General features: G+C 40.2%; 2 protein-coding genes across 7 annotated transcripts; one reads left to right on the top strand and one right to left on the bottom strand.

Moving 5' to 3' along the window:
* The first annotated feature begins 66,769 nt into the window (after positions 1-66,769).
* SBSPON (somatomedin B and thrombospondin type 1 domain containing) lies at positions 66,770-105,002 on the top strand. Of its 2 annotated transcripts, none has more exons than XM_081266421.1 (5): positions 66,770-67,136; positions 83,384-83,578; positions 96,679-96,769; positions 99,561-99,737; positions 101,883-104,993. In XM_081266421.1, exons 1-5 carry the CDS (start codon positions 66,923-66,925, stop codon positions 101,998-102,000), a joined length of 795 nt encoding a protein of 264 aa, XP_081122547.1. In that variant the 5' UTR covers positions 66,770-66,922; the 3' UTR covers positions 102,001-104,993. The 2 variants fall into 2 exon arrangements, with proteins under 2 accessions (XP_081122547.1, XP_081122548.1); XM_081266422.1 differs by having other exon boundaries at positions 66,913-67,136; positions 83,356-83,578; positions 101,883-105,002.
* A 7,147-nt stretch (positions 105,003-112,149) lies between these two features.
* Positions 112,150-143,498, bottom strand: TERF1 (telomeric repeat binding factor 1). 5 transcript variants are annotated; one of them, XM_081266463.1, is made up of 11 exons: positions 143,121-143,498; positions 140,588-140,683; positions 138,002-138,123; positions 136,834-136,917; positions 135,216-135,365; positions 133,495-133,607; positions 127,620-127,679; positions 125,646-125,737; positions 117,290-117,396; positions 115,651-115,754; positions 113,407-113,537 (listed from the first exon to the last, which is right to left on the bottom strand). In XM_081266463.1, the coding sequence occupies exons 1-10, from the start codon at positions 143,470-143,472 to the stop codon at positions 115,692-115,694; spliced, it is 1,239 nt and encodes a 412-aa protein (XP_081122589.1). In that variant the 5' UTR covers positions 143,473-143,498; the 3' UTR covers positions 113,407-113,537; positions 115,651-115,691. The 5 variants fall into 5 exon arrangements, with proteins under 5 accessions (XP_081122586.1, XP_081122588.1, XP_081122587.1 ...); XM_081266464.1 differs by having other exon boundaries at positions 115,651-115,748; XM_081266460.1 differs by lacking the exon at positions 115,651-115,754 and having other exon boundaries at positions 112,150-113,537.
* Between the last annotated feature and the right edge of the window lie 681 nt (positions 143,499-144,179).

Raw genomic sequence — 144,179 nt, 5'->3', positions numbered from 1 at the left:
ATAACTTTCATCAAGACGGCTCTCTGTGGCTCCTTCACACCTTCCTCCCCATATCATGCAGGCCTCCCCGGCACATGAGTGAGCTGCAGTCTGCACAGGGCCCTGTTTTGCTCCACGATACATGCAGGGGGCACCTAGGGAGGAAGGGAGCACTGCTTACTCATCTTTCAGTGCAGTCCTTGGTGCCAGCTGGGGCAATCCTATGCCTAGCCCAGATTGTACCCATTGAGGGCATGGAGATGTGGAGGACATTTGGGAGGGATCTCCCCAGACCTGAGTCACCCTCTGCTTTTCCTCCCTTCAGTTGCAAACCAGAAATGCTTGCCTTCCTCCTGAGTTTCCCTGTGTCTCATTCTTGCCAAAAGACTGATCATCAGGCTCCCTGGGAAACACAGTAGGTACAAAAGAAAGGATGACCCATCTCATGTTCCTGGAAAGAGACCATTGAAACACAACTTGCTAACGTTTTGTGGATCATTGAGACCAAATCCTTCAATCAGAGATAAGAACACTGTGCTCAAGAGGGTACCCCTTTGGTTGATGAAAGGGTCACTTGGGTCCTGATCTGGGGCTCATCTTCTTCTCTTCCATGCTTCCCCATGACTCCTAAAAAAAGCAAGTGTTGAGTGGGCTCAGAATGACTGCTTTTTCAGTAAGGGATGATTTCTGGGCGTGGAACATAAAGGAACATAAAGCTCAAGGAACATAAAGAAGGACCAGGATGCTTCCGGTTAGATTTATTACTGGAACGTTGTGACAAGATGGAACAGGGTCAGCAGTCAAATTGTTTCAGACTGAGATTGGGAAAGTAATCAAATGAGCTTGTGTGTAATTTTTGTGCAAGAGGAGAAAAGAAAAGGCATCTGCTATGGAATCTCAAGATTGTATATGTGTGCATATGTGTGTCCAGTGCGATTGAGTGTTTAAGAGCTGTGGTTGTAGGATTGCAAATCTGCAATAGAGTCCCAATTACACCACCAACTAGATCTGCGCTCTGGGCAAATGAAGCCATGTCAGCTCTGTAGGCCTGCTTCTTTTGTTAGAAAAGAGGGATAACTTTTGTAGTTACTTCATAGAGGATTAAATAGGATTAAATACAAGGATTAAATGAGATTATCTATGCAGAGTACTTGGAGCAGTGCCTGGCACATGGTCAATACTCCAAAAATAGGTGACATTCTTGTCCATCAGACAACATCAATGAGCTGTGCTTTCTAGATAGTTGATTTTCAGGGCCTCCTGGCCACCAGGTATGCTTCTCATCTGCTGCACACAAGTTAGCACCCATGCCAACCCTACTGTGTTTAAAAAGGGACAAGCTCATCAAGCAGGACTGGTCCTCCATCATGGGGATGCCTGGTTCCCTCCACCACCTCAGACTTGCCTGTGACAGGGTTTTGGCATGATCTGATGTCTGCTGGCCACAGTTTCTCTCTAGACTCCTAAACTAAACATTATCTCCTTCTTTTAATTGGGAGGCTTGGATCTGAATTTTCCTTATTGTAAGTGAAGTATTAGAACTTATTTCTCATAATAGATTTTTGTAAAATAAAAAACATTTTTTTCATAACCAGAACAAGATTGCCACATCAAATGGGAATATATTTTTTTTAATGGGAGATTTTTATCTGTTCACAGGGTAAGGAAGCCAACCTTGCTGCTTGCTGCTTCTTTCACATGACTTTATCGGCCCCTTGAGTTTCTTGACCTCTGCTCTTTAGAGATTATAGCCATCAAAATGTCATTACTGAACTGACTGGGAACCTGGAATCCTGCCCTTCTGAGGCTTCAGTAGGAGGAGGAACAGCAGAGGGTCAGAGGATCTGGGGTTCTGTGACTTTAAGAAAGATTCTAGCCCAAGGCAAGAGTTGAGCCAACCAGCAAAACAAGAAACTCAGAAGGGATGAAAACCCACATCCAGAATGGGAGAAAACTCTGAGCCTGCGGAAGCTGTACCCTCTCAACAGGGGCTGAAGCAGCAGGAGCTTCCGTCAGGCTGGAGTTTGACCTAAGGAGCTGGTCCCAGAGCCACCTGCTTAGACTGAAGCAATGGAGGCTTCCAGTAGGGGTTCTGTACTCAGGCAGCCCCCAGAGGCCCACATCTCTGGTCCTGAAGAACTCTTGACTCTCACTGACCAGTGCTTGGAACCCCACTGGGGCAAACTGAGTGTCCTCAGTAATCCCTGGGCTGTAAGCAAGTTTTCAGTAGGTCTAAATAGGAGGGTGGGATAGGGTTTGGGATAACTGTGGTGCCAGGGCCTACCCTATGGTGAGAGGCATGGAGAAAAACTTTGAGGTGGCTGGCCATGTCTCAGGCTAAGGAATCCTGACTCTAGATTTGTGACATTGTGAGTTGATAATTTTGTAATATTGTTGCTTATTCTCTTAGCAGTTCACTTCCTCACTCCTTCACTCCCCAGACCACTGGTGCCAATGGCTGCCGAATGTCTGCCATGAGGCAGACCCTTTGCTGGATAACAGGAAGATGGGGAGGACAGAGCCCCTGTCTTCAGTCAGGTCCACTGGGGGATAAATCCTACGTGAAATCATCAGTGATTAAGAAATTGTAAGGTAATTTTATGTATCACATGGCTAGGTCACCTTACCCAGATATTTAGTCAAACATTCTAGAAATTTCTGTGAAGATCTTTTTCAGATGAGATTAATGTTCAAGTCAGTGCTCTTTAAGTAAAACAGATTACAGATTGGTGAGCTTCATCTGATCAGTTGAAGGCCTTAATAGGAAAAGACTGATCTTCCCTGAATAAGAGGGAATTTGGTTGGCAAAATGCCCTCTGATTGGATATGTAACTCTTCCCTGAGTCTCTGGCTTCTTGGCCTTCCCTGCAGAGTTTAGAATTGCACCTCCACAATTGCTTGTGTTAGTTCTCTAAAATTCCTTAAATTATCTCTCTTTCTTTTTGTTGTGTACACACACACACACACAGCTGGCGCTCCACGTCTCTGTGTTTTACATTTATAGATTCAACCAACCACAGATCAAAAATATTCAGGAAAAAAATTTTTATCTGTACTGAACATGACATCATCTCCTAAACAATACAGTGTACCAAGTATTTACATAGCATTTACATGATATTATGTATTCTTAGTAATCTAGAGATGATTTAAAGACTATGGGAGGATATGCATAGATTATATGCAAATATCAAGCCATTTCTATAAGGGACTGAGCATCTGCAAATTTTAGAATCCATAGGGGGTCCCGGAGACAATCCCTCACAGACACTGAGGGACAAATTGTTCACACATAGAGTCCCTGACTTACAATGGTTCGACTTACAATCTTTTGAATTTACTAGGGTATGAGAGCATCCCATGAGGCAATTTTGTTTTCACCTTCAGTACAGTATTCATTATTTTGTAAAGTGTTGAATCGTTCATGTAATTTTCAACACTTTATAAAATAGGTTTGTGTTGCATGATTTGGCCCAACTGTAGGCTAATGTAAGCATTCTGAGCATGTTTAATAAGGATGAGGCTAAGCTATCATGTGCAGTAGATTAGGTTACATAATGAATGCACTTTCAACTTAACAATATTTTCAACTTATTAGGGGTTTGTCATGATGTAATCCCACCATAAGTCAAGGAGCATCTGTGTGCATGCTCACACATGTGTGCGCGCGCACACACACACACACACACACACACACTTCCTATTAGTTCTATTTCTCAGGAGAACCCTGTCAGGAATCCACTGTTACTATTGCCCTCTAGAAGATGTTTGCATTTTATTAAACAATTTGTATCGTGTTTTTTTTTTCATATGATAAAATGTGCATTGTGAGAAATATAGAAAATACAAATAGTGTAAAGATTGTCCCAGTAAACACTTTGCTGAGTACCCTTTTTTTCCTATGCATATATAGACAAGTAGACTCCACAAAATTAGCATCATGAGACTTTAATTGGTCTTTTCTTCAATAAGATTAATTGTAAGCATTTTTAAAATGTCATTAAAATTCTATGGAAATATGTCTAGGGCCTGCCCACTGGTCTGTTTTTGTTGGAAATTTTGGTTGTTTCCTATTTTCTGTTATTATAAATAGCTCTGCAATGAAAGTTTATATACATAAATCTGTGTCTGCCTCTCTGATTATTTCCTTAGGGAAGATTCCTAGAAGGGGAATTACTGAGAACTTTGGCCTCATAAATGAGGATTATGAAAAATGGAAGGGGAAAATGCAATAAATTAAATAAATTGGGTTGCCTGAATCATTTTCCCTGAGAAAATAAGAAACACCTGATCTCCTCCAGGGCGGAAATGGTGGTCATCAATGTTATTTAGGGAGGCAGTTAGGTTTGGTAGTAAGAAAACCAGATTAGGAGGCTGGTCTTGGGGTTCTGGGCACACTTCAGTTCTCTTTGCAACCAAGAAGGGCCCAGACATGTTTTGTTCTTGATGGGTGGAGTGGAGAAATTATACCTGCCCTGCCTACTTCACTGGAGGTTGTGGAGCATCACTGATGGAATGCACCTGAACTACCCCCCCCCCCCACCCGCTTGGCCTTCCCTCCCTTCCCAGAGCAGGTGCTTCTGGGAAGACTGCCTTAATTTTCCAAGAATAAATCAGAAGGCTCTTTTCTAGTACTCTATCCAAGTTCTATTCTAACATACATATTGTTATATTAATAATGTTTGCTTCCTCCAGTTGGACTGTGAGCCTGAATCATATTCATCTTTTCTTTCCACTGGCACTTAGTACAAGGCATGCAGGAGGTGCCAATTAATGTTAACAAAAAGAAATTCAGCACTAAGTGAACATGATACCAACCACAAGCACTTTTTAAGCACCAACTGTGTATCTCTGGTGCTCACAGCCAAACAGAATAAATACAGCACTGGCTAAGTACCTGTTTGGTTGTGTAGGTACACAGCATCACAGGAACTCAGAGCAAAGCACAGAGCCATCACTGAGCCCTGCGGTGGTCAAGGAAGTCCTTCCCGAATCAGACCTGGGCCTCTGACAACATGGATCTTAGATAAGGAGAGAATAAAAGGATGTCACCCCAGAAAGGAGAATCTCATGAGCCAAGATGTTCCAGCAGTTTAATATGTTATCTGGGATGCAGCAGGAACTTCAGAAGTACTTGCTGAATGAGAGGATGAATATGTGAGAGCACAGCATCACGTATTCTGAGGACATGGTGATCACTTCATGCTTTCCCAGAGGGACTGTCTTTAGTATCAATGCAAAAACATGGTGGCCAATCAATCCAAGTGGGATTTTCAATCTCTCATTAGTTTCTAAATAGAGGTGCAAACATTGTTTAGCTAAATTTCCTCAGTGATGCACATAAAATTATGGGCCCAGGTACCTACACAGGGACCTCCATTCACCCTGTGTGCCTCCCTAGATCCTCAGTAGACCCTGATGAGTGACTGGGCTACTCTGTCAAAAATGGCTTTCAAGATCAAGTGACATGGAAGTCTGACATGTTCTGCTTGATTCATGGTTCCCACAGGCAGATTTTTTTTTAAAGCCACTCTGTCCATTCTGTTCTGGCTGACACTGGTAAACCTTATGCTGTGTTGAAGTCATGTTGTTTATTAGAGACTGAAAATTCAAAAGTTATAGGGGTTTATCTCAAAATCATCAGTAAATTGCCAAATAATGATTTTGTCTCTTGGTCTCCTACTTTAGGAAAGAGGCTCAAACTTGGTCTTTAAAACTGATGGGCCATAGATTGACATTTTTGTTTTTCAGGAAAAGGAAGCTTCTGTTGTGAATAACAGAGACTTTCCTTCTATCCTTGCAATAAAGGTAAACAAGATAGGAGTTTATTCTTTTTGCACATATAAAGTCCAGAGCAAGGTGATCCAGGTTTAGATACTGCATCCATTGTCTCCAGGGGTATAAACTCCTTCTGGCCTAACTAGGATCCATGCCTAGGACGTGGCCTGCTTCTTCATGTCCAAGATGGCTGCCACGTTTCTGCTGACTCAGACACCTTCCTAACATCGCAGGAAGTGCAAGGGAAGGAGTGCTATTTCTCCCTTTTATGGAACTTTCTAGAAGTCCCACACCTCACTCTTGCTAATATCTCTTGGCCAAAGCATAGTTGATGGTCATAACTAGCTGCAAGCCAGCTGTAGCAGAGTGCCAGTGTACCCATCTAAATCAAGTTAATCTGAAGGAAGAGAGGATGGGAATTTCTAATAAGCTGCCACAAACGTGACTGCATCTACATTATTTTTTACTCACTTCAGAAAGTGAAGCAATGATGCAAACAAATGAGGAAAGATGCAAAAATGTCATCCGAAGGGGGTAAAATCTGTTTTCTAAATCTTAGGTTCTAAAATTTCAGAGTTGCTAAATCACAAGTTTGTAGCCCTCGTTAGGACACGTCTAGTACTTCTCATATATTTGTGTCTGAAATATACAATGTATTTTTTATTTGAACTTTTAGGGTAGCAACTAACTGCTGAATAAGCTACATTCTATCTTGCAAATTGGACAATTATTTATAATTGTCACAAAGTTATATTTTTCACATTCAACTTTTCTATTGTGAAATATAATGCATTTTCTCCTTACAGGAGTAAATACATAAAGTGTCGATATAACTTTGTTTTTCAACTGAGGATTGAACACAGGGACACTCAACCACTGAGCCACATTCCTCAGCTTGTTTTTTATTTTTATTTTTTTTATTTTGAGACAAGGTCTTGCTAAGTTGCTTGGGGCCTGGCTATGTTGCTGAGGCTGGCCTTGAATTTAGGATCCTCCTGTCTCAGCCTCTGGAGTTGCTAAGATTATAGGCAAGAACCTCTACAATGATGTAACTTTTGAATGGAGCTGTTGAGGTCTTCTACATTGTTATATAATTTGACCTTTCTGACAGTTCTGTGAGGAAGAAACGGCAGCAACAGTATCATCTGATTGTCTCAAGTGAGAAAGTACAGAAGACAGACACCTTCCCCGGAGTTCAAAGCCAGCGGTGGCTCCTTCTCTTCCCAGAGACCCTGGTGTATCTACCCACAACTGCCTTTCTCAGAGACCGCAGATGTCCCACAAAACTTGGCCAAGTCAGAAAGAGGTGAGCTCAACTTTCTGGAAAATTATTGATAAGAGAAAACAAACAGTCACAAAGATACTAAAACATAAGATATCTCCAGAGCCAAGAGGTAAATGCAGCAAGAATTACCACTGGAAATAAACAGTGTCTAGTGACAGGAACGTGCAAAACCACTCTCAGAGATTTAAGATTTTACTATAAATGAAATAAAGGGTGGAAAAAAGGACACACACTTGGCAGCCCTTCTCTTTGTCACTATTTTTGGTTTCCTGTGTGAAGAAAGTTTTGAAGATTTCCTTGTAAGGACAAAAGAAAAAAAAAATCAAGCTGTGACCTCAGGACCTTAGCAGAAGCAACCATGAGTGAATAGTCGCCTTCTCCAGCAGTTGGAAAGAATCGGTAGCAGACTGTAAAATCTTCCCACCACCCCCAGATGCAGGAATCAGCTCAATAGTCTCAAAACTCTGGAATGATCCGCCTCAACATTTCAGATACAGAATGCCCCTGGGTTTGGGATAAGGGAGCACCAGGGCAGAAGTCGGTCTTTTTTTTTTTTTTTCCCCTAAAGTAGGCATTAGATCTGAGCCCTCAGAGGAAATGTTGGGTGATATGTTTTTAGTTCTTATAAACCCTTTCATCTGTGGAATCTCTTCTACATGGTGGAAAGAAGAGAAGCAACACATGACCCGTTCCTGTGTGTTTGCAGATTAGTTATAATCAAGTGAACACGTTGCTGAGCAATGGGAATCAAGAATAATCCTTCTCCTCGGAGGGATCTTCAGCAGAGCCTGCTCGTTTATTTATTAAACACACTTTTATAATGTGTGCTGAGTGCCAGGTAGGGGCTTTACACATATTCATTTAATACTCCTAGTAATCCTCTAAGGGAGTTATTATTGGGCTCGGTGGTAGAGCACTTGCCTAACATGTGTGAGGCCTTGGGTTCAATCCCTAGTACCAAAAGGAAGAAAAAAAAAAAAAAAGCAAGGGAGGTATTTGACAAGTGACGAAACTGAGACATTTTAAATTTATCTAACTATCTGGTCCAAGGAGCTTGTGAGTGAATGTAAGACCATGCAAGACCCCATGTCCCAAACCATAATGCAGGTTGTCTCTCATTTCCTATACACCAAAGTCTAGAAAGAATGTCTATTTGAAATTAGAATAATATGGAAGCACAGGCTGTAATAAGATTTTCTTAGATTGAGTATCTTATATAGATGGTATAAGGCAGAGTACTCAGTTCTGCTTTTCTGAAGGAAGGAAGGAAGGAAGGAAGGAAAGCAAGGAGGAAGGGATGGTGATCATATACCAGGAAGAGGTATATAATTTGGGCCCTCTCTCTAAGAATGTCACTACAGAGGAAGAAGCTGTATCATCTTCAGTGTCCTCATTTCTTTAAATAAGGACTGTCATAGCAGGTGTGGTGGCACATACCTGTAATTCCAGTGACTCAGGAGGCTGAGGCAGGAGGACCATAAGTTTGAGGACAACCTGTGCGACTTGGTGATACACTGTCTCAAAATTAAAAAAAAAAAAATTAAAAGGGCTTGGAATGTACCTCAGTGGAAGATTCCCCTGGGTTCAATTATAAGTAGGTAAATAGATGATAGATAGATAGATAGATAGATAGATAGATAGATAGATAGATGACATAACCAAGCTGCCTTCATTGTACTTTGTTTATAAGTTAAGTCAAATCAGATAATCAATGTCAAAGCCCTTTAAAAAATTATTGAAATATATGATTAAGTACTTTTACAATTATTATGATACAGTCAGCTTACTGGTTGGTTTTTGTTTTCAATTTTTCCTTTTTCCACTCTGGCTTTAACTTTGGGGGAAGGGAGGGGAAATGATTCAAACTAAAATTCTCATGTTTTCCAGAAGTATTACAACCAGCTACTACTCTTTTCTCCTTTGGGTGAACATTCCACATATTACACCACTTCCCCCCAATGCAAAACATTCATTATTATAATGACACCTTCCAAAAGGAAGCACTTTCTGAATGGCATTCATCCAAACTCTTAAAGTATGCTCATCATCCAGCCTTCAAAATGTTTTATTGGCTTGCAAATGTTCAGACCTCCTGTTTATCACGAAAATAGGGACGTTACACCTTGTGATTACCTGTTGTCTGCGGTAGCAGAGTTCTCCTTACAGGAAGCTTCAGGTTTGGGGGCCCCTTCCTATTAGTCAGCTCTCACTTAATCACAGAGCAGGGGCTTGTCCCCTTTGAGGTGTCCGCTGTCTCCTTCCCCCTTCCTGGGAGAGTTTTAAGTGAAGTCATTAGGTCCCATCGGGACCTCTGAGACTAGGGAAGGGAGCCTCGGGGTCTGTGCAGTTTTTAGCTCCTGATTTCTCTCTCTTGCTGCTCACCTGGAGATCTCAGAGGAGATCTGAACACACCATCATGCTGTTCTCCTTGGCTGTTCCTGTTTCAGTGCCACCTTCTCCCAACCCTGCAGTCTTCTTGGTGCCTCCATCTCTCTGACACCCAGTCCCCAAGGCCCACCCATTCTGCTTTCTTATGCCACCACCACTGTTCAACTTCAGTTCATCTTCCACATTGGAAGGATGGAGGGATTTCTGCAACACAAATGTATTTAAATAATTTCAGGAATTTCTAGCATAGGTTTGATCTTAAGTGTTCCCTAAAGCTCCATGTGTGGAAAGCTTGGTCCCCATCCTCTGTCACTATTGATAGGCAGTGGAACCCTTAAGAGGTGGAGTCTAATGGGAGGTTTTCAGGTCTTTGGGGCGTGACTTGAAAGGGATGAGGAGACCCTGCCCCTTCCTTCCTTTCTTTTGCTTCTTGGCCATGAAATTATCAGTTTTTTTTTCTACCACACATTCCTGCCATGATGTCCTGACCCAGGCCCAAGGCACAAGAGCCAACCAATTATGGACTAGAACCTTGAAAACTGAGCCAAAATAAATATTTTTTTGAGGGTGGGTGGGTAGCAGGGATTGAACTCATGGGCACTTGACCAACTAAGCCAAATGCACAGTCCTATTTTGTATTTTGTTTATAGAGACAGGATCTCATTGAGAGTTGCTTAGTGCCTCACTTTTGCTGGGACTGGCTTTGAACTCACAATCCTCCTGTCTCAGCCTCTAGAGCTGCTGGGATTACAAAATAAACCTTTATAAATTGATTGTCTCGAGTATTTTTCATAGTAACGGGAAGTTTGACTAACACAGGTCCTTACTGCTAATATGGCAGAAAGATTCCTAATGACTTTTTTCCTGCCCACCACCCAGAGAAACCTCAGCTCCTCCCAATTCCTTGCGCAAATCAACACTTAGCCACACTGGCTGCCTTCAACTACAAATACCTCTGCCATCTGTTTTTTTCCTGGCTAAGTTCTCCTCAACCTCAAATATTCAGCTCAAACATCTTAACGGACTGCTGGAAAGTCCTCCCAGATCCCACCACAGAGACCCCATCAAAGCGGCATCCTGAGCTGTTTGTCCTTCTTTATCTATCCACTTTGGTCAGAAGAGCTTCAGGGATTGGTGTTGTATACTTATCTTAGTTTTCCAAACCTCAAATAAAGTATGGCATCAGATATATGTTCAAAAATGTTACTGGATGAACGGATGCATTCTAATATTACGTATCTACTGCTTGCAGGTTCACTGAATCCCATAGAACACAGCATTGACCAGGGTACCCACTGCCCACAAAGGAAGTTTGGGGAGCGCCCATGTCATGAAATCCTCTGGTCATATCACAAGTTGTGCCATCTAGAAACAACCACCTCATGGAGATGAACAGTCTTCTGTGTGCACAGCTAGAGATGAAAGGGTGGGGTGCCCTCAGACACCTCTCTAAGCCACTGGATCCCCTGCAGGTTAGCAAAGAGTAGAAGTGAGAGGCACTCCTGTCACTCTGGTCACTGCAGTAGATGTTCTTGTGTCCAAGGGGCCACACTCTTGCTCAGGGGCCCAGAAGGGGCCTCTTTTATAAGGGCACAAATCTGATTCCTAAGGGTGGAGCCCTCCTAAACTAATGTTCCCAGAGGGCCCACCACTTAATACCATCACCCTGGTGGTTATGTCCCAACACATGAACTTTGGGAAAACACAAACATTCTGACCACAGCACAAGCCTTCCACAGTATCAAGTTCTACTTCATACAGGCTGCCAAGGTCAGCACTTTACCTCACCTAATAGTGAGGCTGTTGCCATGCTCTTGGGCAGAAGTGTTTCATTTGGGTACATGGTGATAGAATTAGACAAGGAATGTGGTCCCACCCTAGGATCAGAGCTCCAGGCCATGTAACTTTTCTCTGCTATCAGTTGTTTTGTTTTGATATATATATATATATATATATATATATATATATATATATATATATATATATACACACACACACACACACACACACACACACTTATTTATTTATTTATTTATTTATTTTTTGCTGGTACTAGGGATTGAACCCAGACTTTATTCATGCTACCCAAGCATTCTACCATTGAGCTACATTTCCAGCCCTCCCTACTATCTGTTCTTAAATGCCCTATTATTAACAGCCTAATCATGAAATGGAAAATAACCTTAATATCTTAAAAGGAAAATATGACTGAAATGGAAAAATAGGGTGAAGGAACAGCCTCAAATTGTTTCCAATGTTTGGGAAATTCAGGACCGTGGTCAAATAGAGGATCTTTGTATTATTTTTTCCATTAAAAAAAAAGTTTAAAAATAAATGAGGACTATGATTTTTAAAAGAAACTTCTATCCAGAGACTAAAAAACTGGCTCTTTAGCACTGCTTTTTAGAAACGTGGATTCAGGATAATAAGATGTGACTGAGGGCTGGGGATGTGGCTCAAGCGGTAACGCGCTTGCCTTGGCATGTGCGGGGCGCTGGGTTCGATCCTCAGCACCACATAAAAAATAAAAAACAAATATTAAAAAATTTTTTAAAAAGATGTGACTGAAAAAAGGATGATATATTTTCAAAGAAACTAGACTTCTGGGCTGGGGTTGTGGCTCAGTTGGAGAGTGCTTGCCTGGCATGTGTGAAGCCCTGGGTTTGATCCTCAGCACCACATGTAAATTAATTAGTTAACTAATTAATTAAAAGATCCATCAACAACTAAAAAAAATATTTTAAAAAACAAAGACACTAGACTTCTTTTTATTTGGGTTTGGCTCAGCCAAAAGATCTTATTTTTATTAGGAATTACATGATTGGCATAGAGAAACACTAGATCCAGGGGCTTGAATAACTTTCTCTAGTAACAAATACTTCCCTACAATTTATATAATGATGAATCAGATTAACAGTTAATTTATAATTAAAGTGAGCAAATTCCAGTCCCTGAGACAAATGTGTTCTATAGATTCAATAAACAATTCACTGCTTTACATGCTTTGAGATTAAAGTTTACATTCCAGCAACTATGCATTTATCTTTTAGGACCATTAAGGCCAAAAAAAGAGACACTTGACAAACTTGTGAACATCTCAGGAAGCTTTTTCTTTCTCTGCAGAAAACATGAGCAGTGGGCATGGCTTGTACATTCAAACATAAACTAAACAAAACATTTCCCTCCTGAGTGACTCTTTGTTCTTTACACCGCAGAGACTATCAGAGTGAAGATGTTTTTCAGCCCACCTCTGTATTAATAACCAGTATTCTATGTACAAGATCTTGTCCCTAAGAATCAAGTTGATTCTGATCTGTAATTTTAGTTTTGACCAAGACAGAACTGAAGTGTTTATGATTGTGTTCTTTATTGCTGTATTTCATCAGCCTGTTGTCTATGAAAGTTATATTTTCCCACTACAAAATGATCCTTCCTTTCTCCCACAAAAAAAGTGAAGCTGTACTGAGCAGGTGAAGGTGAGTGTGTGTTGGAGGGATAGGAGCCAGAGGGTGTACTTTGCATAAAAGAAACACCAGAAATGTGGAAGAGCAGAGCAAGGTCAGGGAACAAAAGCAGGTCAAGGTCTCAGGTGTGTAAAGTGTGAGGCAAGAAAGGGCAAGAGATGAGGATACCAAATTTGTCAGGTGCCATATTGTGGAGAAACCTCTGCTCTATTAAAAAGCTTGGATTTGATTCAATAAGAAAAGAGAATAAGCTAGTGGGTTTTAAGACTGAATGCAGGGAAACTAATTAATAGGCACTCACTGTGGTGCACAGAGAAGCAGGAGAGAATGAGGGCCCAACCTAGGGTGGTAAGGAAAGAACAGGACCCAGAAATGTTCAGAAAGTAAATTCAGCTGGTGTGGATGATTGCTTGGACATGAGGGATAAGGAAAGAAGAGGGAGGAATCCAAAGCATCTGCCAACTTTTTGTGATTGGATTAAAATAAGAAGCATTGCCAACTGAGAGATTAAAAAAATAATAATAAGCAGGTGAACTGGTTTAGAAAGAAAAATGGTGAGCTGCACTTTGAACACCTCAGTGGGATATGGGAATAGGATGCATGTGTCCGGAACTCAGGAAAGATCTGTAGATACAGATTTTGGCAGTTATTGGCATGTACACAGTGGTTGAAACGATAAGAAAGGATAAAATCATCTGCAATTGCTCTAGGAAAGTATGCAGTGTAAGAGAAGCAGAGAGTTAAGGATAGAGGTGGCAGCCTCTAAGGATGATTAGAACTAAAGGAAGCCCATGAAGAAGTGGGTAGATATGCAGTTGGAGGAGGCGTGATTGTCATGGATTCTAAAGGAGTGAAATGCTTCAAGGACGGTGAGAACAAGAGTCTCAAGGCAGAAGTCCATAAGGCGATCTGAATTATGTTCATCAGATCTGATGATCAGAACTTCAATGGAGAGGGCCCAGTTAGAGCAGGAGCTTGAGGAAGCATGGGCTTTAGGGGGAAATAGGAGCCTGAACTTCAGATGCCCAACGGTGGATGCATATGAAGTAGAGGGGGAAGAGAAGCCAATTAGGAGAGTATTAAGGATAAAAGATACTTGAGGTTTCTGAGGTTGAAGAATTGGTATCACAAGAAATGAATTTTGTCTCAACTCAAAGTGGATTAAGGACCTAGGAATTAGACCAGAGACCCTCCACCTAATAGAGGAAAAAGTAGGCCCAAATCTTCATCACATCAGATTAGGCCCCTACTTCCTTAACAAGACTCTTAAAGTACAAGAAATAAAATCAAGAATTAATAAATTAGATGGATTCAAACTAAAAAATTTCTTCTCAGCGAAAGAAACAATCAATGAGGTGAAAAGAGAGCCTATATTTTGGGAGCAAATCTTTGCCACCCGCATATTAGATGGAACACCAATCTATATGATATATAAAGAACTTTAAAAACTTAACACCAAAATAAATAAATTAATTAATTAAATAAACAACCCAATCAATAAATGGGCTAAGGAGCTGAACAGACACTTCTCAGAAGATGATAAACAATCAATCAACAAATATATGAAAAAATGTTTAACATCTCTAGTAATTAAAGAAATGCAAATCAAAACTACTCTAAGATTTCATCTCACCCCAGTCACAACGGCAGTTATCAAGAATACAAACAACAATAAGTGTTGGCGAGGATGTGGGGGAAAAGCAGACTTATACGTTGCTGGTGGGACAGCAAATTGATGCAACCAGTCTGGAAAGCAGTATAGAGATTCCTTAGAAAACTTGGAATGGAACCAACAATTGATCCAGCTAGCCCATTCCTTGGTCTATGCTCAAAGGACTTAAAATCATCATACTATAGTGACACAGCCACATCAATGTTATATAGCAGCTCAATTCACAATAGCTAAAATGTGGAGCCAACCTAGATGCCCTTCAATAGATGAATGGATAAAGAAACTATGGTATATATATACACAATGGAATATTAATCAGTAATAAAAGAGAATAAAATCATGGCATTTGCAGGCAAATGGATGGAGTTGGAGAATATCATGCTAAGTGAAGTTAGCCAATCCCAAAAAACCAAAGGCCAAATATTCTCTCTGATAAGTGGATGCTGATCCATAATGGGGGCGGGGGGAGGGCCTGGGGAAAATGGAAGAACTTGGAAAATGGAGGAAAAATGATCAGACAAAGGGAGGATAAGGAAGGGAGGGGGCATGGGGGCAGGAAAGATGGTGGAATGAGATGGACATCATTACTCTAAGTACATGTATGACTGCACATATGTTGCGACACTACATCATGTACAAGCAGAGAAATGAAAAGCTGTGTGGCAATTGTATACAATGAATAGAAATGCACTCTGCTGTCATATGTACCCAGTTAGAATAAATAAATAAATTTTTAAAAATTAGTTTTTTTTTTTTTTAAGAGCTAGACTATGGAGAAAGTAGAGTGTAGCATCTTAAGGTTTTGGGTATTAAAATGGTTCTGGATGATAAGATCCAAGGCAAGTTTCTAGAAAAGTAGTGGAGATGAGGGGTGTTAAAACTAGGCCACTGAAATGGAAAAGGCTTGGGCATGAATAGTGAAGGCCTTGTGTGTATAGTGTACACTCAGTTCTGGTGGGTTAATGGGAGGAGGTGGAAAGGAAGTCTGGGAGCCAGATCCCAAAGACCTTAATGGAGATAATTGCTTTGTTTTATTGGCTGAATATGTTTCTAGACACTATTCTAAGTTCTTTGTATACATTTATGCCCTAGAGGTACTAATGTTATCCCCCATTTTAAAGATGAGGAAATCCACACACTGAATAATTAAGTCCCCAAAGCAGTGGATTCAGAATGTGAACTCAGGCTGATTCCAACACCCCATGGATGTACACATTGTATTATTAACAAAGGATGGGGGCAATCTAATTATTTTCCAGCAATGCTTGTATCCATCCCTCCTCCCCAATCTCATTATTACCTCCCTGGTTTGGGTTCTCATCAATTCTCACTGGGACTAGGATGGTCTCTCCGCAGGCCCCTACAGACTAATGTCAGATAACATAGTTGCAACATCGGTGTGCCCCCATTATCTTTCTGTGTCCCTTAAATCTTTGTTTGTTCACTCCCATTTATTTTCTGGGTCTAGGTCTGAACTTCTTATTCCGACTTTACTGTATTCTTCAATGTGATCCCAGGCTCCGTTCTAACACGGTGACTTCCCACTCTTTTGAAAGACTTGCTTCCCCCAGCTTCCGTGCCTGGCAAACAAGTACCAAATAAGAGAACAAAATTCTGATAGAACTTACCTATTTTCAGGGGCAGACAGTGAGCAAAAGCGAGTAATAGGGGCGAGGAAGACAATGAATGATCATGTGATGGAGTTGGGGGAGGGAAAGCCTCTGTGAGGAAGTGACACTAGAATTATGTTTTAAATGAGGAGCAGAAGACAGTCATGGGTATGTCCCACAGAATAGTGGTGCAGATAGAGGAAACAGCAAGTTTGAGAATTCCAAGATGAAAGAAAGGAAAAAAAAAACAAAAAACCTTGGTATGTTCCAATTATACAAATAAGGTCAGTGAAGCTGGTACCTACTGGGGAATGAATGAGGTGAGACTGGAAAGGTAGGTCAGGGCCAGATCAAGTCGGGCCTCTGAGGCCACAACAAGGCAGAATTTGGGTGTTATTCTAATTGCAGGGGGAAGCCACCAAGGGTTTCAAGCAAGTAAGTGGCTGCTGAGAGACATTTATCCATGAATTCCTTCTGTTTCTGCATGGATCTCTGAGCACAAGCATTTATAGCCAATGTTCATATAAGGAGACATTCCAGAATAATAAAGCTTAGAGTTGTCTCTCTTTCTAGAGACATCCCAGGGTAATAAAGATAAAGACCTCTTCTTCCCCTTCCCAGAAGAGATTTGCTTACATTCTAAGGGAATGAGTAATCCCTCTTTCTCTAGAAGGGATGGGAAGGTCACCAGCAGATGTACATGTGATTAGATTTTTTCCTAATTTCGGGGTTCCTCTCTTGTGACTCACCCCACTGCACATACAGGTAACATCTGATCTCGTCACATAGGGGATGTGGTTCATTTTCTGACCCAGAAGTCTCTTGTATGCTGTCAGTACACACACACACACACACACACACACTCACATCAGACTAACTTGTTAACCTTCAAGCAAGGTAAAATTTCAGATCCTTCATTGTTTCTGACTTATCAATGGCCCAATGCACTTTGCTTTTGAAAAGAATTCCATAATGAGGAGACCGAGGGTTAAAGAGTGGAGATTTGCACTAAGGCCCCCCTTTGGACTACCAACACTAAAGGGTTTGGTGGCATTTATTAAGTGTCTCCCAGGAGAAACCATCCTGGCCACACTGAGTTTTCCTTCTAAACTCTGCAAGTGTGTTATAAATATAGATTCTATTCAGAGACTATTCACACCAGTTCTCTGAAAGTTTATACTCAAAAAGTGATATAAGAAACAGCCCAGGGACTTTGAACTTATGATCCTCCTGCCTCAGCCTCCTAAATTGCTGGGATTACAGGCATATGCCACTGTACCTAGCTATTAGCATGTATTAATACAAAGTGCTAGGGATATTTGTCTATAAGGCATCTTTAATACTCATTAGAGTGTTTGCCTAGCATGCCTGAGCTCCTAGATTTGATACCCAGAAACACAAAAATGTAACACAGCTTTAATAATAAAGCTTTGATTTTTCCCCTTCAAAAGAAAGAAAGAAAGAGCCCGGGGGAGAAACACACAGAAAGTCAGGAAGTTAAACCAGGCTTTGTGTGTGTGTGTGTGTGTGGTGGGGGGGAGGTGGATAGTCTTGTCCTGGAATTTTTTTTTAAGAAACAAAGTTGAAGCCTGATGAATTCCCATTTGCTTTGAGTTTATTGATAAAAGACTTTGAAGCCTTCGCATTTGGCAAAAGCGTTATCCCAGGATGCCATGCAATACCCTCCACCCTCTTCCCTGGGATGGTTCAGTCTTCTGGGGTACAGTGAGCTGGAATGCTCCACCCACACATTGTAGAACACTCTGGAGAAGTCTCCAGCCAGACACAGCTCCCATTTGGTGTGGGTGGCTGTGTTTGTTTCATGTCACCTGGAGAGGGCAGTCACAATAAGATGACTCCCTGGAGGGTTTTTGTTTGCTGGTGTGTGTTGAAAACAAAGCAGGGACATTCTTGGTTGAACTCAATATTCCCAGATCCTCTTGAACATCTGCTCTCCAGGAAGAAATACTGCTTGGATCCAAACTCAAAACAAAAATCCACCTTATGGGGGTGGGAAGGATAGTAGGATGAATTGGACATTATTGTCCTATGTTCATATATTACTACGTGATTCTACCTCACGTAGAGTGAGAAGTTATACTCCAATTATGTATAATGTGTCACAGTGCATTCTACTGTCATGTATGACTAATTAGAAAAAAATTAAATCTACCTTATATTCTTTTGCAATGTCCTTCCCCCCTTCCCACCTTATTGATCTCTATAGTCTCCTGTAAAATCGGGTCTTGCAATAAGTATTTATATTTCAGAATCATATTTTCAAGGAATTTGTTACTTCAAGATTTGCTCTGCATTTAACTGCCATTCCTGCAAGATTATACCTTATTTTAGAACTGATCTTTTGGTTAGATTGAAATATTCTGCAGGTGGGTGTTAGGGCAATGGTCCATAACTTTTTGTACTGAACATTTTACCAATTGCTGGGTGAAAAATCTTGTTCCTATCATTACAGAAGCAAAAACACTACTCTTTTTTAAAAAGAGCATTTTCACATACACATACATCCTATCAATGGCTTAGACTGTCATAAAAACACTGCTTTCCACCCAGACTACTTCCTAAGACCAGCTTACAATCTTGGCAGTTGATCCCAGACTCTAAATAATTACACCTTGGAAACAGGTGTTTGGTAGCTATTACTTTGGGAGAGTGAAATCTGAGATGTAGGTAATTTGTAAAAATGTTGATCCCATTTATTCTATTAATGGGTATCCCTAAGAGTTCTCATGGTAGCACATTTTTTTATAAGCTGCCGAGTGTTGTGATTTTATTTTAAGATGTTATTATATATCACTAACTACTTCCCTTTTTCATTTACCTAGATGAGCAGAGACTCTCCATTTCCGACTTCCTCTCCTCTTTCTCCATCCAGTTATTCATGACCTGGGTCTTACATCCTGTCTCTAAGAAACTTGCCATTTTCACATTTGAAGCTTTTCAAGTAAAAGGAATGAAAGGCTCTGTAGAGGCAAGTGATACACAGGTCCACGGAAACCATTGCTCCTCCACAACCGGTGGGATTCTACATCACATAGAACCGGAGAATGAGAAGTTATACTCCATTTATGTATGATGTGTCAAAGTTAATATATAACTAATTAGATAATATATAACTAATTAGTTAATATATAACTAATTAGAAAAACTTTTAAATTTTACTGAAATTCTTACTTAAAATATTTAGTGTAATCTTGGTGGATCAGGAAAACAGCTCAATCTTTTTCAACCTGATCTTCCAAACAAGCAATACAACCACATGTGCACCTGAACTGAGCTTGCTCTCTTTGTTTAATTTTCCTGTCTCTGGGAATGATACCACCAAATACTGATTTTTAAAAAATGTGTTCTTTTTAGATACACATGACAGTAGAGTATATTTTGACATATTATACATGCATGGAGTATAAATTATTCTAATTACGATCCCACTATTGTTGTTGAACATGATGTGGAGTTTCACTGGTTGTGTATTCATATATGAACACAGGAAAGTCATGTCCAATTCATTCTATTGTCTTTCCTAATCCCATAGCCCCCCTTCCCTTCATTCCCCTTTATCTATTCCACTGAACTTCTACACTCCCACACCCTTGTGTGTCAGCATCCCCATATCTGAGAACAATCAGCCTTTGGTTTTTTGGGACTGGCCTATTTCATTTAGCATGATAGTCTTCAGTTCCATCTGTATACTGCTTTGAAATATTAGTGTTGCTTAATAGATCCTAAGACTGCATCCTTAGGTTATTTTGTCACTGTGCAAACCTGAAGGAGTGTGTTTACACAAACCTAGATGGTCTATGTCAATCACTGGATGTGTCTCAATGCAATGGAGTGACGTAGTAAGCATGAGATATATGAGGCTGCTGTCAGTGTAACACTGCATAAGTTTTTTGGGTTTTTTTTTAGTTGTAGATGGACACAATACCTTTATTTATTTATTTATTTATTTTTATGTGGAGCTGAGGATTGAACCCAGTGCATCATATATCTGAGGCAAGCACTCTACCACTTGAGCTGCAACCCCAGCCCACAGCATAAGTTTTATGGTACAACTAAAAATAAAAGTAGACATATACTCTAAAACAATGATAAAAAATATAGTTTAAGCAAGGCACAGTGGCACATGTCCATAATCCTAGCGGTACAGGAAGCTGAGGCTGGAGGATCATGAGTTCAAAGCCAGATCAGCAATGGTGAGGCACTAAGCAATTCAATGAGACCCTGTCTCTAGATAAAATACAAACTAGGGCTGAGGATGGTTCAGTGATTGAGGGCCCCCAAGTTCAATCCCCAGTACCAAAAAAAAAGTGAATACATACACCAGTAACACAATCATTTATTATCACCATCAAGTGTTATGTACCACACATAAAATTGTGTATATTCTATCTTTATACAACTAGCAGTGCGGTAGGTTTGTTTTCACCACAAACGTGAGTATGCATTGTGCTAACATGCTATAAAGGTTACAGGGTCACCAGGTGACAGGAATTTTTAGCTCCCTCATAATCTTATGGGACCACTGTTATACATGCAGTCTGCCCTTGATGGAAACATTGTTGTGTGGTGTGTGACTCAAAGTCTCTTTGCTGGTGTCTAATCACTGTGGCATTGTGGGACGAGGACTGGATGTGGAGAGTAGAGATTTAGGATCCAAGCCTGGCTTTACTACTGATGAGCTTGTGACTCTGGGTAGGCACAGAGATGTTATATAACTTGCCCCAAGGGGCAATGCTGGGATTTGAACTTGAGCAGACTGTCCCTTTGCTCTGACCTGTTTCATGACCCTGCCCTCCAATGGGGACATTGCATGCACATTAGCCCATAGTGCTGTAGTGATAATCACATCAATTCTTGAATATGTTGAGGGTTATTTTCTTTGATTGTTTTAAGAGATTTATTTTATTGTTAAACTTTTATGACAGCCACTTACATGGTTTGACAGTCCCACTCTCTCTCCTCTCCATGACTCTCTCCTGTAGGCTTCCTGGAGAACCACTGCTATAGTGTGCTACCCCAGAAGAGCACTGGAGAAGAAACCAGAAGACTCAGATGCCAGCTCTTGCTGTTCCAGTTTTTCAGGAATGATGTGATCTTGTGCAGTTTGTTTAACCTAATACTCAGTTTCTACATTTAAAAAATTAGAAGCTTCATAAATGTGTGCGTGCATGTTAGGCAACTGCTCTACCATGGAGCTTCATTCCCAGTCAAGGATTGATCTAGATCTAAATATGGAATAGGTTCTATTTTTCAAACCAATTCCATCAATAGCAGATACCTGGAGTGTTGGTTGAAAAGATTCTGAGGCTCCCTCTGAGCTTTGTGGAAAAGAGTAATGTCTGCCCCATGTGTGGAAGAAAGCAATGATGGCGTCTCTCAGTGTATTTGCCAGCACTGGTTGGGATGATCTCGAAGTTCTTTCCCAACTTGAATATTCAACTCTTTACCAGTCTTTTGCTCAAAGCCATCCATTATTCTCCATTGGTTAGAAGTCAAATTTTCTTTCTGGATTTTAATAGTACCCTTAATCTTGTTATTTCTAAAGATTCTCCAACATGTACTGCATGACCCTGAATGCCTGTCAGATGCATAGAAAGTAGTTCTTGAAGATGGGCTTATTTGAAAGCTGGATAATCCATGGGCAAATGTTCAAGAGCTGATTTATCATCTACATGAGACTGATAGAAAGTAATGAACAGAAACTGACAATTGATTTGGTGTATGGCACTATGTGTACATCATGATGTTATGGATTTGATATGGAGATGTGATAGGTTAGGGAATGGAATTTAAAGGATTATATAGCATGGGAATGTCATGAAGATACAGACTTTGTTTTCCTTCAAAATATTTTATTTTATAAGCTATATCACATTGATCCAAAGAGGAATGATATTGGCCAAGTTATTTTGTGTGCATACAAATATGTAACAATAAATCCCACCATTATGTACAACTATCATGCACCAATAAAAAAATATGAGAAAAAATAACACATTGATTCAAGATGGTATGGCAGAGTAGCAAAAAAATAAGCTTTGGAGTCAGATTTCCTTGATTAAATTCTGTATTTAATGTTCATATTTCCTTGATTAATTTCTGTATTAATGTCAGGTACTTCAATTTCCCTATCTGTAAGTTGGGAGTAAAGTACCTACCACTTAGGGCTGCTGTAAGTATTTAGCAAATCAAAATACAAAGTACTGGGCTGGGGATGTGGCTCAAGCAGTAGCGCGCTCGCCTGGCATGCGTGCGGCCCGGGTTCAATCCTCAGCACCACATACCAACGAAGATGTTGTGTCTGCCGAGAACTAAAAAAAAAAAAGTATTAAAAATTCTCTCTCTCTCTCTCCTCTCTCACTCTCTCTTTAAAAAAAATAGCTGTCATTCTGACTGGAATGAGATGAGATCTTAGAGTAGTTTTGGAAAAAAAAAAAAAAGAAAAAAAAAATACAAAGTACTTGGGACAGTGGCAGACTATTAATGCTAACATTATATGACCTCAATGGAATGGTATAAAGAAGATGGCACTTTTTGCTCTAGGACAAATCTCACCATGACCACACAGAGGCAAGGTCATCCTACAGCCCTTCTGGAGCCACATTAACTTGGTGTACTGTGGGAGCTACATCATAAGCTATTACCTCGGGGATGCTTCCCTAGGCTTAAACTCTAAGGACAGGCTCAGGTATTTGTGGACGGATCTTTGTGCATGTGTATGCGCAAAGTTTTTTTTTTTTTAGAGAGAGAGAGAGAATTTTTTAATATTTATTTTTTAGTTCTCGGTGGACACAACATCTTTGTTGGTATGTGGTGCTGAGGATCCAACCGGGGCTGCACGCATGCCAGGCGAGCGCGCTACCGCTTGAGCCACATCCCCAGCCCCTGTATGTGCAAAGTTAATATGTTAGTAAGGTGTTCTAATGGGCTTTAGTCTTCCAATTTATAAGTTGCGCAAATAAGGGGAGAGGGAAAGAAAAAGAGAGGAAGATGATCAAGAAAGGAGATAGGAAAATGAAAGGATAAAGATGAGAGAACTAATATAACCTCAAATGATATCTTCTTTATCATTAATTTTAGTTGAATGTTAATCTATGATGAAATTTGGTTTTATGGGTTCAAGTCACATTAAATCCTTTTATAGGCTCCTGAATGTAAACCAACACCAGGCATAAATCTGAAACTCCTCCAAAGAGGATAGCACATTTCTGGGTGCCCTTAAGTGTTTAAATTTCCCTTCCCTTTCTTCCTCTCTTAAACAAAACTAAACAAAAACGTATCTTCACTCCTTCTAGTATTAACATACATTTAAAAACAAAACAGCTAGGAATGCTTCCGTGGGGTCTAGTGTTGTCCATGCCCACCACCCATCCCACAAGTGACCCAGTTGGTGGTCAGGACATTCTGGTCAATGCAGCCGCTGTGAGCCAAGCCTTCAAACTCTGTGGTAGAATGATTCTGAGACATATACAGGCATGTCCACTAAGACAACCTGACTTGCACAGCCTGACTTGAAATTATCACATTATAAGTGATGAGATGGTTCTCCCAGGGCTCCTTCAGGGTGTAAGTGTGCTTGTTCACCACTTGACCAAGTTTTGATAGAGTTTTCTTCAGGCCATCTTGTGATGAAGTACAAGAGCATTCACACAATCCAGTATTGGCTGTAGGCTCTCCAGAATGAGGATGTCATTCACCCCATTGACTTTAGTTAGTACTCTGTTCAATTCTTCCCTTTCACAGAACTGTCTGAAATTTCAAGTTTTCCAGGGAAATGTCTCCACTAAGATAGAGCCCCCTGCAGGAGGAACCTCATCTGCCTCATTCTGCCATTTCCCCCAGCACAGGTCCCGAGTCTAGTCTGCCTTGTGGTCTCTAATGATTCTCACAATTTGCTTTGTTAACGGTTTAAAAAACAATAAGCTGTCAAGGGTGGTGACACACCCCTCTAATTTCAGCCAATCTAGAGACTGGGGCAGGAGGATGGCAAGTTCAAGGGTAACTTAGTAAGACCCTGTCTCAGAATTCTTCATATACTTAAAAGCCATGATTACTCCATTTCTGTCTTTAATAGATCAAATAGCTTCAGTTCTCAGCAGAATTCCTGACAGTTGTCATTGTCTACAATGCTGTGACTAGAGCTGCCTTCTTAGAAGTATGTCCCATGAAACATCATGTGAAAAGTATTCTGTGGAAATTTTAAGAAATTCTTCTCTCTGTGGCTGTGGCTAGTCAGATCCTATAATACCTTCAAGTATGTTGTGAATCTTCTAAAAGTGGATCAACTATGACATTTTTTACCACTCAGAAGTGTGAATCTTATTTTATTTTTTAATTGCATTGGAAGATTTTAGGCAGTACCAATGACCATTTTACTATGAAAATTTCTTCTATCTTCTCACAACCCATTCCAGATTTTGTAATTTATTTTATTTTTAGTTTGTTAGTCACAATTTATAGCACTTATAGTTCATTTTGTGATTCAAAATACTCAATTATTAGTTGTAGCTCTTTACTTAAATGAAACAAGGTTCAGCCACAGTTCTTTTATCCTTTTATCCTTTTATCAGTTTTTCTACTTCTGTTGTCTTTATATTGATTTCTCTCTTGAATACCTGAGTTTCATCAAATGGAGATCATTTGGAAGAAGACTTATCATCAAAACAATATTACCTTAGTTATTTTGTTATAATTCTCTTACATTTTTTCTCCTTCAAAAGTCTTGCACTGGCCATATTTCAAGTGCTCAATCACCACATGTGGCTAACAGCTACCATATTGGATTACACAGATGTTAAACATTTCTTTCTTTCTTTTCTTTTTTATTACATAGCATTTCCTTAGAGGCCAAACAAGACAGTCATGAGTCAGTTGACAAAGGAGATATGCCCTGAGAACTGGGTTAGTTGATCTTATCCTTTTGTGAATGTCATGGTGCTTAACCAAACTAAGAAGTCTACAATGTCACCAAGTGATATGATCTTATGGGACCACCTTGTATATACAGTGCTCCATTAATATGTAGCACATTACTGTATATAATTCAAGTTTAATATGAGAATTGAATACAAAATATATGGTATATGTCTCTGAGAATTCAATTGAATAACATTTCTAACAAATTTAAATGATTTTGTGATGAAGAATGATCTATGTAATTAAAAAAAAATACTTGTCCCTGAGTCTTTGATCACACATGAAAAAAACTCTTCATAGAGTTCAGATTTATGTGGCTCATGAATCCCTTCTTCAGCTTTGACATATCATCTGAAATAAAAAATAATCATGGAGCTATCTAAGAAATATCTTTGAGGGATCTTCTTATCTAACGGAGCAAATCCCATCTTCCATTGGAGAACTACAAGATTCATTCTTGACCCTAAGGGACAGAGAGAATGCAGAATGAAAGAAGCCTGCTGATCCTTCAAAATTCATGAAAGGGATGAGAAAACCATTCAGTTTCCTTTTATGGAAAAGGTAGGATATACATACAGCAGAGCAGTAAGCCATAGAAGTTGATTCCCAGGTCCTAAAACCAAATTGCGTTCACCTAGCTGGATTTTGAAATTGCTTGATGGTGATTTCTTTTATTTCCTTCGATTTTCTCCTGTTTGGAATGGGAATAAATTTCCAATTCTGTTATCCAATGACTGTGCTGTCATTGTATTTTCTGAGAAAATGACTCTGATAACTATTGTCTCTTTAGTTCCTAAGTCCACAGTAATGCCCCCAATGGAGTACATCCAGAGGCTCACCCACACTTCATCTAGATGAGATTTGGTACTCTGAGTTGATGCTGTAGTGAGTGGGAAAAAAAGTCTTGGGGCACCTGGAGAGAATGAATGTATTTCGCAAATGGGAACAGCATGGATCTTTGAGGGCCACGGTGTGGACTGTGGTTGGTGGAATAATGTGAGCTACCCAATGTGTCCACATCCTGGAACCTGTGAGCACGTTATGTGACATAGCAAAAAGGAATTAAGATTTCAGATGCCACATAGGCTGCTACTGAGCTGACTTTGGGAGATGGAGAGATTAGTCTAGGTCATCTCAGGGGGCCCAGTCTAATCATATGTCCTTAAAAGTGCAAGAAGAAGAGTCAGAGAATGAGAAAGAGGAGAGAGAAAAGCACTGGACCCACTGTTGCTGGCTTTGTCAGTGGAGGAAAGGGGCAGTGAGCAGAAATGGAGGCATAATATAGGAGCTGCGAGAGGCATGGACCAGATTCCCCCAGAGCCTTCGGAAAGGAACTCAGCCCTGACAACACCTTGATTTCAGCCCAGTGAGACTCTTGTCAGACTTCTGATCTATAAAACTGCAAGGTAACACTTGAGGGTTGTGTCAAAGCACTAAAGGTGTTGTACTTTGTCACGGCAGTGATAGAAAACAAAGACATGTAGTGTGCATCAGAAACACCTGGAAGACTTGTTAAATTCAGGTTGCTGGGCCCCACCCCCTAAGGTTTCTGACTCAGAAGATCTTTGGAGGGGCCTGATAATTTGAATTTCTAACAAGCTCTCAGGAGATGTGGATGCTGCTAGACTGGGGACCACACTTTGAGAATTTCTGCTTTGTCTGATTTAAATCCTGAATCAGAACAGGTCACCCAGCAGCCATCATGTTCCATTTTAGCTATTTGACTCTTCTTTGTACACTTTGAAAAATCCAGAAGTGAAAAGGGGACTTGAATGCATGGGTATTTTGAAGCGATGACCACCCTAAGCAAGCACACGGTTTGTAAAGATCACTTTTCTTCCATGCAGCATGTTTATGGGAATGGATCCCTATCAGAGAGATCAGTAGTGGTTCAAGAATGTGCGTAGAGATCACAACGCCTGCATGTGTTCTGCTTTCATGGTGTGGAGCTGGATCCAATGGCTCCCATGGCTCAGTGTGGCAGTCATCCTTGGCATGAGGCTCAGTGGAACAGTGATTGAAGAATGACATTGATCTTGGTTTTTAAAATGAGCTCAGGAATGACTGTGTTCTCAGGTTTCGCTGCATGCCTGGTATTGCAGGCATTCTTTAGGGTTTCTTGCTATAAATGGACCTTTTTAAATTCAGACAAGTTCTACATGCTGAATGAAGTCTCTGCCCCAATGCCAGGCACAGCGGTAGGGTGACTGGATGGATTTCTTATTGTCGTTGGGCATCCACAATCACACTATGATAGTGCTGGCCTGGGAAGAATAGACAATTGTACTCTGTTTTATTTTTCAAAGCACATTCATGTCTTTCATCTCATCTTGTCTTTCATAGATATTAATGACAAAGCCAGGAAGAGAATCCAGGTTTCCTGAACCTTAGCCCCATGTTCTGTCAGCCCTGTGCTCCAGTAACACTTTGATCTCAGTCTCTAGATCAAAGTCCAGAATGTTCTCTGTCTACAGGAGAGACATTAACCGAGGGAGGGAGAAGACAGACTGATAGAGCAAGAGAGAACAAAAAAGAGCGAAATAAGGGAAGAAAAAAAAAAACAATAACACACACACACACACACACACACACACAAAGGAAGGATGAGGAAAGGAATAAATGAAAAATCAAAAAAGAAAAGAAATGGACACTGAGATTCCTATAGGGTAATTGTAAGCCACAATCTTCCACATCAGTGTGTGGGAACAATAGCCTGTGTGGTTGGGGGGGGGGGTGGCAAAGTGCCATCCTATTCCTAAGAGAAGCAGTGGGTGTCGAAGAGTATGGAGAGCAGGTGTGGCCTGCTCTGAGTTACTCCATGATGTGCAGAGCAGCAGTGTTCCTGCTGTGCCCAACCCTGAGCTATTCTATTTTTTTTTTAAGAGAGAGGGGAGAGAGAGAGAGAGAGAGAGAGAGAGAGAGAGAGAGAGAGAGAGAGAGAGAGAGAGAATTTTTTTAATATTTATTTTTTAGTTCTCAGCGGACACAACATCTTTGTTGGTATGTGGTGCTGAGGATCGAACCCGGGCCGCACTCATGCCAGGCGAGCGCGCTACCGCTTGAGCCACATCCCCAGCCCCTGAGCTATTCTATTTTAAAAAGCAATAGTTTTCCATGAGTGACTCCATTTTGAGTATAATTGCTAAAATAGGTTGACTCTACATCTTTGTTCAAGTCAATAACCCCCAGCAGCTCAGCACCAGCGTAAGGTATAAACTGATAAGTTCATTGTGCTCATAAAAAATGTCCACCTGTCATCTTATCAAATTAAATCAAAAGGACATGGATGCATGGCATAGCAAACCCATATCAGAGAAATCATGCCCAGGTTCTAGCTCAGCTCCGTCTCCTTGCTTGGATCTGGCCCTCTTTGAAATTGCCCTCAGACCAGACGCTGCCTTAGAAAAGATTCCATGCCCTGACTGCTCCACTCCCTGAGCAAATTCTTCAGCTGGTTCTGGTTCTTATCTGACCACCCACAGTGACTTACTTCTGCATTTGTATCTGACTTCTGCCTTTTCTGTCAGTGCAGCCTCCTCACACCAGTTCTTAGCCTTTCTGTAACCGATTTAAATCACTGGGTGAAGTGTGATGTGTAACTTGAGTGTTATAGATATTAGTAATCAAGATTGGAATAAAAGAACCTATGATTGCCAGGTTTATGGCTACCAACGGACCCACAAGTACTTGCTAAATTACAACCGACGAAAATGATGTAGCCTGTGAGTTTATTGTTATTCAATAAATTCTGACATTTTGGAAAGATACAGATGTGTCTGGCCTATATAAATGGCATAGCTTGCTCACGACAGAGTGATTAGCTTTACAGATAGGAGTTGTCATCTGCTTTCCCCTGGGCTCCTTGAATGTCTACCGTACAGCTCAACTTCTCTCCCTTCTCCCCCACTTTCTTTTTCACTGATAGAGCCCAAGAAAGCCCCATGGAGAGGTTACCTGTAGGCAGGTTACCATGTGCTATTCAAAGATTGTGTTGAGGGATTTAGTAGGGGAAAATGTGTCCTAGGAAATGACAGGACATATAATTTACCACTTGGCTGTATGGAGTCCTAGGCAGTATCCACTGTTTGTCCTGATAAGAGCAGGTGAAGACACAGAACAGAAACTTCCCATTCTTTTAAAGTGTCATCTCGACTTCTATGAGATTTAAATCATAAGACCCTTTGACAAGAATGTGGGTCACTATAATGTGGCCCAGAATGATAAAATAATTTTTTTTTCTTTTTCTTTTTTGGTACTAGGAATTGAAACCAGAGGTGCTTTACTGATAAACTACATCCCCAGCACCCCCCACTCTTAAAATATTGAGAGAGGGTCTCAAGTGGCTGAGGGTCTTGCTAAATTGCTGAGGCCTGCCCTCAAACTTGTGATACTCCTGCCTCAGTCTCCCAAGTCATGGCATTATAGGCGTGTGGCACCACACCCAGTGTGATGATATTTTTGAGAACATAGAATGAAGACACAAAATCACCTATGTGAGTCTACTGAACAATTGTCAGTAGGCATGGGGTAAGGGCAGAAAGGAAATGCTCCTTACATGTTGTGGGATGCACTATGTTTTGCTTTGATTGTTGGCATCCAGAAGCATCTCACTTTGTTTCAGTTTTCTTTCTAGTTCCTCACTTGTATGCCTTTTCTTTGAATGCACATAGGTGCCTCTTTAAGTCATCAGGCCCTGGCTTAGCATCTGGCTCCTTGCAAGTGCTCAATAAATGAGTAATGCTGGAGATGGCTCCACTTGTGGAAGGTAGCAGCAGAGGTCACTTGTCCCCTCCTTTGGTCAGACCGTGGAAGTAGGGATAAGATGGGTGTTTAGACTTCATGACTTTATGATCTGCCCCCCAATTCTGAGATTTTATACCTCCTATGAATTTACAAACTTTCAGAAATGCCCATATCTGTATCTGAGAGAAAAATGTATTAGATATTTGTGTATGGGGATATTTGTGTATGGTCAAAAGTTTATAAATAGCGTCATAATTTGTTTTTATTTTTAAAATATTTTTAAAAATTTCCAGTTTTTAAAAATATTCTCATGCACTTAGATTCTATTTTGATAACACAATTAGAAACCAAGAGTCTAATGACTATGACTATTGTTGTATATTATTTTACAAAATTGAAAGCATATGTTTTTAGTATTCCAAAAGAAAGTTAGCTTTAACTTTAACAGAAATACCACCAAACATAAATTTTTGCCTCTCTTCAAGTAAAGTTGTAAAAAAGATCAAAAATCAGTCTTTCAAATCTTCCACAATCTGAAAGCTCTGAGGGAGTAGATAAGGCTTAATAAATGGTTTCCTGGGATGATAATGATACTGGACTTTCTCTGCTTCTTCTGGACAGTGGGGTCTATGTAAGCTATAGGCCTCTGCAGTCAGAAAACATGTTGCAGCTCTTAATGACAGAGCTGCGGAAGACCCCAGGAACTCACCGCCAATTTCTTCTTTCTGGGTTCTTGTCTTGCGAATTTGAAAAATGAAACCCACGACAAGGATGAGTGAGTGTAAGCATAGATTTATTCAAGTGTGAATCGAAAAAGAACTCCCAAGGGTATGAGGGGACCGAAGACGGGTTGCCACTTGAGTATGCTAGGGGTTTATATAGCACTTGGATCAATGCTATTAGTCCAAATCTATGCTAATTAGGGTTTGGTAAAGTACTAACTATTGGTTAATCCTTGCGTCCAAACTTTCATTCAGGTGTGCCCCACTTCCACTTTCTCCCCACTTGCCTGTAATCAAGAGATGACAATTTTTGAGGTCTTCCCAGGAAGTAGAGGTTGGTAGATTGTGGATGCTTGAGGCAGAGCTGTGGCACTGTGCCAGGGGCTGGGCCCAGGCTCCCATGGGGCAACAGGTTAGCATGCCCTGGCTCCTCTTGCTCTATCTTGCCGTGCCCCAGCCCACCTGGGCCACTGCTCTGCAGCTCCAGGAAAAGGACTTGGCTTCAATAACGTTTGGTGGTAGACAATTGGGAATGAATAGTCTGAAATTCTAAACTTGAGGAAAAGAGAAAAAAAAAATGAAGAGGAACAAATACCATAAATCAAAAGAAAAATCTTGAAAAATACTTGACATCTAACAACTGCATTGTTTTGTGGAAAAGAAAAACAGACCAACTATTCAGTGTCATCAATCCTTACAAGTTTTGTCAGGTTCTATGTTATTGAGGAAGAGGATTAAGGGCTTGATAAGAGGAGTTCCTAGCATACTGCTGAAACCTAATCACACGGAAGGAAAAACTGCCCAGGATTGTACAGGAATTTCTCTATCTGTTGTGGCAGCTGGAGTTCTGGAAGATTGAACCTGGTCAGAAATATTACATGAGTGTTTAGTAAGAAAGTTCCCAAAGGAAAGCATTCCCATGTCTGTAAGAAGCTACCTAGCCTCTGGCATTTGCCATTAATTGCAGAAATAGCCTTTTTTTGATATTCTGTAATACTTTGCATCAACCCATGCATGATTCCTTGATCATAAATGGAGACAAGTTTCTTTACGAAGGAGAGAAAGATTGTCATCTCTTGAACTCACTGATCAATTTGTTTTTTTCCCAATACTGGTGTTAAGTAGTAGTATGAAAAGTGAAATGTGAACCAATAACAGCAGAATCACAGGGTTTTCTTGAAATTGCCTTTAATAAACATTGAAGTAACTTATAGAACAATAACAGGTGTACTAACCCTGAGAATAAACAGGTGGAAACAGAGGGAGTCAAGTAAGAAATACTTCAAGAAAGATCAGCGGGGCTAGTTCCTGGCAGGGTCTACTGAGGTCACTATGAAGTTAGGATTCATGGACAGAAGTTTCTTAATATATTTCAGAAGGGAATTTTATCAATAGCACAGATGCACTAAGATGAAGTCGGCCTGGTCATTGACCCTAGCACCCGTATTAACATAGGATTGACTTGAGGATGAAGCCCCCTGAATAAGACAGTCACCATGTCAGTTCTCTTGCCCAATAGGAAGAAGGAGATAAAAATCTGATTGGTAAAGACTGCAGAAGGTGGAACCCAGTTCTCCTCGTATACACCAAACCAATAAGTTTGGAAGCAGCATAGTTTCTTTTGTCCATCTCTGTGAGGAGATGTCTCTCTCTCTCTCTCTCTCTCTCTCTCTCTCTCTCTCTCTCTCTCTCTCTCTCTCCCCCTCTCTCTCTGCTTGAGCCTTGCTTTATTTCCACTTATAATAAAATTCTCTTGTTTGGCTTTTCATGTCTGACTTTAAATTTTCTTTTGTCGAAACACAAGAGCTGAGGTTTGGAGCTTCAGTGCCCCACTCCCCTATGACACTAAGGATTGAGCCCAGGACTGCTCTACCACGAATTATATCCCCAACCTTTTGATATTATTTTTAAATCTTGAGACAGGGTCTTGTTTAGTTGCCAAAGCTGTTCCCAAATTTGCAATCCTCCTGAGTCATGCTCCTGAGTGTCTGGGATTATAGACATGTACCATCACACCTGGATCCACTGAAAAATTTTTGTCTCACAAAAAGTGAAAGGAACCAGGCACAGTGGCACATGCCTGTAATCTCAGCAGCTCTGGAGGCTGAGGCAGGAGGATCCCGAGTTCAAATCCAGTCTCAGCAATGGCGAGGTGCTGAGCAACTCAGTGAAACCTTGTGTTTAAATAAAGTTCAAAATAAGGCTGGGCATGTGGCCCAGTGGTTGAGTGCCCCTGAGTTCAATCCTCAGGACCACAAAAAAAAAAAAAGTGGGGGGGAGGATAAGTCATTATACCCCAAATACCATACATTATGAATAGATTGCATCATTATCAAATATTCTCATCAAAAAGTTTAAACCCAAGTTTAATCAAGCCTTGGATCTGACTTCCAGTTTATAGGAAATGCAATGGGTAGAAGATCTGGTTAAACAACATTACAAGGAAGCCCATAGAGGAATAGAGAATGTGAGACTGCAATATAACCGATCATCTTTTCAACAAGTCAATGGCATGGGGGAAATGATGTGTGCTGATGGGGGAGACACTATTGAAGATTATGAGTCTGAGGAGGCAGAGCCAGCAAATGCGATGTGTGAGCCTTATTTGGATCCTGATTAAAATAAAGCTACTGTAAACAAATGATAGAGGAATAGTTGGGGAAATTAGATGATCTTAAGGAATTATTGTTATATTGTCTTAGGTTATTAGTAGAACAGTTATATAGGAAACTTCCCTTAATTTTTAGACTATTAAACTGAACTGTTTAGGGGTAAAATAGTCTTTAAGATATTTCATGATGTTTCTGTGTGGTTATGTTACCAAGAAATTCCCTGACATGATTAAGTCAGTTTGCAGTGTTTTCTTCACAGTGTGTTTTAATGATGATGGTGTGGTTATTTCGTAAAGAGGGAGAAAACTGATGATCCAGGAGACAGAAGGGAGGATTTTGGAGTCATGTTTTGGGGTAGACAAGAAGTGGTGTGACCTAGTACAGGGCTGGCTACTGAGAGGGATCCAGGGACTCACAACAACCTACAAAGTGTTGACTAACTAGTTCTCAATAACGTAAGTACAGACGTTGAGAATGTACTTGTACAAACTAGGTTTTTGGATTTTTGTTTTTCCTCAGTTTTTGTGTCACTATGACCAAAATACCCAACAAGATCAACTTAGAGGTGGAGAAGTTTTTTGGGGGCTCATGGTTACAGAGGTTTCAGTCCATAGACAACTGACTCCATTACTCTGAACCTAAGGTGAGGCAGCACAACATGGCAGAGAGCAAGAAAGAAAAGAGAGAGGAAGGGGCCAAAGGAAAAACCACCATTCCGGGTACACCCCAGTGACCCACCTCCTCCTGTCATGTCCCTCCCCAGCCCCCCAGCCCCCCACCCCTACGTTGATCACCCACTCGGGCCACTCAAACTCAGATGGACAGACGAGGCTACAGCTGTGGTGATCCAGCCGTTTCACCTCTGAATATTCCTGCATGAACAGGAACTTTGGGGACACCTCGTATCTAAACCATCTCAGAAACTTTTTATAGCAATTTGATAGAGTAATTTTGAGCTCACTGAATCATTTTTTTAAATGGTGCTTTTAAAAAAAGACATTTCCTGATATCTATAACAGAAAGATTCATAACTGGCATGATATTCAGTATTTTATCATCACTGTTTCAGGGCTTTTTTGTTATTTTTGTTTGGTGCAGTACTGAGGCTCAAACCCAGGGCGCTGCACACATGATAGGCAAGCACTTCAGCACGGAGCTATGCCCTCAGCCCCTTTCTCTTCTTTTTTAATGTGTGTGTGTGTGTGTGTGTGTGTGTGTGTGTGTTTATATATATTTGTTCTAATTAGTTATACAGGACGGTAGAATGCATTTTGACACATCATACATAAATGGAGTATAACTTCTCATTCATCTGGTTATACATATATGCACAATTCATTCTGTTATCCTTCCTACCCCCTTACCCACTCCAGTCCCTTCATTCCCCTTTGTCTAGTCCAAATACCTCTGTTCTTCCCTCTCCCCAGTGTGAATTAGCATCTGCATAGCAGAGAAAACATTTGACCTTTGGTTCTTTGGGGTTGGCTTATTTCGGTTAGCTTGATATTCTCCAGGTCCATCCATTTACCAGCAAATACAAGAATTTCATTCTTCTTTATGGTGCCCTCAGCCCTTTTCTTAACCTGGATTCTTGGATGTGCTTCAAGGACCTGTGAACCACTTGAAATTATATGCCAAATGGAATTAACTGCACAATAACACACTCAAAACACGTATATCCTTGCACACGTATATCGGTAACTTTCAGTAGATTCTTGTAGAGGTCCATGACCCCTCCCACCCCAAAAGATGAGGAACCCTTGCCGTAGACTTGCCTTGGAGTTGCTCCACTCTGCTTATAGTTGCTTGAGTGGATGTTCGCCTGCCCAGATTTTAAACTTCTCAAATGCTAACTCTACACATCTGTGTGGACCCCTCATCTATAGTCAGTAAGTACAAATGTCTTTGGTTGGCTGCTCTCCTCATTACTTTGCCAAAAGGGGAGCTCTTAAAACACACACTTCAAGGAAAGTAAGCTTCTGCCATGATGGACAAGCTCCTTCACACCCAAACTGGGTGAGGGGCAGGGCAGGGGTGTAGAGCGCTTTCCTGCGCCCCCGGCAGCCAGGATTCAGCTATTGCCCATCTCAGCCCTACCAGGTTGGCAGGCTCCTTTTGAACAGTCGTTTTTGGCTTGGCTACTCACCACATGATTAACTGTTTAAACAAATTCCAGAAAGCACATCAATTATTACTAATGAATTCCAAATCAAATCATCCAGAACTACAAAGGGCCGCCAGATGTTTCGGGCAAGGAGAAAAGAACGGGTGGGAGGCATGGGGAGAGGAAGGATTCTTTCCCACCGCTCCATTAACTTGGATCTGAAAGCTATAATTTATCAGCCAATACAAAGAGGCATCACACACATTTAATAATATTTCTTGGAGATTGTTCTAACATCAATTTCATTGTGGGATATTACTTTATGCTGATATCATATGTAATGAATTTTTTTTCAGACCTAGTTTCACATATCGCCTGAGGACAAAATTATGACAAATTTTAGAAATCTTAATTGCTTTTTATTTGTGATTCTAGACTCTGGCAACATCTTATCCTAAAAAAAATAGAATGAATGTTCCCAAGGGCTGGGCAGAGGAGGTTGCTTCATAGTCAGGAAAGGCCGAGGAAGGCAGAAACAGAACAAAATGTGGATTTGTTGTTTTAAAATCTCTCCTTATTAAAGCAGAGGAGACTTCCTTAACATGCCCACTAAAACCAGCTTGTGTGAGGACTGGGCTTCGCCCTCTCTCCCAGCTCCTCAGATGAACCCCTCAGTTTTGGTTTTGTTGGATGGAATGCACCATATGTAACTCCATTTTTGTTTGGAGTTACTAGTGCAGGAGCTCAGAACCAAACCATAGCTTCCCACAAATTCTATTTCACTACACACACACACACACACACACACACACACACACACACACATTTTATTCTATTCTTACAATATCTCAGTGAGGAAGCAAAGGCTATTATTCTCATTTTCCTGATGAGTGAGTAAAGACAGTGAAATATGCAAGGTTTATTTGCTTTGGTTTTATTTTTAAATAAAATGGCTGCTGGGGTTGTGGCTCAGTGGTAGAGCGCTTGCCTAGCATGTGTGAGGCACTGGGTTCAGCACCACATAAAAATAAAATAAATAAATAAAATAAAGTTTTTTAAAATAAATAAATAAATGAAATGGCTATTTTTAGAAAACAGGTGTTCTGAGGTTCTTCTTGGCCACTGCCATTTCCAAACATCCAGTGAGCATAAAAATTTTGCAAGGAGTCAAGTTGCAAGGGCCCATAGGAGAGACACGTGATGTGGTTTAAGGGAGGTATCAGAGATATAATCAGGAGGAGAAAAAAAAAACCTGGAGTACTGAGCCTAAGACTCGATGTGATATATGGACATGGGCATGGGCATTTGACTCCCCAGAGGCTAGGGCCGCTGGTGTGGGGATAGGGATAAGAGGCTCTTTAGTAGCCAGGATCCTGCCAGAAAAACTCAAGAAACCTTTCTCATCATGGGTCTGTGTTAACTCTTAACAGTGAATCACAGCAGACTTGGCCCTTCTCTCGTCAGCTTGATTTCCCCCAAGAATTTTGTTCTGTTTTCAAGCAGAATCAAAAATTCCCATAAGATTCATGTGTAAAAGAGAACCCTGTCAAATAGCTGAGAGTCAATATTAAGGAAAATATGGGTGACCACTGTGGTTGGATGGATCCCCCAAAGGGCCATGTGATTAAAGCTTGGTCCCCAGCCTGAGGAGCTATTAGGATGTGATAGCAACTTTAGGAGGTAGGGCCTCGTGGGAGGAAGTTAGGTTGCTGGGATGTGCCCTTAAAGAAGATAGTGGGACTCCAGCCCCTTCCCTCTCCTTTTGCTTCCTGGCTACCATGAGGTGAGCAGCTTCTTTTACCATGTGCTCCCACCAGGACGTACTGTGTTGCCACTAGCCCAAGACAACAGCACAAATTGGTCATGGATTGAAGCCTCTGAAACTGAACCAAAGTACACCTTTCCTCTTTTTAAGTGGATTATCTCAGATATTTTGTAATAGCAACAGAAAACTGACTAACATAGGAGAGTTATGAAGTGGTTAATAGATTTAAGAGTGAGAAACAGGGAATCATAGTATGCGATACGAGGAAGAAGCTGGACATCTGTAGTTTCACCTGTTCATCTGTCAGACAAAAGACTTGGGCCCAGACAGGACAAGCCACTCATCAAGAGCACATCCTTGCTTTTTTTAGATATGGAGTGGATTACATGTTAATGAATTACTTTTTTCTACCTATTTTTATCATTACACTCATTTTACATATTCATATATCTCAAGTAGGTTTTAAATATTTAAAAGTTGTGTGCTTTAATGTTGAAATAAAATGTTGGCTCCTCTCTCTCCTGCTAAGAATTTGTCCAAGTAGCCAGATTTTTTCTTTAAAGTCAGATTTCCAACTCTAAAAAAAAAGAAAAAAAAATAAGAGCACATGTTAAATATTTCCAAAAAGGCCTTCACGGAATAAAAAGTCTTAGAGGCTCCACTCTTGTTTATCCTGTGTAAAAGCTGCTGAATAAGACTGGCTTTTTGTTTTGAGCACATTTCTTGCAGCATTCCAGCTCTACAATACATCTGATTTATAAACCCTAAAAATAAGACATACTTTAGAGAAAGATGTGGCTTGGTCAAAGTAATGGAATAAACAATCTCTTGCAATCAGTAACATTCCAAAATCATTTTCCAGGGTGATTTTTATCAAACCCAGAACTATAAAAACAATATTCTTTAATTTGTACTATAAAAATCAATGCACAAAAAGAAAAAAGAAAAGCCCCACTCACTAAGGACATATCAATTCCAAGATCCACTGATTAGCACACATTTTTTGGGAAACAACGAGGTGGTAGTACAATTAGAATTACACCTCCCTTCTTTTTTTCTCCTCATCCTCTCTTCTTCTTTATTGAATTTTAAATTAATTTTTATTTAAGCTATAATTCAGAAAATACATAATAAATGTTAAATGTTTGATATTGTGGTTATTTTGAATTTTAAGAAAAAATAAAGCATACTGAAATTCAGAGAAAAGTGTGTATCTCTGTTATTCATCTTTTTTGTTACTGTGACAAGTACCTGAGAGAAATGAAGTAGAGGACAAACTATTTATTTTGGCTTATAGCTTTGGAGGTTTTGGTCTATGGTTAGTTGGTTCCATTGCCATGGGTCTGAGGTAAGGCAAAATATCATGGCAGAGAGGATGTGGTGTAGCATAGCTGCTCATCTCATGATGGTCAGGAAGCAGAGAGAGAGAGAGAGACAGAGACAGAGAGAGAGAGAGAGAGGAGGGGCTGTGTCAGAGAAAGAGGGGAAGGGGCTGGGTGTGCTTTCCAGGACACACCCTGCATGACCTCCTTCCTCCAATCATGCCCCACCTGCCAGTTTCCACCATCTCTCAGCAATCCATTCAGCTGTAAGTGGATTAATCCACTGGTAAGATTAGAGCCCTCATGATCCAATCCCTTCCCCCAAACTCCACCTCTGGACATTACTGCATTGGTCAACACATGAGCCTTTGGGGAACATTCCAGATCCCAACCATAACAATCTCCATCAAATTCCCTTTTTACAAATACTGTGACTCTCTAACTCTCTACTGGGACAAAAGACCAACTGCCATGCTTGAAGTAACCAGAATCCAGTGTTTCCATAGTATTATGGCTTTGAGGCATGGCCCCTCAACCCTGAGAAACAGAGGTGGAAGTGAAGGTACCAACCAGAACTTGGTCTTCAAACCTCGTGTTTGAGGCTCACTCATCCGAATAGTAGTCACCAAGACTACTGAGTGTCAGCAATGTGCTAGGAACTGGATTTCAAAGGTAAAAAAAGACATGATCCTTGCCTTACAGAATGTTCCAGTTATGGAGAGGAGATGGATAAGTGTGCAGCACAGTCTCACGTTGCACCACGAACAGGAATGAAGAGATAGCAGGAGCACTTGTGAAATGGTTGCCGAGACCCGGAGGGAGGTAATAGTGTTCACATTGCTGAGAGATTGTGGAGGGGGAGAAGGGCAGTCGGGAGATAGAATGCTTTGTCATTTAAGAAAACAAATGTAGGCTGCCCGCCAAGCCCCACGAGATGACCCACCAGGAAGAAATGTTTGAGCACGGTGCAGCAGAAAGGGCCAAAGCCGGGCCACCTTCTGTCGCTTTGTTTACATTACCTTATAAAATCTGAAATGACAGGTATTCCTCAGCCTGTCTCCATCCCTCAGCGCCCCCTGAGCCTCACTCAGTTTCAATCAAAGGGGTGAAGGTCAAGATCAGACCAAAATGTCATTGGTTAAACAAAAGACAGCTGGGGCTGGGGCTGGGGCTATAGCTCAGTTGGTAAAGTGCTTACACTGCAGGCACAAGGCCTGAGTTCAATCCCCAGAACCACAAAAAGAAAAAAGTAGAAAAAACGGCTGAGCCTTTAATGCCCCTTTTCTCTCCACAGTAAAATATTCCTGGCTCCGGCTTCACAGTGGATGTCAAATCAGTTTGATTAGAAACCTGGCTTTAGAAATCTGAGCAGAACAGGGTTCTGAATCCTGGCTAAGCCCTTAAAGGGGCTGGCTGGAATGACCCTGGTAAGATATGTAACTGAGTCTTAGTTTCTTTTCTTTTCTTTTCTCTCTCTCTCTCTCTCTCTCTCTCTCTTTTTGTATCAGGGATTAAATCCAAGGATGTTTAACTACTGAGTCACAAACCTAATATATATATGTGTGTGTGTGTGTGTGTGTGTGTGTGTGTATATATATATATATATATATATATATATATATATACTTTTTTTTGAAACAGGGTCTTGTTAAGTTGCTTAGGGCCTTGCTAAATTGCTGAGGCTGGCTTTGAACTTGCAATCCTCCTGCCTCAGCCTCCCAAGTCCATTTCTTCCTTTGCGAAATCAAACTGAGAATACCTGACTTGCAGGGCCATATAGGGATGAAAAGAGAGATGGATAAAGTACAGCACCCGGCACGAAACTCCAGATCCTTAGCTGTCATTGTCGTTACACAGTCATTCTGGTCTCCAGGTGACAGCCCACCACCTTGGCATTTGGGACTGAAACCCAGATTCCTGAATGCACTCTGCATGTGTGCTCGTGTGTGCATTGGTTTGTGACTGTGGTGTGTGTGTTTACATGTGTGTGATATGTGTGCGTGTGCATGCATGTTCAAGTGTGTGCATTCCCATGTGTTCGTGTGTGGACATAGAGCACAAGAGAAAGGAAATCTGTTACGTGGAGGCTTTTCACCCTCGGCACTATTGACATTTTGGATCAGATAATAGTTGTGGGCGCTGCCCTGTGCATTGCTAAACACCCTGTGCTCCACCCACCGCATCAATAGCACCACCTCCTTTTCCCAGGTGTGAAAAACAAAACATCTCCGGACATTGCCAAATGCAAAACTACCCCTGGTTGAGAAGCACTGAATTAATCATCAGTATTTTACTCCTCTTGTTGCCAGAGAAATATATCATAGGGATGAGACCATCATTAACTGAGCCTGTGTGGATCAATGCTGTACGGGAGGTTTCAGGATTCAATACAGATGGCACCCATCTCACATCCCACCTGCCAAACCAACAAATCACAACAAAAGCCTGCTTCTCAGGACCTGCCTGGCCAGTGTGACCCATGCTCTTACCAACCTTCTTGTTTTCTGAGGTCCAAATATTGCTTCCAGAATAATCTCACCCTCCAGGCTTTCTGACCCAGCCACAACTTTCTTTCCCCCTTACAAGGCAGTTGGCCACCACCACACTGTGCCATTCTCATCCCAGTTGCCTTGCGGAACTCCCCTCCCTCATTTTGTCTGAGCATACACTCTCTTGACCTCTTTCTCAGGAAGTCTCTGTTCCCTGCCCCCACCCCAGCTGAAGGACTCCCACATCCTTCCTGCCCCTCACCCCTGACTCTGGCGGCTCCTTTTTACAGAACCTTCTCCAAACCTTACTCCACAGGGACATCTTTTCTAACTCTGTCTAGTAAATCTCTCTTCCCTCCCTCAACCTTCCCACGATCATATCTATGTGCCCCTTGATGGACAGAGTCAGAGGAGATGACCATCATTTGATAACATGACTAATGGAGTAACAAGCTCTTTTTTTTTTTTTTTAATTCAAGGGAACACATCACTGCTCCCTGCTGCATGTGCACAGCAGTTGTGCTGAATTTCAAAGCTGCTTCTCAGGCTTACCTTGGTTAAGCATTGTTCTGTGTCTACTGATAGTTCACAATGAATGTCTATGCAGCAGGTGATTGGCTAGTTGCCAAGTCTGTTGACTATCAGATGTGAAACTCAGAATCCAACCTGTGTCCTCGGGCAGTTGGCTTTTATCCCATTCTTTGCCAATTTTGTTCTCTTCATCAAATCAACTTGGTTTCCAAATTCCTCCACCCCACTTTTATTCTGGCATTTAGTTATCCAGTTTTTTAAAGTTTCTTATACACCTAAATTCTGGCTATCAATTAACATGTGATTTCTAGTGACGGAAAAAGACTTGAAAGAAAGAGCCAAATAAAAGGTTAGAAGTGGGTGAAGAAACGAAGGTTTTTAGGGGAATGTGATATATCTCAGGTTCAGGGCCCACTTATGTTAAAACTTATTCATGTTTTTAGGTTTATTATTTATCATTATGTTAAAACTTATTCATATTTTTAGGTTTATTATTACACTCATTATCAAGCCAATAACATTATCAAAGGCTATTTAGCATAGTTTCAGGGTGAGGTTTGAGCACGTCCTTTATTTAATGAGTCCAGCTACAAAGTAAAACTAAAAAGCTTACTCAGTGTATTTGGAATGGCTTTTTTTTTCTGAGTTAAAACATAAACCACTGAGTTTCAATTTTATTTTATTTTTAAATTCCTCAGTGAGCATTTTGATGACCTGGTTTTCATTAAGTATCCATCTGGTGATGTATCTCTGAGCCATCAACAAGCTTGCCCATCTTCTGAGGTAGGGAATCAATAGCCATGTGTTCTTTGGGGGGCTAGGGGACGGATCCAGGGGTGCTTAACCACTGAACCACATCCCCAGCCCTTTTTATATTTCATTTAGAGACAGGGTATTGCTAAGTTTCTTAGTGCCTTGCTAAATTGCTGAGGCTGGCTTTGAACTCGCAATCTGCCTGCCTCAGCCTCCAGAGCTGCTGGGATTACAGGTGTGGGCCACGGCACTGGCTCCCATGTGTTCTTTACTGAGCTCTTGGTCTTAGCACTTTGAAGAGCTCCTCTTCCTCACTTCTCCTCCTTCATGGATCCCATTCCCCAGAGGAAATTCAGACAGGTTTTCGCTGAAACTTGTCCATTTCACCCCCAAGGACTGCTTATTGTAGTCAACTCCTTTTTCTACTTTAAGACTCCCAGAACCCTCGCCCTCTTGAAGACATTTCAGGTCTGAATATGACAGCTCTTCCTCTCCAAATAGCTTCATGAACTCTGGAGCCCAAACTAACCTGAAAACCACCTTTAAAAAGACCATTGTCAGGGCAAAAAAAAATGGAGTGGAGGACTACTTCAATCCAACACTATTTTACCTTTCCTCTTGCTATCCAAAGAATGTCTAAGTCCCAGCTTTACCATTTTCTAGCTGTATGATTAGGAGTAATTTGTATCTTGGCTTTTTTTTTCTATTAAATATATTTCATAGGGTTGTCATGAGGATTCGATGAGGTAATACAAGTAAAAATGAGTAAAGCATAGTGGCTCACACCCGTAATAGCAGTGACTCAGGAGGCTGAGGCAGGAGGATGGCAAGTTTGAGGAACCTTGGAAACTTAGAGAGGTCCTAAGCATTTTAGCAGAACACTATCTCAAAAAACAAAACAAAACAAAAAAACTGAAAAGGGTTACAGATATGGCTCATTGGTAAAGCACCCCTGGGTTCAATCCTCAGTACAAAATAAATAAATAAAATAATTCTACAAAATAAATAAATAACAGGATTCCCTTCATTCCACTCCTAAGTACACATCAGTGAATTGAAAACAGGGATTTAAACAAATATATGTACACAGGGGTTCAGAGCAGCATTCTTCACAATGACCAGAGGTGACAACAACTCATATGTCCATTTATAGTTGAATAGATAAACAAAACTGTGGTATATTCATGCAGTGAAACATTATGCAGCGGAAAAAAGATCTGAACTACTGATACATACTACTATGTGAATAAACATTAAAAATTAAATTAAAGAAGCCAGACTCTAAAAGTCACATTTATTTATTCTGTCTGTTCACCTGGAATAGCCAGAATAAATAAATCCACAGAGATAGAACACAGACTGGTGGTTGTCAGGAACTGAGAGAAAGAAAGAATCAAGTGGTTGCTAAACAGGTACAAAGTTTCCTTTTGGGGTGGTAAGAATGTTCGGGAACTAGGTAGAGGGGATGGTTGCACAACATCCTGAATGTTCTAAATACCACTGTTGTCCAGTTTTTATTACTTCACTACTGCCCCCAATACACTGGTGAGTGACTTAATGTTGCTCATTTTCTTTATTATCTGTCCAGCTCAATGAAACCAAATTGCATTGAGTCTGGCTTTGATGTCAGTTGGCTGAATCATTCATATTAAAATGGATAATTTGATGTTATGTGAATTTCACCTCAATTGAAAAAAAAAAAAAGAAGTGAATCACTCAGTCGCTAATGAGGGTGATTTTTTTTAGGACATTTAATTTTCACTGAAGCAGAAGTTCCATTCTCTAGGTATTTTTTTAGGTACAGTCATGTGCTGCTTAACACTGGGGACAACGTTCTGAGAGCCGAGTTATTAGAGGATGTCATTGTGTGCACATCGTAGGGTGTATTGTATTCTAGGTTATGTAATATTGTGCAAGCGCTGCTGGAGATGCGGCCCATCCTAGACTGAAGTGTTGTTATGTGGCACATGACTATTTCAGTCAACCCAAGCAAAAACTGAGGAGACATTTTCTTTGAAAAACAAAAACCTAAAATAAAGGTGGTCATAAACGGTGGACTTTAAACTGCTCTTTAGAGTCAGACTGCACTCTCTATGTCATGGTAGAGCAGCAGAGTAATTGGCCCCCCCTGCTATCAGGAGCTGCCAAAGCATCTGTGACTGGCCAGGGGGTGGGCATGCCCTTGTCACGCACAGGTCATGAAGCAGCTGGCCTGGTGGAGGAGGGAAACCTAACCAGCTTGCAAAAGATCACTTCCATCAATGAAAGGCAACGGCTTGGTGCTCCCATTAGGATCCCCCAACATGCTCTCCAGGCACACGGACACCTCTAGTGCTCTCACCCAGAAGGTAACTAGTGGGGCATGTGCGGCGGCACAACAAAGATGACCAGGATGGCATTTGTGAGGGTGGGGCTTTCTGTTCATTTCACACCAGCTATGCCATCGCTCCTCATGCCCCCGGGCATAGCCAGCTCTGAGGGGACAGAACTGATTTTAGAAAACTGTTTAGCTATTCCAAATGCCCCATCTCACTGGTGGCACAGAACTTACGGGAGCTCGTGAGACCTGTGGTTTTTAACTCTGTAAAGCCTTCCTCTGTCCATGGGCCACATGGTATTTTCCACTGTATCCTATCTCCCGCTCACGTCACTTGGCTTGGGCTGCCCTCGTCCACATCATTATTCCACATGGCTTCCACTGTCTTATCAAAGATAGGGATCTTTGTGTGCTGGCTTGTCATCCAGCTTTTTTTTCCACTGCCACCCAAATGCTCCCGTGGTGACTAAATGTTCTTTTCTTCATTATCTGTCCAGCCCATGAAGCCCAGTTGCACGGTGCCTGGCTTTGATGCCAGTTGGCTGGCTTCTTTCCAGGTGTTAATTATTGAAGAACTTGTCTTATTATTTGGCATTAATTACTCTGTGTGGGCTTCAGTGGGGGGAAAAAATGGTCCAGGAATGGAATGTGACATAGAAACAGGCCTAAATCCAGAACATCCTTCACAAAAGACAGGGTACACAGAGTTCTGCGACGTGGGCAGGAGTGTGCAGTGCCCAGGGTGCCTCCAGAAGCCTGCAGACATTGGTATATCTGAAGGAAATGGCAAAAGCAAGAGTAGGGTCAGGGAGGGTGTAGGTCACGGGAAAACAAGGGTGATCAGCGGCTCTTGACTGCCACCTCTCACCGTGCGTAGAGGTGGATTAAATGGTTACTTTTCATGTATTTGCTTGGAGGGCATAATAGATAAGACCATGGACTTGGGAATCAGCAGTGTGGGCTTTAATTCAAGCTCCACCAACTAGTTCTTAAGGCTCTCTTCAGGCAGCCTATCCAAACCCCTACATTGCTAGTTGCCTCATTCATTAAATAAGTATAAAATTGACTGCAGATGATTACCTTCAATATCAGGACTTCATTCTTTTCATAATTGTTGCTTTTCCATTTTACAAAAGAAAGATAGTACCCATCTCTAATTTTACTATGCTTCGTTGGCCCTAACGGACAGAAGACCCCCCCCCCCACGGTAAGTCCTCAATTGCTGATAACTATTATCACAATTATTGTAGTAGCTGCTGTTTATGGGACCCTTCACCTCTTCTCTCCTCTTCCCCACCCCTTTTTTGTGTAATTTTTTAAATTGGTGTATTATAATTATACTTAAGAGTGGGACTAATTTTGCCCTATTTGTGCATTCATGTAACATAATTTGCTCAGTCTCTTTCCCTAGTACCTTCTGTTTTCCTCCCCTCTTCCCTGATACCAATCTATTTGCTCTACTCCACTGTGGGTTTGGCCTTATAAAATCTTCCTCTGTCCATGGGCCACATAATGTTTTCTACTATGTCCCATCTCTAGCTCATATCACTTCCATTTAGCTACCTAAACTATTATTATTATAGTAATAGTAGTAGTTGTTGTATAGTAGTATTTCACTACCACTAGTACTACTATTAATTAGTGCATTATCACTATATAGTGATATATACATTTACAGGATTCACTGTGGCACCCTTGTGCAATTTTACAGAAGAGGGTCCTTGCTGAAGTTCCTGAAATAACTGGCTATCTTATTTAATTTTGAGCTATTTAATACTGAGTTTTTCAAGTCTTTTTTTGTTTATTTGTTTTTGTTCTGAACTATACTCAGGCTGAGTTCTGAGATGCTTGGCTGGAAAGAGGGATGGGATAGGACCGACTCAGAAAGCAGACGTGGAGCCAAACATCCTGAGGAGATAGGGCAGGGGGTAGATGGCAGGGAGGGAACAGGGCAAAGAAGTAGAGGTGACCGTGAGTGGGATGCAGCCTAGACACTCACCTGGGCGGTAGTCTTCAAGCTGGAACGTATCACCTCTGCAGTACACAAATTCTTTCAAGAGGTATGCAGCTCACAGATAGCTTTGTGTGTGTGTGTGTGTGTACAGGGACTGAATTCAGGGACACACAACCACTGAGTCACATCCCCAGCCCTATTTTGTATCTTATTTAGAGACAGGGTGTCATTGAGTTGCTTAGTGCCTTGCCATTGCTGAGGCTCACCGTTAGTCTGGCTTTGAACTCGTGATCCTCCTGCCTCAGCCTCCCGAGCCACTGGGATTACAGGCATGTGCCACTGCATCTGGCTTCACAGATAGCTTTAAGAGAAACAAGTTCGATCATCAACATCCCTGTATATACAGATGCTCTGGAGTGACTCATCCTACCTCAAAAACATCAAAGTTGAAAAGACCTTTAATACACCTAATACCAAATATAACAGCTTAGTTTAGCCTACCTTAAATTTGCTCAGAACACTGACATTAGCCTACAGTTGGGGAAATCACCTAACACAAGGCCTACTTTATAATAAAGTGTTTGAACATCTCATGTCAATTATTAAATACCTGAATCCAAAAAACACTGGCAACACAGTTCCTGTAGAATACCAGTGGTTTCTCCTGATGATCACGTGGCTGACTGGGAACTGTGGCCAGCATTTTGAGAGAGGAAGGTGTAGAATTCCCACCAGCCTGAAAAAATCTCAAAATTCAAAATTCAAAGCATGGTTTCCATCAGATGCATATCATTTTTGCACCATCAGGAAAGTTGAAAAATTCTAAGTTGAGCTATCGAAAGTCAGGGTCTGTTTCTATTTCTTAAAATATCACACTCAGCAACGTACCTGTAGGCCCAAAGACCCTCATTCCCACTGCTCCTTTAAAAACTGTCCCTCTTCCATTTTACAAAAGAAAAATAAAACCCATCTCACATCTCACTACATTGCATAGCCCTGGGTCTGACAAGTACCTGGGTGCCTAAGGAAAGGTCAATTTGACAGATTGTATCAGAGTCAGTGTTGAGAAAGTGATTCTGGTGATCAGGTACATATTTTTGTATTTGTTTTCAATAAAATTGAAGGGTGACCTTTTTGAGTTCTAGGCCAAACATTAAAAATAATTTTGATCACAGAATACTCTAATGAAGGTCAAGAGGCTGAAGGATTTTGCTGTTAAAAAAAAAAAACACAAACAAACATGTTGGGAATATAGCTCAGTCAGAAGGGTGTTTGCCTTGGATGCACCAGGCCCTGGGTTCAATCCTCAGCACCACAAAAACAAACAAACAAAAAACCCCAAATACCCTCCATTCTTATGTAGTTATTTATGGGAACAGAAGTTCTCAGTTCTTACATTTTAAAAGGAATAAAATTCATACTAACCTGCAGGATGTGGTTGGCATATACCTACAATCCCAGCTACTTGGAAGGCTCAGGCAGGAGGATCACAAGTCCAGTCTATCCTGGTTAACTTAAAATCAAAATAAAATTAAAAGAGTTGTTGATGTAGCTCAGTGGTCGAGCACTTGTCTAGCACGTGCAAGGACCTAAGTTCAATCGATAAAAATTATACTAACTCTATTTCATTAGAGCAATAAATATATGTATTCATGGATACACGAATGATTTTTTTTTTTTAAATTCCAGCTAGCATCAAGAAAGATTTTTTCAGGACACCTTGCACACATACAAACACATAGAATTCCCTCTGGCCTCTCACTACTGGGATCCCTTCTTGAAGTTTCTACAAATTAGGAAAAGCCCTTCCTGCCTCACCTCCTTTCCTGGGAGTGTGCAGGCTGACAGTGCACTGCCTTAATTAAGGAGAGAACCTATTGTGGCTCTCCTTAGGCTATTTGCACTGTTCAGCTGAATTAATTAAAGGAAGAAGACTATGGTTTGGGCAGAAAGATATATAAGTGGTTTGTTGAACAGTCAGAAGGGTGTTTGCCTTGATTGATTACAAAACAGTTCAATTTAGTATCCCATTATTGCCTTTTTAAAAGTACTCTGTCAAATCCCCCATCCCACAGCTCTTATTAGAAGCTTTTAAAATGCCAAGTGCAATCTAATGCAAAATGAAGTCTTGTTTCCAATTTGGTAATAGGCCTGTATTAGTCCATTGGAAGTTCCTCTCTCCCACTAAATAACTAAATAGGTTTTTAAGAAAAGCACCTTTCACTGTTGCTTCCATCCTCAGATGAGGCAGCAGTTTCTCTAATGCATCAAAATATCTGTTTCAAAGAACTTTTATTAAAAAAAACTGCACCCCTCACACTTAAATAGTTTTGACATCTAATTTCTATCACTAAGATAATTTGATAGAAAGGATGCAATTTCTATTGTATAATAAATATCAACAGTTAAAAACAATACCATTATCTTTCTCTTTTGAACACATCCACTGAACTACAAATAGTGTATTTAATTTATAACCACGATCACCAACGAGTTGGTTGACAAACTACCAATAGGAATGAATTCGCAGAACTTAGAAAAGCTCTTCTCCATGGTGGAGCAGTTTGGAATGTTCCTTTCCTTCCCAGACTGGTGTTTCCATTTCACTTCTCCCATAAAAATGTTTTCTAGTTATCTTGTTATGCTTGAAAGTTTTTACTGACTACCTTATCATAATTTTGTACAATAAAAATATACATGTAAATGATTTGATTTCCTAGGTATCTAAAATGGTGTTTAAAAAATTTATTCTGGAATGAGTTAAATATTATTAGGGTTTGGTTAATGAAAACAGCACATATATTTTAATTTTTTTCGATAAACAATTATTAGACATAAAATATTTTAAGATATACTGACAATGCATTTATTTTAGGGATCCTCCAACTTCTCCCCCAGACCCTCAGCGGTGCTGAGGGCAGTATGGGTAAGGCCAGGGGAGGAACTGTTTCCTTTCGGGAAGGAGCTGAGCGGGAGAGAGCCCTAGACATGGGCCAAACAGTGGCACCTCAGCTTTTTCCCAGCTGGCTACTCTCTTTGGAAGGTCACTAGTTCTTTTAGGCTTAACCATCATTGTAAACTGGAGTGAAGGCAACAGTTGCCCCGTTTCCTTTGCAGGGTTGTAGAAAGGTTCACCTGAGACAGTGTAAAAATGAGGGGCCGAGGTTATAGCTCAGTGATCGTGTGCTTGCCTAGCATGTTCAATCAGATAAATAAAAATGCTTTGTATGCATGAAAAACAAAAGACAACTGCTGATTGCTATTATTGGTAAAATAAGGAAATACTTTTTTTTCTGAAATGTGACCTCTGAGGCTCAGAATTTAAATTGTAGTTTTGCTATAATGCTAGTTTAATCTGACCTGTTTGGTATCATCTTTAGGCTTATCTGTACTAGAAGAATTAAAATGAATGTATTTTTATAGAAAAAAACACATAAATATTCTTAGGGATCCTTGAAGCAATCTTAAAAATAAAATTAAAAAGAGCTGGGTGCTGTGGTACAGCACCTTGGGAGGCTGAGGCAGGAGGATCTTGAGTTCAAAGCCAGCCTCAGCAAAAGGAGGAGCTAAGCAACTCAGTGTGACCCTGTCTCTAAATAAAATGCAAAATAGGGCTGGGGATGTGGCTCAGTGGTCAAGTGCCCCTGAGTTCAATCCCTGGCACACATCCCCCCCTACCCCCCCGCGCAAAATTAAAAAGATTCTAAATTATATCCAGGTCAGTTCCCAGCTTGGGACTGAGCCCTGGCACATAATGCAGCCAGTCAATTCCAAAGGAGCTTGTGAATCACAGTCACAGCCCGGTGCACACACAACCGGGCAGCTCCTGGTTTGGGGAGATTTTCATTCTAGGCTTTTGACAAAAACAGAGAAAAGGTGGGGTGGGGGTGAATTTTATCTCTAAAGAGTAAACAAATATAAAGACATAGCAAGGAAGGGAAGAGAGAAAAAGAAAACAGAAAAATACAGCATGCTTGAAGCCTCCTCATCTTGATTCCATCAGTTAAATCCCCTGAGAACCAACAAAGCGAGCTGGGCTTGTTTAGTCGGGGAGGAGGTGGATGGAGGTGTGGCGCTCTCCCCTGACAGAGCCAGCATCTCAGCCCCGCTTTGAAGTTGACCTGAACGATCCTTTCATCAAGTTTTCAATATCGCAGTGGCTATAATTTAAACTTGAAACAGGAACAAAGTGTTTTTACTATTGAGTAAATCCTCTGTTGGAGGAACTTCTCCGCGTGCAGATGGTGGCCCTCTGTTTTTCCCTTCTTGGTGGCAAGATTAGCCCCCACATTTCACACACAGGGCTTGGAGACCCATCTCTGCAGAACAGGTCAACAAAACACACCAGGGCAGACTGCGGGGTCTAGACAATGAGCACGACTCCAAGAGATTGCTCCCCGGCTCCCTCCCTCTTCAAATTTTATTTCTTTTCTTCTTTTTTCTCTCTATATTTCTTTTCTTTTTTTTTTCCTTACAAAAATGAGTTTTTAATGCTTTATTTTCTTCCAATACTAACGCAATAGTGTTTGCAAATGTCATATTCATTATAAATTATTTTTTTAAAACAGATAAGCAGGAGGCTGGGGATGTGGCTCAAGCCTGGCATGCGTGCGGCCCGGGTTCGAACCTCAGCACCACATACAAAGATGTTGTGTCCGCCGAAAACTAAAAAATAAATATTAAAATAAAAAAAAAAAACAGATAAGCAAAGACTAAACAAGTGAAAATAAAAACACATGAGTCACTTCGTCCAAAGTTAATCTCAATTAACATTCTGGGAATCCAACATTTCTATCTATACACCTTTCTCTCTCTCTCTCTCTCTCTCTCTCTCTCTCTCTCTCTCTCTCCCTCTGTGTGTGTGTGTGTGTGTGTGTGTGTGTGTGTGTGTGTGTGTGTATTCACACATTAAGGATTACTCTACTAGAAAAAAAAATTTCTTGAGAGCAGTGACTGCCATTTCCCTCATTTGATCCAATTCTCACTGGGGATTGAACCCAGGGACACTCTACCACTGAACTATACCCCCAGCCCTTTTTATTTTAATACAGGATGTTGCTAAATTGCTGAGACTGGGTTTAAAGTTTCAGTCCTCCTGCCTCAGCCTCTGAGTTGCTGGGATTACAGGCATGCACTACCAAACCAGCTAATTTGACCCACTTCTAAATAAAATTTTGCTCTTGTGTCCTTCAGTAGATACTTTTAGCTCCATCTACAAGGATCTAACTCTGACCAGGTAATACAATGTGCTTCTCAGGTCCTTGTGACTTGAGAAGGCCAGTACTAAAGTTTCTGTTTGTGGCATGAAGTTGAATTTTCAGGATTCTGAGTAAATGCTGAAATCAGAGTTTTTGGAGCAGGCTTGTCTGATCTCTCTCTACTGTCAACATGTGATCGAAACATAGGACATAAGGCAGCCCCCCAACACTGCCATCATAAACCGCCCTCCTCCTGCTCAGCTCACTGTGGTCCCTGTGCTTTCCAAGAACCCAGTATTTTGTGTGCTATGGGAATTCTGGAAGAGCTCTCCAGTAGACCTGTGCCCGCCATAGCTTTATCTGGTATTTGATAACACCCCAATTTGGATTAGGTCATTCCTGGGAAGAGAGGAAGACCAGGACAAAGATATGGGTTTGGATGGGAGTGAACCAGGGAGAAGAGAGAGTTAAGGAAGGAAAAGATAAGGAACGCCTGTGTATTTCTCCAACCTCATGGGTGTTCTACTAGCAAGGATCAGAAACCCACGCGACTTGGTGTGGACGTGCCCACATTCATGCACACAGGCACACACGCGCAGGGGAGAAGGAAGGATTACTGTAAAGATCCAATATTCTTATAAGTTATGGGGATACAAAATAAAGTACAAGCAAGTCCTCAGCAGCTGGGAATTCAGAAACACAGTCCCTCACGCCCTTCCCTGCCTCTGTCTTCTAAACATTCATTTGGTACTTGGCCCCAAAGTATCTCAAGCTCCAATACCACAACCCTAGTCCAGTGCCCACCACAGCTGAGAATTGTTTCTGTATCTCTTAATTCAGATTCACTAGAATAATAGTTCCTCAAATGGGCTTGTCATTGAAGTCACTGGGGGCATTGGAAAAATTAGACTTTCTGGGGATGGAGCTCGGTGGTAGAGCACCTGCCTGGTGTGCTCAAGGACCTGGGTTTGTCCTGTACCACACACTAAAAAATAAATAAAGTCTCCATTAAAAAGGAGTCTCATCTTGATAATTCAATCATAAACTCTGGAGGAGAGTACCAGGCATCTCTATTTGGGTGACTTGGTCATAGCCAGATTTGTTGTCCTTGGGTGTCCATCCAAAGACACTGAGCTATGTTCTGGGTGAATGAATGGGCTTCAAGAGGCACATGGAGCCAAGTGAGGACTAGGGTCAGGGAAACCCCATGACATATTTGTTATAGTACTACCTGAATCCGTTCTCAACCTGCCATTAGGGAGTTTTTTAAAAGATGTATAAAATGGGTCATGCTCACTCTGGCTTAAAACCCTTCAGTTGGGGCTAGAGTTATAGCTCAGTGGTAGAGCGCTTGCCTAGCATGTGTGAGGCACTGGGTTCGATTCTCAGCACCACATATAAATAAATAAAAACAAAAGGTCCATCAACAACTAAAAAAATATTTTAAAACAACAAAACAAAACAAAAACCCCCTTAAGTTGGCCCCCATCTCTTTATATAAGAATCCTTAACACGGCTCACATGTAGAAAAAGGTGAGGGTGGGAACAGAATAAAAAATAGAATGGAAAACATTAAAAGCAAAACTGAGGAGCCTGGGGTGGTGGCATGTGCCTGTAACCCCAGCAGCTTGAGAGAGTGAGGCAGGAGGATCACAGGTTCAAGGCCAGCCTGGGTGAGACCCTGTCTCAACATAAAATAAAAAAGGTCTGAGAATGTAGATCAGTGGTAGAGCGCACCTGGGTTCAATCCCCAGTGTTAAAAAACAAGAACTAAATGTTGGGGGAGGGAGGTTGGATTCTTTTGGATTGTGCTAGACAGGTCATGTCTCTGGTCTCAGCTTCTTCACCATAAAAGTTCATGGTGGAAGGCTGAGGACGTGGCTCAGTGATAGAATACCTGCTGGCATGAGTGAGGCTTTAGGTTCAATCCAAGCACCACAAGGAAGGGGGGGGGGATTGATATAGTGGATAAAATGAGTTCTAACTCTCTCAACTTTAAAATTCTGAAATGTCTTGGTTCTGTACAATTTTGGGGACAGAAATCCATTTCAAGGCAGAGCCTAAGATTTAGTTGGAGCAATGTGAGTATCATGGTTTGGATACAAAGTATCCCTAAAAGCTCCTGTTAATGCAGGTATTCAGAAGTGGAATTATTAAATTATGATAGCCATAGTTTAAATGGACTGAGCGGTAACTGTACACAGGTTGGGTATGGCTTGAGGAGATGGGTCACTGGGACCTGCCTTAGAATGGATGCTAATACTACAGCCCATTCCCCTTCCTCTCTCCCCCTCTGATTCCTGACCCTGCCATGAGCTGAGAAGTTTTCTTCTGCTGGGTCCTTTCCCCATGATGTGCTGTCTCACATTGAGCCCAGGGCAATGAAGTTAATCATCTATGGACTAAGACCTCTGAAACTGTGAGCCTAAAAAACATTTTTCCTTCCCTAAGTTGTTCTTGTCAGGATTTTGACCACAGTGACAAAAAAAGCTGAATAAAATAATGGGTCATGAATATTGTATTCAATGTTCTGTAACTATGACAAAATATCTGAGATATTTAACTTATAAAGAGAAAAGGTATGTTTTGGCTCATGGTTTCAGAGGTTCCAGTTCATCATCAGGTGGATGCACTACTTTTAGGACTCCAGTGCCAAATGGCAATGGCAGGAAGTGTGGTGGCTTAAACTGCTCATTTCATGGCTAAGAAGCCAGAGAGGAAGAGGTCAGGGTTCCCTTCAAGGATACACCCCATGACTCTAGCACCTCCATAAGGATCTACCTCCTAAGATCCCAGCACCTTCCAGTGGCACCACCCTGGGGACCAATCCTTTAACACATGGGCCTTTGGGGGGACATTCAAAATCCAAACTAGAGCAAATAAACTCACCTCCTATTAACTGATAAGAAGTTAAAAGTGAGAAATCAGTGGTTATAGAAGACTCTGTGCAAAATCCTAACCAAATCTTGGCATTTTAGACATAAATAAAATGATACAAAACAAAAATAAAAAGGTGAAAAAAGAAAGAAAACCACTGACATTGTCCTTCTGATTTTGATAACACAATCCAATAAATGGCTTAAGTAACAATTGAGACTCTGATGCCTTTTTTACCAAAGAATAATTCTAAAGCTTCCTTACCAGTGCGTCCAGGTTTTGCTCCGTTGAGTATGTGGCAAATGCTGAAATATTTCAGCCTCAAAGAAACTTAGAGAATCGGTGCAAGTGGAAATGATGTGAAACTAACTACCAAGAGAAAATTAAAAGTTTCTCTGGATGACTGGCCCCATTGCAGCTCATAATAGTCATCTGTAGGGTAGATGAAATAGTGTGTCAACAATTCACTGGTTGGATGATTATAATGACTCTTGTAAGTTGATGAAGGGGCTTGAATTGCAGTTTTTTTAAAAGCAAGTTCAGAAATACTTCATTCATTTCCACTGAGCAATGTGCATGTCCCAGAGGTCAAAGGCAGCATCCATCACTTTAACATTCCGGGGTCTTTAACAAATTCAAACTAATCCACAGCAATAGACCGAACCCAGTGGTTGGGCACAAGACTGCTCAAAGATCCTTTCATCTGATATCATATGCTCCCACCTATCTCCTGGTTCACCCACAATGTGCTAAAAAGCCCCTCGCTTCTGCAGGGCGGCCTTTCTCTTATCATTCAACCTATTAAGAAATTGAACCTTCTCCAAGAAGGATATCACTGATTATATGGACAGGGGCTGGTGATTTCTGATTTCTGATACTTAATTAATCCCTCCATCTTCTCTGTTGCTGTATCATATTATAAAAATGACCATTATAAGACCTACAGAAATGCTTGTATCTGTCTATCTGGATAGCAGACAGCAAAACTCACTTAAGTTTGGATCTCCAACATCTACCACAATGCCCAGTACACAATTGGTACTCGATAAATACCTAGAGAAAAAATTGTAGTGATCATTGTGGGGTAGGGATAACATAGGGCGGAGGGTGTGGAGGAATAGTTACCATCTCATTAGGATTTTTTCCCAGATTTATTTTAAAACAGATAAAATATACACACTGATGAACATACAGAAGAACAAAATACTATTTGAATATTAGTGATTGGAATGGGGAAAATGCTGTGTAGGAAATAGTTATCTTTCATGACGGTGTTTGAGAAAAAGAAAATCAGATGGTTGGAATAGAGGGGGACTAGGAAGGACCTTCTGATGGAGAATCATATCTTCTGAGTGGTCTCAGAGGTGCTCACATCCCTCTGCAGGTCCAGTTGAATTTCAAAGCACACGGCTTTCTTTTTCCTAAACATGCCTATTATGCATTCCCATCACCTATGGGATAATCTACTAGCTGAAAGGGAGGTGGAGGGGAGGATACAAGGGGAGGATACAAGAATTAGAATATAAGATTGCCTTGAGGTATCTCAGGAAGTTGGAAGAAGGAAGAAAGGCGTTGTTAGGTATTGAATTGTGTTTTCCCCAAAATTCATGTGTTGAAGTGGTAACCCTCAGTATCTCATAATGTGACCATATTTGGAAATAATGCCATCGCAGATGTAAGTAGTTAAAAAAACAAAATTCATGTGTTGAAGTGGTAACCCTCAGTATCTCATAATGTGACCATATTTGGAAATAATGCCATCGCAGATGTAAGTAGTTAAAAAAACAAAGTTAAAAATGAGGTCATTTGGGAGGGCCATAATCCAATATGACTGTTGTCCTCATAAAAAGGGAAATTTTGGATGCAGAGACGGGCACCCAAGAAGAACACCATGTGAACATGAGGGTGGCCATCTACAAGCCAAGGAGAGAGGCACGGAACAGAGTCTTCCTTCCTTCCCAGAAAGAACCAGCCCAACAAGATCTTGATCTCAGACTCCCAACCTTCAGAATCATGAGACAATAAATTTCTGTTTAAACCACCCACAGCAACTCTAGCAAACTAATATGGAAATGAAGGAGGATGTGTGTAAAAGAATGATTTCCTTGCCCAACGTGGTGGATCATGCCTATAATTCCCAGCAGGAAGGAGGCTGAGGCAGGAGGATTGCCAGTTGGAGGACAGACTCAGCAAATGAGTAAGACCCTGTCTCAAAATAAAACAAATAAAAAGTATTAAGGATGTGGGTCAGTGGTGTAGCACCCTGAGATCAATTTCAAGTACTGAAAAGAAAATTTTCCTGAGGTCGAATTAATTATACACTGTGAAATAATAGAAATAATCAAAGAGGTCGGAGGAAAAATGTGGACAATTGACTTCGTTCCTTGAGCCAGCCAGCAGATGGCGATGTTGATCGGAATAGCTTGCCCTTTTCAATTTGCAGGTATTCGCAGATGGGTAGCTGAGCCTCCCCGGTGTGGTGATTGCTGAGCATGGAGACTACTAATAAGCTGTGGCCGAGCATGTCCTGAGATTTGGAAGGCTACAAAAGCAGGAAATATTTGTGGGGGCTAAAATCTAGGCATGTGTGCATGTGTACAGCCTGGTATGTAGATATGGAATCTTTTGCCACCTCTGTCTAAAATGCAAACCCTGTAGGAGTTTGTCGCAAAGCCATTCTATTTCCATACCATCTTACAGAAAGTTATTTCTTTGTGGCAATAATTTTCCTTTTAAAAGACTTACTACAAGGGGCATACATTTTTTTAAAGTACATTTTTAAGCCAATAGTATGTATGAAGTCTGCATTATAGCTATTTAAATCTTTGAAATATGTTCCTGTTTAACTTAGGATAGTAACATCTTAATACAAAAAAATTCAAACTGCAGGGCAAGGTGGCCCATGCCTGCAATCCCAGCAACTTGTGAGGCTCTGACAGGAGGATCACAAGTTTGAGGCTAGCCTCAGCAGTTTAGGGAGGTCCTAAGCAACTAAGTGAGACCCTGTCTCAAAATAAAAAATAAACAAGGCTGGGGATATAACTCAGTGTAAAGTGCCCCTAAGTTCAATCCTCAGTATCACTCCCCCCCCAAAAAAAATTCAACATAAAAAAGAATCTAAACAGTGACCAAGAACTAATAAATGTTTATTTTTTATTTGTTCTACATGACAGTAAAATGTATTTTAACATTACACATACATGGAATATAACTTCCCATTCTTGTGGTTGTACATGATGTGGCGTTACACTGGTCAAGTTCATATGAATAAGTGTTTATAAAGCACTTTCACATATATTATTTGATCCTCACAAAATCCCTGAGATGTTTGCAAGGTAGACTTTGCTGCCCCTGTTTTACAGATAAGGAAAACTGAGGCTTGTAGAGTTTAAGTAAATGCCCCAACTCCCACAGTTAGGAAATAGCAAAATCAAAATTGGAACCCAATTCTTCCAACCTCCTATTCAATATTTTCTAGCATTAATTAAATATTTGAGAATTCAAGAAACCATTAATACCTGGGCGTGATGGTGCACACCTATAATTCCAGCAGCTTGGGAGGCTGAAGCAGAAGGACTGCAAGTTCAAAGCCAGCCTTACCAATTTAGTGAAGCCCTAAGCAACTCAGTGAGACCCTGTCTCTCTATAAAATATAAAAAGGGCTGGGGATGTGGCTCAGTGGTTAAGTGCCCCTGGGTTAGTCCCTGGTACCAAAAAAAAAAAAAAAAGAATAGAAATAATACCCATGGTTAAAGACTTTGGTCTTTTTATAATTTATGACCTATTTGTCAAGATATTTATAATTTTTAAAATTTTATGAAATTTTAGTAGCTGAGAGTGATGATGCACTTCTATAATCCTAGCAACTCAGGAGGCTGAGGCAGGAGAATTGCAAGTTTGAGGTCAGCCTCAACAATTTAGCAAGACTCTGTCTCAAAACAAAAAAATAAATAAATAAAAATGTTGGGGATATAGTGCAAGTGGTAAGGAGCCCCTTTAATCCTGAGTCGCTCAAAAAATTATTTTAAAACAATCTATGAAATTTTAATATAAAATCAGTTGTTAATTATATTATTAGTTTTCTGAGTAGGAAAAATTGTGGGAGTCTTGAAATTGTACAAAACTGGTTTGAATGTCTCTAGTTTGGAAGTTATTTATTATTGTCATACTTCTATTTCCTCAACCATGAAAAACAAATAACAACACCTATTTTTATAAGCCTCAACAAAATAAAATACATTAAAGTTATTTAATATTGTTCCTGGTACCAAATACGCCTTAACAAAGAGTAGCTCCATTATTCCCAATAAATAAGAGTACTTGAAGGCTTAGCGTGCAAAAAGCATATTTTCTTTCAAGCAAATGTCTAGGAGCAAGGTCAAAGACTATGCAGCCACGGCCAGCATTCACACCCACACAGGGCTGCCTGCTGGTCAGGGAGTGCGCTCACTTCCCACTTACCAAATGGAGTAGGAACATTCCTCTGCCTTGAAGGAGCATATTTCTCTCTGGCTTGTCCTGCGGCACCCTCTTGGGGCTTTGTGCCCTTCGATGACACATGAGAGAGTTTGCATGTAGGAAGAAAGAACAATTTGCTATAAAGACCCCTGCTGTGAATCAGAGGCTATTTTACCGTAAAAGGAGCAAAATTACATGACTTCTTTAATGTCATCCAGATGATTTTCTCCTTTTTTTTTTTTTCAGCTTTGCTTTTAATTCCAAAGAATTTCCTAGCTGCACAGGATTAATCTTGGCACTATCCAGAGCCTCTCCATCATAAATAATGTTTGTTGGGCATGAGTCTTCTGGCTGTGCCTTCTAAATTTCAGAATTCCATTTTATGCAAACCCCTTACATATGAATGAATGTAAACGAGTTTACAAAGTGTTTCGTGGGTATTAGTTCACAGAATTTTAGAGCTAGATGGACTGGTTTTCTGTAAAGGCCCAGGTTAAGATGTTTTAGACATTGTGGGTCCTTTAGTTTCTCTCTGCTATAACTAATTAGCTCTGTTCTTGTAGCATAAAAGCAGGCGTAGACGATTCAGGCGTGTGGTCTGGTTTGAATGTGCCTTCCCAACGTTTATTTTGTTGGAAACTTAACACAGGACAACAGTGTTGAGAGGTGGAACCTTCGGGAGGTGACGGGGTCCTGGGGGCTAAGGTTATCCTGGGAATGGCTTTGTTGTGAAGTGAGCTCTCTCTGGCTGTCTTGCTCTGGCTGCTCTACAATGCCATTAAGAAGACCCTCGCCAGAAGCCCAGCAGAAGCTGACATGCTCTAGGACTTCCCAGAACTGTGAGCAAAGGAAGCATCTATTCTTTATAAATTACCCAATCTGGCCAGGCACAGTGGTGCCTGCTTGTAATCCCAGCAGATCGGGAGGCTGAAGCAGGAGAATCTCCAGTTCAAAGCCAGCCTCAGGGACTTAGAGAGGCCCTAAGCAACTCAGCAAGACCCTGTCTCTAAATAAAATATTTTAAAAAAAGGGCTGGGGATATGGTTCAGTGGTTAAGCACTCCTGGATTTAATCCTCAGTACCAAAAAAGAAAAAAGAAAAAAAAATTACCCAGTCTATATTTCAACTATAGCAACAGAAAACTAAGACCACATGAATGTGTTCAATAAAACTTTATTGATGTACTCTTTCACATGATATCAAAACAAAAAAAATAATTCTTCTTTTTGATCTTTCCCCACCATGTAAAAATAAATAAATAAATTAAGCAGTCAAAAAGTGTTCTTAAGGGCTGGGGATGTGGCTCAAGCGGTAGCACGCTCGCCTGGCATGCGTGCGGCCCGGGTTCGATCCTCAGCACCACATACCAACAAAGATGTTGTGTCTGCCGAAAACTAAAAAAATAAATATTTAAAAAAAAAAAGAATTATGAGCTCCATTTAAAAAAAAAAGTGTTCTTAAATCACAGTTCTTACAAAAAATGTACTTACAAAATCAGTTCTGGATTTGCCTTATAGAGCTGAGATTCTAAGCACACAGAAATTCAATGCTTTGTTCAAGTCAAACAGGTAGTGGGTTATGGAAAATAAATGAATGTTAATATGCTGTGCTGCTCAGAACCTGTGTGGGAAGAGAGTAGGTACCCATCACAGGCGGGCCAGCTAGATATAAAAGCTAGGAAAGTAATATTAAGAAATAAACACAAAAGAAGAGAAATATATATATATATATATATTCAAAAGCAGAGGCTTGACCGGTGGAAAAGATCTGATAGGTCTTATCCTAACCAAAACAAAAAGCCCACAAATGCTTTATTTATAGTGGGACACACTGAAGGGATTAGTAAGGAATTCTTCAGGAAAACAGAATAAGAGTGGGGAAAACAAGTTGTCCATCTCCAGGTGGCTGCATTTGAAACTAGGGCTGTGAGCTACGGCAGGGTACTAGCATGATCTGGGCTTTCTTGAACCAGGAATCTCACCTGGGAGTTCCCAGAAAAGAAGCCTCCTGCCTTATAATGGCTCCAACAAATCCATAGTTCATGTATAGCTTCTAGAACTCCTGGTCCCTAAATCAGATTTTTTTTCCATTTTACCATGCCATTGCTTCAATAATTGTGTGGTTTATACATACCCTTTATGATTTGTATGAGTGCGATGTAACAGTCCATTTGTTAAAAGACTTGGTCCCCAGGATGGTGCTGCAGGGGGAGTGGAGCACTGGGAGCATGCCCTTGAAGGGGATTGTGTGAACCTCCCCCAATTTCTTCCTCTCCTTTGTTTCTCTGTTTCTTGGCTCAGGAGGTTGGTGATTTGCTCCACCACCTGCTCCTGCCAATACATGCTGACCTTGTCAGAGACCCAATGCAGAGGACTACTTGATCTTAGACTGGAACCTCCAGAACCTTGAGTCAAAACAAACTCTTTCTCTTTGTAAGTTGATGGCTTAGCTATTTTGTTATGGTCATGTGAAGCTGACTAATACAACATCCATGCAGGTGTCTATGCTGAATTTGTAGTTGATCTGTGAACATAAATATGTCTCCAAATTAACTCTGATCTCAACATAGAGAGACTTGGACTTCTTCCCCTGTTACTTGCCACCTTCTGTTACAGTCAAAGAAAGAATGTGAGACTATTTATGGCTTATACTGTTGTTACTTAAATGTCATAATTTTTGAGCTAGAAGGGTTCCTGGAAATTTTCTTGATACATATCAAATCAAATTTTATGGTTGAAATCGGGCCCCAGAAAACCTAAATGGACTTCCTAAGATCACTCATTGGCAGGATCAAAGCCAGGTCTTTGGATTCCCAATACAGAGCTCTTCCAATTACATCATATAGCCTGACACAATAGTTTATGAAAAAATTACTACTCACAATTAAAGCATGCCTTTTGTGTTAAAGTCAGGGCACCAATAGAGTCATTACCATTAATTACCAGCTCATTCTTGTGTATCGGGAATTATATGAGACATTGCATTAATTATATACCTCAGCCTTTTCCTTATCTCATTTTGCAGATCAGAAAACTGAGGCCTAAAGGATTTACAATACTTTATTTTGGGTTACATAGCTAGTAAGTGACAGCGCCATAGTTTAAATTTACTGTTCTTGTTAAAACCCCACTCTTTTCTGTTTCCTTCTTACCTCTATCAAGTCCTTTGTTTTGAGCCACAGAAATGGCAACTGAAACTTACAGTTTATTGGGGTAGAGGATTGAGAAGGGGTAAGTGTGACTTCAAGTATCATTTCCATCAAAGTCCTATGATTCCCTGATCTATCTTCCCTGGTTTGGTGCTATGATCTCAGGCGGGTTTCACCTGGGCCATATCATCATTTGCCTCTGGTAAGAGCAAAGGCGAAACCAAATCACCTACTGGACAAACATTCCAATGCCTGGAGTTTCTGATTGGAGTGGTCTCTGAGCGGTCCATAGACTGAGGATAAAATTAACTCAAAGCCTATTAGTGGAGCGTGGGGTGCTGTCTAATAAGGAAGGGTAAATATTGTTCCTTCAGAAAGGAAAATCTGAGGGCCATTAGACAAAGAAGGGAAGCATGCCTATAATCCCAGCTACCTGAGGGGAACCAAGGCAGTAGGATCACAAATTGTAGATCAGCCCAGCAATGTAGCAAGACTCTGTTTCAGAATGAAATTGAAAAGGGCTGGAGACATATAGCTCAGTGGTACAGTTCCCCTAAATTCAATGCCAAGTACAAAAAAAAAAAAAAAAAGGAACTAATGGACCTTTTATAGGCAAACAAGGAGTTTACTTTACCACTTCTGTATCCACTCTGCATTTATTTAATTGATAGAATCAAAGATGTAGAACTGGCAGCATAAACCTTGGCAGCAATGTCCCTGGTTGCTTGTTATAAGGTGGTACAGGAAGAACTGTGTATGCCAACTTTAAGCAAGCATCTTTGGATCCTTGTCTGCACATTTTGGCATTACTAAATGACTAGATGCCAGTCTATCAAAGCAGGACCCACAAAAGTTACTGGAAATTGTCCCAGTAACTGACTCTACATTTTCCAAGGAGACCGTAAGAGGACTAACAGGGCTAATGGGTACCTCAATACCGACTTTTATAACCCCAATTAAAAAAATCTTCCTTGTTTGCCTGGCTCCAGACATCCTTCCCTTTTCCTTTAATAAGAACACTCCTTACAATATGTCGCAGTGTCTGTTGACAGTCTAGTTCCTCCATTAGATGTTAGTCTCCTGAGGGGCGGACCAGCTTTAGCCATCTTTGACCCTCAGCCTAGAGCAATATCTCCACCTCAGGAGAGAATGACTGCAACCAAGTGACCAGTGCCAGCTCTGACATGAGGGCTGTGCTTGAGCCCCAATTGTCCCATTTGTCAACCTCAAGAGATTCCCTACAGCCTTCACCGTATGGAGGAAGACTTGAATAATGCCCTATCCATCTTAAATGGACAAGAAAGTAAAACTTACATCTTAAATGTATCCAAACTTTTCGTGAAATTATTTGCCTCTTGATTTCCACATCTACTCCTTACAGTATTAAGCACAGTGCCTAATTTTACTTTTCACTGCCATCTTCCTCCACTACCCCCTCCTACAAGCTTTCATTTATGGGAAGAACCTCTTTGTGTTTGGAAAGAATAATTTCAGTTCTAGACCCATTTTGTCACTAATTAGCAACATGTCTAATCTGTCTGTCATCTACAAAACAGGGGTGCTAATATTTTCCTCACAGTTATGCAGGACCGAGTGAGATCATGTAGGTGGAGGTCCTTTAAAATTACTGTGTTCTGGAATGTGAGGCCCAGGTAGGTCTCCATTTCCCTCTATAGTTCTACCGGTTTTGGACAGCTTCCAAATACAACACTTCAGAAGAAAGGATTTCTTTTAAGGTGCATCTGATTACTTCCTATGTTCATCCACATGATTGATGGGATGATTTCTGTTCTCCAAACATCTACACAGCATGGAAAACAAAGCAACTCATTGTTACATTTGACTACATCCAGTTTCAAAGTAAGGATATGAACCCCTTCACTTTAAATGCCAGTGTCCCTTGACTCTGCCCGGTCCTGCAGGAACTGCTGTGTGTGCTAGGGCCTGCCAGTGGAGGCTTATCTTGATGTTTTCAAGACAGCACAAACTTTAGCTTGAGAGTTTGAGTTTGTTTCAATGTTACTTCCCTTTTATGTTTGTTTTAAAGTAATAACCATCCATTTGTCTCCTTCTCCTTCTCCTTTTCCTTCTCCTTCTTTAGCTTTGTGCTTTCCCTGGTGTTACACACCATTAAAATTGCATCTAGCTGGGCACAGTGGCACACACCTGTAATCCCAGTGGCTCAGGAGGCTGAGGCAGGAGGATCAAGAGTTCAAAACCTGTCTCAGCAACTGATTGAGGTCCTAAGCAACTCAGTGAGACCCTGTCTCTAAATAAAATACAAAATAGGGCTGGGGATGTGGCCCCCCAGTTCAATCCCTGGCACCGCCCCCCCCCAAAAAAAAAACTACATCTGTCTTTTACAAGACATCAGGCTCAAATTATGGAGTCGGGTGAATATTAGAACACTAACTGATATTTAGCAACCACTCTGTGCTTAATTTACACTTGTCACCCAATTTCTATAGGCATCTCACAGCAATCAATTAAAATCTATGTTTGAGATGAGGACACTGCGGCAGTTGTCCGAGATCATAACACCAGGACTGGTCCCAAGTCCTGTCTAACTTCAAACCCAAACTTTTTAAAAAATATATATATTTTTTGGGGGGGGCTGGGATTGTGGCTCAGCGGTAGAGCGCTTGCCTAGCACAGGCGAGACCCGGGTTCGATCCTCAGCACCACACAAAAATAAAAATAAAGACATTGTGTTGTGTCCATCTACACCTAAAAAATAAATATTTTTTAAAAATTTATTTTTTTAGTTGTAGTTGGACACAATACCTTTATTTCACTTATTTATTTTTATGTGGTGCTGAGGATCCAACCCAGGGTCTCGAACGTGCGAGGAGAGCGCTCTACTACTGAACCACAACCCCAGCCCCTCAAAGCCCAAAATTTTATTTTCAATTTTTGGTTTTGGTTTTGTCAGAGGATGAGAGAAACAGAGGTAAAAAAAAGATGGTACTTGATCAGGCATTTGGTATTATATGTTTAATTCTCTTAACCTAGACCTCATCATTCCTTCCTGTTATCACTTCAGTGCAGATTTTAATTCCTGAAAATGAACTTGTCAGCAGATCATTTTTCCTTTACATCTTTCTGGAACAATTCCAGATTTTTAAGATATTACAGATTAAGTATCTGCCTAAAGGCATTCCAGAAAGCAGACAGCCCAGAGAAGGCGTGGGGGATAAATTACATGAGTGAGTTCGTACAACACTGCTAATAAAACCTACTGCATGGGTAAAAGGCAAAGGGTATAATTTGCTGACAAGGTAGTTTAGTTCTGGCTACCAAGAATTAAAAACACAAAAAAGAAGAGGAGGAGGAGGAAGAGGAGGAGGAGGAGGAAGAAGAAATTATTTCTTTAAACTGCAAAAGGGAAAGAAGCCTACTCAAAGTGGAAATAAAAAAAGTTTCCAATGCTGAGAATTTATTTGTATAAACTCACAAAGAAAGAATCTCTTTTTGACTTTAAAGTATGTTTTCCTTGGACAATAAAATAAGATTACATTCTACATTGGTCAAATTTTAAATGTGATTAGAGTTTATAAAATACAAATCCTTGTAATCCCAGGAGGCTGAGGAAGGAGGATCAAAAAAAAGTTCCATGCCAGGCTGGCATTGTGGACAAAAAATAAATACAAATAATAAAAAAATTATACAAGTCTTACAATGTAGTAAACTTTTCCATTTCTCTCTCTCTCTCTCTCTCTCACACACACACACACACACACACACACACACACATATGTATACACACACACATATATGTTTTTCATTTTTCCTTTCGTTACTTTTCTCTCTGATGAGTAAATTCCTCTATGAGAGGTCCCTGTATGGAAAAGGAATAAAACTAGTCTCTGGATTCTAATGAATTTGATTTTTTAGGTTGACAGATGCAGAAAACGTCTTTTAAAAAAGCCCATATTAAGTCAAATGATTTAAGAACATAAAAGAAAATGTGACTTCTAGGATAAATTTTGGTGAACAAAAAGAGTGAAGTGCAGAAGTCATGATATACTTGCATATTTAAAAATTAGGCAAGCATTTTATTCAAGTGCAAGTTATTTCTAAAATATAGAACAGGGTTTCTTTGGGGGGAAATCTGCTTTCACAGAAAGCAGAGCACTGTTTATATTTTATCTATCCTTTCCTTCACACTCATTAACTGCCTCTTAAGTGAAGCAAAGTGGTGTGGGGGCTCAGAGGGTCGGCGAACTGATACTTGGAAAAAAAAATACCACTACAGGCTTTTCTGGGCGAGGTCAAGGCTAGAACGCAGGGTGCTGATGATACCTGGTTTAATGCACATCAAGAGCTATTTGTCTCATTGCTTTAGAGGGAAAATACCCTAATGCTAAAGTGTCCCTAGACGTAAGCAAGCAGAGTTTGGAGGCAGGAAAAGTGGCCGCCCTGGCCGGGCTCCGGGATGGCCCTCCTCCCTGCTCCTGGCCCCCGGGGCACCTGTTCCCCTGCCCCACCCCTGCTCCCCACTGCGGGCGGTCCCCGGACGGGGTGGCAGTATGAAGCGAGTGTTGTCCCTGACTGCGGGGCGCATCCCGGGAAGGCAGCGACGCCCTCCCCACCTGCGCAGGGGCGGCCGCAGTCACCCGCCCAGAGCCCGATGGGCGCGCCGCCAGGGCTGGGGAGGGGCCGCGCGGAAGGGTGGAGGGCGGAGGCCGGGCGCCGGGCAGGGCCCGGCTGTGCCTCGCGGGCAGCTGGGGCAGCTCAGGGGCCGCAGCTCTCCCTGGAGCAGAGAGCATTTGCCCTGAGGGTCCGACACATCGCAGGCGCCACCGGATCGCTGGCCATGAGGACCCTGTGGATGGCGCTGTGCGCGCTGGCGCATCTGTCGCCCGGGGCCCTAGCTGGCTGCGCCGAGGCGGGGCGCTGTTGCCCTGGTCGGGACCCCGCCTGCTTCGCCCGCGGCTGGAGGCTGGACAGGGTCTATGGGACCTGCTTCTGCGACCAAGCTTGCCGCCTCACGGGGGACTGCTGCTTCGACTACGCCAGGGCGTGCCCAGGTGGGTGGCTGGGCTCAGGGTGGGGGCGCCACCCCTTTGCCCGCAGCCAACCCGCACTGGGCCGGGCGCGGCGCCAAGGACCGCAACCCAGGAGCTGGTATTCCCCAGCCTCTTCCATTCTGGCCTGTCCACTCCATCTGTCCAAGTCCCCTCCCAGCCACCTCCATTCATACCCAGCTCAATACTCTCCACCTAGACAGCTCAAAGCACCCCTCCCCATCAGAGCCTGGATGAAAGGAGTTGGAGCCCTCTGCTCTTCTCCATGAAGGTTGCAGGGGGCCACCTCTGCTCTGGAATTGTGAGACTCAGGATCTCCATCTGGGTAGGGCCACATGGTGTCTGGAAAGATGGCGTTGACAGGCTCCAGCACCATGCCCTGGAGCAAGGCCAGACTCCACCTGTTATTCTTTTAACCCTCAGGGATTTTTTGAGCTGGTGAGTGGTAATAAGGGCAGGAAGGTGAGATTGCCCCACTTTGTGTCAAACTTACTCAGGGAGAGTGTTTTGCTCTGGAGAACAAGTTTTTGGAGGACTGAGGTTGTACTCACCTCTGGACCCTACCACATGGCATGGCCCTTTCCTCTTCGGAAATGTTCATTTTTCCTTTGGGTCAGCCCTTTTCATCTTTAAATTTCGACAGGATCTCACAGTTTCTTGCCTCTGCAGGAATCAATAAATGCTGGTTCAATTGAATTAAAAGGTAAAGGAAGAAATGGTATAGTATAGTGTTGCAGAACATGGTGTGCCTGAGAAAATCCAGCTCTTGAAGTAAAAGTAGTCCTGCTCCCTGCTCATCACATCACCCCAAAAGCCACACATAGGTTGGGGTTTGCATTCAAGAATCTCAGTGTGTGGAATCCTCCGTGTCTTCTAGGGAGAAGAACCCACAGGGCTGTGCCATCTTCCAAGAATTGGATGCCCAGTAGGAATGAGCACCCCTCCTCCCTCTTTGTTGCATGAGAAGGCTGCCAGCCCCTGGCGGTGCCTGTCACCTTAAAACATTAAGATTTGTTGACACTGGTTGAGAGCTAATGATGTACCCATGATAGTTATAGTTAATCTGTCCCCATGAAGAGTAATCTTTTTGATAAGCTTCTTTGCCTTTCTTGCTCCAAGGCCAGGGTATTTTACTATTAAAGGCCGGGAAGTCAGCTATTTAGGAAATGCAGTGCCCTCCTCAGGCCTGTCTCTGGCCCGTCCTTGGAGCATCCTAAACTCCTGTTTGCCTCCCTTACCTGGATAACTCCAGCAAAGCTTCTCTCACAACAGGATCACAGTCTCATGAAGGGCTTGCCTACATTTCAAAGTAATTACAGAATTTATGTAGCCCAGATGACGTGTCCAGGTCTGTGATAAGCACAGGGATGCAAAGAGGCAATCTCTGCTCCCTGGGAGCTCATAGTCTAGCCAGGAACACCTGTAACACTGCATGCAACATGCTCCGGTACAGTAGTCCCCCCTTATCTGCAGTGGATACATTCCAAGACTTCCAGTGGATGCCTAAAACTATGGATAGTAATGATGGCTACATATACTGGTTTTTTTTCTTATATGCCCTGCAGCACTGTCACATAGTAGGAGAGTTAATCTGTCCTTCCACTGTTTTATGCCCCAGGGCCTCCTTTGGGCTTCCTGAGTTACCCAGGGCCTCACTAAGTTTCTAAGGCTGGCTTTGGGCTTTGAACTTGCAATCCTCCTGCCTCAGCCTCTCAAGCTGCTGTGATTACAGGCATGTGCCACCACGCCCGGGTATATGGCTTTGATATACTGGAGAAAGACATGATTCACATCCCTGGAGGGACAGTGTGAGATTAAATGCTATTTACAGTAGCTTGCAATTTCAAATTTATGAATTGCTTATTTCTGGAATTTTCCATTTGATAGTTTCAGATAGCAGTTGACCATGGGTGATTGAAACAACAGGAAGTGAAACTGGGAATAAGGGGGGAGCGGAAACCGCTGCCAAAAGGGGTGATCTATGAGGAAAAACTTAGAAGACCTGAAGAATGCCAAGAAGACTTCCCAGAGGAAGTCCTGGATGACCTAGTCAGGATAATAAATAAGAGGTCTCCAGGGAAAGGTTGGGGGTGCTGCTCTGGGAGGGAAGCTTAACACTTCTGTCCAGCAGGTAAGGGTGCAGGGCAATCTGTGCCAGGTCCTGTCCTAGACCCTGAAACTAAAACAGTGAACAGGACAGAGGGTGGATGCAGCCAGATCTGGAGAATTTCAGCACCTGAGAGGGATGGGTTAAAATGAAGTAAGTGTGGAGAGAGGGACTTACTTTCTAAGGAGACCTAACAGTGCTAACAGGATTCACAGAGCCCTCAAAGTCTTCATTACACACACACACACACACACACACACACACACACACACACAAATGCAATCACACCCCTACCTTATTTTCAGTCTAGGAGGTAGAAATAGTAGGACCAAGTGTGAGTTATTTTGGAGTAGGGATTTATAGGGTAAGTACAGAAGAGATAAGCAATCTTGCCATCTCCTAAAGAACTCAAAACAAATCACTGCAAGCTGCCAGCCTGGGAGAAGGGCTGTGAGTGGTAGATAAAAGAACCAAAGCCAGAAAAGGAAATGGTATCTTTAAAGGAGCAGGGATCCGTACCTGTGTTCTCCCAGGGTGTCAACAGAGGACCTTGCAGACCTAGATAAGAGAGAAGCAGACTCAGCACTGAAAAGGCTCCTGATGTAAACTCTCTGCAGTTGAAGTTCCTTGTAAAGGGGAGAAGAAAACAGAGATGGTCAGAAGCTGGCCACTTGCTGAAAATAGGGCCCACACTCCTCTGCCCTGCATCAGCACAACTGGGCTCTCAGCTGGGTCACCACAGGCCTGCCTCCCAGGTCCAGAGCTGACTGACAGTTGGGAGCCCACTCAGAAGCAAGATGTAGAATGAAGGCTTCCATTCTTACAGAACAATTCCCTCTGAATATTTACTGTATACTTGTGATTATTTTTTCCTCCCAGAAATAATCCAAATGCAGCATTTTCCCCCCTAAAGTCAGAGAATATTGGGTTCAATCTTTTACCCTGCCACCTACTGTCTCTATGACTTTGGAGAATGTATGTCTGCCTCTTGGGGCACAAAGTGTCTCTCTCTCTCTTTTTTTGTACTGGAGATTGAAGCCAGGGGTGCTTAACCATATCCCCAGCCATATATATATATTTTTTTTGGGGGGGGGGGGCGACAGGATCTTGCTGAGTTACTTAGGGCCTCATTAATTTGCTGAGACTGGCTTTGAACTCAAAATCCTCCTGCCTCAACCTCTAAAGCCACTGGGATTACAGGCGTGCACCACTGTACCCAGCTAAAGTACCTCATTGGGGAATGATAAGACCACCATGTGGGACTATCAAGTGGACAGAAGGAGATAATATCAAAAGTGCCAGGGACCTGGCATATGGTAGGCACTTGGGTAACAAATATATCATTGGTCAGCTCTTATCATCAGTGGGCATGGATTAAAACATTTTATTTCATTAAATATGTATTCAATAAATTTATAACAATATAGTGTAGTCATTTGTATTAGTTTAAATAATAAGTATCTTTTATTGAACTCCCACCAAGTGCTAGGTACTGACATACTTATGCAATCTTCCCAAAATTTCTGTAAGAAAGACAAGTCTGGTCCACAATCCCAAAATCCAAAAAAAAAAAAAAAAAAAAAAAAAAAAGATAATCAAAGTCTAAAAAGTGCTAAAACTTGAAAGTTTTTTTTTTCATCAGTCATTTGGTACCAAAACTCTCACCTTCCCTGAACTGATGAGGAGAAGACTATTGATAATCTTTTTTCTATCCCATTATAGTATAAATATATTTTGCCTCAAAAATATTAACATATTCTGCAAGGATCTACCCTAGCTCTGCTGGGGAGAGGGGATATGCAGATTCTACATCTAAGAAATCCTGAATTCTGAAACTCATCTGCTTCTAGGATTTGGGAAAAGAAATGGGCCTGTATTAGCATTTTAAAAAAAGCAGTAGCTGAGACTTTCCAAGGGTTCCCATTACTCAAGTTCAAATGAATGAGCAGTAGAACTAGGAACTTGAACTCACGACTGTTTGATTTCAAGTTGCCACTGGCCACATCTGTTAGTGAAAATTCATGATTATTATATATTACTAGATAAAGCAAAGGTTACCTAGGAGTCCCCATTCACTCTCCATACACAGAAACTTTCAGTGTCTTAGAATCTGTCTTCCTTCTTACCCAAGGTTATAGAACTCATTACTGATGCCCAAAGCCTTTTTGTTTTTTAACCTGAATTTATTAAAGCCTTTAAACCTAACAATTGATTGTCCTAGGTAGGGACTGGTTGGAAACAATGTCAGTGTCATAAAAACAGTTATGTAGATTTTAAGTATACTTTTTAAAAGTTTTTAAAATTTATTTATTTAAGTATATATGACAGCAGAACTCATTTTGATTCATTGTACACAACTGCAGCACAACTTTTCATTTTTCTGTTATAGGATGTAGCGTCGCACCATATGTGCAGTCATAAATATACCTGGGGTAATGATGTCCATCTCATTCCACCATCTTTCCTACCCTACACATCCTCCGCACCTCTCCCTCCCTTTTGTCCAAAGTTCCTCCATTTTTTTCCATGCCCCACCCCACCCTCCACCATTATGGATCAACATCCACTTATCAGAGAACATTCGGCCTTTGGTTTTTTGGAATTGGTTTACTTCACTTAGCATGATATTCTCCAACCCCATCCATTTACCTACAAATGCCATGATTTTATTCTCTTTTATTGCTGAGTAATATTCCATTGTGTATATATGCCACAGTTTCTTTATCCATTCATCTACTGAAAGGCATTTAGGTTGCTTGCACAATTTAGCTATTGTGAATTGAGCTGCTATAAACATTGATGTGGCTGCATTACTATAGTATTCTCATTTTAAGTCCTTTGGATATAGACCAAGGAGTGGGATAGCTGGGTCAAATGGTGGTTCCATTCCAAGTTTTCTAAGGAATCTCCTGAGATTACATTCAATGTGAATGGAAAATGTATCTGGGTCAGTATTAACTAAACCTGTTTTACTTCTGTCCTTTCTGATTTTTCTTCATCTTGATAAACAGATTTAGGAGGTGGTGGCTGAGATGGAATACACTTCTTTTTCTAATTTGAAAGGTTTATTTTTGTTCTTCTCATGTAAAAATAAAAAATGTTATTGGATTCACAGAATAACTAAACTGTCAAAGAAATCTGTTTTGAATTGAATTATCTCAGAAAACCTCATTATGATGATAACATGGGTTTAACACCAATAATGTACTGCAAGTCCCTTTCCTCTACCAAAAAACTAACAAGATTAAAAATTCTGCACTGAGAGCTGAGCATGGTGGCACAGCCTGTAATTCCAGCAGTTTGGGAGGCTGAGGCAAGGAGGATCACAAGTTCAGGAACTTAGTGAGACCCTAGGCAACTTAGCAAGACCCTGTCTCAAAATAAAAATAAAAATAATAATAAAATAAAAGAGTCAAAGGCTGTAGCTCAGTGGTTAAGCACCCCTGGGTTCAATCCTGGGTACTTAAAAAAAAAATCTGCATTGGCTGTGCTTGACCAGGGATAGGTAGAAAAGGGAACAGATCCAAGTTTCTCTATCATGAAAGAACTTCTTGGAAGACTTGCTTACTATATGCATAATAACACCAATTTCTAATTCACCAGTTGGGCATCTTAGATTTTCATGCTAAGATGGTCAAAACAATAGGTTGGTTTGGATCATTGACAGCAATTGAAAGAGCAATAATTAACTCAAATAGGGCAGGAAAAAAAAATAAGTAGCCCCTATGGAACAGTGTCTTCTCTTAGATTCATGAGGAGTGCAGAAAATAAACTGGTCGAAATATGAGGACATTATTTCTGGAGGGAACAGGGCCATGGTGCTCTAACGCTCACCCAAAGGAAGGGCCTGCAGTCTGTGATGATTTAGAAAGCTGAGGCTTTACAAGAGCTGGAACAGCCTGAGAGGCCTTGTTGGCTTCCTCTGCCTTTGAGGAAAAAAAAATGAGCAGGATCTAGAGCCAGTATTCAAAGCACCTTGGCATAACAACACTTAGGTGCAGCCCCTGGCCATGCAGCCAAGTGGGAGAAGTTGGATGCCCACCAGCACTGATAACATCCCAAGCACTTGCCCAAGCACTTCACAGCAATTAACTTGCTCCCAACTTGCTCAAGTTGATCTCTTTTTTAGTCTCATTTTTATGGGCAAGGTAACCAAGGCACAGAGAGGTTAGGTGACTTGTCAAAAGTCACATCACTACTGGGCACGGAGGCACATGTTTGCAGTCTTAAGCTATCTGGGAGGCTGAAGCAAGAAGATCACAAGTTCAAGGCCAGTCCCAGCAACTTAGCAAGACTCTAAGCAACTTAGGGAGATCCTGTCTCAAAATAATAAAAAGGGCAGGGGATGTGGCTCAATGATCAAGTGCCCCTGGGTTCAATTCCCAGAAGCAACAACATCAACAATAACAAAAAAGAAAGAAGTGCCATCATTAACAGATGATGGAGACTTGAAGCCAGGAAATCCCTATCTTGGGCCCACACCTTTTAAACACTATGTTTTTCTGCCTCAAAGAAATGAGCTTTATGAGACGCTGTGTACTTGGCAGGGTAGGCTCCAATTTAATACCAGTGGAGAGGGTGAGCCATCTCTCCATTGACTTTGTGCTCCTTGAAGGTAGTGTCCTGTTCTTCTTTGTAACCCCCTCACCCTTGTTTTTGGTGCTAGTGATTGAACTCTAGACCTCATGCATGCTAAGCCATGCTCTACTGCTGAGCTGTACCCCAGCCTTGTTTGTAACTCCTGATGGTCTCATCAGGCCTCTTAATGTTTGTCAAAAGAACATGCCACTCATTCCACCTACGGGATGTTGTCTGTGGCTTCAGAGAGCACTGCTATCTGGGGTGGAACCACAGTTCCTTTTAAAAATGACATTTTCCTTCCCTTGACCACAAAATCCATATTTATTGCAGATAATTTGAAAAACATAGGAATACACAGAAGAAGATAACAACTCACTTGGAAACCTGCTATGGGGCAGGGGGAATGAATCATCATCATTATTATTTTTATTGGTATCTCCTTTTCCTTTTTCTTTTCGAGGTTCATATGGTATGTGAGATTCTATTGGTTTAGCTGGGCAAGGTGATGCATGCTTGTAATTCCAGCAACTTGAACAGCTGAGGCAGGAGGCTCACAAGCTGGAGGCCAGCTTAAGCAATTCAGCAAGACCTTGTCTGCTAATATCTCAACTAATATCTCAAAAGAAAAATAAAAACCTATTGGGGGTCAACAACATGATTTCTGCCAGAGGAAAAAAAAATACTTGATCATTTTATTGGAGGTTTTTAAGGGATAAATAGGCCTTTAGGTGATGTAGTTTCACTCAATTTTCAGAGAAACTTTGACAAGATTGTACTGAAAAGGATATACATATACATAGAGAAAAAGGCAGATGACAGGTGTTTAAAGTTGGGACACCATGAGAGGTGTAAGTGTGTGTGTGTGCTGGGAGATAAAGATGTTTAGTTTCTCTTCCATAGAATGTCAAGAAGCAATAGCTATGTATAAATGGGTACTGCTCTGAGTGAGGTGTAGAAAGAGTATTTCCATAAGAACAATTAGGACTATTTGAACTTAACAAAACTTAACAACTTGAGGAAGAAAGCACTTGATCGTGGGTGGCCTTAAACTTGGTGGCAAAAAGCCAAGCAGGCAGGGCTAGATTACAAAGGAGAGTTCTTGAGTCTCTGTGATTAAACAAGGAGACACTGCTACATGAAAACAAGAACAAGGCCTTTCAATGAGGAAGAAATAAGCCAAATGATATTTATAAAATTAAGGGCTCTTCTCTGGCTAGCAGCTTGATTTGTTGCTCTGTGTGTGTGGGGGGGGGGGGGGCAGGGAGTGTTTGGGGGTATATTTGGCATTATCAGGAAAAAAACATGAGAAAAACTTTATTAAAATTGCCCTTTGGTAGCCAAAGACAGAATAGTGTGTCCAGTCTTACTGGCACAAGTCACTGAGCTGCGATGGACTTGGAGAAAGCCCAGTGTTAACTGTGAGGCAGGACGTGTCCACAGAAAGATGGGGTCAGAACTGGAGCCATGCACCTGATCTGCCCTGCTAGGAGGGAAGAGGACATAGAGAAACAGTCAGACCAGGATTGGAACCAATAAGATAAACAATTTTGTCTTTTCACCTTTTCTGAAACTCTTTTTTTTTATTTTTTATTTTTATAATTAGATGAACACAATATCTTTATTTGAGTTTTATGTGGTGCCGAGGATCAAACCCAGTGCCTCAAATGTGCTAGGCAAATGCTCTACCAACTGAGCTATAACCCCAGCCTTCTGAAACACTTGAGTGAGGAAAATTCAGATAAAAATAAAGTAAACACTACTTCATGTCACAGATAATATAATGAAAAGAGTTTGACTTTCAAGATATACTGGCAGGTAATATAAATGGATTAGAAAGGATTTGAAAGGGGCTGGGGTTGTGGCTCAGTGGTAGAGTACTTGCCTCACATGTGAGAGGCACTGAGTTCCATTCTCAGCACCACATATAACTAAGTAAATAAAATAAAGGTCCAATCACAACTAAAAAAAATTAAAAAAATAAGAAAAGAAAGGATTGGAAATACCTGGACTCCTGGGGGTCAGAAGAGGTTGAAATCTCCCTGACCTTAAGGCACAGAAAACAGTGCTCCTTCCAGTGGGCACCCGTGGGGCCCAAGGTTGCCAGGAGAGCCTAGACTGATCAGGCCTGTGATTTTGGCTATGGGGGTTTCTGATTTGTGCCTGTACTTCCACTTCCTGTCCTTCCCTCTCTGGAGCCTCTGTTTGTGTTTGGCTTCCAATCAATGGGATAAGACAACCAGAGTCTGTTTAATGTAGAACATTATTTATGGAGGGGGACTTGCCCAGTGCCATTTCATTCATCTATTTAACAAATATTTATTGAGGACCTACCATGTGCTAGACACCAGGCATGAAATGAAAAATGATCTCAGTTCTCAGGGGGCAACAACCATAAATAAAACAAATATATAATTATAAAATTTGGAGCTGCTACAAGGCAACATTGAGCTCTAAAGTGAAATAATTGTGTGTGTGTGTGTGTGTGTGTGTGTGTGTGTGTGTTTTGAGGAGGCTAGGAGACTAGTTAGCCAAGTTGGCCAGAGAAAAACTCTGTAAAGGAAGCAGTTCACCTGAGATCTAAAGGATGAACTGTACTCAGCCGTGCCCAACATGGGAAGAATATTCTCTGAAGAATGAAAACATGGACAAAGATTCCAGGATATAAATAAACTTGTTTTGTTCAAGGGATGGAGGAGCCAATGTGGCTGGAGCAGAGGTGGGGCACAGGGGTGGCAGATGTGCGGAACCTCAAGTGGGACCTCAAGGGTCAGGAAGAGGCCAGGTCACACGGAGTCTGTAGCCCATAGCAGGGAATTTGGATTTCATTTTAAGTGAAATTCAAGGGCTGGGGACATAGCTCAGTGGTATAGTGTTTGCCTAGCATTCTCAAAGGCCTAGCTTTGATCCCCACCCGTTCAAAACCAAAGAAACCCTAATGAAATAAATGAGGGAGTTTATGAAGTAAATACTCCACCCCCAGAAGAGAAATCAGTGGTACAAATTTTAATGTAATTGAACTTGGATATGACTCACTATTCCTATTATTAGATCATGTGAAAATATATTCTTGCCAAGCATGATGGCGCATGACTGTAACCCCAGCTATTTGGGAGGTTGAGGCAGGAGGATTGCAAGTTGAAGGCTAGCCTCAGCAACTTAGTAAGCCCCTGTTTCAAAATAAAAAATAAGAAAGATTGGGGAAATAGCTCAATGGCAAAATTTCCCCCTCCCCCACAATCTCCAAAGGAGAAAAGAATGAAGAAAGGAAATAAATATATCCTACCTTTATGTTTAGGTTCATTGCTAGAATGTACAACTCACTTTTCTCTTCTTGGCCATTTTCCTGTGGCTGTGGTAGGGATATCTGATCACCAGAAAGCTCTTGAGGAAAGGAAACTAGTTGGCAAATCCAGAAGAATCTGATTCCCAGGCATAGATTACACTCCTGTAATCTGTTACTTGAGAGGCTGAGGCAGAAGGATTGCAAATTTGAGACCAGCCTAAGCAACTTAGATCCTGTCTTAAAATAAAAAGGGCCAGGGGCCCAGAGATATAACTCAGTGGCAGAGCATTTGTCTAGCATGCACAAGGTGTTGGGTTCAATCCCCTATACTAAAATGAAAAAGTCCAGAGAGAAGGACTCTATCATTCCTTACACCCTGGATCTGTCTATCATCTTATTGTCCAAAGAGCTAGGAGCCAGAGATGCCCACTAAGATTAGTAACAAGTAAGATGTGTTCTTTGTCTCTGTTCTCCACTCCCTTATAGCAAGCATTCTGTGGGGTCACGGCCCCCAGATAAATTACTTGCATTCAAATCCATATATTCTGGGCTGCTTCTGGGGAAACCTGAACATTAGCTTAACTTTAAACAAAGATGAAAAGAAAGTCACTGAGTTTTCTGGCACCCATTAACACCAGGTTTCCTTCCTGAGTCAAAGGCCTGAGTCATAACACTAGGTTACACAGCCTGACAGATTCCATTGATAGCAGGTGAAACTAAATGTGAAGATTGAGAAAGTCAGATTTTAAGAAAAAAACATTCTGATATGCTCTAAATAGATGTGATTTAGATAAGCTTTAGTGGGAAAGGGACAAAAAAAATAATGGGACAGTTCAAAAGGAAATGTGTGTCATAAAGCCGTAATATATGACTTGTGGTAATAAATCAATCAGAAGTTCCTTCCTAGCCCCTAACCTCTGTGACTAAAGACCTCTTGTGACCTACCACAGCTTGCAGTCCAAATAATCAAAAGTTCACAAGAGAATCACGGATAGAAGATTTGGTGTAGAAGAGAAATAAGTACCTGAGATAACCTTACAACGCAAAAATATTTTGTGCAATACGTCTTTATTTCTATGATTCTGTGTGAATTTTTCCCCATTTTGTTTTACAATGAAACCATTTTGATGTTGTTGTCTTGGACCCTAGAACTTTCTGATTGTCTTTATGGGCTTTTATTTTAACTTTTTGAGATTGGGTATCCCTATGTTGCCCAGATTCGTCTCAAACTCCTGAGCTCAAGTGATCCTCCTGCCTCAGCCTCTCAGGTAGCTGGGACTTGAACCACAGTTCCCTGCTCTTTACGGGGCTTTTAAAGAGATAAATTGGAAAAATAGGAAATAGCATTATGCCAAGGAAGAACCTTAATCAACAGGAATTGTTATAATGATGCAATGATTCCGTGTTTTTTGAGGGCTTCAATTCTGGGACCAAACCAAATAAAATAAATAAATATTGGACATGAGACACAAATGTTGAAATCCTAAGAGGCTAAATTCAGTCAGAATACGCACCCCACTATCATCTTTTGCCAAACGGCTAGAGACTAAGTCAAGGCCATATTACTAAATTCTGAGTTAAGGCTGTGGCAAAACTTTATTTTATAGTGATGCCAAATATTAATATTTGAAATAAATGCATTTTAAAAATACAAATATAATACCAGGTGTGATGGCATTATACACCTATAATCCCAGCGACTCCAGAAATTGAGACAGGAGGATTACACGTTAGAAGCCAGCCTCAGAAATTTAGGGAGGTCCTGAGCAATTTAGAAAGACCCTGTCTCAAAATAAAAAATAAAAAGGGCTGACGATGTAATTCGGTGGCAAAGCACCCATGAGTTCAACCTCCAGATCCCCACTATTTTATATATATATATATATATATATATATATATATATATATATATATATATATATATATATATATATAATCTTGTTGTTGTGTTGTTTATCCTCGTGTCCAACATTTCAGGACATCAGGACATCAGGGCAGGACTACCTAGACTTAGGGAGGAAGTGGGCGCACAGCAGTGGTGAGGTAAGGACAAAAAATGTCCTTCTCAATCAGTACCCAGCCTAGGGGTCTCTTTAAATGTCTTCTTGTCCAATGGTTCAATGAAATGGTGTCATGAAAATTAAAAGGGTGGGGTCAACAAAAGATGACCACAGCAGGGAAGTGACTTGTTAGTGATTTTCCTAAGGATGTAGATACGTGGTGGATATTGGGGATGAATACTAATATGGCTCATTCTTGCTTCTGTAGATAGTTGTCCTGATACCAATGGGCATGTATTTATGTATTTAGTTACTGGGGTTTGAACCCAGGGGCATTTTACCACTGAGCTCTATGCCCAGCCCTTTTTTTTTTTTTTTTTTTTGAAACAAAGTCTAAGTTTCTTAGTCTGGACTGGAACTTTCCATCCTCCTGCTTCAGCTTCCCAAGTGGCTGGGATTATAGGTGTGTGCCACCATGCCCAGCTACCTATGAGTTTTTAGATGATAATGAAATTATGTTTTAAAATAGCATTAAAACACGTGAATTACTAATAGATGTTTATGTTGGGAGAACTTCTTTCACATCAGGGGTAAATATGTGTTGACAAATATGTCCTCCCCAACTATGAACCTTAAACTAATCTGTTGAAAGGCAAAATAAGTTTTCACATATGAACTGCTAGAAGTCCAAATTAAGGTTTCAAAGAAGTCAGAGTGTATGAACTTGAAATATAACAGTGGTAGGGAAAATGGGTTTCACTTTGTGGAGAGATTTGGCATCTACTTCAGGGCACATCTGTCTTTTTTTTTTTTTTCCTTATATTTCATTTCAAGTCCTGAAATAACTCAATTTAAAAACTCATTGCCGTCTTTTAAAAAGACTCATTATGGTGAAAGACTTATACAATGAAAACTACAGAACCCTAAAGAGAGAAATTGAAGAACATCTTAGAAGATGGAAAAATATACCCTGTTCATGGATAGGCAGAACTAACATCATCAAAATGGCGATATTACCAAAAGTTCTCTATAGGTTTAATGCAATGCCAATCAAAATCCCAACGGCATTTCTTGTAGAAATAGAGAAAGCAATCATGAAATTCATATGGAAAAACAAAAGACCCAGAATAGCAAAAACAATGCTAAGCAGGAAGTGTGAATCAGGCGGTATAGCGATACCAGACTTCAAACTATACTACAGAGCAATACTAACAAAAACAGCATGGTACTGGTACCAAAACAGGCGGGTGGACCAGTGGTACAGAATAGAGGACACAGAGACTAATCCACAAAACTACAACTATCTTATATTTGATAAAGGGGCTAAAAGCATGAAATGGAGGAAGGATAGCATCTTCAACAAATGGTGCTGGGAAAACTGGAAGTCCATATGCAACAAAATGAAACTGAATCCCTTTCTCTCGCCATGCACAAAAGTTAACTCAAAATGGATCAAGGAGCTTGATATCAAACCAGAGACAAGGCATCTGATAGAAGAAAAAGTTGGCTACGACCTACATACTGTGGGGTCGGGCTCCAAATTCCTCAATAGGACACCCATAGCACAAGAGTTAATATCTAGAATCAACAAATGGGACTTACTCAAACTAAAAAGTTTTTTCTCAGCAAAAGAAACAATAAGAGAGGTAAATAGGGAGCCTACATCATGGGAACAAATCTTTACTCCTCACACTTCAGATAGAGCCCTAATATCCAGAGTATACAAATAACTCAAAAAATTAGACAATAAGATAACAAATAACCCAATCAACAAATGGGCCAAGGACCTGAACAGACACTTCTCAGAGGAGGATATACAATCAATCAACAAGTACATGAAAAAATGCTCACCATCTCTAGCAGTCAGAGAAGTGCAAATCAAAACCACCCTAAGATACCATCTCATTCCAGTAAGATTGGCAGCCATTATGAAGTCAAACAACAAGTACTGGTGAGAATGTGGGGAAAAGGGTACACTTGTACATTGTTGGTGGGACTGCAAATTGGTGCAGCCAATTTGGAAAGCAGTATGGAGATTTCTTGGAAAGCTGGGAATGGAACCACCATTTGACCCAGCTATTGCCCTTCTCGGTCTATTCCCTAAAGACCTAAAAAGAGCATGCTACAGGGACACTGCTACATCGATGTTCATAGCAGCACAATTCACAATAGCAAGACTGTGGAAGCAACCTAGATGCCCTTCAATAGATGAATGGATTAAAAAATGTGACATTTATACACAATGGAGTATTACTCTGCATTAAAAAATGACAAAATCGGGGCTGGGAATGTGGCTCAAGCGGTAGCGCGCTCGCCTGGCATGCGTGCGGCCCGGGTTCGATCCTCAGCACCACATACAAACAAAGATGTTGTGTCTGCTGAGAACTAAAAAAAAAAAGTAAGTAAATAAATAAAATTTTTTAAAAAATGACAAAATCATAGAATTTGGAGGGAAATGGATGGCATTAGAGCAGATTCTGCTAAGTGAAGCTAGCCAATCCCTAAAAAACAAATGCCAAATGTCTTCTTTGATATAAGGAGAGTAACTAAGAACAGAGTAGGGAAGAAGAGCATGAGAAGAAGACTAACATTAAACAGGGATGAGAGGTGGGAGGGAAAGGGAGAGAGAAGGGAAATTGCATGGAAATGGAAGGAGACCCTCAGGGTTATACAAAATTACATATAAGAGGAAGTGAGGGGAAAGGGAAAAATAATACAAGGGGGAGAAATGAATTACAGTAGAGGGGGTAGAGAGAGAAGAGGGGAGGGGAGGGGAGGGGAGGGGGGATAGTAGAGGATAGGAAAGGCAGCAGAATACAACAGACATGAGTATGTCAATATGTAACTCAATGGAAGTGTAACTGATGTGATTCTGCAATCTGTATACGGGGTAAAAATGGGAGTTCATAACCCACTTGAATCAAAGTGTGAAATATGATATATCAAGAACTATGTAATGTTTTGAACAACCAATAAAAAAAATAAAAAAATAAATAAAAAGACTCATTAGAATTTTCAATGGGAAAGTTAAATGTGAAACCAATTGATTTTAAAGTCCTGGAGAGGAAATTGGAATTTTAAATTCTGTCTTCAGATTTGGTTAGTGAACTTGAGAACAAAATAAAAGAGACTGGTTTGATTTGTCTATTTAGGTGAATTCTAAAACATGTCATTGGACTCCAGGGAACAGCCTAGCACATGGCTGGCTGCTATAGGCCAGCAGGGCCCTGAATTCTACCAAATGCTTGAGAAACATAACTAATGGAAAGAACTAGCCTTTAGGGCTAAGTCAAGACTGACTGTACCTCTCTGTGAACGACTGTGAATACTCTACTTTTCTGGGTCTTGGTTACTCATCTCCAAACTCCAGCTCTCACATAAGAGTCTGTGAGCTATTGGGGGAGGCGGGGTTCCATCTGAGAAAGTGAGAGAAGTCTTAAATTATAGAGGTCCCTGTGTGTGGCCTTAAGCCTTGTATCTTATGGAGACACATTTGCAGAGAAGAATTGACATGGCTAAGTATTCAGATTATTGGTAAGTAAAGTACCTCTTATTTTTATACTCCTCCCCATGTTTTCTATAAAGAATATGTTTTTTTATGATACTAAAATGTCTAGGTGGAGGAATGTGGGGGTGGAGAAAGGATGACTACCGGTACAGGGGTACAGTTAGGAGAAATAATTTTTAATGTTCTGTAGCACACAGTAGGGCAACTGAGGTTGGCAACAATTAATCACATATTTCAATGGAGGTAGTCGAGAGGATTTTGAATGTTCCCAACACAAAGAAATGACAAATGTGTCAGGTGATGTATCTGCCAATTACCCAGATGTGATCATTACACCTTATCTAATACATCACTGCGATATCACACTGTACCTTATAAATATGTACAAGTGAAATGATCTGAAAAGGGGAAAATGTTACAGGCAGGGGCATATAAAGTTAATATTAAAAACAAGACAGAAGCAAAGATCTTATCTAACCCTAGCAGTATGAGGAAGTTCCCTGAAGGAATTTACCTGGCCGCGTGTCTCTGGCTCAGACACACCTTCAGGATGGGGCGGGGGGGCGGGGCTCCCCCTCCCCCGCCCGCCTCTCCATTATCAGTTCCCCATCAGCGCGGGGCGGAGGCGATGCTCTGCGTCTTCCTCCTGATACCCAGGCCCGGGTCAAGGTGAAGTTGACGTGGGCTAAGCTCGACTGTTGGTGTTGGCCGGAGCAGCCCTGCAGGGGGCTGGGTTTACTCAGGGGCGCGTCCCGTTGTGCTGTCTTCCAGCTCGCCCGTGCTTCGTGGGGGAGTGGAGCCCCTGGAGTGGCTGCGCGGACCAGTGCAAGCCGACCATCCGCGTGCGCAGGCGCTCGGTGCGCCAGGAGCCCCAGAACGGAGGGGCGCCCTGCCCGCCCCTGGAGGAGAGAGCCGGCTGCCTGGAGTACGCCACGCGGCAGGGCCAGGACTGCGCGCACGCCTTCGGTAGGGATGATTGCATGGTTGCGGCCCTTGTGACCTTCGATGACTTCTTGGCCCCTTCCTTCCATGAAAGGCCATGGCTGTGCAGGGAGAGTTGCACACACTGCGGGGAGCCAGTGGGTTGGGCCGGTCTGCCCAAATTGGATAGGAAGCTCAGGAAATGCTTGAGAAGGAATGAATGGCCAGCTGTACAAATGACTTTCTTTCCCTCCCTGTCCTCTGTGTGTTTTTAATTCCATGGTCCATTCTCATTGTACACAGACTCAGCAATAAAATGAAACACTCACGTGGCCGTGCATGTATGTGTGTGTGGGATGTTGGCCCGTGCATACCTGCGCCCCAGGATCAAGCACCAGACCTCACATTTGCTAGGCAGGTGCTCTACCTGTGAGCCACACGCCAGCCTTTTGCATTCACATGGTTTTTAGTGAATCAAACAGGTGATAGAAAACTTTTTGATTAATTATTTTGCTGTACTAGGGATTGAACCAAGGGCACTCTAGTACTAACCTACAACCTCAGTTCACCCCGCCCCTTTTTATTTTTATTTTTAAAACAAGGTCTGTGAGCTTGTTCAGGTTGGCCTGGAAAGTGAGATCATCCTGCCTCAGCCTCCTGAGTGGCAGAGGTCACAAACTTCAGGTGTGTGGCACTGTGCCCCACCGTGATAGAGAACTTTAGATAGGATGATGATATTTCACATCCAGTGAAATGATAGGATGATGATATTTCATGTCCAAGTGTCCAGCTAGGATTACTATTTCACCTCCACCCTGAGTCCTTATTCAACAGGAATTAAATTAAAAGTTTATTTGCACATTCTCAAATGTGAGAACAATAGAAAAATGATGTTTCTAAACAGTGATACAACGATTCTCTTAAAACACCTGCTTCTGCTCTTAAGCTGACTTGCCTAGGTTTGGTGATTTAAAAAGATCAGTATAGTTGTGGAGTAGCAATGGAAGGTCTGGGAGCTGGCTCACCAATAAGCTAGGATCCCCATGAATCTCACAAAGAATTCAATGAAAATGCCTGTGTGTTGATATGGGTTGAACCCAATATGACAAAACACTGACTTCTCAGGATAGTAAAGACCGTATCTGTTTCATAGAAATTTGGAAAATTTTGTGTCAATATAACTTCTCAAGCTGTTTTGTGCCTTTCTTTATTTTTTGTTGTTGGTGGTGGTTGGGTTTTTTTTTTTTTTTTTTTTTTAGTACTAGGATTTAACCACTGAGACACACCCCAACCCTTTTTATTTTATGTTTTGAGACAGGGTCTCATAAGTTACTTATGGCCTCACTAAATTGCTGAGTCTGGTCTCAAACTTGCATTCCTCCTGCCTCAGCCTCCTGAGTTGCTGGGATTACAGGCATGTGCCATGACAACTGGCTCCTATAGCTTATCTACTGAGCTATGTCCCCGGCGTTTTTGTGTTTTATTTTGAGACAGGGTCTCACTAGGTTGCTTGCAACCTTGCTACATTGCTGAGGCTGTCTTTGAACCTGCAATCCCATTGCCTCAGCTCCCTAGCTGCTGGGATTACAGGCATGCGCCACCATTCCCAGCTCCTGTATTTCTTTCTTAGGGGTCTGCTTGATGCCAGGTGTGGACTGAGTGCCAGGGTCAGAGTTGTGAGGAAAATCAATGTGGAGGTTGCTGCCCTTCAGATCACTGTCTAGTGGGAGGGAGCACCTTATCAAATGTCCCAGAAAATTAATCTCAGAAATACACAGTTGTGGTAATAGGTGTAACTGACAGCAAACAAGTGAGTTGAGTGGTACTTAAAGCTGAGTTAAGTGAAATAAGGTGATCCCCCTTGGTCTTGGCAGGCAGGCAGCTCCCTGGAGATGGAGCTGAGAACATAGAGCTACGTGGGCAACAGACCAACGTGGTTAAAGCTGATGGTTGGACAGAAGGGGTTTGAGGGATCTGGGAGCTAATCAAGGGCAAAGATATGACCATGACAGGCAGTAACATGCTTGGACAGAGTGGCATGAGAAAGGAAGTCCCACAGCATGGAAGCTGTTAAGGCTTATGGTGGGTGGGGGGAGGGGAGGGGTACTATCCAGAAGGGAAGGGCACAGTAACTCCCAAGATGGGGGGCGACTGGAGAGAGGTTTGCGTGTCTAGGTGATGTTTCTCAGGACCCCAGCAAGGAGTCTCTGGATAAAACTCCAAAGGGCAATGTCAGCTTGGGCTCTGTCTTATCAATGGCCAGTAAATGCTGGGTATAATGACACAGGTATGCAAAGCAGGCACGTCCTAAATGGCTAAAAATCTGCTTGTTTGGCTATTTTTTTTAAACAACAGGATGTGTAAAAATTTGAGTTTGTGCCAGGTTTCTCAGCTACAGGGTCTCAGCCCGTGGTGAGGAAATAACCAACGCAGGGCTGTTGTGGCTCATTTTTATAACACTGGGGAAGCCCGAGGCCCATTTGAGAAGCCAAGAAAGGCCTGCCTATGTGGGGAGCATAGAAAGTGCTATATTTAAGTTCTGATCTTTTGTTTAAGAGCCCTGGAGAACCATTGTAATCAGAACTGTGGTGGGAAAATAGAAAAAAACAAACAAACAAACAAACAAAAAACAAACCAGAACTGGTTGGGAAGTATCACTGTGTAGTGGTGAGCCTGGGGGGAGGCCTCGCATCCATGGGGCAGTCCCATTAAACTCATGGAGAAGTAAGGTAGTGCTTCCAGAGTGTTTGCTCACAGGTAAACTGTAGAACACAGTCAAATTCAATCCAGGCACTCTGCAGAGACACTAAGGGACAGGTTCAGAGGGAAGTCTCTGTCTCTGTATGACTCTTAGAACCTAGAGTCAGGAAAAGTGGCCTTTCTACTCTTTTGTGGTGTTTGGCTGCTGTAAGGTGTTTCTTTAGCACATTAGACCTTGGTGCTACCATAAGCTATTACTTCTTCCCAACCTTGAGTCCCTTTATAAAAGGACAATGGGACAGGAAGTTCAAGAAGAGGATGCTAGTAAGAGCTGAGCACCGTGGTGCACGCCCTGTAATCCCAGTGACTCTGGAGGCTGGGGCAAGAGGATTGCAGGTTTGGCCAACCTCAACAATTTAGAGAGGCACGCTCAAAAAAAAAAAAAAAAGTGCTAACTAACTAAGGCTGAAGGTATAGCTCTGTGGGTAGAACACTTGCCCAGCATGTGCTCACATGTGCACACACGCACACACATGTACATGCACATACACATGCACGTGCACAAATAAATAAAAATAATAGGATGCTGTGGAACATGGGTCCAGGGCACCAGGAGCATGTCATCAGCCCAAGGGCTGGTGTTGCTCTGGGCAAATGTGGCCCATGCACAGCCCCTGGGGGTCTCTTCCCTGCCTAGAGATGTCCACTTCTGTGTTCTAAGTTGCTTGCCCTGCTCCAAATGTCCTGTCTTCACAAATTACTCTTGTCACTACTTCTGATCACACTGCACTAAGAGGACTATACAGGACAAACAGTCTCACCCCCAGAAGCTGTCTGTGACTTTGGTTTGACACTAGCAGGAGTTATCTGTACTTAGTCTCCTTTTCTAAACATAAAATAATCATCTCCTGGTTTGGAAGGAGGAATCTGCACATTTTCAGCCCTGACTTCAGTCTTCAGGATTCCCCTGCCCACTGGCAGTGTCTTGGCCATGTACCCTCTGTTGCTGTGATTCTGGAGCAGCAGCGTTGGCATTACTTGGGAATTACATTGTTAGAAATGCAAGTTCCTGGACACCCCACCACCACTCCCCCAGACCCACAGGATCAGACCCCCAGGGTGAACCCAGCACTCTGAGTTGTAACTGGGCCTAGGTGGGGGTGGGGTCTGATGCTTATTGGAGTTGGAGAACCACTTCTGCAGCCCAAGCATGGATACTTGGCAAAAGTGCCCAAAGTTCATCTTCTTTCATAATTAGTATGTAAAAAGGACAATTTATTTTCTTTTTCTAGGATTTTTTTTCCTCTACCAAAGGACTTTTCAGAATTTATGATATGTGCATGATCTCTTTACAAGAGGGAGATAGGATATGCAGTTTTCCCACTTTATTTGATTAGATGAACCTTCTCCACAAGGGGCAACTCACTGAAATCACTAGTATTCATGGAATATGCTTCAGAAAATGATAGACAATGAGGGGAAAATGAGAGGGAACTGAGAGACAGACAGTAAAGTGATCATCCCATGGGATGGATTATTTGGGAGCTTGTGGCCCTGTTTCACCCCAGCTCCTGAGCATTTATTTATGTGTTTCTACTCATTTAACACTCACTGAGCACCTAATACATGCCAGCGCTGCGCTAGGTTTTGGAGATCCACACTTGATTAACAAATAGATCACAGCTCATTATAATTCAGGGCGATGAGCACTGTGGTAGAGAGATACAGAGGTTGGTGTGGGAGCATGGAGAAGAGTGCCCACCTGGTCTCAGGGCTCTCAGTACTCTTGCACAGTCACCTGTGTACCTGTCACTACCATCCTCCATCCTCCACTAGACCTCCTGTGCACACAGGATGGCATACTAATCCCTCCCATTTGCATGTGTGTTAGCTTTGCATCTCTGTGACCAATATACTCAACGAGAACAATTTAGAGGAGGAAAAGTTTATTTTGGCTCACAGTTTCAGAGATTCAATCCACGGTCAGCCAACTCCATTGCTCTGAGCCCAAGATGAGGCAGAGCATGGTGGTGCAAGGGCGTGGCAGGGGAAAGCATCTCAGGCAATGTGGCAATCAGGAAGCAGAGAGAGTCCTAGTGCAAGGAGCCAGGGATAATATAATTCCCAGGGGCACAACCCCAGTGATCTACTTCTTCCAGACATGCCCTACTTGCCTGCAGTTACCACCCATTAATCCCTTCACATTACTAATCCACCAAATGGATTAATCCATTGATTAGTTTACAGCTCCCATAATTATATCATCTTTGAGCATTCCTGCATTGTCTTACACAGGAGCTTTTGGGGGACACCTCATGTCCAAATCAGAAGAGTATGACAGAGAGCTTTGATCATTGTAGTCTCACAGGGAGTGTATTGGTTTTCTATGACTGCTATAACAAAGCACCGCAAACTTAGTGGCTTAAAACAATACAAATCTATTATCTTCCAGTGGCAGTGACCTAAACTGCACACATTTATTATTTTACTGTTCTTTGGGATAGAATTTCAACACAGGTCTACCTGGATTAAAATCAAGGAGTCAGCAAGGCCATATAATTCCTTCCCAAAGGCTCTAGTGGGAATCTATTTCCTTGACTTTTCATGGATGAAAGGGAATCCTTAATATGCAGGAGATCAAAGCAGACCAGGTTGTACCCTGCAGTTTTGTGGAAAGTAGAACTTGGAAATCATGAACTGGACTTAGATATTTAGCTAAGGAAAGTTTCAAGCAAGTGTTGAAGCCTGGTTTCTTGTTGCCACTTCTAGTGAAACAGGAGAGAAAAGAGTTAAATTGATGGGGAAAAAAATAATCCTAATAGAATCATGATTTGATGAGTTGGGAAATTCTCAGCCTACCCAAATGGCAAAGTATGCTAAAATTAAGAGATTTGAGACAATGGGGTTCTACTCAGCCGTAAAGAAGAATGAAATTATGGCATTTGCTGGTAAATGGCTGGAAATGGAGAATACGTTAGTGAAAGAAGCCAGACTCAGAAACTCAAAGGTAGAATGCTTTCTCTCATCCACAGAAGCTAGAGTAAAATAAAGGAAAGAGGGAGAGAAGGATAAGATAAAGGGAAAATCAGCAGTGTAGAAGGAGATCAAGAGGCAGAGTGGAGGGATGGTAAGGGGAGGCAATACACAATGAATTCTTAAAAGATCATGTTGTGTGTGTATATAAATAAACCACAGGAATTTCACCTTTATGCATAAATAAAAAGAACCAATCAAATATAAATAAGTAGAGGAGAGAAAGGAAGTCTAGTAGCAGAGGGAGAATGGGGGAGGGAGGGAAGATTGGAGGGAAAAGTGGGAGACCATGAACTAATTCTATGGATGTATGAATTCACCAAAATGAACCCAACTGCTATGTGTAACTATAAAACTATAAAGCTCTAAATAAGAGAGAGAGAGAGAGAGAGAGAGAGAGAGAGAGAGAGAGAGAGAGAGAGATATCTAGGCGCAGTGGTGCATACCTGTAATCTCAGTGGCTTGGGAGGCTGAGGCAGAAGGATTGCAAGTTCAAAGCCAGCCTTCAGCAACTGAGGCCCTAAGCAACTCAGGGATACTCTGTCTCAAAATAAAATATAAAAAAGGGCTGGGGATGGGATGGGGTTCAGTGGTTAATGGCCTCTGGGTTCAGTCCCCTGAAACAAAGAGAGAGGGAGAGGGAGGGAGGGAGAAATTTGCTCTTAGGAAAGCAGATTGTAGAGAATATCACTGAGGTCTGTAGTACACAAATTTATTGTCTTGCTGTTCTGAAGGTTGGGAGTCTGACGTGGACCTCACTGGACTCAAGTCAGGGCGTTGGCAGGGCTGCATTCCTTTCTGGAGGCTCCAGGGGAGAATCTGTTGCCTTGCATTTTCCGTTTTCAGGAGGCTGCCCACATTCCTTTTCTCTTCCATCTTCACAGGGAGCAACGCTGCATCTCTCTCTGCCTTTCTCTTGTAGTTACATCTCCTCTGGATTTCTCTTTTTTGCAGTACTGGGGATTGAACCTGGGGACCTTGTACATGCTAAGCAAGTACTCGACCACTGAGATACATCCCCAGCCTTTTTAAAAATTTCATTTTGAGACAGGTCTCACTAAATTATCCAGGCTACCTCAGCCTTCCTGCTTGCTGGGATGACAGCTGTGTGCCAGCCTACCTGGCTCACGGCTGGATCTCTTTAAAGCCCCCCGCGATTACATTGGGCATGCCCACATCATCCTGGAGAACCTTCCCATTTTAGAGTCCAACTAAGTAGCAACTTCAGTTCCATCAGTAACTTTAATTCTTTGCTGTGTAACATAACATGATCATAGGTTCTGGTGATTGGGTCATGGATATCTTTGTGGGGACATTATCATGTCTGGCACAGGGAAGTAGGACAGGGTCATTATCCTTTGTACAGGAGGGCTTTGGAGTTCATGTAGCAAATGCAACAGAACTTAAACCTGGGTCTCACTGATCTAGTCCTGTGGGACACGCCCCCCCATATTGTTTGTTGTTAACTGTCATTTTTTTTTTTTAGAGAGAGAGAGAGAGAGAGAGAGAGAGAGAGAGAGAGAGAGAGAGATTTTTAATATTTATTTTTTTTACTTCTTGGCAGACACAACATCTTTGTTGGTATGTGGTGCTGAGGATCGAACCCGGGTCGCACGCATGCCAGACAAGCGCGCTACCGCTTGAGCCACATCCCCAGCCCTAACTGTCATTTTTTAAAAAATATATTTTTTTAGTTATAGTTGGTACAATATCTTTATTTATTTATTTTTATGTGGTGCTGAGGATTGAACCCAGTACCTCTCACGTGCAAGGCAAGTGCTCTGCCACTGAGCTATAGCCCCAGGCCCGTTAACTGTCATCATTAATGTAAACATTGTGATTATAGCTTCTGGAAACTAAGTAGAAATCTAAACGCCCCAGGAAGCCAGGGAACAAAACACCATCGCTGAACCTCTCTTGTTAATGGTCAAGCAGATGTTACATTTTTTCCCTGTTATCTTTAATGAATATGATTATATTTTATCCTTAAAAACACATAGAAAAAGCTGAACTATTGAACTGGTTGCCCATTATAGACATTTATTTGCATTTCTCCTCCCAAAAGCTGATCAAGCGGTATTATTCTAAACCGTGCGCTTCCAAGGGTGGTGCCATTTGTCAAATTCCCATGTTGTCCTCTTGTGCTGTATCTATAGAACGAGTGTTTCTAAGCCAGCTTTTGTGGTACTACTCTATTGTGTCAGAGAGCTTATGAAATTCCCAAGGCAAATTTAATGGACTTTCATGTTCAAAGGAAATATGTGCGGTGCCAGGCTTTCAAAGGTGGAAGTTGTTGTAAAAGCCAACAATGGTAGGCTCCCAGATTACCAGGAAAGTTGGCAAATGGCCTGAGCACAAAGAATCTATTACATTTGAATGTTGTTGCCAGAAAAGGGAAAGGAAGGGCAACTAACATTTATGGAGAAGCTTTGTCCTGGGGCACCTAGCTCCATGCTTCCCCACATCAGCAGAAGTGGGACTGAAGGCAAAAAGAATTTCTATAATGAAAGCGAACTCTGTGGGGCATATTAAAAAGGGGTTCTGGTTTGGAGAGCTCCAGGCCATCAGGCTGCTGGTCTGTTTATGGAAGACTCATGGGGGGGAAGGGTGCCCTTGGTGGAATGTGCCACCATCCAAGCTCTGGGGCGGCTGGGGGTTGGGAGGGAGAGGCAAGGCCCTGGGTAAGTGGCCTGCTTTTCTGATGTGCCATAACCACAGACCAGGCGCACAGAGCACAGAAAATGACTGTGGATAGTCATTCTTAACAAGCAGAAGACATCTTCTCTGTTGGGGCCCTTGCTTGGTCATGTGGTAATTTTCCCTTCAGGTAACCTCTGTGAGCCTGTTTTCTGAGTAATCAGGTTGGTGTATCACCTCTTTGCAACATTTCTGTGAAGAATGAGAACGTATGATGCGAGATTACACCGTTAAGCAGCAGGCCACACCAGGGGCCACCGTACTGCAGTGTGAATCTCTGCCCACTGCCGTCCTTCTCCCACACCTCTTGCATGACAGAGTATAATGGGCTACAGTTTTCCCCTTTTCTTTCTTAAATCTGACTTGACACTGAGGGTGATGATTAGGGACAGAAGGAGAAAATAGAGCAGAATTTAAACACTTCATAGGAAACATGCCACATAGAACAGCAGAATTCTATAATCTGCATTATCATAGAGTATGTTTTGGGCCAGGTGCAGTGGGGGCATTCCTGTAATCCCAGCTACTTGGGAGGCTGAGGCAGGAGGGTTACAAATTGAGGGGTAGCCTTAGCAACTTAGTGAGGTCCTGCCTCAAAATAAATTTTTTTTAAAAAGTATGCTTGGGAGACCTTGCCTGGCTCTGCCATGGTTAGACGTGAGCCTTGAACACATTTCTTAACCTCTCTGTATTACAGTTTTCTTGTCTGTGAAATGGGGAAATAATAGGATCTCTCTCTGAGTGTGATTGTAAGAATGAAATGAATCAGTATATGAAAAGTGACTCAGCATTGTGTTGTGACTGGATGTAGAAGTGCATAATTTTTTTTTCAATACTGGGGATTGAACTCAGGGGTTCTTTTACCACAGAGCTATATCCCCAGCCTTTTTTTTTTCTTTTAGAGAAGTTTTTGTTAAGTTGCCCAGGCTGACCTCAAATTTATGATCCTCCTGCTTCATAATGTACCACTGTGCCCAGCTAGAAGTGCATAATTGTCAACTTTTACTTGTATAATTATAGAACTTTTTCTAAGGATTCTATTTAGAAACTATAGTCATATATTTATTTCCCTTCTACTTCCTAACCTGAGCTATACATTAAGTACCAAACCTTTGAAGCATTATTTTTTTTAATTTTTTTATTTTAATTTTTTTTGTACTAGGGATTAAACCTAGGGGTGCGTAACCACTGAGAAACCCCCCCCCCTTTTTTTGGAGACAGGGTCTTGCTAACTTGCTTAGGGCCTCAGTAAGTTGCTGAGGCTGACCTTGAATTTACAGTCCTCCTGCCTCAACCTCCTGAGCCACTGGGATTACAGGTATGTGCCACCACACTCAGCTCCTTTGAAGTTTTGTAATGATATATGCAGGACAAATTAGATCACATGGTTTGAGCTAAAGGTACAATATCCTGAAGGTTTTATATTTTGACTTGTGAGAAGCTACAAGGACTTAGTGGTACATTTATTCTTCACAATTATGTGTCAAAGAACAGAAATGAAAGTGTATTGGAAAGCTAAAATCCTTTAGATGTTTTATTTCTGATTATTGGGTCTGAGGGACATAGGGAAGGATCTGGACACATGCTTTCACTTGCTTCTCTTAATTCTGTGGGTTTTAGAAATGCAAAAGCTACAGCCACATTTAGGAAGCATGATATGCTCAATTTGGAAAATAAACTTTTTGCATGAAAGGGTCCCACATGCTGGGACTGTAGAAATTACTCTAGGTGTAGACAATTGTCGTACTGGAGAGATTAGGCACTAAACCACAGGAGACAAGAACTACACCTACAATTCTTGGTGCAAGAGTTGGATTGTTCTTGTCTTAGATCCTCTAGTAATATAAAAAGGGACTCCTCATTAAGAAAAATCTAAGAAAGAATTGAAGTCTGCCATCTGGTGGCAGAAAGGAGTCAGATAAAATCAGCAGACAAACATTTTTGGCATCCAGTGCCCTCATGCCACTTTGCTGAGGATGATGGTGACTTTTGTATCTTATGAGCCAACAGCAGCTTGTGCCTGCCCTTCCTGGGAGTTTCTAAACAGTTTCTAAAACAAAAGATGGGAGGATTGTTGAGCATCTCAGTTGCAAGGCTCAGTATAGTCAGCCTCCATAGTCAAAGACTATGTATGCATCTGCACATTCAACCAACAGGGACTGAAAGTATTTGCGCAGCAGCGGGGGTGGGGGGTGGGGGGGGGAGCGTTGAGGAATCGCCTCTGTTCTGAATATGTACAGACTTATTCTTGCCATTATTCTCTAAACTATTAGAATAGCATACAACTATTTTCATAGCATTGACATTGTATTAGGTATTATAAATAATCAAGATATTATTTAAAGTTCATGACAGGGCAGTAGCTCAGCGTAGAGTATGTGCTTAGCATGCACAAATTCCTGGGTTTAACCCTCAGCACCACACATGCACACACACAAAATTAGTATATGGGAGGATGTACATAGGTTATATGCAAGTACTGTGCCATTTTACTTAAGGGACTCAAGCATCTGCTGCTTTGGGTATACTCTTGGGTCCCTGAAACTAAATATCTATGGATACTGAGGAACAACTGTATAGAAACAGAAGACCCTGGGGAAGTAGGACCCCTCCCTTCCTTCCTTCCCTCCCTCCTTCCTTCCTTCCTTCCTTCCTTCCTTCCTTCCTTCCTTTCTTCTTTCGCAGTAGGGGTTGAACCCAAAGGGTTTTACCACTGAATGACATCCTCAGCACCAGCACTTTTTTTTTTTTTTTTTTTTTTTTTTTAATAAACAGGGCCTCACTAAGTTGCTGAGGCTGGCCTTGAACTTGCAATCCTCCTACCTCAGCTTCTTGAGTCCCAGGGATTACAGGTGTGCACCACTGTGCTGGGCTGCACAACTCTTTACTGGGCATGTAAACGTGTGAGGGGTGTGGTAATGGACAAGGCATAACCCTGCCTTTCTTGAGCTGATCACAGAGTGGAATCAAGAGGCTGCTGTGGTTGCTGTGTATAGCAACAGACGCCCCCCTAGACTGTGTGATGAGACAGGGGGGAGACACACCAAGAAATGGGAGAGATCAGAGAGGCAGGAGGGATTCCTGGCTCCCCTCTCCTTTGCCCCATCCCAAGTTCCTCCACTCATCCCCCCCACCCTCCATTATGGATTAGCATCTACTTATCAGAGAAAACATTCAGAGTTTGGTTTTGGGGGGATTGGCTTTACTTTGCTTAGCATGATATTCTCTAACTCCATCCATTTACCTACAATTGCCATAATTTTATTCTCCTTCATTGCTGAGTAATATTCCATTGTGTATATATACCACAGTTTCTTTCTTTCTTTTTTTTTTTTTTTAAGAGAGAGGGAGAGAGAGAGAATTTTTTTTTAATATTTATTTTTTAGTTCTCGGCGGACACAACATCTTTGTTGGTATGTGGTGCTGAGGATCGAACCCGGGCCGCAGGCATGCCAGGCAAGCGCGCTACCGCTTGAGCCACATCCCCAGCCCCGATACCACAGTTTCTTTATCCATTCATCTATTGAAGGGCATCTAGGTTGGTTCCACAGTTTAGCTATTGTAAATTGTGCTGCTATAAACATTGATGTGGCTGTGTCCCTGTAGTATGCTGATTTTAAGTCCTTTGGGTATAGATGGAGGAGAGGGTCAGCTGGGTCAAATGGTGGTTCCATTCCCAGTTTTCCAGTCTCCATACAGCTTTCCAGAGTGGTTGCACCAATTTGCAGTCCCACCAGCAGTGTTTGAGTGTGTCCTGGCTCCTTTTCTTTTCTCTGACCTTGAGTGTCAGAGTTGGGGGTGGGGGTGGAGGAAGAAGGAGGAGAAGAAGGGGGTCCCTGGGAACTTCCTTTCCCCAGGGCCATATGGGGACTTGCTGTGCTGGCTGGCATGGGGCAGTCACAGCTGGGTACTATGGGCGGGGGGGGGGGGGGGGGGGGGGTCAAAGCTTCCAGGATGTCGTTACCAGGAGGCTAAGGAGCACCTTCCTCTTCTCTTATTTTTGTCCTTTCTCATTTCCTCTCTCTCTGATTGCTCTCTCTCTTTTCATCTCATTTTCTCTCTCTTTGGTCTTCCTTCCTTCTCTCTCCTGTTTATTCTTTTACTTTATTTCCCCTCTTTTTCTCTTTTCTTCTCTATTTCTGTTCCTTTCTTGTTTTTGGCACAGGGGATTGAACTCTGAGGCACTCGACCACTGAGCCACATCCCCAGCCCTATTTGGTATTTTATTTAGAGACAGGGTCTCACTGAGTTGCTCAGTGCCTTGCCATTGCTGAGGCTGGTTTTGAACTAGTGCTCCTCCTGCCTCAGCCTCCTGAGCTGCTGGGATTACAGGCGTGTGCCACCCGCGCCCAGCTCTCCCTTTCGTTTATTGAAAAGGTTCTTTCTCTTTCTCCTGTAATCTCTATCACCTCTCTTTCCCCCCTTGCCTTCCCCTCATCTTTTTACATTTCCTGGTTTTTCTTCCTGGCCCCTCAGGTTAGTCGCAGAGGAACAGCCTTGTCAGAGGCCTGCAGGTGCCCTCTCGGCCATCTGCCCACACACAGGTCTTTAACCAATTTGGTTTGAGGACTTTGTAATGAGCCTTACTTCACTCCTTGATGGTGTACCAAGCGTGGGTTTTGGAGATGGAGACCTTGAGATGGGCATGGAACCAATTTTGGGAAACCATGCTCTGAGTACTTTGTGTGGATTCAACATAATTCTCCCTCTTCCAGTCCCTGCCTTCATAACTACCTCTGCCTTCAACAAGGAGAGAACAAGACAAGCTGCGTCTCCACAGTGGTCTACGCACACAGAGGATGCCGGGTAATGTGGTGCTTTTATTATGTTTTTCCAATTGTATAGTCAAGTCTATTCAGAAGAGTCAACTGGGTTCCACTGTTTTCTTCTTGACTTCTTGACTTTTCTTCATTGACTTCCAGGAAAATAGGACCCTTCACCAGACTCGGTCCCCCATTTTTGTGGGACTGTATTTATCTGTCTCTGATGCCTGATCTCTCAAAAGAAGCAAACTATATAAAAATGAGATGATATTATTTGATTAATTATGCTAAGGGTGTCCCTCTAGGGAACCATGGATTCTAGCACCATCTCTGGTGAATTTGAAAGTGGCACACACTTCAACCTGAGGATTTTTTTCTTTCTTTTTTTTCCCCCCACTAAGAACTGGGGCTTGAACCCAGTGGCACACTACCAGTGAGCTACACACCTTTCTATTTTTTATTTTGAAACAGTCTTGCTAAGTTGCCCAGGCTGGCTTTGAACTTGGAATCCTCCTGTCTCAGCCAACTCGTAGCTGGGATAATAGGGGTTGTACTACCATGTCTAGGTTTCTTATTGAAACCACCTGTGTGCTCACCTAGGTCCACTCTTCTGCCATTAGTTAATGGCTGCATATTCAGATCCCCACAGAGCCACTCAGTTGACTTTAAGTTGTTCCCCTTCAGTTTTTTCTCCTTAAAGAATATTAATACCTACCACATGGGTTTGGTATGAACATTTAATGAGAATACAACATTGCAGAGATGTCTGGGTTAAGTTGTCTGGGGTTGACTGAAGCTGCATCTCAGAATTTCCTATCTTAATAACGAAGATACAAGTTACCGTTACTAATAAGTAGTACTTACCCTTGATAAAGACACCTCTCTCTCTCTCTCTCTCTCTCTCTCTCTCTCTCTCTCTCTCTCTCTCTCTCTCTCGGTTCTAGAGATTTAACCTAGTGGCAGTTTACCACTGAGTCACATCCCCAGCCCTTTTTACTTTTTATTGAGACAGGGTCTTGATAAGTTGCTGAGGCTGGCTTTGAACTCGTGATCCTCCTGCCTCAGCCTCCCAACTCGATGGGATTACAGGCCTGCACCACCAGGTGCAGCGGTTAAATATCTTTGAAGCAGTGAAAATGAAAATAATAATAAAAAAAATCTTTGAAGTAGACTCTCCCAACATTTTCCATTTAACCTATTACAACTCATAACTTGATAGAGAAGAAATTATTCCATTGAGCTGAAAATACAAGTTTCTACTATGGCAACTCAGGATTTATATTATGTTTTGTTTCCCTGAGAACTGGAAAATTATGTTTCTTTTAACTACAAAAATTTCCAAATATTTACTCATATCTGGATGCTCCCCTGGGACCTTCAGAGTCTAGACATACATGGTAGAGCTTTCCACAGCCCAGTATAAGGTGACACTAACCTGTCATAGAAAACGTAACTCAGCTCCCCCTTTTTGTTCTGATCTGTGATGCCTGATGTAACTTCAATGTTCATCAGTGTGACAACAGATCATGCAGGTGGGCTGGGTGGGGAAGGTGAGGGCTGGGAACATTTGTGAGACTAACAGCACAGGTGCTGGCCTGGGTGTTGAGGATATACCCTCCTGAACTCATATTTAAGGGTTCTCAGACTCATGCAAATGCTTGTTCAATTTATGTAACTTGTTTTTTTAACCCTTGTCATACCAGAGCTCAAACCCAGAGGTGCTTTACCCCTGAGGTACATACATCTCCAACCCTTTTTTATTTTTTGAGACAGGGTCTCACTAATTTGCTCAGGGCCTTGCTAAGCTGCTGAGGCTGGCCTTGAACTTGTGATCCTCTTGCCTCAGTCTCCCAAACTACTGTGATTACAGGTGTGTGCCACTGCACCCGGCCCTTTTTTTAAAATTTGGAGATAGGATCTTGCTGAGTTGCTGAGGCTGACCTCCAATTTGGGATCCTCCTGCCACAGCCTCCTAAGTCACTGAGATAACAGTCATGTACCACCAGCCTACCTCCCTTCCCCCGACCTTTCTTTTGGTACTGGGAATTGAACCAGGGTTGCTTTACCACTGAGCTACATTCCTGCTCCCTTCCCCCTTTTTTAAGAGGAAATAATTTTTAAAATTTTTTTTAACATTTATTTTTTAGTTGTAGTTGGACACAACACCTTTATTCTATTCTATTCTGTTTATTTATTTATTTTTATGTGGTTCTGAGGATCGAACACAGGGCCTTGCATGTGCTAGGAGAGTGCTCTACCACTGAGCTACAACCCCATGCCCCTTTAAAGTTTTTAACATAATAAATAATAAATGTTTGAGGAGATCCCTGGCCCCTTTTTGAATTTTTAAAACAAGAATTTCACATAGCTGCCCAGCCTGGCCTTGAACTTGTGAGCCTTCTGCCTCAGCCTTGTGGGTTGCTGGGAATTACAGGCATGTGCTATCATGCCTGGCTCAATTTATATAATTCTTTAGAACACAAGCCAAACTACCGAGGGCTGGTTTGCTAGTAAAACATGCCTTTACATACAATTTAGTGATCTGATTGGAAAGGACAGAGGCTATCTAAATCAGCAAATTTCTGTAGACCAGATAATTCAATCATGGATTGAAAAAGAGTTAAAAAGCTTTTCTATGGTGGTCCGTCGCATGTGGTCAGCATTTAGTGAAAAAAAAACTTGAAGACCTCTGGGAATCGTGTGTGACTTGTGAAGATGTGACTCCATGCTCCCGTCTGCCAGATGCCACTGGAGATGACGACTTCCTAACACTTTCCACAGTGTCAGGCCACCTCTGATACTAGCAAGTGACATTATTACTTCTTTTGCTCTAGATACTGTATGGAGTTCAAGACAGAGTCCCTGACTCCTCACTGTGCTCTGGAGAACCGGCCCCTGACGCGGTGGATGCAGTATCTCCGAGAGGGATACACCGTGTGTGTGGACTGTCAGCCCCCGGCCATGAATTCTGTGAGCCTTCGTTGTTCTGGAGATGGCCTGGACTCTGACGGGTAAGGGTGGGAACTGATGGAAGGACTTGTTACTCATGTTGAGGATCTGTCCTCTCCACATCCAGAGTGGCTGACCAGGGTGTCACAAAAAGGCATGATCTGGGGCAGCGAGGAGGAACATCTGTGCAGCTGCCCTGAGCCCAGGACTTCAGTTTTCTCTGTGGAACTCGGAGGCTTTCCATACCACAACTGCATGGGTCAATTTGATTTGGGTCATTTAGGTTAAAGCTCTCAGATGACCCCCTGAAAATCTGTTTGCTCCAAAGCCACATTCTGAAGACAACTTGTATCTGAATCTCTTAGAATGGAGATTTAAAATATGCAAATTCTTAATCCCTCTTCAGACCAGCTGAAATCAGAATTTGGGGGAATGGATTTTTGTGTTTTTTTTTTTTTTCCTGGTACCAGGGATTAAACCCAGAGGTGCTTTACCACTGAGCTACATCCCTAGTCCTTATTATTTGATATTTTGAGACCAGGTTTTAATAAGTTGCTGTGTCTTCCTAAACTGCTGAGGCTGGCTTCGAAAGTTGTGATCCTCCTGTCCCAGCCTCCTAAATCTCTGGGGTTATAGGTGTGTGTGTGCCAACAGACCTGGCTGATGTAGATTCTTAATAATCTTTTAGGTCAGAGGTCAGAAAACTTTTTCTATAAAATGCCAGAGAGTAGATATTTTCAGCTTCGCATCCCATACAGCAGCCACTATCTTAACTACTCAACTCTGACACTGTGACATAAGCAGCCATACCTACTGTGCAAATCTTGGGCTTTGTTCTAACAAAACTTTATTTATGGATACTAAAATTTGAATGTGTCACAAAAAATATCATTCTTTGGATTTTTCCTTTTTGATATTTGAAAACGTACAAATTATTAACTCATAATCTATACAAAAAGAGGCCGTAGGTCAGATTTGGCCTATGAGGGGTCACAGCCTGCTGACCCTGCCCAGGTGATTCAAACCCACAGTGACATTTCAGAACTACTGCCCAAAGGGGCTTTGTCATGAAGTCATAATAGGGATAGAGTCATGGGCTCAGTTCTGTAGGGTACTAACTGAACATACATCTATAGATTTTTCTGAAACAATTGATGCCAAAAACATTTGCCATCCTGTAAATCTACCCTAGCCCTGATAACACCATTTATAACTAGGAGAAGGGTCAACTTCACACTGGATCAGCTATGGGACAAGGACCAATTTAGGTCATACTTGGATTATAGTTTTAAGAATGTTAGATGAAACTGATCAAAATACAGATTAAGAACCAAAATATTGAACTTTCCTGTCAATCATCATTCCTGTTGTATGCTTTAATGCTTAATAATTTGAATTTATGTTCATTAGTCACTTGTGCCCAAAGGAAGGCCTCTATTGCATACACCATATGAACAATAAAGCTGGTGAGGAATGCATATCAAATGAAACTTAATATTTAGATTTAATATTTTTCTGAATACCTCATCCATATTTTGACTTTAAATGATTTTATAATTCAATTTGTACCTAATAAAGTAAGTATTTAAACCCTGGTTAAGACACTAGTGACTTTAAAAATAATAATTTTAATAATCTGGCTTCACTCTCTTTTCACTACTCTCATTTTTTCATTACAAAATCAAAGAATTGGAAAGGGATGAAAGAGGTAATTGGGTACCTTTAGAATTTAAATATAAATTGAAATAGCCGTTCACCTTTATGTGGCACTTGTATTCAGATCAAGTGGGAGAATTGAACACAGTGAACACAGTGAATTGACTTTTTTTTTGGTGGTGCAGAGGATTGAACCTAGGGCCTTGTGCATGCGAGGCAAGCACTCAATCAACTGAGCTATATCCTCAGCCCTGCGAGCATAGTGATTAAACAAACAACTCTTCCACCATGAGAGTGTCCTCAGATAGGGATCAAATGGAAACTTACTTTGATGGAATCTAAGGAAAAGAAATTCCCTTTATGGTTATTTAAAAAAAAAAAATTCTATTAGTAATGAACTTCAAAATTCTCTGATTGGGGATTAAACCCAGCGGTACTCTACCATTAAGCTACATGCCCAGTCCTTTTTACTTATTTTGGGACAGGATCTTGTAAAGTTGTTGGGGCTGGCCTTATTATCGTGATTAACATTTTCAAAAATATTGTTTCAGAAATCAGACTCTTCACTGGCAAGCAATCGGCAATCCTCGATGTCAAGGAACTTGGAAAAAAGTCCGGCGAGTAGACCACTGTTCTTGTCCAGCAGTTCACAGTTTCATTTTTATATAGATCATCATGTAACTGTTTCAAGATGTGTTTGTAAGCATGCTGAATATTGTTAGGTTGTGTGTAACACTTCATAAACTCTAAAAACTGTTGGACCCAAGTTCCTGAACACATCATTGCCATCCACTGAAGTATAGAAAAAAAAAAATTAGAGGCTAATTCTCAAGGAACATTCTCAAGGAATGTCTATATTTCTTACTTTTATAAGTTGAGGACTTAGAAAAGCTCCTGAGGTTTTATGTCCTTGACCTTCCATCCAGTCACAAAATATGTGTTGGTTTGCACTAGAATTACTATCCCATGCTCCACTTTGGGGGAAGTTATTATCTAAGGGTAACTACACTTTGATTTGCATCCTTTTCTCTCTATTCCATATCTCTTAAAAGTTCCTCACTTTAAAAAAACAATGTTATAGAGCTGGGCACTGTGACACAGGTCTGAAATCTCAGCAATTTAGGGAGCTAAGGCAGGAGGGCTGCAAGTTTGAAGCCAGCCTCAGCAATTTGGCAAGACCCTGTCTCCAAATAAAAAGGTCTAGGAATGTAGCTCAGTGGTAGAACACCCCCGAGATCAATTTCCCATATCTATCCCCCCCCCAAAAAAAATCACACATATTTCCCATACAATATTCCATAAATCCTGAATCAATAATTTCAAGCAAATTATCCCCAATATTTTCCACAGGGCAAGTTGTTTAAAATTTCAGTGAGCATTTTGCAATGAAAAGCCAACCAGCTATGCTAAAAATATTGGGGGCCCCCGGGGGTACTGGGGATTAAATTCAGGGGCACTTGACCACTGAGCAACATCTCCAGCCCTATTTTGTATTTTATTTACAGACAGGGTCTCACTGAGTTGCTTGGCAACTCGCTTTTGCTGAGGCTGGCTTTGGACTTGGAATCTTCCTGCCTCAGCCTCCTGAGCCACCAGGATTACAGACGTACACCACCTCACCTGGCTGTAAAAATATTTTGAAGAAGACATTTTCTTCAGTTAATTGGAAAGATTAGTGAAATGCCCATTCTAGGCCAATAGGAATTCTTTTAAATGTTATAATTTTCATGAAGAGAAATTTTGGTGCCAACGAACGAAACAATTTCTTTCATTATGAAAAATTCTACCACTATTTGCATCTAACATCATTTCCAAAGCTTAAAGCCTGAAGTTGAATGGAATACTCTTTCAGAGCCCAACAAGTTTAGTTGAAGTGTGTGTACGACTCTTTTTCTGCAGCATGCATTTTCTTATGTTTGGGGTGGAAGGCAGAGGAAGAGGCATGGATTTCACTGCGAATGCTGTGATCTCTCCTACTGACACCTCCTGATGTCAGTCTCCTTACTCTATCAGGAGATCACTGAACTCAAGGCAACTTGGTGAAGCTAAAGGGTCTGGGAAGACAAGTCATTCTGCAGACAGCCACGGAGCCTAGACCCGGCTCCTCACTGGTGCTCAGCTTCAGTAATAAGCTGACTATGCCAAATATTTCAGTTTTATATTTAGGCTTTATATTCAGAATATTTCCTTTGAAGGCTTGACTCTTGAGATTTAAATCATTTAAAATTCCTCTGATTTCAATGTTAGTTATTTACTAATAAACAGTTTGCTAAAATAAATATTTCCTTTTTTTTTTTTTTTTTTTTTTTTTTTTTTGGTGGGGCTGGCAGAATACCAAGGTTCAGCACAAGGGCACTTTACCACTGAGCTACATCCCCATCCCTTTTTATTTTTGACAGGGTTTTTCTAAGTTGTCCAGGCTGACCTCAAACTTGCAATCTTCCTGCCTTGGCCTCCCAAGTCATTGGAATCATAGGTGTGTGCCACCATGCCCTAAAACACATATTTCTTGGAATTTATCATGTAATAACAGAATGACAACAGCTAGATAGAAAAGGAATGGAAAAGTCCCCAGTATGTGACACTGAGAGTAGTAATGTTTCTGACTATATCCTGATTTAACTGCCAAAATTATTTTAAGGGAAAATTAATGTTAGAAATTAATGATAAAAAATTTGAATCTCACCCAGGCTACTGACTTCAACTATAATGTCAGTATTAACATTTTAAGCCCATTTTTAATCAATTATAAAGCAAGATTTTTGATGATGTCTCTGGGTATTTTCCAACGTTGCTTAACATGTTTATATCAGTAAATAAACTTTCTTATTACATTTATAAAAGTTCTTCACTGGTTTGACTAAAAAAAGAACCCAAAACTTCTGGAATGATCAGAGAATGCATAAAAATTTTACCAAAAGAAAAATAACAACAAAAAAAACTTTCATAATTTATAGGTAAAGGTGAAATAATCATTAAGAGCAATAGTGTGGGCTGTGGCTGTGGCTGAGGCAGAGCACTTGCCTCACAAGTGCGATGCACTGGGTTCGATCTTAGCACCACATAAAAACAAATAAAGGCATTGAGTCCATACACAACTATAAATAAATAAATAAGTAAAGAAAGTAAGTAAGCTCTGATGCATTTATGGTTCCAATACGTGTTCCAACATTTAACATAATCGTGTTGTATAAATCTATTTTTCACCTTATGCATTTTATTTTGGTGCATAACCACTAATTACTTTCACATTGAAGTTATGTTTTTGCTACTTTTATTCTTGAGAAAATTTCCTAAGCTAGAAGACGTAACTATTAAATAATGGTTTTGAAAAGCTCGTTATTAATTCTAGCCAAGCTCTAGGAAACATGTCAGAACTGAAACATGTAGTCCATGTGATTAATGAAGAACCCAAAGTTTTTATTTTCAAAGTTAAAGATCAAAGTATTTAGAGACCTCTTGGCATTCTTTTTTAATAAGCCCCCGTGTCAGGGTCCTTTCCGCAGGCACTCTGCCATGATTTACAGACTCAAAATCACTTATTTTCAAAAGTGAATGTGGAAAGTAATTTGAACAAAAATAAATATGCCTACCAGGAAAGAAGGGGAAAGGAATTAGAAATAATGATTATGTAGAAAAGTGGAAAAAAAGGAAAAATGAAGAGTCGGGGGTGTGGGGGGACCAAGATGAACTATAATTGTACCAATCTTTTTTTTATGAGTCTTGCTTTGTTTTTATTTGAAAATCTCATAATTAAAGCATAAATAGCAATAATTTATATTGTTTGGGTCTCTTCTGGCATAAAAATTTTAATTAACCATTTTTTTCCAGGTAGGCACAAAACAGACGTAAAAGAAACAGGTTTGTGCCCTCTAAGAATATTTTAGTGAAGTTTCATACCAACAATTACAAGTTGACTTAGAAGGCAAGCTCTGGGTATTCTGCAGTTAAGCAATCAGAAGATGAGCATTTTAAAGGGAAGCGAAACCTCTAGGTTTCTGTGATAGATGCACATATTTACTCTCTCTTCAAACCCACTTGAGGTTACAGGACTTACCAAAGAGACCAAATCCATAAATAGATGAGAAACTCAGTGATTTTAAAGAACCTTTGTGAAGATTGGAAGCAAATGACATTCTACTGATGGATGATGAGCCAGACAGGGATAGAGGGACCCGCTCTTGTAGAGAAGTTGGTGGAGTGAGATGTAAAAGTCATTCTTCTTTAGAGTGGGGAGCATCTTATGCTCCCACTGAGCATAAGATGAATTTTTTAAAAAGTTCTTTCCCCTTGAGACAAATCTGTGAAACTTAAAATCACACCAAGGCACATTATCATGAAATTCCAGATCTTTAGATATATAGAAGAATCTAAAACCTGAGAGGAAAAGCCAGGTCACATGTAAAGGATCAGTATTAGAATAGTATTGAATTATTTATCTAAAGCAACATTTGAAGCTAGAATAGAGTAATAGAGTAAAATTTGGGTAAGAAGTTACAAAAAATTCTGTGTTCAATAAAATTATTATGAATCAAATGTTAGGCTAGAATGATATCTTCGGACATGTAAGATACAAAAATTTTCCATTCTGTGCACCCTTTCAGGGAGGAGGTGGTCAACTTAAACAGTAGTGTAAACCAGGCAGAGGGTGCAGGAAATGAGGAGTACTCAGGAGAGAGAAGACAGCTTGCGATTGGACTAGGAACAGCCTCCTGGGAGCAGAGGATGGACGCTTCAATAAAACTACACCAGGGGCTGAGGATGTGGCTCAGTAGTAGAGTACTCGCCTAGCACATGTGAGGCACTGGGTTCGATTCCCTAAAGGTATACATACATGGAATATAACTTATTAAGAAAAGAAAACTATACCAGTGGGATGGGCAACATATTTTAAGGGGTTTGTTGATTTTTGATATGGTTAGAGAATTTAGAGATGAATAAGTGACAGGCTCATAGAAACTACCCAGCTCAGGGGTAAATAACAGGTCCAGTTGTTATAATATAAACACTCAATATTCCTTAAGCCAAAAAACTGACGGTTGTGTTGGAAGCATGGTTGTTGAGAGCCACAGCCAAAGGGGCCCCAGCAAACTTCCAGCTGCCAGCTGATGATTGGCTCACAGCGGCCCCAGCAACTTCTAGCTGCCAACTGATTGGCTCCTCTGCAGTGATGCTCATTGGGCTGTTTCCCTGCCCTTTCAGACTACGGAGCTGCTCATTGGGGAACTTTTTTTGGCTCCGCCCATGCAACGCAGCCAATCTGGCCTCAAGAGCAGGAGGAGTAGGGGAGGTTGAGAGGCTTGTGGGAAGCCGGTGGTGGCAGTTGGGCTCTGAAGGTTTTCCTGAGGAGCTGTTTTGTTTGGTGTGTGTGGTTCTAAAAATAAAGTTTGTTTCTTTTGACAAGTGGCTCCTGAATTGTGCCCAGCCAGACTGCGGCACATGGTGGACCCCATGTGTGGGTAGAATGTCTGTTTGCATGGGGGGTGCGGTCAGGGATTATGTAAGAGACCCAACATTTCATGTCACACAGTAAGAAGTCAATAATACTTTTCTTTCTTTCTTTTCCTTTCTTTCTTTTTTTTTTTTTTTTTTTTTTTTTTTTGGTACTAAGGATTTAACCCAGGGATACTTTACCACTGAGCTACATCCCCAGCCCTTTTTGTTTTTTATTTTGAGACAGGGTCTCGCTATGTTGCATAGGGTTTTGCTAAATTGCTGAGGCTAGCTTTGAACTTGCAATCCTCCTGCCTCAGCCTTCCCAGTAGCTGGGATTAAAGGTGTGAGCCACCATGCCTGGTAGGAAATAGTGTTTTCCAATTTGAGTCATGTATAACAATTTTTTGTTTTAAAATTATGAACATGTATTCCTTTCATAAAAACAGAAATTAAAATTGGGGTAAGAAATTACAAAACAAGTATGATCAAAACAAAACCATGCTAAGATGTGGCATGGTTCTGAGCTGCTGAGGTGAGGAAGAGAAAGAGACAAGGAGAGAAAATATAATTTACCTTGAAACTTCTTTGAGTTATATGAATTTTATGATACAGGATTTTTTTAAAATGAGTTAACTGTACTTATAAGCTCAAATGTAAACAGCGTACTATATAATCATAATATAGATTTGTTGGTTTATGATTTTTAGAACCAATCCATACCTAAAGCACAAAATATTTAATTATTAACTAATGGATGGACTGCAAATGGTAAAACTAAAACCAAGCCAGCCAACCAACACACCCACCCCTTGACAATGTGAAAGTACTAGCCAACTAGAGGCAGGAATGGGACGCTGGGCCACAGGAGGAGCAGAGGTACTGATTTCCTCACCCTACAGGGCAGGGCCAAGGAATTCTGTCTAAAGCTGATGATGGCGTAAGAAAGAGAAACCCAATTACATGAATGAATCAAACTCAGGAGAACACAGGGAGGAAAGAGGGGTCCCATGAGGAGCTTAATGCCTGGACTTACATTGATGAGTTGCAGTTAAGTAAGGTGACCAAGGAATGAATGGAAACAAACATGTTATTTAGAATGAGAATGGCCAGAACACGTGAAATTGAGAACCAATAGGGTGATAACCTCTAAAAAGAAGAACTAGAGAGGCTGGGGATATAGCTTGGTTGGTAGAGTGCTTGCCTTGCCTTCATAAGGCCCTGGGTTCAATCCCCAGCCCCCCCTCCAAAAAAAAAAAAAAAAAGTAGAACTGTGAAAAGCAAAAGCCCTTCTTTCATTTACTGCCATTCTGTATCCTTTTAAAAAAAAATATGGTAGGATACAAAGAATGACCTAGAAGGATAGAAAAGGCTTTTAAAGAAAGACTCAATGGAGCTGATAGAGGCCCATCTTGCCTTTATTCCTGCTGGGCTTTGCTGACGGTGTAGCTCAGTGGCAGAGTATGGGCTTAGCATGAGTGAAGCTCTGGGTTCAATCGCTAGCACCAAAACCACAGAGTAACTTCTGGGCACGGTGGTGGCACATCTGTAATCCCAGCAACTCAGGAGGCTGAGGCAGGAGGATCACAAGCTTTGAGGCCAGCCTTAGCAACTTAGAGAGATCCTGTTTCAAAATAAAAAATAAAAAGGGTTGGGAATATGGTTCAGTGTTTAAGTAACCCTGGGTTCAATCCCCAGTACCAAAAACAAAGAACGAAAACCAGAATAACTGCCAGAAAGAATCCAATACATTTTAAAGGAAGTAAACAAAATCAAGTTAGCAAACTTCAGCCAGTAGTCTAAAGCTAAGCTATTTATTTTTGTAAATTATTTGTAAATTAAATTACACACACACACACACACACACACACACACACATACAGGAGGGGGACTCTTAAGTGGTATAAGAGTAATAAAATTATTTGTAAAATCATCAGAACACAGCTATACCCACTGATATATCGTCTAGGATTAATTCCAAGCAGAGTATGCACAGGCCTACAAAGCCTACAATATTTACTATCTGGTCCTTTATAGAAAGGGTTTGCCAACAACTCTTCCCACATCCCAGGGCTTAGATTGTTAATATTTAATGTCATTACTGATGGGATTTGATGTAGGTTGTACCATTTTTTGTCCTCATGGTTTTTGCTTCCCTCCTTTGTTTTTGCATTAAATTATTTTTAGTAAAGCATTTCAATCTCTATTGTTTTTAATTATCATTTAGTGTATTTCTAAATTTTTTGGTACTGAGTATTTCTCCCAGGGGCATTTACCACTGTAGTACATCCCCAGTCTCCCTTTCCCTTCCCCAGTCCTCTGTTTTGTTATTTTCACACTGGGCCTCACTAAATTGCTGAGGCTGGCCTGCAACTTTCGATCATCCTGTCTTGGAGTCCAGAGTCCCTGGATTACAGACCTGTGCCACCACACCTGGCTTAATGTATTTTTTAATCTAATGACTGCAATATTTATAACTAACTTTTCTTGGTTTGAGCTACTATTATTCCTAATATTATACTTCATGTGAAACGTTACTAGTCCTAGAAGCCAAACCCAAACCCCTCTAAGTGATCCATTTAATGGGCAGGACTTGGCTGCCAACATTCCAATACTTTGCCCTCACCTCTGACTCGGACCAATGAGAAAAAGCCAAATATGTTTCCTGAAACAATCCCATAAAATGTCTGCTGCTATTTGATTCGTGTCCAGTTTCCTCATGTCAAAAACTTCCGGAGTGTCTGAAGTTTGTTAGTTTTGCACTATAGTGAAGCCAGAATTAGACAGGCAGTCAGTATAGATACAGGTAAATCTAGTCAGGTCGGGTCAAGAGGCCAATCTGAGTGAGTTGGAGACTGTCCCCTGAGGGACTGAAATGTTAATTCCTTCACAGCCCTTCCTCCACCTTATCAAGAACCTGCCCCTGCTCCAACCTATTGCTAAGGTAACCTGTCCCAGGAATTGCCCCTCCCTACAGGGAGCTATAAGGTTGTTAATTAACGTGTCCTGGGCTGCTCCATCCTGCTCTTCTCCCTTCAGCTCACCCGTTTCCCACTTTTTGGCCACCCCACTGAGCATTTCCTAGGCCTAATCACACACACAGGAAGGAGAGAGATAGGGCAAGAGAGCAGAACAAAGGAAGCCTAGGACAAAAAAATGGCAGAACATCTCACTTCTTGGGATACCAGCTATGGTCCCTTTCTCCCTCCGGGGAGAAATCTGTTACCCCTTTTAAAATAAACCCTGCTTTATATGCTTGCCTCAGCACACTTCTCTAATGTTAGGAAGCAGGACTTTTCCCTGGTTAAACAGCAGTACCAATAGTATAATGCTGTCCTGCCAGAAACATGTGCCTGCCATATACAAGGGATTATTCAGCAAGTGCTGAATAAATGTTTATTTTCATTATTGGATGGTCTTCATTATTTTCACAACTCAATGTTCATCAATAGCACAATAACTGGTATGACTATATAATGGAAAATGATGTAGAAATGAAAATAAGCCATAGCTACATACAATTTGGATTGAATCAAAGATGATGAAGGATACTTACATTTCATTTAATTCCTTTAATGTTACAAGAGTAAAACAACAACAAAAAAATACTCTCCCACATTTTGCAGATTGGATCAGAGTAGAGCAATTCTTCAACCCATGGCCAGACCACCTACAACTCTGATTTGGCATCCTCCTTTTGTAGAACCTAAAGATCAGTCAGAGGTGCAGGTCTCTAGTACTCAGGTTTTTCTCTGAATGTGTCCAGTCCTGGGCATGTCCAGACTCCCTGGTATATGTGAGAACTGGAGCTTCCCCCACACCTCTCTTCCCCAGCTGTTTCCTCTCAGGTTTTTTAGTCTGTTGCTGCTTACCCCATCCCTTTCCCCAGGTGGCTGCAGATAGCCTATTTTAAAAAGCTTTTGACAACTACACTCGGGAGGTTGGTCCAACTCAGCGGTGAGGAGGTGTGTGTGAAACAAATACAAACTTTTGAGCTGAACCTCAGGAACAAACAGGTCAAAATGCACAACCTGTTTTATAAAGACAAGATCTGCACTGCAATCTTTGGCACTAAGTTGCCACAGCAGTTGCCAACCTGAGGACTAGGGTATGGTAGGAGGGTAAGGAAAAGCACCAAAACTTCAACCAAAATTTAATAGTTTTCAACCAGGAGCAATGGTACATACCCATAATCCCAGCAACTCAGGGGGCTGAGGCAGAAAGATCTTGTTTGAGGCCAGCCCGGGCACCTTAGTTAGCTCAGTAGTAGTACTGGGTTCAATCCCCAGTACCACAAGAAAAAAAAAATTGTTTCATGAAGTATTTCCTAGGTTGTTCTAGGTTTGTACTAGATATTGAAGTTCCAAAATTTTGACTCTCTTGTCAACTTCATGGTTATTTCAGTAGAGGGCTAGATCTTGGGAGTTCCCTATACTATTTTTGGTGACATCATCTTACATAATATTTAAAAATTATTAGACTTTAGAAATAAAGGATAGATTAGTGGTTGCCAGGGGAGGAAAGTATCTTTATTACAAAGCAACTTAAAGCTTTGATTCTCACGATAATCGAGCTGTTCAGGATCTTTGATTCTGGTAGAGAGATGAATGCAAACGATAAAATTGTTTAGAACTACACTCTAAGTACAAAACTGGGGAAATCTGAATAAAATGAATGGATTCCACTAGTACAATTTCCTGGTGGCGATATACTGCAGTTTTACAAAATATTTATACTGGGAAAAACTGAGCTAAACATGCAAGGGATCTTTGCATTGTCTCTTAAGACTCCATGTATATCTACAACTATTTTTATTTTTTATGCAGTGCTGAGGATCAAACCCAGTGCCTCACATGTTTGAGGCAAGCACTCTGCCACTGAGCCACAACTCCAGCCCTACAACTATTTTTAAAAAATCAATTTTTAAAAAAAGTAAGTCAGAGGATTCAGATGGGAGGGATGTTTGAGGAATATGCCACCAAAATTACTGAGCTTATAAAATTTTTACATATTTACAAGTTAGATGAAAAGAATGTTATGTTTAAATAAATCTAAAATAGCTTTTAATAAAACAGACTTTTAACAAAGAAAGCACCAAACTATAGTATAATTGATGGTGATTTTTCTTTTTAAGTATATGAAGTAACAAAGCATCATACAATTAATGGCAATTTAGATTTGATGGTTTATGGTACATGTTTGGAATGAGGTGGTTGACTTATAAGTCTGTTTTGACTTAAGGTACTTTAGCATTCATCATTGATGTCTTCGATAAACACAATATTTTCGGTATAATAGGACAGACAGAGTCAGGAACCATACAGTAATTATTCATGTTTCTATTTATACATAAAGGACAACATAATTTCACGAACAACCAGAAAATAGTATAAAAAACTTTAATAAGAAATGGACAAGATCATAAAATATTACATATGATTTTAACGCAACTACCTCAATATTTCAATACTTGTTTGCTAATAAACAAATCACATAACACAAAATGCTAAATAATTCTATTAATATTTGACTAGGACATCTAAATAAATCAATGAAAATTCAAATTGTCTAGTAAGGTATGTTTAACCTCATTTATTAATACTATGTAAAGATGATCATTGGCTCAAGCGGTAGCGCGCCCACCTCGCATGCGTGAGGCCCGGGTTCGATCCCCAGCATCACATACCAACAAAGATGTTGTATCCACTGATAACTAGAAAATAAATATTGAAATTCTCTCTCAAAAAAAAAAAAATTTTAAAAAAAGAAAGTTACAAAAAAAAATAAAATAAAGATGATCATGGTGAATACAACTTAAGCATTTACAGAATACTATTTATGTCCAATATCGACATATTAAATCAAAGCATCCCAGAGAACTCAGTATCAGGTTATAAAGAAGCTTTATTTAGCATGGTGTGGTGGCACATGCCTGTAATTTCAGCAACTCAGAAGGCTGAGGCATGAGGATTGCAAGTTCAAAGCCAGCCTCAGAGATTTAGCAAGGCTCTGATCAACCTATCAAGACCTTATATCAAAAGTTAAAAAAAAAAAAAAAAAAGGGTGGAAGGTTGCTGGGGATGTGTCTTGACAGTTAACTGCCCCTGGATTCAATCCTTAGTATCAAAAAAGAAAACAAAAACAGCTTTATTTATCACTCTATTAACAAATGCTTTAGTAATTAAGTAGAATATTAAGGCCACAGATCAAGTTTCATATAAAAGGACTATTACTGTTCACTTAGTGAGAAAATTCATTTTCATGCTTTGTCTTAGGAGGCTGAAGGTACCTTATAGATCCAAAATAGGTAAATAAAAAAACTGCTTTTTTCCTCGTCAGGTTTCATTTTTTTACTGGAACGAGATTTGGGGATGGAGTACTGAATTTGGTTGGAGTTAACATATTTACACTAAAATTAAAAAAATTTTGAAGAACAAAGTGAGGCATATAATTTTACTCTATAGCACAAATCTTTGCTAAACTAAAAATAATGCTTTAAACAAAAATTTTGAAATACATCAACGACCAATAAGTTTCAAACAAAATGTAGTTATCAAAATATTTAACTGTCCTTTATCAAGCTTCAACAAATACATTCAGTTTTCACTGTCTGAGCAAATCAATTTTAGTTTCTTCATAGTCCTCCATCTGTCTTTTAACATGACACTTGTTCGGTTGTTGAATTTATAATGTGATAGTATTTTAGACCAGTTTCCCTCTCCGTACTTCCTCACACCAGATCTCAAATTCTTGTCTTCTTCCCAAAGCCATGCCTTTTAAAAAAAGTAGAAGAGTTATTTCTAAATGATTCTGTAAGAACAGCATACTGTTTAAAAAAGAACAACTGTTTTTTGTTAAAATAATACTTACAGTCTCTTAAGGATGGAAGAATTTCTCTATACATTTCTTACAAAACTTATCTTCATCATTAAACATTTTAAGGGTAATTATTATTGCTGCTCATTCTATATAAGCTCTAGGACAGCTAGAAAGCAACAGAGCTACTTGGTTTCTAGCCAAACCAATCTGTCCAACTTAAGGTACATTATTTCTTATGATGTTTTTATATATTATTCCACAGCTCTAAACAGAGTTTATAAATGTTTAGTACTTCATTAACAAACTCAGTAAAAATCCTATTCTTCCAACATTGAGGGAAGTGTATGTGTGTGTATATAATAAATTTTCAAAAATACAATTTAGGGCTGGGGTTGTGGTTCAGTGGTAAAGCACTTGCCTAGCACGTGTGAGGCCCTGGGTTCAATTCTCAGCACTGCATATAAATAAGCAAAATAAAGGTCTACTGAAGAAAAAAAAAATATAAGAAATAAAAAATTTAAAAAAATACAATTTACCCGGGCACAGTGGCACATAGCTATAATCCAAGCAATATGGAGGCTGGGGTAGAAGGATCCCAAGTTGGGGGGCCAGCTTCAGAAAATTAAGAAGGCCCACAGCAATTTAGTAAGACCCTGTCTCAAAAAATAAAAAGGGCTGGGGATGTTGTTCAGTAGTAAAGTGCTCTTGGGTTCAACAACTGCCATAAACCCAAGACAAAACAAAATTTAAAACATTTAGGGCGTTTTGGAAGAAAATGATAACATTTTAAAAATAAAATTGAATACCATACATACAAAAATCACTGACATTTGGCATTTGCTACAGGTGACTAACTAATTACTCCTTATGGTGGCAAGGAGAGTTTGATCATCTGTTATTATTTAATTTTACCAGACTATGTGGGAAATGTCCAAGAAGACTTCTGCATTTTTAGACTTACTTTTTGGGGGAAGGGGAGTGGCGTGGGGGTATGGGGCTAACTGGGGATTGAACCCAGGGGCGCTTAAACCCTGTGTTACATTTCCAGCCCTTTTATTATTTATTTTGAGACAGGGCCTAGTTGCTGAGGCTGACCCTGAATTTGTAATCCTCCTGCCTCAGCCTCCAGAGCCACTGGGATTACAGGTGTGTACACTACACCTAGTTAGACTTCCACATTTTTTAAAAAAATATAGTTTATCATCTTGACTTATTTGGATGAGGAGAAAAAAGTGAACTCATGTGCATTATTGATTGGAATATAAAATGATGCAGCCACTGTAAAAAACAATATGGTAGTTCCTCAAAAAATTTACAAATAGAACTATCATATGATCCAATGAATGATTCTAATTCTAGGCATATACTCAAAAGAAACGAAAGGAAGGACTCAGAAGAGATATTCATGCATTCATGTTCATAGAAGCATTATTCATAACAAGTAAAATGTGGAAGCAATATTAAGTGCCTATCAATGGACAAATGGATAAAAGTAAGATGTGGTGTATAGATATAATAGAATATTACTCATTCTTAAAAAGGAAGGAAATTCTAACATATGCTACAACATGAATGAACATGGAACAACATACCAAGTGAAGTAATTTAGACACAAAAGGCTGAGTATTACATGATTCCACTGATATGAGGTGCCTAGTCAAATTCAAATATAGTTGAATGATAGTCGCTGGCAGAGGAGGGCAAGGATTAATGGAGAGTTACTATTTAATGAGTAGTACAGTTTTAGTACACTTTGAAAGTCACAGCCTAGGACATAGGCTCACTAAAGAATGAGACCTATACACAGAACTTTTGAATGCTTCTCCCTGTCTCACAACATTTAATCAGGAGCCTATATAACACAGGATTTCAACTAAAATAGGTGCCTTAGATCTCTATTAAGGAGCCTCAAGAGAAATCCAAAGGTAACTAGAGACAAAAATAAGGACACTGGAGGAAAATTTAGCCTCCACACCAATAGCTACAGCAAACTTAGTAAAGCACAGCCTAACTCCAAGCTAGACAAATATAAAACCTCATTAATAAGCTGGGTGTGGTGGCACACACCTGTAATCCCAGCATCTCAGGAGGCCAAGACAGGAGGAGGATCAGGAGTTCAAAGCCAACTTCAGCAAAAACAAGGTGCTAAGTAAATCAGTAAGACCCTGTCCCTAAATAAAATACAAAATAGAACTGGGAATGTGGCTCAGTGGTGTGGAGTGCCCCTGAGCTCAATCCCCAGTACCAAAAAAAAAAAAAAAAAAAAAAAAAAAAACAAAACCTCACACCAAAGGCAACATGCAATAAATATCCAACTATCAATAAAAATTGCAAGCATGTTAAAAGGCAAAACAGTTTCTGAAGAGATGAAGCAAGCATCAGAACACTCTCAAGCAGATAATCACAGAAATTGTCAGGCTTGGAATTTACAATGACTATAATTAATACATCAAGGCCTCTGAGAGAAAACCAGACCACATGGAAGTACAGAGGGGCAAATGTAAGCAGAGATAGGAAACCTATGAAAGAATCAAAGGAAAATGCTAAAACCAACACCACAGTAACAAAATGAATTGTCTTTTGTGAATTCTTTAATAGACTAGACAGAGCTGAGGAATCAGTGAAGAGAAACTTCTCAAATCAAAAAGCAAAGAGGGAAAAAAAGAAAGAATAAAAAAACGGGAAAAATTTTCCAAGAACTTCAGAAAAATCACAAAAGATGTAACATATTTATAATGGAAACACCAGAAAAAAAGAGGAATAGGAGATTTGATGTAAAAGTGGCTGAGATTTCTCAAAAACTAATGACAAAGAACAAAATACAGACTGAGGAATCTTAGAGAACACCAAGCAGGGTAAATGACAAAATATCGATATCTATATACATCAATTTCAACTGCAAAAAGAAAATCAAGCATAAAATTACTTATGACTTGTGGTCATATACAGTGGTATAAAGTCCGTATTTCTCCCTTTGAAAATTCACCCAAAGTAACAAGAAAATAAACAAAATCCCAAATTCTGAAGAACAGAATCTAAAACAAAGTGTGTTGTGGGGGTGGGGGGGATGATTTTTTTTTTTTTTTTACAACAAACCTTAACAGGGATATGAGGAAGTAGGGCACAGTGGCACAGTTACTTTGCCTTCAGATCTCAGAAGGTCTGTGGTGTATAATTTTCCAAAGTAAGGAACACACCATGAAGTGCACACCCCTATATCCCTGGTGTGCAAACAGCAGAAGCTTCCCTCAACCAAATATCACTCCAAATGGTAAAGAGAGCAGGTTTAAAAAAAAAAAAAAAAAAAGGAATCAAAGAGTAGTAGTATGAGTAGCAAACAAGCTGAAATAAAGTAAAAAGTTCCAGAAACAACAGAGTAACAAGCACCAGATTTATTTACCTGCTGTAAAAAAAACAATAGAAAAATTAGATAAAATAAATAAAAAATAGTCTGATATTGGACAGATGGTACAGGACTATACCAAGTGAGGAAACAAATAAGTTAAACCCTAAAATTGACTTGCCTTAATAAAATTTTCTGATCAAACAATATAATTCTTTGTTTTTACACATAGAAAAATCTTACATTGAATCTGTTGGAAGAATGAAATATAAAAGCTTTTAATGTGGATATAAGTCTCATCTTACCTGTAATAAACTGACTTTATGTTATAGTTTTGCTCATAAGTATTATAATTTAAGATACCTGTTTTTTCCTAGGTCGCTGTTTTTTAGGAGTTTTGGGTTGTTTGTTTGAAACATATACTCTCTTGCTTTCAGTGACTCTTCTGTTTTCTTCTTTTTCCTTTCCACCTAAAATTAAAAATATTACCATCAAAAATTATTTTCACATAAATGCAAATCAAAACTACACTGAAATTTCATCTCATGCCAGTCAGAATGGCAGTCATTAAGAATACAAACCAAATGCCTACCGAGCCTTCATAAGTAGTGGCCACAGGTTTGAAACGGGACTTGGGAGAGACAGTAAGGACCCACCCGTTGCATTGGTCGCCCGGCAAAGGGAAACGAGCTGTCGCCATTTGCAAGAGACACCACTATGGCAGAGAACTGACGTCATCAGACTGCTGCGGAGGAGATAACTTCATTGAAACCTGCGGCTACAGGTGTGTGATCCCCTAGCCTTCCCTCTCCACACATCGGGGAAACCTTAAGGGCCCCTCCCAGCTCTCCAGTGAGTGCTACAGCCAGCCCGAGGGAATAAGAGGTGGTGCGGGACCCGCAGCGCGGAACTACCGCTCCCACCAGGGCTGACTGCTGAGGTCTCTTGGACCAGCTACGGGGAAGTGGATACCGGAGGGCAAGTAAAATCCGCTGAGGATTCTCAGCCCCAAGCTCTACAAACTTAGGGTCTGAGGGAATGGCAAACTGGAAGACTGTGCCCAGTCGTTCATGAAAACAGGGCTCCCGGGAGCAGCAGACCTGGCGTGTAGCCAGTATTGTGGTGAGAGGGGCCTGGCTAGAGAAAAAGTGGGAAGTGGCTAGACACAAGAGGAGGCCCTAGACACTCAGGATTGGAGACTCGCCCAGTCTGGGAGGAGCTGCTGCACAGTGATTGGTTCCCGCATATTGACAGGAGAAACTTGACCTGGTGGGCACAGCGCCACCTACTGGAAGAGAAGTTAATCAAGCTCTAAGACGGCATTTATTAGGTTTTTTTTTTCTTTTCTTTTTTCTTTTTTTCTTTTCTCTTTTTTTGGATTTGGGTTTTTCTTTCATTTTCATTTTTCTTTCTTGTTGTTTTATTAACTTTTTTTTTACAAATTTTTTTTAAATTTTTTTCTACTAATTTTAATTTTAATTTTTTAAAAATTATTATTCTTATTTTTTTTAAATTTTTTTCTTTTTTTAGTTCCTATTTTTTTCTTCTTTAGTCTTTTCATTTTTCTTATCCCCCTTTCCTTGAATTCTACCTGCCTACACTCATTCTCTTTAGTGACTTCTTCCCTTTCCTTCAAATACCTTTCCTCCCAAGCATCAAATTAATTTATAGGAGTAAACAGTAACTCAGCAGTCAAACAGAACAAGAAGTAACATGAGCAGCTTCAAAAAACAAGGAAGAAAAGGAGTACAAACAATGCAGGACAGCCTAAATATTCAGGAGGACCTAGAGTCATCAGAAAAATGGTCATATAAAGAACTCAAGGAACACCTTAGACAAATGGAATGGAACCTTAAAGAGGATACAAGACAGCAAATTCAAGCAGCGAAAGAACACATTGAGAATGAATTTCATAAACAGATAAAAGAAGAAGTTAAGCATCTTTATCAGGAGATAGAGATTATAAAAAATAACCAAACAATAATTCTAGAAATGAAGGAAACGATAAACCAAATTAAAAACTCAATTGAGAGTATCACTAACAGAGTGGAGCAAGTAGAAGCCAGAACGTCAGATAATGAAGACAAAATATATCATCTTGAAAAGAGTCTAGCCAACTCAGAAAGGCTGGTAAAAAATCATGAGAAAAACATCCAAGAGTTATGGGATAACATAAAAAAACCAAACTTATGAGTCATCGGGATAGAAGAAGGTACAGAGATTCAAACCAAGGGAATGAGTAACCTGCTGAATGAAATAATTACAGAAAACTTTCCAGAAATAAAAAAGGAAAGAGATATACAAATTGAAGATGCATACAGGACACCGAGCACACAAAATCACAGTAGACCAACGCCAAGATACCTTGTTATGAAGATATCCAATATACAGAGCAAAGAGAAAATATTAAAAGCTACAAGAGAAAGGAGACAGATTACATTCAGGGGTAAACCAATAAGGTTAACAACGGATTTTTCATCACAGACACTGAAAGCAAGAAGGTCATGGAACAATGTATTTCAAACAGTGAAAGACAATGGATGCCAACCAAGAATTCTGTATCCAGCAAAATTAAGCTTCAGGTATGACAACGAAATAAAAATCTTTCATGATAAACAAAAGTTAAAAGAATTTGCAGCCAGAAAACCAGCATTGCAAAGCATTTTGAGCAAAACACTACACGAGGAAGAAATGAAAAACAATAACCAAAACCATCAGTGGGAAGTGCCTCAGTAAAGACAGAGGGCGAGGGGAAAGACAATCATGGAGAAACAAACTAAAATTTTTTAAAAAACGGATAAACAATCAAACATGGATGGAAGTTCAAACCATATATCAATAGTAACTCTGAATGTTAATGGCTTAAACTCTCCAATAAAGTGACATAGGATGGTATCATGGATTAAAAAAACAAATCCAACAATATGCTGCCTCCAGGAGACTCATCTGATTGGAAAAGACATACACAGGCTGAAGGTGAAAGGATGGGAAAAAATATACCACGCACACGGTCCTCGTAAGCAAGCAGGGGTGGCCATCCTCATCGAATAAAATCGACTTCAAGACTAAGTTAATCAAAACGGATAAAGAAGGTCATTATATACTGTTAAAAGGAACCATTCACCAACAAGACATAACAATTATCAATATTTACGCACCAAATAATGGTGCTGCGACATTCATAAAACAAATTCTCCTCAAGTTCAAGAATCAAATAGACCACAACACAATAATTATGGGAGACTTCAACACACCTCTCTCACCATTGGACAGATCCTCTAAACAAAAGTTGAATAAAGAAACTATAGAACTCAATACCACAATCAATAACCTAGACTTAACTGACTTATATAGAATATATCAACCATCATCAAATGGATATACTTTTTTCTCAGCAGCACATGGATCCTTCTCAAAAATAGACCATATATTATGCCATAGGGCAACCCTCAGTAAATATAAAGGGGTGGAGATAATACCATGCATTTTGTCTGACCCTGCTATTGCCCTTCTCGGACTATTCCCTGAAGACCTTAAAAGAGCATGCTACAGGGATACTGCCACATCGATGTTCATAGCAGCACAATTCACAATAGCTAGACTGTGGAACCAACTCAGATGCCCTTCAATAGATGAATGGATAAAAAAATGTGGCATCTGTACACAATGGAGTACTATGCAGCAATAAAAAATGACAAAATCATAGAATTTGCAGGGAAATGGATGGCACTAGAGCAGATTATGCTTAGTGAAGCTAGCCAATCCCTAAAAAACAAATACCAAATGTCTTCTTTGATATAATGAGAGCAACTATGAACAGAGCAGGGAGGAAGAGTAGGAAGAAAAGAGTAACATTAAACAGAGACATGAGATGGGAGGGAAAGGGAGAGAAAAGGGAAATTGCATGGAAATGAAGGGAGACCCTCATTGCTATACAAAATTACATATAAGAGGTTGTGAGGGGAATGGGAAAATAAACAAGGAGAGAAATGAATTACAGTAGATGGGGTAGAGAGAGAAGATGGGAGGGGAGGGGAGGGGGGATAGTAGGGGATAGGAAAGGTAGCAGAATACAACAATTACTAATAGGGCATTATGTAAAATTGTGGATGTGTAACCGACGTGATTCTGCAATCTGCATTTGGGGTAAAATTGGGGGTTCATAACCCACTTCAATCTAATGTATGAAATATGATATGTCAAGAGCTTTGTAATGTTGTGAACAACCAATAAAAAAATAAAAAAAAAAAGAATAGAAAAAAAAATAATAGCAAAACTTCAGGATGCTCAGAAGCCATTATTCCTCTCAGGTATACATAAAGAGCCTCCAAGAGAAACCATATTGTGGACCATAAAAAAATCTTTTATAAAATAAAAATTCTACAAGTACCTTCTCAGACTAGACCAGAATTAAATGAAAATCAATCACACAAAGACATGTATAATATCCTTAAATTATTTGGAAGTTAAACAAGCTACTTCAAAATAATCCATAGGGCCAAGAAAAAGTCTCTCAACAGAAATGAAAAAAATACGTTACACTAAATGAAAATCCAACATGAAATTTGTGAGTACAACTAAAGCAGAAAAAAAGGGATTTATAGCATAAAACAGACAATAATATTAGGACTATCTGAGCATGTAAGGAAAAAAAGAAACACCTATACATAATTATGGGAAAAGTCAGATTAACCTCAGACTTGACCACAGTAGCACTTGAATCAAAGTTTACAAAGCTGTGAGAAAAAAGTATTCCTGGAAAATATTATATGTAGGTAAATCTTTTTTTCTTAATTTTTTTCTTTTTAGTTACACACAACAGTAGAATATATTTTGGCATATCATATACATGGAATATAACTTCTCATTTTTATGTTTGTACAGGATATGGAGTTATGCTAGTTGTGTATTCATATATGAAAATAGGAAGGTTATGTCCAATTCATTCTACTGTCTTTTCCATTCCCATTCTCTTTCCCTTTTCCCCACTCCCCATTGTCTACCCAGTGAACCTCCACTCTTTTCCCACTCCCACCCTACCCTCACCTACTGTGAGTTAGCATCCGAATATCAGAGAGAACATTTTTGAGGGGATTGGCTTATTTCACTTAACACAATAGTTTCCAGTTCCATCCATTTACCAGAAAATGCCATAATTTCATTCTACTTTATGGCTCATTAAAACTCCATTATGTTGATATACCACATTTTCTTTACTTACCTGCTGAAGGGCACCTACATTGGTTCCATAGCTTAGTTAATGTGAATTCAGCTGCTATAAAGATGTGGCCTGTATCACTATAATATGCTGATTTTAAATCTTTTGGATATATGCTGAGGAATGGGATAACTAGGTCAAAAGGTGGATTCATTCCAAGTTTTCTGAGGAATCTCCATACTGCTTTCCATAATTGTTGCACCGATTTGCACTACCACCAGCAATGTATGAATGTTCTTTTTTCCTCACATCCTTACCAACATTTAGTGTCACTTGTATTCTTGATAACGGCTATTCTGACTGAAGAGATGACATCTCAGTATAGTTTTAATTTGTATTTCTCTAATTGCTAGAGATGTTGAACAGTTTTTCATGTATTTGTTGACTGTATTTTTCTTTTTTGGAAGTGTCTGTTTAGTTCGTTTGCCCATTTACTGATTAAGTGTTAAGGTTTTTGAGGTCTTTATATATTCTGAAGATTAATGCTCTATCTGAGGTGCAGGTGGTGAAGATTTTCTCCCATTCTGTAGGCTCTCTTTTCATATTCTTGATTGTTTCCTTTGCTGAGAAGTTGTTTTTTAGTTTGATACCATCCATTTATTGATTCTTGATTTTACTTCTTGTGCTTTAGGAGACTTAAAGAATTCAGTTCCTACACTGACAAGAGAGATTTGGGCCTACATTTTCTTCTAGTAAATGTAGGCAAATCTTTTAAGGAAAAAAGAGTAGACGTTCTTGGACATGCATGAATTTAGAAATTATACTGTCTATAAGCCATTTTTTAAAAAATCCAGCCCAAAAATAAATAAAATGAAGAGCTGAGGATTAAGGGAATCTTGGTAGAAGGATTTCGTAAATAGATCAATTTAAATACGATCAAACTTTTACAGGAATTATGACTACAAAACAGGTTACAAATCTTGATTACATAAAATGTTAAGAAAAATGGGCATTGGTGGGACAGATTTTTGCTAAAAACCAATCAACAGCCAAGGCTTAAATTTATATTTGTAGATGCAACTGGACCCAGCCTTTCAAAGCATTTCATATTTATTCTTGATTTTGGAGAGCTCATATAGTGATGCTTCTTGTGAAACAATATTTGAAATTCACTGAATCCTTCAGATCTACTTTAAAAAATTATATATAAACATATTTGTAGATAACATGTAACCTGGTAATATTTTTCTAACCTTTAAGGACATGGGTCTGCCTAAAGTCTGAAAGTCTAATTTCAGACTCTGGTTAGGGTAGGTTCTGCTCACATACGATATAGCCAAGGGAATTTTAATTAACCTCTTTTTATCTCAACTTCTACCTTGATAAAAAAGGTAGATTTAAATATTAAATGAATTCTATATAAAGAACTTTTAACACAAATAGTAATGATTACTTGCCAAATGCTGGTGAAGTTTTTCTGCATAGAAGGAATTTGAATGATTCTTTTCTTCCAACTTTTCTTCCAAAGTAGTTTATCAATTTTATAAACCAAATATTTGTTTTTATATTTGTGCTATCAAAGATGGCACCCAAAATTCATTTTAAAAAAAATGAAAACCTTTTCACAACCAAACTAATATCCTCTAATTGAGAGGACACTTGGTACTATTTAAGTAAACTAGATTTTTAAAATGTTAAAAATCACAAGACCTTATAGATTCAATATCCACAGTCACTGTAAACCCCTCTGAAATGAGGTTATAGTCTTCAGAGTTTAACTACTGATGAGCTATGTTGAGCATCAACAAGTGTATGTTTAGTGTTACTTGAATTTTGTATTATGATATTAAAAGCCCAAGAAAAGGCTCACATTATTCTAGTTTATAATTATAATTTTGAGACATTCTGTAGTAACAGATGAAGAAATTCGATTTTGGAATTTACTAACATTAGGAAAATAAAGGAGTTTCAGTTTTTTCATCTTTAAAATGAGAGTGATGACAGTACTTACAAATGTGTTTTAGCACTATATTCACAAATATTAGCTAATACTGGCCATGTCACCAGGTATCAGATCTGAATACATTTATTTAATAATACTTATTGCAGGCCTACTTACTGTGCCGAGTATTCAGTTGGTAAAACTTATGAGCATGGAAAACAAGCCTAATTTTCTTAAATCTCTTATTTTTTATTCTGATCAATAAAGGTGTAGACCTAATATTTAGGTTTACACCTAAATAATTTACATTAATTTCTCCATTAATACAGTGCCTAGAATAAAATATTGGTCAATGCATTTTTGTTAAATGAATATATACCAAGAAGGAACTGATAATCAAATTACAATTGAAAATAATTTCAGACCGGTTTTCAGAAGCTATCCAAGCCAGGTATGACAGCACACACTTGTAATTCCATCAACTCAGGAGGATTGCAAATTCAAGACCAACCTCAACAACTTACCAAGACTCTGTTTCAAAATAAAAAAGAGCTGGGGATGTAGCTCAGTGGTAAAGTTCCCCTGGGTTTAATCCTTGGCAACCAAAAAAAAAAGTAGTAGTAAGGAAAATATATGGGATATATAGGTTCTTCATATGGTCAATCCTCAGATTCTATTTCTAAATTTATCTATTCTCTAAAATTTGTCTAACTCCAAAATCAATACTCATGGAAGTTTCCAGATCCATTGGTAGACGTGTCTTTTTTTGTGGTTGATTTAGTGACATATTTTTAAATCTGGAAATGCTGTCTAGTGTTTCTCAGAGCAAGAAGGCTGTGATGCACCTTATAGGAAAAATAGATGTTACACAAAGTTCATCAAGGCTTGCATTGTAGTGCTGGTGGTGGTAACTCAATGTTAATCAATAATAAAGTGCCTTTCTTAACAGCTAATAGTGTTTAATAGTGTTTTCTAACAACTGATCAATACATAAAACAAGGTTACGTATTAATCAGTTGGTTAAAAAAAAAAGTTGTGGTGAAAGGCTCAGAGGAATCTAACTTTGTATTTCTCCTAGGGATAATGATTCAGTATCTGCTAATTCAGTGCTCTCAAGACTTATAATTATCTGTGAATAATGAAATCTGAGCGTATTTGTGTCAAGAAAGTAATTACTTGAAGGTGAAGATGATTAATACACTTAAGGTAGAAAACAAGGTTTACTATGTTACTATGTTACAAGCAAAAGAACTTTAAGAATTCAGAACTTTCTAAATTAAGTATCATCTCAAGTAACTATCATATTCTTTGTTCTCTTGTTTTCTGAAGTGTTTTTTTTTTTTTTAAAGAGAGAGTGAGAGAGGAGAGAGAGAGAGAGAGAATTTTTAATATTTATTTTTTTTTAGTTCTCGGCGGACACAACATCTTTGTTGGTATGTGGTTGGTACTGAGGATCAAACCCGGGACACATGCATGCCAGGCGAGCGCGCTACCGCTTGAGCCACATCCCCAGCCCCCTTCTGAAGTGTTATGTATGTTGCAGGGTGACCTCAACTTTGAGGATCATTTCTGAGAACACAGCATCTTTCCAAATCTAAAACTACAGTAATAGTACTTACTTTGAAGAGTTCCTACTCTCTCCTCTTTCTCATTAAAGTTTTGCTGCCAGCTTCCATGTTTCAATTTGGATATGAAGAGATTCTTGTGAGACCTAAACAAAAAGTGAAAGCATGTGATTCCAGAAAGACTAGTAAAGATAGGGAGGAAAAGGTACATGATTTATCACTATCTCTGTTCTAGGATCTTCTACTTTGGCCTGCTTCCTTCCATGCTCTCCTTGTTTAGTGCTCCATGTTAACTTTTGGTTTCTTAAGACTTCTGTTGTCAGACTTCCCTCTTTCATCTCTTTTCTCAGAAATCAAGACTCTGTTGGCCTTCCAATTAGATCAAGGGGGGGGGGGAATCAAAACCCTCCAACTTTCATTCTCCCTATGGCTTCTGAATTTATTTCCCCAAAAAAGAAATTCCAAAATTCCTTTATATAATAGCAGGCGTAGGCTGTCTGAAATTACAGGATGTGATATATATATATATATATATATATATATATATATATATATATATATATATATATATATTTACATGTTTATATATTTATATATATTTTTAGCAACCCTGCAAAGTTGGTATTACTCATTTAATAAAGGATTTTTTTTTAAAAGAGAGAGAGAGAGAGAGAGAGAGAGAGAGAGAGAGAGAGAGAGAATTTTCAATATTTATTTTCTAGTTCTCAGCGGACACAACATCCTTGTTGGTATGTGGTGCTGAGGATCGAACCCGGGCTGCACGCATGCCATGTGAGCACGCTACCGCTTGAGCCACATCCCCAGCCCTTAATAAAGGATTTAAAAAGCAGAGTGCCTGAGCTTAGACAGCTATATTATCTACACCTAACTAAAACATAGGCTCTGCTACATTGCTATCACTACAAATACTCTATTCCAGTTAATGATACTTCTCCTCTTTCTCTCTCCCAAAAGTTTTTCTTGTGCTCTCTGGAATGCCATTCTCAATGGCTTCACTAGTTTCTCTATCTCTGCCTTATCTAAAATCTAGCTCTTCTTTTGGGACATTTCTCTTCTTTGTGGCTTTCTCAAGTGGAGACTGGCTTAATCTTCCACTCTCTATAAGCCACAGGTTCCTAGAGGTGGATCTTCACAGTATTTTAGTATTTTATTGTTCTTTTGTTTCCTGTGCTGGGGATCAAACTCAAAGCATCACACATGCTAGACAAGCAATTCATCACTGAATTACATCCATAACCCCAATACAGTTTTCATTTACCAATGGGTACCATGTTCAGGAGCCTGTTTCCCCAGAAGTCTCAGTTCTTGAGGAATCAAGCTCCTGATATATATCACCTTTTATCAATTCTCTATAGCCACTCACTATCCCTCAAAGAACTTCCTATCATTCATGGACCATTTTCTACACCTAAGTGCTGCCATTATGAATAATTTCAGTGTTTGTGGACAAATCATAGAACATCCCGGCTTCTCAAATCCTCATCTTCAACAATCTCTTCCACACCATATTAGCCACCCTCTCCCATGGTTTCATCAAGCATCCCAACTACTCTATTCTGAAACCGTTCATGCAGACTCTCATATTTATCGTCTGTCACAGCATTTCTAGACCAAAACCAGTTTTTCAAGTAACTTCGTTAAACTGGAATATGGGAAATTTATCAGATATGTTTCCCCTATTCCCTTCCTGCCCCAGTATCACATCTTTGTTTCTATGAAAGAATAAGTTTACTGAACACCTGATTTAAGCTCAAGTACTCCCTATATATTATTCCAATAATGGCCTTGTTGAAACAATGTAAAACAACCCAGATTCCCGAAGTAGGTCTCTAATTTGAAATTTTAAGACATATCAGGGTCTTGAGGATTTGTTGAGGTAAGCAGAACCCCGAGATACTTTGAATCATACCATTTACATGGCAGTTATAATAACATTTTTAAGTCTGCATGAATTGTTTCAATCAAAGACTTTTAAAGACAGAGAAGAAAAACATCAATTTACTTCACCTCAATAAGGATATTGTACCCTCTGAGGATTCAGTTACCGCAGACTGTTTGTCACTAAGACTTTAAAAGAAGAAAAAATTTGTAAGAATGTAAATAAAAGCAATTTTGCCTAAAGATAGCACTTTCCACAGAGTCAAGTCACATTTCGAATTATAAAAATATCTTTGGAAAGAAAGCCTGGTAACATTAAGACATACACAGTCCGTTACAACATGGTTAATTTTTGCCCAGATGTGGTTATCCAGATGTACTTATAAGAGGCATAAGGCATATATCAAGCTTCAAACATTAAGCATTTAATGCTTTCATCAAACATTCATAATATCATTCTGAAAAAATTTTCCATGGCCCTTATTTCCATGAATTTAAGTTTTTAAAAAAAGTTTTATTGAGGTATGATGATTTACAAAAAATACTGCTTTGTGTTTAATGTGTACAATTCGAATAATTCAATTTTAATTTCTGATCCTGCCAAGTCTCCAATTGAACTTTTAAATAAATACCCCTTTGTTATAGTTGAAATAGCTTCCAAAATATAGCATGACCATTTTCTTCTCCATGCCTTCACTGCTTCTACTCCTCTTTTCTGAGGTAACATTTCCATCTACTCATGAAAAATCTCAACCGTTCTTCAAGTCCCTGCTCAAAACTAATACCTCTTCAAAGCAGTCTATCAATTCCTTCAGCACTGAGGTCTATATAAAGACTTTAGCAACAAATTATAGATTTTCTGCTGTTTCTTGCCAATAACTGTTGATGCCTCAAATAGATTAAAAGCTTTACCATAGCAAAACATTTATTCCATCTAGTCTTAAGGAGAGTTTTTTTTTTCTTTTTAGAATTAATCTTTTATTAACAGTGTACATTTTAAATGTAAAGCACTCAGTTCTTTCAAATATAAGAGTTACTAATAAGTTATAAAATGTCACAAGGCACTTCTGGGTCTTCAAGGAAGGTAGTTAAGAATATTCATTTGATTTTATTTTTAAGAACATTTATTTGATTTTTCTAACATTTGTCTGACCTCACAATCATACTTCTGATGCTATGCTTGTTTCATTTGCATCCCCTTGACTGCTGTTCTGAAACTTGTGGTTTAATGCTTTATTTGCCCTGTTTCTGCTTACAAGATAATATTGATGTTTGCTTGGTTACTGATCTTTATCCTGTCTCTAATTTTTATTTTAATCCCTGTAACTAGTAGACTAATAGTTCTAATATAACCTTGGTAACCAAGGTTACCAAGCCAATTAAGATGCTTCAAGACTAATAAGAACCTTCAGAAGGGGAGCAAGGGATTTAACTCGGTTGGTTCAATCCCAAGCATTTCCCAGAATCAGCCTCAATCTTAGCACACTGCCTAGAACCAGCCTCCATCCTAGCCTCTGCCACAAAAGAACCTTCAAAGAATTCTAAAGACTAATGAGAGATGCAAACAGGTAAACAAATAAGTTACAATCTAAGGTAAGTGCTTTTTATAGATGTGACTTGGTACCATTGGAGCCCAGAAGTAATAACTCTGATCAGAGCTAGGCAAGACTTTGTATAGGTGATCTGTAAAGTAGACCTTGAACAACAAATAACAGCCTGCCTTAGAGAGAATAAAAAGAAGGGAATCCAAAATAGAAGAAACTAAGCAAGGGAACAGGGTAGCATTTTAAGATCAGTGATAAATTCTGTGCTTCTAGAAAGTTTCAAGCATGTGGGCACAAAGGGGGATAACACTTAAGAATGAGATTATGGGGCTGGGGTTGTGGCTCAAGCGGTAGCACGCTCGCCTGGCATGCGTGCGGCCCGGGTTCGATCCTCAGCACCACATACCAACAAAGATGTTGTGTACGCCGAGAACTAAAAAATAAATATTAAAAATTCTCTCTCTCTCTCCTCTCTCACTCTCTCTTTAAAAAAAAAAATTTAAAAAAAAAAGAATGAGATTATGTGGTGGCCCCCTTTTTTCCATCAAAGGTATATTCCAAGGTCTCCAATGAATATTTGAAACCATATACCATAGTTGAGCCATTAGTTCTCTCTTATCCGATACTACCGGTGTACAGCAGTCCAAAAATATTAAATAGAAAACTGCTGAATGTATATTAAGATTTCAATTACATGCCTTTCTGAGTAGTATGTTGAAATCTCACATTCTCCCTGCTGTTCTGCATGGGACATGAACTAGCCTATTGCCCAGTATATCCATGCTACATATGTTACTTACCCATCAGTCACTTATCAAAGCAGTGTATAAATACCCCCTGCCAACCCCCACCTTTTTTGGTGTGTGTTATTGGGGATTGAGCCCAGGGGAGCTCTACCGCTGAGTTACATCCCCATTCCTTTTTATTTTTTGAGACAGGGTCTTGATAAGTTGCCAAAGCTGGTCTCAAACTTGTGATCCTCCTTCCTCAGCCTCCCAAGTAGCTGGGAGTTTAGGTATGCATCATCATACCCATATCTTTTAAATGCAGCTTTATTTTATTTGTGGTGTTAAAGATCTAAACCAGGGCCTTGTAGATGCTAGGCAGGAACTCCACAACTGAGCTACACCCACAGCCCCTCAAGTAACCCTTTTTCCTTAATAATGACCCTGAAGCACAAAACGTAGTGATTTGGCATTTTGAATGTGCCAAAGAGAAGCCATACAACATCTAGCCTTTCAATAAAAAAAGCAAAAGCTCTCAACTTGGCAAGAAAAACATCATATGCCAACACTATTGAGTTCTAATGTAAAAACAAATATTCTAGCTGTCAAATTGTACAGAAAGACCAAAACATTCATGTTAGTCTTTCTATTGTACCTCAAACTGCTCATGCCGACCTTTAAGGTAAGAACAAATCTATCCATGAAATAGTGCAGGAAAAAAAAAAAAAAAAGAACTTTATGCTAGTTTTGCTGTCTTACCTCAAACTTTAAATTTGTGGGCAAAGATTTGTTTGAAGGTTAACATGTTGTAAGCCAAAGTACAGTACACAGCACATCCCCCCTTTCTTTACCCACCAGGGTTAATTTTAAGTTCCAAGGCCTCCAAGCAGATGACTGCAAGTGGACAGTACTGAACCTTATAAAGTAAGAATCTACCAAGCACTGTAGCAGTAACGTTTGTAGTCTGAGGTAAGACAGCAAAACTAGTATAACGTTCTTTTTTTTCCTGCACTATTTCATGGATAGATTTGTTCTTACTTTAAAGCTTAGTAAGGTCAACATACAGTGTTTCTTTTCCTTATTAGGTCAATAGCTTTCATTTAAGCTGACATTTAAAGAAAGCACTTAATGGGTTCTTTGTGGGATATCTAAATTGGGACATCATTATTTTTGCCCTTTGGGGCTATTATTAAGTAAAATAAGGGTTACCTGAATACAAATACTGCAATATTACAAATGTCAATTGATAACTGAGATGGCTACTAAATGAGTGATGGGTAGGTAGTGAATATAGCATGGATACATTGGACAAAAGGATGATTCATGTCCTGCCTGGGAGAGAGGAGAAGGGTGCAGTAGGAAGATGCAAGATCTCATCATGCTACTCAGAAAGACACACAATTTAAGACTTCTGAATTGTTCCTGGAATTTTCCATTTAATATTTATAGATCATGGTTGACAACCTGTAAGTGAAACTATGGATACAAGGGGACTTATGAAAAACAAAAACAAAACAAAAGCAAAAAACAAGGCCATATAAAGCTTTGTAAGCCATGCCAATAAATTCTGACACATTTAGTAGGAAACACGAGCCAAAAGGTTTTTAACCTGGGAAATGATTTAAACATCTGATTTTGTGAAAGCTAATTCTGGGAATTATGTCAAGGTTGGATTTATGGGATAGAATTCTATGTAATAATCTATGATAAAAATGATGAAGGCTGGGGTTGTGGCTCAGCAGTAGAGTGCTTGCCTAACATGTGCAAGGCCCTGGGTTCAATCCTCAGTACTACATGAAAATAAAATAAAATAAAGGTATTGTGTCCAACTTCAACTAAAAAATAAATATTAAAAAAAAAAAAAAAAAAAAAGGGAGATGAGAGGCTGGACACTGTGGTACACGCCTGTAATCCCAGCAGCTCAAGGCAGGAGGATGACAAGTTCAAAGCCAGCCTCAGCAAAAAGCAAGGCGCTAAGCACTTAGTGAGACCCTGTCTCTAAATAAAGTACAAAAAGGGCTGGGATTGTGACTCAGTGGTTGAGTGTTGAGTTGAGTGCCCCTGAGTTCAATCCCCAGTACAAAAAAAAAAAAAAAAAAAAAGAGAAAGAACACATTAGAGAAATATTTCTGAGATGAGATTCTTAATACAAGAGACTCCTGGATTTATGAGGTGGAGGACAGGACGCAGCAGAAAGGTAGATGAGAACATGAAGAACTATACATACACTGCATTGTCTAGAAGAACATCAGAAATAAGTGAATGGTACTATATAAGGAAAGAATATAGGAAATGTGCTCATTATCTGCAAGAACCATGGAATAAGTTTTTATATTATTTTATGATAGTATTACATCATAAAATAAGGAAGGCCTGGCTTCAAGGATGTTTGGGGTTTTAGAATCATTAAACCTTGATTTTTCTAAACAAAATGAAATAATGTATCCAATAAAAATACAATCTCTACTTTTCAAAATGGATCATAGAAAAAAGTCAAATGATAAATAAGACCTCGAGATGAACCAATGAGGGATAGGCCATTCTCTGATGGGCAGGAACAATAAAAGGAAACACTATAAGAAGACTAAGCCTCAGTCCTGAGGTGTTACCAATGCAGTATATATCCAACTAGAATCCCAATACCTATCTCTAAGTAAATAAACACTCAAGTTGTGGTCCCAAGAAGAAATAATATTATTTCTGTTGCCAAATATATTCATCCAGAAATCACAGAGACTCTGAATGAGACTATCTGGCCTTGAATTAAGGTTGGAAGCACAAAGGGAACAAACACTGAGTGCTTGTTTATTTTGTGGTATTGGAACACAACCCAGGGGTGCTTCACTGATGAATCTCATTCTTAGCTCTTTATAAAAATGTTTATTTTGTGGGTCTTCTAAGTTGCCTAGGCTGGCCCCAAACTGATCATCACCTGCCCTAGCCTCAGCCTCCTGAGTTTCTGGGATTAAATGGAGTGCATCATTGTGCCAGGTAGACTATAGATTTAACAGAAAAGATCTTTTTAATGATTTGAGTTGCATTTTCTTCAATAGGGTTAGCTTATAATGCAAAAAGTAAAAAATTACCTTTGGACTGGGGATGTAATTCAGTGGTGGTAAAGCACTTGCCTAGCATGTATAAGGCCCTGGGTTTGATCCATGGCACCACAAAAACAAAAGCTAAAAGAAAAACCCACCCTTAAAAATTCCCAATTTTGCAGACGAAATCGAACTACTGTCTCTCAATACTTAGGACTAATACAACCTATTTCTCTTCAGTGAGAGAGCAAATTACTCGCTCTTTAGCTGAACATCATCTGAACTATCAGCTTACCCTTGAGAAGACATATGGACAATATTTAAAAATACTAGAATAATTCTTAGTGCATAATTGAGTCACATAATGAAGGTATGTGGGTTATGAATAGAACTAAGGGGCAAAAATGATTCAACTTTCCAACCTCAATCTAGTTTTCTCAGCACATCTTTGCTGAGAATAATAAATGAAATTACCTACATTATTTAAGCCATAGTATTTTCTCATTCCCTATTTTTGCTTAGAATATATAATTTGTGTATGTCATGCTATAACTCTATGGTACTTCAAAAAGCCAATGTTAATCATTAGTAAGATTACACATTTAGAACTTATTATTCTTAATAATGGCTCAATGGCATCACTTTTACATAAAGAAGGATCGTTTATAAGACAAAAAAAATCAGTGACTTTACAAACCTTTTTACTTTATCCAAATTGACTTCAGTTTCCATTTCAATATCATTACCATTAATTTTATCTTGAGAAGTTATTTTTCTCGATTTTTCACTTTCCACTACTTTTGCTGCTGCCTTAGAGGGTTGTGTAGAAGAAAGGAAGAGGAAAGAACACATTAGGTTATTTAAAACAAATAACATTTAAATAACTCTGTTAATTCTTTGCCAATAATCATGGGCAAACATCTGTTCACAGAACAATAAAGGGTATCATGTTACTATTTTCACCAATAGGGTTTTTTTTTGTGGGGGGAGGGGTACTGGGAATTGAGCTGGAGCACTTTACCACTGAGCTATATCCCCTGAGTTGCTGAAATTACAGGCCATGCCCCACTGTGCAAGGCTCTCACCAATAATTATAATAATGCTGGCAGCTATTTTAGCTACCTGCTTGGTAAAGCATTATGGAGGGGATCTTTCCTTGTAAATATATTTGACAGACATACTGATCTCTAGGCAATTTTTTTTTAAAGGAGAGAGAGAGAGAGAGAGAGAGAGAGAGAGAGAGGGAGGGAGGGAGGGAGGGAGGGAGGGAGAGAGGGAGAGGTGGGGAGAGAGGGAATTTTAATATTTATTTTTTAGTTTTCGCGGACACAACATCTTTGTTTGTATGTGGTGATGAGGATCGAACCCGGGCCGCACACATGCCAGGAGAGCACGCTACATCCCCAGCCCTCTCTAGGCAATTTTAAGACCAAAAGCTACTAAAAAAAAAAAATCCGTTATTTTGAAATAAAATTCCCTCAAATTAATCCAGCAACAAATTAATGCTGGATGCACAATAACTTAAAATGTTTTGTGGCCAAGATAGAATAAAACTGTTACTTAATATTTTTTTAAAATGTTACTTAATATTTTTAAAAAATGTTACTTAATATTTTTTAAAAATGTTACTTAATATTTTAAAAAAATGTTACTTAATATTTTTTAAAAATGTTACTTAATATTTTAAAGGACTGGGTATAGTTCAATGGCAAAGTGCTTGCTAGCATGTGTGAGGCCCTGATTGATCCCCATCACTGAGGGAGTGGGGTAGTAAATGTTTGGGAAAATTTTCCCAAAATGTTTAAAATTTACTGGCAATAAAACTAAATATGTGCTTTCACTTTTCTTAATTCATTTTAAGTTTTCCTCTTAATAACACAGTTTTAAAATTTTCCCCAACTCTTATTCTGATCTTTCAAAATTTTTTTATTTTAAAGATCTCACTACGTTTCTCAGGCTGGCCATGAACTTGTGTTCCTCCTGCCTCACAGAGCAGCTGGTATTACAGGCATAAGTCATAATGCCTGGATGCAACTCTGATTTTGAAAAGTTGCAAAAATACTACAAAGACCACCTATAAAACCCTTTTAGTAGGTTCATAAATTGTAACACTTTACCACATTCTTCTACAAAACCACTACACAAAATTCTGATTCAATTTTTAGGTACTGGGGATTGAAATCAGGGCTACTTAATCACTGAGACAGGGTCTTGCTATGTTGCTTTGGCCCTGCTAAATTGCTGAGGCTATCCTTGAACATCCAAAACTCCAGCCTCAGGCTCTTGAGTTGCTGGTATTTTAGGCATATACCACCATGCCCAGCAAAATTCTGATTGTTTTTTTAAGGCTATTTCAACTATTCTTTATCTTAAGAATTTCTCTTAAGTCTATTGTTAAGACTCTCTGAATACGCATACCTTCATTAGAAAAGTTGATGATTTTTCATTAAGCACATAATTCACATAACTCTTAATTTTCTTCATCATGTGGTTGTAGCTGAACTGTTGAAAAATAGAATGGAATGTATTTTTCTGAGAGATTATCATAAGCAATTTTCTTTCTAAAGGCTAAAGGAAATAGAAAAAAAATGTATTAATAATATGCTACATAAACAAATTCCAAATACAAAAGAATTCATCATATTATTTAATTGGAAACAAGCACTTTATAATAATATATAATTCAAAGAACAATTAAAAGTTAAATAATGTTTATGTGTCTAAAACATCAAATACTGAAAAACTGAGAAGGAAAGGGGATGGTAAAAAGGAAAAAATGCATCAGTGTTTTATCTAAAACGGGATTTTTCAACTTTTATTGTCTCTTTTAATTTCTAGTGATTAGAATTTTAGCGCATCTCATTCTCATTGCTTCCATGTCTTTAGCAACATGATATTACAATTTATCAAACTTTTTTCCTAGTTGTAATGGGAATGTTTGATGTTTGTAGAACTACTTATTTCACAGTTGTATAGTACTATTTGATCAAAAATATCATTTGTTCACCCACTCTTCCAGCATGTTGAGGATTTAGGCTATTGGCCATTATTGCAATGCTTCTAAACATTTTTCTTCATATCTTCTTGAGAATATTACAAGTTTTTCTTCAGTAGTAATTCTTTCAATGCTGGATGCACAATAAAAAACTACAGAACTTTTTCCAAGTGCTGTGGTGCATGCCTGAAATCCCAGTGACTCATAGCTGAGATGGGAAGATCTCAAGTTCAAGGCCAGCCTCAGCAACTTAGTGAGGCCCTAAGCAACTTAGTGAGACCCTATCTCAAAAATTTTTAAAATTTAAATGTTCAACAGTAGAATGAATAAATTATAGCATATTTATATGATGAAACAATGAGAGTGAACAAACTATTATTATAAGCAACAACATGGATCAATCTTACAAATATAAACTTACTATATAATTCCATCATAAGTTCAGAAAAAGTAAAGCCAATCTTTGGTGGTACAAGCCAGGGTAGTAGTTATACCCGAGAAGGTAACTACTTCCTCAAGTGACTGGAAGATGCTGTTAAGGTTCTGTTTTTTGATCTAGAGGTTCCTCACATAAACATATTCCTTTTGTAAAATCACAGCTGCTTATATACATGTACTCTTCTAGAGATATGCCCTGTTCAGTAAAAATTTTACTAAAAACATATAAAACCATTTTTCTTTGAATGTTAATTCACTCCAAAAATACTATGCTTTTAATATTAAAAAAAAATTCTATTGACTTTAACATTACCCACAGGCAAATTACTAATAATCACAAAAATAACTGTGGAAAAATAAGCAAGTTAAAATGCATTCTTTATACCTGGGTTGCCTAATATGGTAGCTACTAGCCACACATAACTGCTGATTCCTTGAAATGTGACTAGTTTGAATTTAGACATATTAAACATATAAAGTACACAACAGATTTAGAAGACTTGATTTTTAAAAAGGGGAATATAAAATATCAGTAATACTTCGATTTAATGTGAAAATGACAATTTTTTTCTAAAATTCTATGATTTCAGTTTAGACAGTTACCGTGTGAGAATTTGCATCAAATATTCTTTCAAAGACTTCTTTTGCTTCCTTAAAACTGCCATTTTCCATACAAACAGCTATAGCCTAGAGATAAAATGACAAATACACACCTTAAACTACTATATATCCAGAATTTTTTTTAATTACTGAAATCAATCAAGTAAATCTGAAATACATTTAAAACTTTTATGCAGTTTAATAAGGTGAAACAACAATAAAAAAATGTGAAAGGGCTTAGAATGTCTGGCAAGTATTATATTAAATGTTTACTATGTACTTATTGTCAACCCCTCAATCTTACAGTGTAGTAACAAAGGTTAGCTTTTTTCTAGAGCCCCTAAAGTCTGGAGTAACATGAAAAATCTCTTCAACTTGAGTTCAAGTCTTAAAGTAATTAGGCCTTTTTCTGCCCAATCTTTTCATGTCCTAATTCTACTTGACTGTCATCACACTAATTCCTGGGAATAGGAAAAACCACTTAGATTCTCTACCTTCACCATGTTAAAAAAAAAAAACTTTAATTTTATAAAAATGAGGAAAAGTTTATTTAACTATTGGCTTCAATGCTAGCAAAACATATTTTACCAATTATATCTCTGAATGACTTTTGGCTTCTGACTCTTAAATGGTCTATGAAAATTCTCAACATGTTTAAAATTTTATATACTCTTGCTTGCAAAAATCCATAATCTATTCTTAATCAAAAATACTGGTTTGGGGTTTAGCTTAGTGGTAGAGCATGTGCTTATTAATAGCATATATGAGGCCCTATGTTCAATCTTCAGCATCAAAAACCCCACCAAAAAAAAAAAAAAAAATTAAAATTGCCTATTTTAAAAAAAAAATACTCCTTAAATAGAAATTGGGAGGGTACAACTCCTCAATTTTGAAGACTGCTTGATAATCTTTAAGTTCCAGCGCTGGTGTGTATATCAAGACTACAAAACAAAGGTCAAAATTTCTAAAAGATTCTAAATTTTACTCTGGGTATCCTATCCAATTTCTATATATATATATATATATATATATATATATATATATATATATGCTAGTAATAAGCACAAGCTCTACCACTAAGCTAAACCCTAAACCAATTGTTTATTTTAGATATCATATGCTTTCATTTTCTTTCACAATAACAACTGTAAGTACAAAGTAATATTCATACCTGAATTTTAATTAAATTCTCTATTTCTTCATGAAGTTTGTCATGTTCTTTTTCAATTGAAGCCCAAATCATCAGGGCTGATTCCAAGGGTGTAATTCGCTCATCATTTTCAAACTGTGCGTCTTTTAAAAAAACAGAAGAAAAATAAGTGATTTAGAAGACTTAAGTAGAACCTTACTTTGTCAGCTTTTTAAAGATGCATTGCTTGTAGATATTTGAGTATATATTATATATTTATGAGTATATATTATGTGCCAGGCACTGTTCTCACACACACCAATTTAGGGAAGTGATTTTCTAAGTTAATTTACTCAGATTTTAAAACTGAAAAAATTCTGATAAAATTATAAAACAACTGAAACTTTTCTTTACTACAATAATGAATTCCTTTTGGCTGGATGCCTTAATCCCAGGGATATAGGAGGCTGAGGCAGGAAGATTACAAATTTGAGGCCAATCTTGGCAATTTGATGAAATCCTATCTCAGAATAAAAAAGGGTTGAAGATATAGCTCACTGGTAAAGCACCCCTGGGTTCAATCCTCAGTACCAAAAAAGGAGAAGGAAGAGTCACCTACCTAAGATCAGAATAATGGAAAAGGCAAGCAGTTGTCCAATTTGGAACTTATTTTGAAAATAGAACAAGACTTGACTAATGGATTAGATATGCAGAATGAAAAATCAATAGAGGAAGGCCTCTCAGGTTTTAATTAATGGATAAAGGCTGGGGATGTGGCTCAAGCAGTAGTGCGCTCGCCTGGCATGCGTGCGGCCCGGGTTCGATCCTCAGCACCACATACAAACAAAGATGTTGTGTCCGCCGATAACTAAAAAATAAATATTAAAAAATTCTCTTTCTCACTCACTCTCTCTTTTAAAAAAAAAGGTATTGTGTCCAACTACAACTAAAAATAAATATTTTTTTAAAAAATTAATGGATAAATGTGCTGATATTTACTAACTTAAGAGGCCTGGGTGAGGACCAAGTTTAGGAAGATCAGCATGAAGATATCAAGACAGCAACTATAGCTTATTTTCTAAATAATGCTAATTTTTTTTTCTTTTTTGGGGGAGGGGGGGTACTGGGGATCCAGAGGCACTCTACTACTTTTTTTTTTTTTGGTGGTGCTAGGGATTGAACCCAGGGCGGCCTTGTGCATGTGAGGCAAGCACTCTATCAACTGAGCTATATCCCCAGCTCTGTGTCACACATAATATCTGGATCTCCCTTCCTTTTTTGCTGGGAGGTTTCTGAGAAGAAACTAAGATATATTGAACAAATGCTATATGTAAAGAACTTCTGGACACTTTAGTATATTGTCTCACATTTAATTTTCCAAACAACCCTGAATAGCAATGTTAACTTGTGGTCTGAAAATTTCCAATTGTGTCCACATCAGTTTGTTTTCCTCAGTAACAGGTCCTATCTTCATCCTTTCTCTTCCACATCTACTCTACCTCTAGTTCTTCCACTTGTGCTTCAGCATCAACTCCAGATCTAACCTCAGTTGCCAAACAAAGCAGGATACATGAGCAAGAGCTGGATTCATGTGGTAATCCTCTGTGATTTTATGTAATACATGTTTAAGTAAGCAGTGCATGTAAGTACTGCCCACCACCCAGAATGGAAGAGAAAGCATTTTTATAAGTGGTAAAAACCCAACATAAGTATGTAATTATTTGCACAAAACAGTCATTTAAATGACCATGTTGTAAATAGTTGTTATTGATAAAACTGAACTAAACCTCCCTATTCCAATCTTAATTGAACTTCAAAGGAAATTAAATATAAACCACGTTTCCTTATAATAAACAAGTACTAACATCAAGTTTGTGAAAGGTTTCAAATATCATAGTTGCCAGTAAAAACAGTGTGTATATGACAGGCATCATTACAAAGTTATTGTGTATAAAATTTAAAGTGAAATCCCCAAGAATCGATAAGGCATAATTCTTCCACTGCAACACCAAAATTATCTGGGAACTTATTAGAAATGCAAATTCCAAGGCTCCACACCCATCCTACAGAATCTGAAACTCATGAGGGGCAGAAGGACTCAGCACTCTTATGTTTTTTTTTTTTTTTTTTAAGGAGAAAGAGGGAGAGGGAGGGGGGGGGGAGAGAGAGAGAGAGAGAGAGAGAGAGAGAGAGAGGGAGGGAGGGAGGGAGGGAGAGAGAGGGGGAGAGAGTTTTTAATATTTATTTTTTAGTTCTCGGTGGACACAACATCTTTGTTGGTATGTGGTGCTGAGGATTGAACCCGGGCCGCACGCATGCCAGGCGAGCGCGCTACCGCTTGAGCCACATCCCCAGCCCCTCTTATGTTTTTTAAAAAGTACTATAAGCAATTCTGAAGCAGGCTAAAGTTTGAAAACCACTGCGTTAAGAAGACAGAGAATATACTTTTACTTGCTTTAGATACACTTACGTGAAAATATATGTGTTTGTGTGTATGTGTTTATATGCTGTATACCTGTAGGTAAACTTAAATAAAAGGGGGAAGATAGCTCCCATCTGTTTCTTCTCATTCTCTTATATTTAGACATAAATCAAAATACTTCTACTATAAGACAAAAACATATTTACCAAGGGATTTTCCTGCTGCAATTCTTGTCAAAAACTGACATATGTATACAGTTTTCAATTGATAAGTTGTAAGACTGGATAATCCATGAATTATGGCTAGAAAAGAAAAAAATGAATTTTATTAAAAACAAACAATCCAGCAGTGCCACTATGTGGTTTGTTAATAGGTTACAAATATCTTGTAAAAATTCGCAGAGCTGGGAGTGGTGGTGCATGCCTGTAATCCCAGTGGCCCAGGAGGCTGAGGCAGGAGGGTAACAAGTTCAAAGCTAGCCTCAGCAACCCTGAGGCACTAAGCAAGTCAGAGAGACCCTGTCTCTTAATAAAATACAAAATTAGGCTGGAGATGTGGCTCAGTGGGTGAATGCCCCCAAGTTCAATCCCTGGTACCCACCCCCCCAAAAAAAATTTAGCAGAAATTTAGAGGTGTATGTTTTACTTAAGTCAACTTTTAAAAAATATAAACAAAAAAGAGAACCTTTCAGAATTAATGTTTTTCTTGCAAAATATAACTGACTAATATGCAGAATAACAAACACTTAAAACTACTTTTATCAAGCAGCATTTGTCAGGCGTGTTGGTGCACACCTGTAACCCCAGCAACTTGGGAGGCTAAGGAAGAAAGATGACAAGTTCTAGGCCAGCCTCACTAATTTAATGAGACTCTGTCTTTAAAAAAAAAAAAAAAAAGTGGTTGGAAAGCAGTTTAGTGGTAAAGCACCCCTGGCTTCAATCCCCAGTACCAAAAAATAAAAAGTAAAAAAAAAAAAATCAAAAGCAACACTCTATATTAACGAAAGCTTAGTGGTAGAATGCTTGTCTGGTATGCAGGAGCCCCCGAGTCTGAGGTCCAGCACTGCAAAACAAAGCCAAAAAGAATTCCTTCTTTATTACCTCAGTCAGAAGGGTTATCATCAAGTATACAAAAAACAGTGGGGGAGGAGGCACATGCCTGTAATCCCAGGTAAGCCGGAGGCTGAGGCAGAATGATGGAAAGTTAAAGGCTAGTTTGGGCAATATAGCAAGACCCTGTCTCATAATACAAGGACTGGCTCTAGTAGGTCAAAGTCACAGATGCTGCTAAACATCCTGGCACAGGAGATATCACCAACCTCATCCTCCAACAAAGAATTACATGGTCCAAAACTTCAAGAGTTGCCATTCAGAAACCTTCCTTTACACATATCAATTCATTTGCTTAATAGTCCTTGACACTATTGTTACCAAAATTTTACAGATGAAAAAACTGAGAAACCAAAAGAATAATATTGCTACTGCTTCTTTTTTTTTTTTTCTTTTTGTAGCAGGGATTGAATCCAGGGGTGCTTTATCACTGAGCTATATCCCCAGCTCCCTTTTTAAAATTTTGAGACAGGGACTTGCTAAACTCCTGAGGCTGCCACAGCCTCCCAAATTGCTGGGATTACAGGCATAGACCAGATGCCCAGCTGCTTTAGGTCTTATCTCCAATAACCTAAAATGGAAACACTTGACATTGAATGGGGTTGGGGATATCTCTTGTGCCCTATAGGATGTTTAGTAGCATCCATGACCTTTTTAAAATTTCTATTTTGAAACAAGGTCTTGTTAAGTTTTAGCCCTGAACTTTCAATCCTCCTGCCCAAAGACAACCTTTTTCTTTTTTTCCTCTTTTTTTTTTTTTTTTTTTTTTTGTGGTGCTGGGGATCTTGTGCATGCGAGGTAAGCATTCTACCAACTGAGCTATATCCCCAGCCCCAAAGACAACTTTTTAATAATTCTAATTATTACTAAATGTCTTCATTCTAGGATTTAATTTTCTAATTAATGGTAATTATGGCTCCAGTGTATCCACGTGTGGACACTTAGAAGAAAGGTCCTTGAATTGGAACATGAAAGCATGGGTTCAGAACACCCCTTTTAACCTACCAGTACCTTAGGTTAACTAATTCAGTCTTCTATAAGATTATATGCCTCCTCGGGAAGATGAATCAATATGGCTTGCTGAAAATCTTGTATTAAATACTAGCCATATTATAGATACACAATTAATTCAATGGCAACGCTAAATGAAGTCCCGGGATATCATTTCGTTGCCCTTCAAAATGCTAACTCGTCTTCTCGTTGGGTCTTACCTTTTCCCATCACTTAAAGGCTAGCTAGACAATAGATTTCATAGTTATTTTTATTCCAGGGGCTATAGTCAGCAAGTAGGCCAAATGAGACTTAAATAATTCACAAATTAACATTACTACAGGAATACCTAAGCAGAAGAGCAACAAATACAGGCAAAGGAGACGAGGAATTGGGCTGTGGGTCGGGTGCAATCTTCCTCAATTCAACTCCATTTTTTTAATCAGCCCTAGCCGCGGGTCTTAGTTTCATTTTTCCGAAGTGCAAAACAGAAGCTTGATGAGAAGAGGCGGAACCGGGATTCGAACAAGAGAGGTTCGTTCGGCCGAGCCTCCGCCGAACCGCCGCAAGAGCCCTGCTCGCGAACCCGCTGGAAACCCAGCCTCTGCCGTCAGTCCCCGCGCAGCCACCCGCCCCTCACCTTCGGCGCTGTCGCGGGTCCGGTGGAAGTCCTCCGAGCGGCTGTCGCGGAAGGCCCGGCAAAGAGAAAGGCAGAGGAAATCGAGCATCCAGCCAGCAGCCACTGCCTCGGCCTCCGCCACCAGGTCCGCGTCTTCCCCCTCTTCTTCCTCCTCCTCCTCCTCCTCCTCCGCCTCCCCGCCCTCTTCCTCAGGGGCCCCCAGCTGCATCTGACAGTCAGTCAGTTCCTGGTACTCAAACTGTTCTAGTTCCTCTCTGGCCCTCTCCATCCCTTCTCGATGGGAGGATTCTTCATCCTCCCCGTCCGCACGGCCCCGCGGGCTCGGAGCCGCTGAGGAAGCGGATTCCGCCATGTTGTATCGCTCGCGCGGGTCGTGCCTCTTCGAGCGGCGAGCAACGATTGGCTCGCGCTAGAGGGCATGGAGCATGACCAAGGCGGGTCTCTTCCGTCGGCGAGAAACCACCCAATCACACCGCCGGGATGGGTGAGCAACTCGAACCTGGCTTCTGATTGGTCGGTTCCTGCTCCAGTCTCTGGACATTGAATTCCCCGCCAGTCGGAGGCCAGTGCTCTGCTGGTAAGCCTGTGTCTACAGTAATGACAGGCTGGGCTCATGCGGAAGCGGGAGTCTGCCTTTTCCCTTCTTTTAAAATGTAACCTTGACTAGAAACAAGGTCCGTGGAAACGTATTTTACCTACAACGTAGTTAAAAAGGAGATAGATCCTAGTGTTTATCTAACGCAGTATATGTTTATATATGTTTATATAACGCATAAACCAAAACTGAAAAGGACTGATACCCCTGTTTTCCAACTTTTAGGTGCATTATTTTCCGCCCTGGGGCTGGTTAAAAAGTAATTCATGGGCTTTCGAGTTTCTGTTCTCTAGTTCTGGTTTGGGGAATCCTGGAATTTTGCACGTTTAATAAGCTTACCAGGTGATGCTGAGGCCCTTGTTTGAGGACCACATTTTGAGAACCACTGTTCTAGATAGAGTACGTTGTTAGGCTGGGCCGTGCAGCAGCACTCCTGCAATCTCAAGGGAGCCTGGGGCAGGAGG

This window comes from Spermophilus citellus (genome assembly GCF_964194105.1).
Source record: "Spermophilus citellus genome assembly, chromosome: 14".
Lineage (NCBI taxonomy): Eukaryota > Metazoa > Chordata > Mammalia > Rodentia > Sciuridae > Spermophilus > Spermophilus citellus.
Note: the sequence above shows the minus strand (reverse complement) of the source record. Positions and strands in the feature narration are given on the sequence as shown.

Bases quoted from the DNA above. Each gene is read 5' to 3' on its own strand.
- SBSPON (XM_081266421.1), top strand. From the start codon at position 66,923: ATGAGGACCCTGTGGATGGCGCTGTGCGCGCTGGCGCATCTGTCGCCC. The intron at 67,137-83,383 runs GTGGGTGGCTGG...GCTGTCTTCCAG, and splicing joins CTACGCCAGGGCGTGCCCAG to CTCGCCCGTGCTTCGTGGGG. The intron at 83,579-96,678 runs GTAGGGATGATT...TCCCTCTTCCAG, and splicing joins GGACTGCGCGCACGCCTTCG to TCCCTGCCTTCATAACTACC.
- TERF1 (XM_081266460.1), bottom strand. From the start codon at position 143,472: ATGGCGGAATCCGCTTCCTCAGCGGCTCCGAGCCCGCGGGGCCGTGCG. The intron at 138,124-140,587 runs GTAAATATGTTT...TTTTTTTAAAAG, and splicing joins TGCAGCAGGAAAATCCCTTG to ACGCACAGTTTGAAAATGAT. The intron at 135,366-136,833 runs GTAACTGTCTAA...TATTTCCTTTAG, and splicing joins TTGATGCAAATTCTCACACG to CCTTTAGAAAGAAAATTGCT.